The 139,150-nt window shown below is 44.8% G+C and overlaps 3 protein-coding genes and 2 pseudogenes across 4 annotated transcripts; 2 read left to right on the top strand and 3 right to left on the bottom strand.

The window, feature by feature from the left end:
* Positions 1-30,276: 30,276 nt before the first annotated feature.
* LOC139383272 (small VCP/p97-interacting protein-like) lies at positions 30,277-36,128 on the top strand. Its single transcript, XM_071127721.1, has 4 exons — positions 30,277-30,397; positions 30,727-30,777; positions 33,433-33,549; positions 35,526-36,128. Exons 1-4 carry the CDS (start codon positions 30,335-30,337, stop codon positions 35,532-35,534), a joined length of 240 nt encoding a protein of 79 aa, XP_070983822.1. The 5' UTR covers positions 30,277-30,334; the 3' UTR covers positions 35,535-36,128.
* An 834-nt stretch (positions 36,129-36,962) lies between these two features.
* On the bottom strand, positions 36,963-37,141 carry LOC139383824 (U2 spliceosomal RNA; annotated as a pseudogene).
* Positions 37,142-37,208: 67 nt separating this feature from the next.
* Positions 37,209-40,844, bottom strand: LOC139376545 (uncharacterized). 2 transcript variants are annotated; one of them, XM_071119272.1, is made up of 3 exons: positions 40,709-40,844; positions 39,170-39,345; positions 37,209-38,137 (listed from the first exon to the last, which is right to left on the bottom strand). In XM_071119272.1, the coding sequence occupies exons 2-3, from the start codon at positions 39,239-39,241 to the stop codon at positions 37,589-37,591; spliced, it is 621 nt and encodes a 206-aa protein (XP_070975373.1). In that variant the 5' UTR covers positions 39,242-39,345; positions 40,709-40,844; the 3' UTR covers positions 37,209-37,588. The 2 variants fall into 2 exon arrangements, with proteins under 2 accessions (XP_070975373.1, XP_070975364.1); XM_071119263.1 differs by lacking the exon at positions 40,709-40,844 and having other exon boundaries at positions 39,170-39,639.
* A 15,681-nt stretch (positions 40,845-56,525) lies between these two features.
* Positions 56,526-113,299, bottom strand: LOC139383282 (growth arrest-specific protein 2-like). Its single transcript, XM_071127731.1, has 8 exons — positions 112,998-113,299; positions 90,009-90,172; positions 77,382-77,521; positions 69,981-70,122; positions 66,964-67,027; positions 64,704-64,917; positions 64,385-64,492; positions 56,526-58,256 (listed from the first exon to the last, which is right to left on the bottom strand). The coding sequence occupies exons 2-8, from the start codon at positions 90,151-90,153 to the stop codon at positions 58,047-58,049; spliced, it is 1,023 nt and encodes a 340-aa protein (XP_070983832.1). The 5' UTR covers positions 90,154-90,172; positions 112,998-113,299; the 3' UTR covers positions 56,526-58,046.
* Positions 113,300-114,880: 1,581 nt separating this feature from the next.
* LOC139383288 (uncharacterized) lies at positions 114,881-118,784 on the top strand (annotated as a pseudogene).
* The last annotated feature ends 20,366 nt before the right edge of the window (positions 118,785-139,150 follow it).

Consider the following 139,150-nt stretch of genomic DNA (forward strand, 5'->3'; position numbering starts at 1 on the left):
AGAGACTTATAAACCAATAGATCAATAGAGACTTATAGATCAATAGAAAGAGACTTATAAACCAACAGATCAATAGAGAGACTTATAGATCAATAGAGACTTATAGATCAATAGAGACTTATAGATCAATAGAGAGACTTATAGATCGATAGAGAGACTTATAGATCGATAGAGAGACTTATAGATCGATAGAGATACTTATAGATCGATAGAGATACTTATAGATCGATAGAGAGACTTATAGATCAATAGAGAGACTTATAGATCAATAGAGAGACTTATAAACCAACAGATCAATAGAGAGACTTATAAACCAACAGATCAATAGAGAGACTTATAAACCAACAGATCAATAGAGAGACTTATAAACCAACAGATCAATAGAGAGACTTATAAACCAACAGATCAATAGAGAGACTTATAAACCAATAGAGACTTATAAAACCAAGAGAGAGAGAGCTGTGAGCTGTGTCTGTATAGCACAAGCTTAATCTAGACTGATTTTGGCAGACTCCACTCTTAAATATGGTCAAATGTTACATGTTAAATGCCTATAGGACACTGACAGGCCTGTCACCTGACCAGAGCTCTATGGGGGAAGAGGGTGTCACCTGACCAGAGCTCTATGGGGGAAGAGGGTGTAACCTGACCAGAGCTCTATGGGGGAAGAGGGTGTCACCTGACCAGAGCTCTATGGGGGAAGAGGGTGTCACTTGACTAGAGCTCTATGGGGGAAGAGGGTGTCACCTGACCAGAGCTCTATTGGGGAAGAGGGTGTCACCTGACCAGAGCTCTATGGTGGAAGAGGGTGTCACTTGACCAGAGCTCTATGGGGGAAGAGGGTGTCACCTGACCAGAGCTCTATGGGTGAAGAGGGTGCCATTTGAAGCCTGTGGATGACAACATGCTGTGTGTGGATTTACTATGAGCACCACTCAAGATATTGGCTCTGAATTTTCACAGAGAGGATCTATATTTTAGTTATTTACCAGACACTCCTATCCAGAGAGATTCACACGAACAATTAGGGATAAGTGCCTTGCTCAAAGGGCACATCGACAGATTTTTCCCCCCCCACCTAGTCTGCTCGGGGATTCGAACCAGTGCCCTTTCGGTTATTGCCCAAAACGCTCGTAACCGATAGGCTACCTGTCTAGACCCAGGTAGTGTGCTCCAGTCCCAGGTAGTGCTCTACATAGGGAATAGACTGCCAATGATGATAGGCTATGAAAACAAGTGTGAAACTACCAATCAATGTGTCTGATATATGGACGCACGCAGAATTTAAAAAAAGGGTATTATTTGGGCTTATTTAGCCTGGCTCATCAATATCATGTTGCATCAATAGAAATGTGATTGTTTGTCAAAAGTCAATTCATTTCAATGGTAAAATGACAACAAATGGACAAATATCCTGATATGATTTCAGACTGTAGAGAACCGCCTGCACCGTCTCGGTGTCACCCGTTCCAAGGAATCCCTGTTATCATAGCGCGCGCGCGGAGGGAATGAAGCAGAGGTGCACGCTCGTGACAGCTCGTCATTCAAGAAAAAACAGAATTCCCAAACTAGTAAACAAGGTACAAAAAGTCCACTTCGACCATCACATTAAAAAGTAACACGACTGAATCAAAACGAAACCAACACACTCATAACTACTAACCGTTTTGCTGCTTGAAGGACTGTGTGGATCCCGAGTGATGCACCATAGTACCGTTTGGTTGTTGATAATTATTTCCACCGTAAATTAAATTATACACTCCGTATTCCCGAAAAGCAAGGTTTCCGAATACAATGGGAAACTATGGTGAGATTGCGTAGGTGTTCTGACCGCAGCTATCCATGTCCAGTAACCTACAGTCATCACAGCAAGGCTGAATAAAGCCACGCGGAAACCACATCAACACCTGTACCGATCTCCTCTCCTCCCTCCACATGTGGCTCCACCATCCATGGCTGTTGTCATGGTAACGGACGGGAGGGGAGGTCCCGTGATGGCCCCATGGTCCCTCCTCCCCACCCCCTTTTTCCGCACACAGCGAACCTGGTTCTGAATTTAGGCAACTGCTTCTTCTGTGTAAAACGACCAAATATAAAAAATTAAAAATAATAATAATATCCATTCTCCTTGATAAAATATCATCATGACAAATGGTCATGACAAAGGGTCTACCACCCTCACCACACCAACCAGAACATCGACTAATTGTCTGTCCTGACTGACAGCATTACCTGGGGGTGTCCTGGCTGGCAGCATTACCTGGGGGTGTCCTGGCTGGCAGCATTACCTGGGGGTGTCCTGGCTGGCAGCATTACCTGGGGGGTGTCCTGGCTGGCAGCATTACCTGGGGGGTGTCCTGGCTGGCAGCATTACCTGGGGGTGTTCTGGCTGGCAGCATTACCTGGGGGTGTCCTGGCTGGCAGCATTACCTGGGGGTGTCCTGGCTGGCAGCATTACCTGAGGGTGTCCTGATTGGCAGCATTACCTGGGGGTGTCCTGGCTGGCAGCATTACCTGGGTGTGTCCTGGCTGGCAGCATTACCTGGGTTGTCTTCCGTAGGGTTACTGCTCATGGGACTAGTGAGAGGATGACCAGAGATAGCGAGAGCCTATATGGCTTTGAGGCAGTTACCTGCTGTTATGAAGCCAATGAAAGTCTTTAGACAGGAAGAGAGATAGATGCTCCCCATCTCATCCCATTGGGCTCTGCTACACCTGGAGTTTCCACAGGCACGCTAAACCAGGTCAGGCAGGTCAGACAGGTTAAACCAGGTTAGACAGGTCAGGCAGGCTAAACCAGGTTAGACAGGTTAGGCAGGCTAAACCAGGTTAGACAAGCTAAACCAGGTTAGGCAGGTCAGACAGGTTAAACCAGGTTAGACAGGTCAGGCAGACTAAACCAGGTTAGACAGGTCAGGCAGGCTAAACCAGGTTAGACAGGCTAAACCAAGTTAGACTGGTCAGGCAGGTCAGACAGGTTAAACCAGGTTAGACAGGTCCGGCAGGCTAAACCAGGTTAGACAGGCTAAACCAGGTTAGACAAGCTAAACCAGGTTAGACAAGCTAAACCAGGTTAGACTGGTCAGGCAGGTTAAACAGAGGCATTAGAGGCTGGTTATGAGGCTGTGAGAAGAAACTGCCATGCAATCAATACTGTCTCGGCTGGACTAAGGCTGCCTTCTCCTGGTGGTGCTGCCATACTCTTCCTGCCGAGGGGATCCTAGTGAGAGGAGAGAACACATAGGAATAGAATATATTCATTCTCATGGACTAGATTCTACGATTCTATTCCTTCTCATGGACTAGATTCTACGATTCTATTCCTTCTCATGGACTAGATTCTACGATTCTATTCATTCTCATGGACTAGATTCTACGATTCTATTCCTTCTCATGGACTAGATTCTACGATTCTATTCATTCTCATGGACTAGATTCTACGATTCTATTCATTCTAATGGACTAGATTCTACGATTCTATTCCTTCTCATGGACTAGATTCTACGATTCTATTCATTCTCATGGACTACATTCTACGATTCTATTCCTTCTCATGGACTAGATTCTACGATTCTATTCATTCTCATGGACTAGATTCTACGATTCTATTCATTCTAATGGACTAGATTCTACGATTCTATTCATTCTCATGGACTAGATTATATTATTATATTCTATACTAGATTCTACGATTCTATTCATTCTAATGGACTAGATTATATTATTCTATTCTATACTAGATTCTACAATTCTATTCATTCTCATGGACTAGATTATATTATTCTATTCTATACTAGATTCTACGATTCTATTCATTCTCATGGACTAGATTATATGATTCTATTCATTCTCATGGACTAGATTATATGATTCTATTCATTCTCATGGACTAGATTATATTATTCTATTCATTCTCATGGACTGGATTCTATGAATCTATATTCTAGATACCTAGACCGATGTTAATTCTACGTGTACAGGAGAGACTCCTGGTTTGTATAAAAATAAAAAAAACACCGGATAGAGGAAGAGCTTTGGCGTCACACTGTGATATCTTATGAATCCTAGAGTTCACATCCTGAGTCATGTACAAGAACAGCTGCTCTAAAATGTTTCTCTAGTGTTTCATAACAAGGGATGGATCAAAATGGACAGAATGGGAACCTGGACGAGGTTCCCAGTCACGGGTAAGGTTTAGTATTTATGTTATTAACCTAGTCCAGAGGAGGGTCATGTCATTTATAATTGATGAAATTTGTAATTGATGAAATGTCAATATTTCTCAGTTTTAGAATTAGTGTCTTATTTGGCTATATGCAGAGTGTACAAAACATTAAATAACACCTCTCTAATATTGAGTTGCACCTCCTTTTGCCCTCAGAACAGCCTCAATTCGTCGGCCGTTGGACTCTACAAGGTGTTGAAAGCGTTCCACAGGGATGCTGGTCCATGTTGACTCCAATGATTCACACATTTGTGTCAAGTTGGCTGGATGTCCTTTGGGTGGTGGACCATTCTTTATACACACGGGAAACTGTTAAGTGTGAAAAACCCAGCAGCGTTGCAGTTCTTGACACAAACCAGTGCACCTGGCATCTACTACCAAACCCCTGTTCAAAGGCACTTCAATCTTTTGTCTTGCCCACTCACCCTCCGAATGGCAGATACACAATCCATGTCTCAATTATCTCAAGGCTTGAAAATTATTCTTTAACCCGTCTCCTCCCCTTCATCTACACTGATTGAAGTGGATTTAACAGGTGACATCAATAAGGGATCATAGCTTTCACCTGGATTCATCTGGTCTGTCTAGGACTAGGTCATGGAAATAGCAGGTGTTCCTAATGTTTCGTTCCTGTGTCTCTGCTGGGCGTGCAATATCAATAGGCTATTTAGTGTGGTCTCGATCAAATGATCCATAGGCTATAGGCTATGGGTGGGCAACTCCAGTCCTCCAGGGCCTGATTGGTGTCACACTTTCTCTCCCAGCAAACACAGCTGATGAATCAAATTACATTCTAAACTGAAGATCAGGTGATTATTGGAGTCAGGTGTGTGAGCTGGGTGCAATACTGTGCCACCAATCAGGCCCTCAAGGGCTGGAATTGCCCACACCTGACATATAGGATATAGGCTATGAAGTGCATGCTGGGAGAAGCACAGAGCATAGTTAGTTATATTTATAAGATAGCTGCTGGGATGGTGTAAATTAAACTAGTCTGCATTACACACTGCAATGGATATTCCCACCCTGAGCATCGCTCTTGCTGATCAAACCGTTTTTTGTGTGTGCTGCCTAACTAATTCTGTGCTGTGAAAAGGCTATAGTGGCAGTTCAGGAGGAGAGCCAAAGAATTATTCAGAAAATACATTTGATTAGGTCTAGTCCCCCCAAAAATATGCAATATCTTGCAGGCATAGCATATAGCCTGTGTTCTGTTTAGTTTGAGAAGGAGAGTGCGAAGATGAGAAGAGGGACCGGATGTCAACCCACAGTTTCATCAGCTGTCCGTGTGGCTGGTCTCAGACAATCCCACAGGTGAAGAAGCCGGATGTGGAGGTCCTGGCTGGCGTGGTCCCACATGGTCTGAGGTGAAGAAGCCGGATGTGGAGGTCCTGGGCTAGCGTGGTCACACGTGGTCTGAGGTTGTGAGGCCAGTTGGACGTACTGCTAAATTCAATAAAACAGCTTATGGTAGAGAAATTAAAATTCTGGTGGACATTCCTGCAGTCAGCATGTCAATTCAACAGCTCTGGTGGACATTCCTGCAGTCAGCATGTCAATTGCCCACTGCCTTGAAACTTGATACCTCTGTGGCATTGTGTTGTTGTGAGAAAAAATTGCACATTTTAGAGTGGCCTTAGATTGTCCCCAGAACAAGGTGTGTAATGATCATGCTGTTTAATCAGCTTCCTGAGATGCTCACTGACAGGGATGTAAACAAATATGTGCACAAAATAAAAATAAAAATATATTTTTTAAAGCTTTTTGTGCGTATGGAACAGTTCTGGGATCTTTCATTTCATTTCATGAAACATGTTAATGTTGCGTTTATATTTTTGTATATTTAGACTTTACTAACAACAAGAGGGATTTGCGTTGGAGCCTATTTCTTCCTATTTAAGAAATAAATATTTTTTTGACGGACAAAATTATGCTATTGGCTGCTACGGTATACAGTGCATTCAGGAAGTATTCACACCTCTTGACTTTTTCCACATTTTGTTGTGTTAGTGCCTCGATTTAAAATGGATTAAATGCCTTCAAACAATAACCCATAATGTCTAAGTGGAATTATGTTTTTTACAAATCAGTAAGTATTCAACTCCTTTGTTATGGCAATCCTAAATAAGTTCAGGAGTATCAATGTGCTTAACAAGTCACATAATAAGTCACATGAACTCACTCTGTGTGCAATAATAAGTGTTTAACAGGATTGTTAATGACTACTTCATCTCTGTACTCCACACAAACAATTATCTGTAAGGTCCCACAGTCGAGCAGTGCATTTCAAACACAGATTCAACCACAAAGAACACAGAGATTTTCCAATGCCTCGCAAAGAAGGGCACCTATCGATTAAAATTTAAAAAAAGCAGACATTGAATATCTCTTTGACCATGGTGAAGTTATTAATTACACTTTGGATGGTGTATCAATACACCCAGTCACTACAAAGATACAGGCATCCTTCCTAACTCAGCTGCCAGAGAGGAAGGAAACCTCTCAGGAATTTCACCAGGAAGGCAATGGTGACTTTAAAACAGTTAGAGTTTAATGGCTGTGATGGGAGGAAACTGAGGATGGATAAACAACATTGTAGTTACTCCACAATACTAACCTAACTGACAGAGTGAAAAGGAGGAAACCTTTACAGGATAAAAACATTCGCGCATCCTGTTTGCAGCAAGGCACTAAAGTAATACTGCAGAAAATGTAGCAAAGCAATTGGCTTTTGATCCTGAATACAAAGTGTTATGTTTGGGGAAAATCCAAAACACATTACTGAGAACCACTCTCCATGTTTTCAAGCATTATGGTGGTTACATCATGTTATGGGTATGCTTGTAACTGGGGAGCTTTTCAGGATAAATAAGAAACAGAATAGAACTAAGTACAGAGAAAAAGCTGGTTCAGTCTGTTATCCACTAGACACTGGGAGATGAATTCACCTTTCAGCAGGACAATAACCTACAACTCAAGGCCAAATCGACACTAGATTTGGTTACCAAGAAGACAGTATGTTTCTGAGTGGCCAAGTTACAGTTTAGACTTAAATCTGCTTGAAAATCTATGGCAAGACTGGAAAATGGTTGTCTAGACATGATTCCCAATATCTTGACAGAGCTTGGCTAATTTTGAAAAGAATAAAGAACACAGAGGTGCAGAGCTCGTAGAGACTTACCCAGAAACACTCACGGCTGTAATCGCAGCCAAAGAGCAATTATCAACAACCTATTTGAAAGAGCATGACATTTTTTTAAAGATTAAATGTGCAAATATTGTACAATCCAGGTGAGCAAAGCCCTTAAGAGACTTAAAACATGTTAGCATCTCCTTTGACAGTGATTACAGATGTGAGTCTTTCTGGTTAACTCTCAGGGGTGTGAATACTTACGTAAATTAGATATGGTTTTTTTCATTTCCAATACATTTGCAAATATTTCTAAAAACATGTTTTCAGTTCGACACTGTTAAGTTAAAAATCAGGACTGGAATTGAGGGGTGTGTTATATCAGGACTTGAGGGGTATGTTATAGACCTACAGTACCTGAATTAAAGACAAAAAGCACAGGCCTACCCATTGTTAGGTTAAGATTTTGAAGAAAATAAAACGGATCTGATTATATAAAATTATCTATAAATGCGACTCCAATGCATATCATTGTTTCTATCATGACACAAGGCGAGACCCAGATGCAGACACAGGAGGCAGATGGTTGGAGTCTTACAATATGTATTCATCCAATAGGAGTCTTACAATATGTATTCATCCAATAGGAGTCTTACAATATGTATTCATCCAATAGGAGTCTTACAATATGTATTCATCCAATGGGAGTCTTACAATATGTATCCATCCAATAGGAGTCTTACAATATGTATCCATCCAATAGGAGTCTTACAATATGTATCCATCCAATAGGAGAAGGCAAGATAATGGTCGTGGACAGGCAAAAGGGTCAAAACCAGTTCAGAGTCCAAAAGGTTGTAACGGCTTTCCTCCTGGGAAGGAGAGGAGGACCAAAATGCAGCGTGGTTATAGTTCATGTTTTTTTTTAATAAGAAAACTCAACATGAACATAATACAAAACAATGAACGTAGCAAAACCGAAACAGCCCTATCTGGTGCAACAAACACAAAGACAGGAAACAGCCCTATCTGGTGCAACAAACACAAAGACAGGAAACAGTCCTATCTGGTGCAACAAACACAAAGACAGGAGACAGTCCTATCTGGTGCAACAAACACAAAGACAGGAGACAGTCCTATCTGGTGCTACAAACACAAAGACAGGAAACAACCACCCACAAAACCCAACACAAAACAGGCTACCTAAATATGGTTCCCAATCAGAGACAATGACTAACACCTGCCTCTGATTGAGAACCATATCAGGCCCAAACACAGACACAGACAAACTAGACATCCAACATAGAATGCCCACTCAGATAACACCCTGACCTAACAAAACATAGAAACATGCAAAGGAAACTATGGTCAGGGTGTGACAAAGGTACCGAAGGGTATGCAGAATCAAGGTCAGGGCATGCAGGACGATCAGGCAGGATGCTCAGGCAAGCGGGAAAGTAGTCCAGAGTCAGGCAGGGGTCAAAACCGGGAAGACTAGCAAAAAGAGAATATCAAAAGGAGAACGGGAAAAACACGCTGGTTGACTTGACTATACAAGATGAACTGGCACAGAGAGACAGGAAACACAGGGATAAATACACGGGTACAGAGAGACAGGAAACACAGGGATAAATACACGGGTACAGAGAGACAGGAAACACAGGGATAAATACACGGGTACAGAGAGACAGGAAACACAGGGATAAATACACGGGTACAGAGAGACAGGAAACACAGGGATAAATACACGGGTACAGAGAGACAGGAAACACAGGGATAAATACACGGGTACAGAGAGACAGGAAACACAGGGATAAATACACTGGTACAGAGAGACAGGAAACACAGGGATAAATACACGGGTACAGAGAGACAGGAAACACAGGGATAAATACACGGGTACAGAGAGACAGGAAACACAGGGATAAATACACTGGTACAGAGAGACAGGAAACACAGGGATAAATACACGGGTACAGAGAGACAGGAAACACAGGGATAAATACACGGGTACAGAGAGACAGGAAACACAGGGATAAATACACGGGTACAGAGAGACAGGAAACACAGGGATAAATACACGGGTACAGAGAGACAGGAAACACAGGGATAAATACACTGGGGAAAACAAGCAACACCTGGAGGGGGTGGAGACAATCCCTGTCTAGAGTGGAAAGGGACGTCTACCGCCTGGGGTGGAAAGGAAGGCCTACCGCCTGGGGTGGAAAGGGAGGCCTACCGCCTGGGGTGGAAAGGGAGGCCCACCGCCTGGGGTGGAAAGGGAGGCCCACCGCCTGGGGTGGAAAGGGAGGCCCACCGCCTGGGGTGGAAAGGGAGGCCTACCGCCTGGGGTGGAAAGGGAGGCCTACCGCCTGGGGTGGAAAGGGAGGCCTACCGCCTGGGGTGGAAAGGGACGTCTACCGCCTGGGGTGGAAAGGGAGGCCTAACTTTTGGAAGTAGAAAACATACTGAGATGCCTAATGACGTTGAAGATGTAATTATTTGCAAACAGGGACAGTAAAGTTGTAAACACCACATACTGCTTTAGCATTGGAGAAATATGACCATCTTCTCTTACCTTGTAATTTCAGTCATTAAAAAAAAAAAAATTATGTTAATATGGAAAATGACATGAAATGTTTATAAAACTCATTTTTTTTTACCCCTCTGACCTGCAAATACGATGATAAATGAATGCAATGCTTTTACTATAGAAAATATCTTTCCACCACTACTATTGTCCACGGTGGTCTGTGAACCCACAACCTTCAGGCCCGCAGTCGTGTGGAGCAATCTCAAACTCCTGAGTTGCCATCTAATGCTGACAGGATGAAGAACAGATTATAAAGCGACATATCAGAAGTCTCTCGTCTGTCCAAGAAGTGACGGCAAAACGGTAAGGATGTTATCCTCTTTATATGTTTAGATGATTATTTCGGGTATAGGGGGAGGTTCACTTGTTTATTTCTTGTGTTCGGGGAGAGTTTAGGTGAAAGATATTTTGCTGGAGGTCCATCCATTTTCATTTCAAAAGGGAGGTCAGATGTTCTTCATGTAAACCCTTATTTTAAATAACAATCCTCTCTATTAGTCTCGATAATGTAGTCAGAAACGCTGTCGTGTGAAATTAGAGAAGACGCCACAGAACTTCGTAGAGAAAGGGGATAGGGTTGGCGCCACCCCTTGGGTTTTGTCGTGGTGGAGATCTTTGTGGGCTATACTCGGCCTTGTCTTAGGATGGTAAGTTGGTGGTTGAAGATATCCCTCTAGTGGTGTGGGGGCTGTGCTTTGGCAAAGTGGGTGGGGTTATATCCTGCCTGTTTGGCCCTGTCCGGGTGTATCGTCGGACGGGCCACAGTGTCTCCCGATCCCTCCTGTTTCAGCCTCCAGTATTTCTGCTGCAGTAGTTTGTGTCGGGGGGCTAGGGTCAGTTTGTTATATCTGGAGTACTTCTCCGGTCTTATCCGGTGTCCTGTGTGGATTTAAGTATTTTCTTTCTTTCTCTCGGAGGACCTGAGCCCTAGGATCATGCCTCAGGACTACCTGGCATGATGACTCCTTGCTGTCCCCAGTCCACCTGGCCCTAGGATCATGCCTCAGGACTACCTGGCCTGATGACTCCTTGCTGTCCCCAGTCCACCTGGCCGTGCTGCTGCTCCAGTTTCAACTGTTCTGCCTGCGGCTATGGAACCCTGACCTGTTCACCGGACATCCTACCTGTCCCAGACCTGCTGTTTTCAACTCTCTAGAGACAGCAGGAGCGGTAGAGATACTCTTAATGACTGGGTTTCTGTACAGCCCTTTGAGATATCAGCTGATGTAAGAAGGGCTATATAGATACATTTGATTTGATAGATTTACTATTAAATTGGTGGCCATTTTTAAAATGCCTAAAGTAAGCATGCTTTCATCAATTTGGTCATCGAACAGCAGATATTTCTCATATACGACATTTAGTTGAAGGCTACAAGTAAGATACAGTATTTCCTGATGTACACATGTTTCTTAATTGAGTCCATTACAAGCCATACAAGGACAACCGTGGGCTATCTTTCCTCTAAATCTTTTCTCTCTAATTCATACGGTTTCATGCTCATTTCATCATCAACATCCTTCAACGTGGAAGACAATCATTACGGATAAACAGACAGAATAAGATTCCTGCTTTAGAGGACAACCCCCCCCACTTATAATACAACAGAATAGTCAGGGTTCTACCCAATCATATTCCTTCTAGGCGACAATGGAACTAACGGTCGTTCTGTCTGCCAGCCAAGGTCATTGGTCTGATTTTCAATGTCAAAGGGCCAGCAGCAGCCAATCACAAGTCCAGTCTGACTCCATTCACTGATTATTACAATCGGTCAATCGGCTTGTTATCTTAGGATATAGACCCTAAGATGTTGTCCTACTCATAATGAACAGAGAGGATATAGACCCTAAGATGTTGTCCTACTCATAATGAACAGAGAGGATATAGACCCTAAGATGTTGTCCTACTCATAATAAACAGAGAGGATAAAGACCCTAAGATGTTGTCCTACTCATAATGAACAGAGAGGATATAGACCCTAAGATGTTGTCCTACTCATAATGAACAGAGAGGATATGTATGATTCAATTGAATTGATAACACTTTTGTGATTGTCAACTAGCAGGTCTGTAGGCTACAGTAGGCACTGCATTAAATACTTGTCTGTGGTTTGGAGAGTGGTCTGTACTGTAGTCTCTACTCCCAGACAGAAATACCATCTGGTCTCCTCACAGCTCAGCAGGCCTCTTCCATCTGTCTTTTGCTTTCTGTCTCTCCCTCGTCCCACTGTCTCTCCCTCTTCCCCACTCTCTCTCCCTCTTCCCCACTGTCTCTCCCTCTTCCCCACTGTCTCTCCCTCTTCCCCACTGTCTCTCCCTCTCTGCTTCTGGGTCAATGAATAAATAATGAAGTAGCTGTTTAAATATGTATCTCCTCCATTTCTGTGTGTTAATGTTTAGATCTGATGTAGGTCAGGATTACATCTCTGCAGAGAGAGCTACTGTAGCCTGTTTATATGCAAAGGAACACTGCCACCTTGTGGTGACTGTGGTAAACTGAAGAATAACTCATTTATTTTAACCTTTATTTAACTAGGAAAGTCAGTTAAGAACAAATTCTTATTTTACAATGACGGCCTACCCTGGCCAAACCCGGACGACGTTGGGCCAATCGGGACTCCCGATCACGGCCGGTTGTGATACAGCCCAGGATCAAACTAGGGTCTGTAGTGACGCCTCTAGCACTGAGATAAAGTGCCTTAGAAAGGGATAAAGGGGATACCTAGTCAGTTGTACAACTGAAAGCCTTCAACTGAAATGTGTCTTCTACATTCAACCCAACTCCTCTGAATTAGAGAGGTGGGGGGGCTGCCTTAATCGAACCGCCCGGGGAACAGTGTTAACTGGCTTGCTCAGGGTCAGAAAGACAGATTTTTACCTTGTCAGCTCGGGGATGCGATCCAGCAACCTTTCAATTACTGGCCCAACACTCTGACCACTAGGCTACCTGCTGGCTACTGGCCCAACACTCTAACCACTAGGCTACCTGCTGGCTACTGGCCCAACACTCTAACCACTAGGCTACCTGCTGGCTACTGGCCCAACACTCTAACCACTAGGCTACCTGCTGGCTACTGGCCCAACACTCTAACCACTAGGCTACCTGCTGGCTACTGGCCCAACACTCTAACCACTAGGCTACCTGCTGGCTACTGGCCCAACACTCTAACCACTAGGCTACCTGCTGGCTACTGGCCCAACACTCTAACCACTAGGCTACCTGCTGGCTACTGGCCCAACACTCTAACCACTAGGCTACCTGCTGGCTACTGGCCCAACACTCTAACCACTAGGCTACCTGCTGGCTACTGGCCCAACTCTCTAACCACTAGGCTACCTACTGGTTACTGGCCCAACTCTCTAACCACTAGGCTACCTGCTGGCTACTGGCCCAACACTCTAACCACTAGGCTACCTGCTGGCTACTGGCCCAACACTCTAACCACTAGGCTACCTGCTGGCTACTGGCCCAACACTCTAACCACTAGGCTACCTGCTGGCTACTGGCCCAACACTCTAACCACTAGGCTACCTGCTGGCTACTGGCCCAACACTCTAACCACTAGGCTACCTGCTGGCCCAACACTCTAACCACTAGGCTACCTGCTGGCCCAACACTCTAACCACTAGGCTACCTGCTGGCCCAACACTCTAACCACTAGGCTACCTGCTGGCCCAACACTCTAACCACTAGGCTACCTGCTGGCCCAACACTCTAACCACTAGGCTACCTGCTGGCTACTGGCCCAACTCTCTAACCACTAGGCTACCTGCTGGCTACTGGCCCAACTCTCTAACCACTAGGCTACCTGCTGGCCCAACACTCTAACCACTAGGCTACCTGCTGGCTACTGGCCCAACACTCTAACCACTAGGCTACCTGCTGGCTACTGGCCCAACACTCTAACCACTAGGCTACCTGCTGGCTACTGGCCCAACACTCTAACCACTAGGCTACCTGCTGGCCCAACACTCTAACCACTAGGCTACCTGCTGGCTACTGGCCCAACACTCTAACCACTAGGCTACCTGCTGGCCCAACACTCTAACCACTAGGCTACCTTCTGGCCCAACACTCTAACCACTAGGCTACCTGCTGGCCCAACACTCTAACCACTAGGCTACCTGCTGGCCCAACACTCTAACCACTAGGCTACCTGCTGGCCCAACACTCTAACCACTAGGCTACCTGCTGGCCCAACACTCTAACCACTAGGCTACCTGCTGGCTACTGGCCCAACTCTCTAACCACTAGGCTACCTGCTGGCTACTGGCCCAACTCTCTAACCACTAGGCTACCTGCTGGCCCAACACTCTAACCACTAGGCTACCTGCTGGCTACTGGCCCAACACTCTAACCACTAGGCTACCTGCTGGCTACTGGCCCAACACTCTAACCACTAGGCTACCTGCTGGCTACTGGCCCAACACTCTAACCACTAGGCTACCTGCTGGCCCAACACTCTAACCACTAGGCTACCTGCTGGCTACTGGCCCAACACTCTAACCACTAGGCTACCTGCTGGCCCAACACTCTAACCACTAGGCTACCTGCTGGCCCAACACTCTAACCACTAGGCTACCTGCTGGCTACTGGCCCAACACTCTAACCACTAGGCTACCTGCTGGCTACTGGCCCAACACTCTAACCACTAGGCTACCTGCTGGCTACTGGCCCAACACTCTAACCACTAGGCTACCTGCTGGCCCAACACTCTAACCACTAGGCTACCTGCTGGCTACTGGCCCAACACTCTAACCACTAGGCTACCTGCTGGCCCAACACTCTAACCACTAGGCTACCTGCTGGCTACTGGCCCAACACTCTAACCACTAGGCTACCTGCTGGCTACTGGCCAAACACTCTAACCACTAGGCTACCTGCTGGCTACTGGCCCAACACTCTAACCACTAGGCTACCTGCTGGCTACTGGCCCAACTCTCTAACCACTAGGCTACCTGCTGGCTACTGGCCCAACTCTCTAACCACTAGGCTACCTGCTGGCCCAACTCTCTAACCACTAGGCTACCTGCTGGCTACTGGCCCAACTCTCTAACCACTAGGCTACCTGCTGGCCCAACTCTCTAACCACTAGGCTACCTGCTGGCTACTGGCCCAACTCTCTAACCACTAGGCTACCTGCTGGCTACTGGCCCAACTCTCTAACCACTAGGCTACCTGCTGGCCCAACTCTCTAACCACTAGGCTACCTGCTGGCCCAACTCTCTAACCACTAGGCTACCTGCTGGCCCAACTCTAACCAGTAGGAAACCTCTTTAGGCTACTTATAATTTACAATCTTTGGGTTACTGGCTTTCATAAGTGGTCATTTCCCCTGGTCACATGTGGGTTCCCTGTTACCCATGAGCACTGTGTTCACCCATGAGTTGACCTGTGAGTAATTTGTTAACCTGTGAGTACTGTGTTAACCTGTGTTTTAACTGTTGAGTACTGTGTTAATCTGTGTGTTAACCTGTGTGTTAACCGGTGAGTACTGTGTTAACCTGTGTGTTAACCGGTGAGTACTGTGTTAACCTGTGTGTTAACCGGCAAACTGTTAGTAGATCACAATAATGCTGCCCTGGTCATTTCTCTCCCTCTCGTGTTGCTGGCAGCTGGGCTAGACCTCATCCATTTTTAAACCACCTGTTTAAGATTCCTCAGCTGGACCTCATCCATTTTTAAACCACCTGTTTAAGATTCCTCAGCACGCTGATAACAGACTGCTGATCCTTGACACTAAATGGGGCCCCTGGTTTTATCAGGGCGCGTAGTAGACCCAGAGCGTATCAGAGTAGGAGTGGTGATCTAGGATCAGTTCGTCCTTTTAGCTCGTAATTATACAGACAAGGGGGGGGGGGATCTGATCCTAGATCAGCACTTCTACTGTGAAAAGCTTAGTGAATACGAGCCCTTGATTTTTTAAAATCAGGTTTCCAAAAGCAACTCTTTATGGAATACATAAATAAATACATTAAACTTTCCCGCTGATTTAAATATTTAGAACGCTTACAATTAAATCAATTAGCCACGAAAACTTCTAATAACTACTTCCTAAACTGCCTGGGTCAGCTAAGGCGTGTGTAAGGCGTGTGACTGCAGTATAAGTGGTACAATTTGGAGACGAGATTTACAGTATACTAATAGATTGAGAAGCCACATCGTTATAGCTGGGTGACAAACCAGGCCACCTAAGATATCTCCATACACCACACACCATCTCTGGCAACAAAGCATTCCGTCTCCCAGCTCCAGCCACAGACCTAAATAGAAGCATTGATTTAATCTTCGTCTGTGTGCTTGGCTCCTGTCCTAGTTTGTTAGGTCATTTCAGTCCCAAATGAAATAGTCAAATCACACACACACCTCCCTGCAGTACTGTGGGGGGGAAATGCCATCCATTAAGATATCAGGTCATGTGAAGTCTGATCTAACTGTATCTGGACGTATGGGATGGAACCTGGATGTTTGGGATGGAATCTGGATGTTTGGGATGGAACCTGGATGTTTGGGATGGAACCTGGATGTATCTGGACATTTGGGATGGAATCTGGTTGTTTGGGATGGAACCTGGATGTATCTGGATGTTTGGGATGGAATCTGGATGTCTGGCCCCAGGTTTGTTTGCGATGTCTGGCCCCAGGTTTGTTTGCGATGTCTGGCCCCAGGTTTGTTTGCGATGTCTGGCCCCAGGTTTGTTTGCGATGTCTGGCCCCAGGTTTGTTTGCGATGTCTGGCCCCAGGTTTGTTTGCGATGTCTGGCCCCAGGTTTGCGATGTCTAGCCCCAGGTTTGCGATGTCTAGCCCCAGGTTTGCGATGTCTAGCCCCAGGTTTGCGATGTCTAGCCCCAGGTTTGCGATGTCTAGCCCCAGGTTTGCGATGTCTAGCCCCAGGTTTGCGATGTCTGGCCCCAGGTTTGCGATGTCTAGCCCCAGGTTTGAGATGTTTACTTCATAAGAGGGCCGTTACGTAAATTCTGTGCCTTTTCACATTCGTAACTTGGTCAAAAACAACTTTTTGATTTCACCAAATTGTAACTATTTCATAAAGAAGACACATGCTCAACTAGTTTTCATCTCAAGGAGGTTAAATAAATGTAAAAAATACTATAGTGCGAAATAAAGTAACAGGGTTGATGATTTATGTCTTCTTAAAATCATCCAGAAATCTCTTTGTGACACGGGGAATGGAAGCTTGCTGTGTGCAACAGGGAGTAGCAATTGACTGCATGCTTAAGTTATAAAAAATTTAAAAAAACATTTCAAAACACCAGAAAAAAAAGTTTACTTTACAGTTTACTTTATGATTTGACTGTTAGATGTACAATGTTTCTTTAGAAAAATATATTTTTTTTAATTGTTTCACCATATTAAAAATGAGAGCTCAGTTCACGTAACAGGGTTGACATTAAAATGAGGGACAGATGTAAATTAAATAATAAATAAAATCACAAATCTCCATGAAATAAATAATCATCTTCAGACAGTGGGTTAAAATCTTCCTACAAGGGCCACAGGGTTTACAGAGGGACATGTGGTCAGTGGTGCCGGATCAGCGCCTCATCTCGTTAAATTCAAAGGAGCAGCACATAAGATTATTCCAGCCAATGAGAAAAATCAGAACGAACGCAATGTCTTTTTCTCTTCAATCTGAGATGGTACACTGACCCAATGAGAACTGACTGTTCTGACTAATGTCTGACTGTCTGTGTTCTGTCTGACTGTCAGCATTTTACCTGTCTGGCTCTCAGTGTTCCGTCTGGCTCTCAGTGTTCCGTCTGGCTCTCAGTGTTCCGTCTGGCTCTCAGTGTTCCGTCTGGCTCTCAGTGTTCCGTCTGGCTCTCAGTGTTCCGTCTGTGATTAAATTGGGTATTTCTGTAGGCTCAGTGTATCTCTACTGATCAGTCAAACATTATGACGCAGTCGGGTGTTTCGAGTTTCCTGAGAGGAGTTAGATTATATCAAGACTTAGCCGTCGAAGGGAAGTTAAGTAATTGATGTGTTTCTTGTTATGTGTTCAAGTCAAAGGAGCGTCTACCCATCGTGGCTTTTAGTCCTGATCCTATGACCAAAATATGGGCCCAGTGGTTAAACAGATGTGTAAAGGGTGACACGCTGCTTGCTTAGCGAGAAGCGGTGCTTCCTTCATATGTTGATGAGCGGGTAGACAGTACATTAGGCTGATTGATTGGAAAGAGGTACAGGTGCTTCCTTCATATGTTGTGAAATCTGTTGTGACTGTATTGATGAGCGGGTAGACAGTACATTAGGCTGATTGATTGGAACAGGTACAGGTGCTTCCTTCGTATGTTGTGAAATCTGTTGTGACTGTATTGATGAGCAGGTAGACAGTACATTAGGCTGATTGATTGGAAAGAGGTACAGGTACTACCTTCATGGGAATATTGATTAAGTTATTCAAACAAAAGCCTCTTTAAGAGCCTAATGTCTACCTGCTCATCAATACATTTCCACGTAACTTTAAAATGGGACCGTAATGTCTCTGCTCCGGTCTCTAATAGTATGTACGTGAAAAAGCAGAAGAAGGCTTTTGCTTGCTCTTTGAGGTCTAGACCAGGTTATTGTTACCTTGTGACAACTGCTAATTAGCTTTAATAAAAAACAGTGACACTAGCAAGAGCAATGTCCGAAACGTTTCTTTCAAGTTCTCATTGTGACCATGAACCTGCAACAAGATAGCTCAGATGTATGTGTGCCTTTTTTTAGAATTTTGGTGATTCCAAAAAAAATAAAGGTTTATACATTTTATTTATTGAATGATTTATGGTTTTTACCAGAGTAAAACAAACAACTTTCATAGCTTAAAATTGTTTCCAGCTTTTGTGTGGGGAAATTTTTAACAACAAGGCCCAATAAAATGAAATAACAAAATCAAACTCACTATCAACAGTATTTGTCCAGTTTATTCCTATAATGAACTGATGAGTTGTGTGTTTCACTATGTAGCACTGATCTATATTCTTTTAACTGGTTATTTTCTCTATTGGGCTTCATACTAGACACTTTTTCCACAGTTTGTTACGTTACAAACCAAGATATGTGGATATAGTTTCAGCACAGAGGCCTTTCTCAAGACCAGTCTCAATGAACGAAGCACTGTAGCAAACAGATGAAGACCTGAATGAACGAAGCACTGTAGCAAACAGATGAAGACCTGATGGGTAACAAGGGTCCATTGTGGTTACCAACGGATGATTGATGATGACAATTCCACTGTTTTCAATATGGGCCACCACTACCGACACAACTATCAACATGATGATATTATTGCTAAAAGTTATCTTTATGTTTTTTTGAGAAACTCACCCTTAGTATCTAAATTTACTGGGTGGGATGGGTGGTCCAAAATAGGGGAGGGTTGTCAAACTTATATTTTTGCTTTGTGGAACGTTGTGTTTTTGATATTATTAGGCACAGGGGAGGGTAGTGCATTTTTTCCCCTGGTTTACATTCGCTCTTCTGCTTATATTTTCCGCTATTAACAACGGCTTGATTTACTTTTGATATTACCCTAATAAAGTTTAGAGACGTTTGTGAAGGTTTGGTTTGGTGTGGCTATTATAAAGCTTTAGCTACTGCAGGCCTATGATATGAAGGCAGTGCTCCCCCCCCCGGAGCACCAACAGACTCCGACAGTTGAACTTCAGGTGAGGACGACTGTTTCAGGTCTACCAGAGTTACTCCTATAAATCAAACAGTATAATGCTCATCTTTATACAAAACATTTGAATCGAAAATGTACAAATGACACCTTCTGTACATCTTTATCTGTATAGAAGACGCAGTAGCCATCTGACATAAAGAAAGGCATGTCTGTGTTGTAGCCATTGGCATACAGCATATCTCTGAGGTTAGGCCTAAGGGTCTCTTTCTTAATATAGGATATGGACACACTTACTCATTCAAGGGTTTCTGTATTTTACTTTTAACATATGGAATCATGTAGCAACCAAAAAGTGTTAAACAAATTATATATATAAATATATATATTATATATATTTTATAAGATTCTTCAAAGTAGGCAGCTTTGCACACACTTGGCATTCTCTCAACCAGTTTCATGAGGTAGTCACCTGGAATGCATTTAAATTAACAGGTGTGCCTTGTTAAAAGTTAAAAAGGAAAGAAAGTACACAAATTAAAGCATTTGAGCCAATCAGTTGTGTTGTGACAAGCTAGCGGTGGTATACAGAAGATAGCCCTATTTGGTAAATGACCAAATCCATATTATGGAAAGAACCGCTCATATAAGCAAAGAGAAATTAGTCCATCATTACTTTAAAACATAAAGATCAGTCAATATGGAACATTTCAAGAAGTTTCCTTCAAGAAGTTTCCTTCAAGAAGTTTCCTTCAAGAAGTTTCCTTCAAGTGCAGTCGCAAAAAACATCAACCACTATGATGAAACTCATGAGGACCGCCACAGGAATGGAAGACCCAGAGTTACCTCTGGACATTAGAGTTAACTGCACCTCAGATTGCAGCCCAAATAAATGCTTCAGAGTTCAAGTAACAAACATCTCAACATCAACTCACCAACTTCAGAGGAGACTGTGTGAATCAGGCCTTCATGGTTGAATTGTTGCAAAGAAACCACTACTAAAGGACACCAATAAGAATAGACTTGCTTGGGCCAAGAAACACGAGCAATGGACATTAGACCGGTGGAAATCTATCCTTTGGTCTGATGACTACAAATATTTATATTTTTGGTCCCAACCGCGTGCCTTTGTGATACACAGAGCAGGTGAACGGATGATCTCCGCATGTGTGGTTACCACCGTGAAGCATGGAGGAGGTGTGATGGTGCTTTGCTGGTGACACTTGTGATTTATATAGAATTCAAGGTACACTTAACCAGCATGGCTACCACAGCATTCTGCAGCAATACACCATCCCATTTGGTTTGCGCTTAGTGAGACTATCAGTTGTTTTTCAACAGGACAATGACCCAACATACCTCCAGGCTGTGTAAGGGCTAACTGACCAAGAGGAAGAGTGGTGGAGTGCTGCATCAGATGACCTAGCCCCCACAATCACCCGACCTCAACCCAATTGAGATGGTTTGGGATGAGTTAGACCGCGGAGTGAAGGAAAAGCAGCCAACAAGTTCTCAGCATGTGGGAACTCTTCAAGAGTGTTGGAAAAGCATTCCAGGTGAATCTGGTTGAGAAAATCCCAAGAGTGTGCAAAGCTGTTATCAAGGCAAAGACTGGCTACTTTGATGATTTGTTTAACAATTTTTGGGTTAAAACATGTGTTTTTCCATATGTGTTATTTCATAGTTTTGACGTCTTCACTATTATTCTACAGTGTAGAAAAATTGTAAAAATAAAAGAAAAACCCTTGAATGAGTCGGCGTTCTAAAACTTTAGACCGGTGGCGTAAATTTACTGACTGAAAAACACTCAAAGTACAAGTACTTGGAAAAGCTACTCAATTACAGTATCGAGTGTATTTGTAGTTCGTTCATTTCCACCTTTGGTTAAAAGTATTACATATTAAATTGTATTCAATCATTTGAATCACCAATGTGAGTCACGGCACCAATGTAACAGTATAACTTTAGACCGTCCCCTCGCCCATACCCGGGCGCGAACCAGGGACCCTCTGCACACATCATCAACAGTCACCCACGAAGCATCGTTACCCATCGCTCCACAAAAGCCGCGGCCCTTGCAGAGCAAAGGGGGAACTACTACTTCAAGGTCTCCTTTACCTCCCTTATCTCACCTAATTTGCTCACATCGTATATAGACTTGTTTATACTGTATTATTGACTGTATGATTGTTTTACTCCATGTGTAACTCTGTGTTGTTGTATGTGTCGAACTGCTTTGCTTTATCTTGGCCAGGTCGCAATTGTAAATGAGAACTTGTTCTCAACTTGCCTACCTGGTTAAATAAAGGTGAAATAAAAAATTTAACATGTATACTTACGCTACAATATGACTCTTGAGCCTGATCAATGCTTGTGCATTGCTTGTCAATGCTTGTCTTCTTTCCAACTCGTTACTGGTGGAAACACTCTCAGGACACTCTGTTGTCTTTAGTATCTGAGGTCAGATAAAACGGATACACATTTGAGACACTACCTTCAGTTCAATATGTACAGTTGTAAACTTCCGACTTCATACATCTATACTCGGTTTCACAATTCCTGATATTTAATCCTAGTAAGAATTTCCTGTTTTAGGTCAGTTAGGATCTCCACTTTATTTTAAGTTTGTGAAATGTCAGAATAAAAAGGAGAGAATTATTTATTTCCACTTTCATTTCTTTCATCATACCCAGTGGGTCAGAAGTTTACATTCACTCAATTAGTGTTTGGTAGCATTGCCTTTAAATTGTTTAACTTGGGTCAAACGTTTTGGGTAGCCTTCCGACAATAAGTTGGGTGAATTTTGGCCCATTCCTCCTGACAGAGATGGTGTAACTGAGACAGATTTATAGGCCTCCTTGCTTACACATGCTTTTTCAGTTCTGCCCACATATTTTCTATGGGATTGAGGTCAGGGCTTTATGATGGCCACTCCAATACCTTGACTTTGTTTTCCTTAAGCCATTTTGCTACAACTTTGGAAGTATGCTTGGGGTCGTTGTCCATTTGGGAGACCCATTTGCAGCAAGTAGCCTAGTGGTTAGAGCATTGGACAAGAAACCAAAAGGTTGAAAGATCAAATCCCTGAGCTGACAAGGTAAAAATCTGCCATTCTGCCCCTGAACAAGGCAGTTAACCCACTGTTCCTAGGCCGTCATTGAAAATAAGAATTTGTTCTTAACTGACTTGCTTAGTTAAATAAAAGGTTAAATAAATTAAACTAAAATTTGCAACCAAGCTTTAACTGATGTCTTGGGATGTTGCTTCAATGTATCCACACAATGTTCCTCCTCAAGATGCCATCTATTTTGTGAAGTGCACCAGTCCCTCCTGCAGTAAAGCACCCCCACAACATGATGCTGCCACCCCCGTGCTTCATGGTTGTGATGGTGTTCTTCGGCTTGCAAGCATTCCCCTTCTTCCTCCAAACATAAATGGTCATTATGGCCAATAGTTCTATTTTTGTTTCATCAGACCAGAGGACATTTCTCCAAAAAGTATGATCTTTGTCCCCATGTGCAGTTGCAAACTGTAGTCTGGCTTTTTTATGGCGGTTTTGGAGCAGTGGCTTCTTCCTTTCTGAGCGGCCTTTCAGGTTATGTCGATATAGGACTCATTTTTACTGTGGATATAGATACTTTTGTACCCGTTTCCTCCAGCATCTTCACAAGGTCCTTTGCTGTTGTTCTGGGATTGATTTTCACTTTCGCACCAAAGTACGTTCATCTCTAGGAGACAGAACGCGTCTCCTTCCTGAGCGGTATAACGGCTACGTGGTCCCATGGTGTTTATACTGCATACTATTGTTTGTACAGATGAGCGTGGTACCTTCAGGCATTTGGAAATTGATCCCAAGGATGAACCAGACTTGTGGAGGTCTACAATTTCTTTTCCTGAGGTCTTGCCTGATTTCTTTTGATTTTCCCATGATGTCAAGCAAAGAGGCACTGGGTTTGAAGGTAGGCCTTGAAATACATCTACTGGTACACCTCCAATTGACTCAAATTAGCCTATCAGAAGCTTCTAAAGCCATGACATCATTTTCTGGAATTTTCCAAGCTGTTTGAAAGGCACAGTCAACTTAGTGTATGTGAACTTCTGACCCACTGGAATTGTGAATTCTAAGTGAAATAATCTGTCTGTAAACAGTTGTTGGAAAAATGACTTGTGTCATGCACAATGTATATGTCCCAACCGACTTGCCGAAACCATAGCTTGTTAACAAGACATTTGTGGAGTAGTTGAAAAACGAGTTTTAATGACTCAATGACTGAGAAAATATGTAATTATGATAGCTAGGTCTATTTAACCTGAATGGATCATTAGTCATGTTAGCTAGCTAGCTTTTTACTCACAGTTTTTGGTCAGCCACAATGCCTTTCCCATTTGTCCAGCAAAAAGCAATTCCATTCAGCGCTGGCTGCACGCGCTGCTAGACTTGCTAAACAGCTGCAACAATCCTCATTGACAAGCTTGCCTGATCACTTTGACCTTCTGGATTTGGCGGGAGAATTAACGCAGCATCAATAACCTTTAACAATCCAACCGTGCTCTTGCTAAAGAAAGCAACCCAACTAACTGACCCAACGCCTGCAACCACCAGTCATCCAAACAACCCAGCGTTTTGTGTACTGTAGTGCATATTAATATATTGAAGGGGAGAAATAAAGGGGGAAAGATGTAGTCTAAACAATTTCCCAATTACTGTTTGCATGGTCAAATAAAGTGCAAATTATATATTTGTTATTATTGGAAATAGATTGACATTCATGTACAGTACCAGTCAAACGTTTGGACACACCTATTCATTCAAGGGTTTTTCTTTATTTTTTACTATTTTTCTACATTGTAGAATAATAGTGAAGACATCAAAACTATGAAATAACACATATGGAATCATGTGGTAACCAGAAAAGTGTTAATCAAATCAAAGTAACCACCCTTTGCCTTGATGACAGTTTTGCACTCTTGGCATTCTCTCAACCAGCTCAACCAGCTTCACCTGAAATGCTTTTCCAACAGCCTTGAAGGAGTTCCCACATATGCTGAGCACTTGTTGGCTGCTTTTTCTTCACACTGCGGTCCAACTCATCCCAAACCATCTCAATTGGGTTGAGGTCAGGTGATTGTGGAGGCCAGGTCATCTGATGCAGCACTCCATCACTCTCCTTCTTGGTCAAATATCCATTACTGTCACGTCTGCTCCCCCTCTCTGGAGCTCGAGGTCACCAGGCTGCTCATCCTTACGCACACCAGCACTTCAGTGGACTCCATCACGTCATTGAAAGTGCCTACCCTATATCTGTCACTTCCTCAGTTTCATTCCCATGTCTGCATTGATGTTGTTTTTGTTTCTCTTGTCCAGATGCTTTGTTTCATGCTTTGTTTCATGTCTATTTATTACATCCGAACCCTGTACTTGCATCCCATCTCCCAGCGTCTGTAGTTACGGAACTGTTACACTTACACAGTCTAGAGGTGTGTTGGGTCATTGTCCGGTTGAAAAACAAATGATAGTCCCACTAAGCGTAAACCATATGGGATGGCGTATCGCCACACATGCAGAGATCATCCGTACACCTACTATGCGTCTCACAAAAAATACATTGTTGTTTGGGACCAAAAATCTCAAATTTGGATTCATCCGACCAAACGACAGATTTCCACTGCTCTAATGTCCATTGCTCGTGTTTCCCAATCAAGTCTTCTTATTGGTGTCCTTTAATAGTGGTTTCTTTGCAGCAATTTGCCCACGAAGACCTGATTCACGCAGTCTCCTCTGAACAGTTGATGTTGAGATGTGTCTGTTACTTGAACTCTGTGAAGCATTTATTTGGGCTGCAATTTCTGAAGCTGGTAACTCTAATGAACTGATCCTCTGCAGCAGAGGTAACTCTGGGTCTTTCTTTCCTGTGGCGGTCCTCATGAGAGCCAGTTTCATCATAGCGCTTGATGGTGTTTGCAACTGCACTTGAAGAAACTTTCAAAGTTCCTGAAATGTTCAGTATTGATTGACCTTCATGTCTTAAAGTAATGATGGACTGTCATTTCTCTTTGCTTATTTAAACTGTTCTTGCCATAATATGGACTTGGTCTTTTACCAAATAGGGCTGTCTTCTGTATACCACCCCTACCTTGTCACAACACAACTGATTGGCTCAAACACATTAAGAAGGAAATCAATTTCACAAATTCACTTTTAAGAAGGCACACCTGTTAATTGGAATGCATTCCAGGTGACTCCCTCGTGAAGCTGGTTAAGAGAATGCTGAGTGTGCAAAGCTGTCATCAAGGCAAAGGGTGGCGATTTAGAAGAATCTCAAATATATTTTGATGTTTAACAATTTTTTTGGTTACTACATGATTCCATTTGTGGTATTTCATGTCTTCACTATTATTCTACAATGTAGAAAATAGTTAAAAAAAAAAAAGAGAAACCCATGAATGAGTAGGTGTCCAAACTTTTGACAGGTATTGTATATTATTAGGCTAGCGCGTAACATTCCAAATTAATAGCACCGCGCTGCATTGTGCCTCCGAAATAATTTATGATAATCGAAATTATAGTGGTTGAAATCTAATTCATGAGAAATGGAAACGGTAGAGTCAACACGAGAGTCGCTTCGCTTTTTTAGGAAAACTTATGTCAGACAAAAAAGGCTATCCCCGTGCCATTGAAGCGGAAGATAACCCCTTTATAATTATTCCAAAAAGAAAGTCTTTTAAAAGTGAAGTTGGTGGTAGCCCTACCTGTCGGTGTTGAGGAGAGTTCGAGTCCGGGATCCACTGAATGAAACTGAATTTGAATATTCATGACGCAATTCCGGTAGCCTAACCTCGGAGAAATGATGCCATTAGGCTAACTGATACACATGAAATTAAATATGGTTCCCCGAAACGGAGGACATTGACGCAGTAGCCTTTGACATGTTCAGCATAGCGGTATTCATGGGTGGGGTTTGAAATTCGATTGGTTATGGGTCTGACAGCATTACATAATAAAACGCCTATTGATTATTGATTGGTGAAGTGGTGAAATCTGTGGAGAAAATACTAGCCTACTTAACTGAACAGGGCTAATCAAAGATGACAAAATGTGATCATAGGCTATATTTCAAATAATCTCATTTACAGGAATATGTACATATACTATACAAGTCTGTACAGATCTCTTGATTTACATGTACACGTCAATGGATTACACACACAAAGATGCATAGCTGTGAAGTCGATCCATCTGAAATGATCTTGTCCAGGATATACTTTTGTAAATAACATGTAGGCGACAGGAGTACAGAAGAGTGTATTTTTTTTCATTATACATGTCCTTTTTTATTGATTTTGAAGGAACAGGTCACATGCCCCTCCTATGCTCTCTTAAACCCCAAATCATGCAGCAAAGGGATGACGTTCCATGAGAGAAACTATGGAAACTAGCCATTATTTGTTTACATTTCCTATGATAAAAAATAATTAAAAAAACGGACAGTGGAGTCGTTTTTTTGGGCTATGATAATGAAATCAATAATATTCTATTTGCTGGACACCCATCCCAACTGCATGAAAACACTGGTGTTCCAATACTTATTTTTGCAGTTCGACACAGATTATCAGATCTCACAACACCTGCATAGACGCGCAGAATTTTGCCTTCAAAATAAAAGTCGGCGGTATGACGCTATGTGTGAACTAATATTTTTTTTGCAGCTTTGAATAGTGCATAATGTTAAAATGATGTAAAAAAATATAACTACAAGTGGGAAAATTCTAAACGAAAGACAAATACTACATTATATAAGATAGATAACATTATAAGGTTTAGCACATTGAGGAAAGGTTGGAGTTGAAGTAAATTAATGTCAAGAACATAGCCTACTGGTAATTTTTTTTATATACAAATACATACAGATTTAAATAATAAAAACATTTATTTTGATTGTATGATTCCTGTTTATTTACTGGTGCTATTGTTCAAGGGATGCAATTTTGAAATGTAATGTTTAAGAAAAGTCACTGTCTTTTTGTTGTATGGCACAAACAAATTGCACTTTACAAGAAAAACGGTTGATTGTGTGTCCATAAAACCCGGGTTTAGTCTACTCACTAGAGTCCCTAGAATACAAATCATTTTAAACAAAATGCTAGGTCATAGGAAATGTTGCTGGATTTTTACTGTGGTCAAACAGCTTAAAATGGGATGCCTGGAAACTATACGGTACAAACATAGCACTGTACAGGAAAAACGATTAATACGGAATAACACAAGAGTGTTGCCAGCCTTTCTCCACCCATTCCCATTGACCACGACACAAATCACTGTATATGTAAAACATAGTGGCAAAACTCCGTATTATTCAGAACCCCATGACATGACTCCGATATATACATTCTACAGACACCCCTGAGTATTTCCTACAATACTTTTACTGAGGCACCCAGAATATTTGTTGCTCTATAGGCAGATATGTATTCCATTTGCGATGATTCGCATTGGGGACATTAATTTGACCTTAGAACATATTTAAAAAACCAAATGCAACTTAAATATGAACAAATATGAATCATTGTTAATGTTTAGACAATAGTTGTTCATATATCATGAATAAATACACATTTTTCTAATATTACTTCGGGGACTTTTATTTTGAAAGTTTCTTAACTCCCGTACTGCGGAAGTACTTTTTTTGTGTGTGTGTTGCTGACGGCAAACTGGTGACTCGTGGTCACGGGGCGGCAGCTTCGATCGCACATGGCAGACTACAAAGGGGTTGTGTTTCAGATCGCAAAGCCGCAAAACGGTTCACAAATATATTCAGAACACACTATGCAGTGGTTTTGGTTGGACAGTTGGAAAAACCTGCTGATGAGAGAGGTTGGAGGTTGGCCCTTCCGTGGTGATTAAGGTCTGTTCCTCCATGGTTACTCCCCAAATCCTGTTGTTGATCTAACCTTGGTAGAGAAAAGGAAAGATTGGTCAGAAGTCAGTGATATAGTGAAACTGGTTGACAATTATATTGGTAGAAGTTTTTTTAATGCATTTTTACCACTTTTCACAGATGGATCCAAGGACCCAGATAGTGGGTGCACATTTACATTCCTGAATTTGATGTGCAGAAGACAGATGATCTGTCAGTATACTCAGTTGAACTGTTGGCAAAACATTTACATTTGAGTCATGTAATTTTTTTGTATATATTTAAAAAAAATAAAATCAGCTCAGGGGTTTGAACTTGCAACCTTCCGGCTACTAGTCCAACACTCTAATCACTAGGCTACCCTGCCGCCCCATTTAGCAAAGCAACTTACAGGAGTAATTGGGGTTAAAGGCACATAAGATTTTCCACCTAGTCGGCTCGAGGATTCAAACCAGCAACCATTCGGTTACTGGCCCAACACTCTTAACCACTAACTGCCACCCTAGTTGCCCTCCAGTGGGTGGAGGACGTACAACCTGTGTAGAATTATAGTATGATCATATTCTCTGTCTGTATCAAATAGTTTATCACCTGGTCAATCTAATAGGAGTGACCTACTATTGGAGGTATTCATGTTATCATGGAGAATGGAGAGACTGGGTGTAGTAGTGAGATACAGTTGGGTCCCAATACATTTGGGAATTAAATTGTAGACCAGTTAGCCAAAAGAGCTTTAAAACTAGATATAATTGATATTAATGTTCCACTGGGTAGAGGTGAGGCCAAATGTAAGATCAGAGCCATTTTGATAGATGTGTGGCAGAAGAGATGGGACTCGGAGCCCAAGGGCCGGCATTTATATGCTCTCCAAGAAAGGTTGGTGGACCAAGATTCTAAGGTCAGATTAGGAAGGAAGAGGTGATGTTTTCTCGACTGTGCCTAGGACATTGGGGGTGGCAGGTAGCCTAGTGTTGGGCCAGTAACCGAAAGGTTGCTAGATCAAACCCCTGAGCTGACAAGGTAAAAATCTGTTGTTCTGCCCTTGAACAAGGCAGTTAACCCACTGTTCCCCAGTAGGCTGTCATTATAAATAAGAATTTGTTCTTAACTGACTTGCCTAGTTAAATGAAAAAAATTGTACATTGAACTGGTCATTACATCTGGTTGGCAACATGTGAATGGTTTGTGTCTGGAGTGTATGGTCAATGAAACGATGGAGCATGTGTTGTTGTAAGTATGTTGAAGAGAGGGAAAGACTGAAGTGTTGGATTGAGGTTGGAGAGGTTTGGAAGGGGGATGAGGGAGGTTTTTTGTAGAAGTTAGTAGGGCTCTTTTTTTCTTATTTTTTCTCAGAAGTACTGAGTTAGGTAGGAGGATTTAGAAATGTGGAGCTAATGTTGTGATTGATCAGACACTCCAGCACAATAGGTGGTGGCAAACACCTTTTAACGTTTGTTTGCGGACCCCCGTTATATCATAGAAGAATAACAAGCCCGTCTGAGTTCTTATTTGTTCTTGAACACAGCTCATATTCTGTGTTTACATTGGCGAAGTCTTCCCCTCCCACCCTGTCTTTCAAGTGGACGTTTTTCCAAATGACCCCGTCGTTTCAACAAGTGGTTAGATGGAGAGAAAAAATATATCAAGTGCTTATAGTTAGTTAGCTCGTAGATTTATCAAAAGCAGAGTGGGTAGACACTTTTTGTCGATGTGCACAAGACTAACTAACTTAACTAGCCCATTTTGCCTGCTGGGTTCTTCTAGATGTAGCGAACTAACGTTAAGTAGCTCAATCTAGTCAACAATCATTCAACACTGAAAGTAAACATTTTGATTTCCTTGCTCAAATATGGGGATGTGTTTACCGTGCCATGGTGGATCTGGAAACGACTTGTCCCCCACACCAGATCGAGTAAGTAACTAGTTACAGTAGCTAGGTTCATTATTAGCTTGGGTGCTGGCGGTAACTAGCGAGTTACACTTTATATATTTATACACACTATTGTCCATGTTTCAGGTCAACATCGTAAACAAATTGTACATATAGTTGGATTCCAAAATGAAACAATTTAACATAACAGCATAACCAACAAACACCAAAACAATCAGATTTATACGTTCCCATTCAGATCTCTGCTCTTCAGGTCTCTCGTTCAATATATATTTTTTCTCATGAATTTCATTAACGTTGTTTTTAAAAATGTTCCTTATACTCAACATCATGTTCTGCTTCCTTCCCAGGAGACAAGGAGACGTCAGCTGACAGAGACAGCTGAGCAGAGACAGAAAGAGGTATGACTGTTTTGGACCAGTTTTTATGACAACCATATAAGGTAGGCTTACACTGGTACAGCGACGGGCTGGTTTCCCGGACACAGATTAAGCCTAGTCCAGGACTGAAAAGCATTTTCTATGGAGATTCACCATTAAACTTTTATTTTTTTTAGACCAGGACTAGGATTAATCTGTGTCCAGGAAACCAGTCCTATATAGCCTACACATGGTGGTCCTGTGTGGCTCAGTTGGATTAGGGTGTGGTGAGGTTGTGGGTTCAGTTCCCACAGGGATCCTGTACACCACTGTACCATGAGTCATTTAGCTTGGATGGGTGTCTTCTAAGTGGCATACTGTAGACAACCACTGAACAGTCAGTAGAGCTGGGCGATACGGACAAAAATCAATATTGGGATAAATTGGCTGAATTGATGCAATAACGATAAAGTTTATAACAAAAACATTTTAAACTACTACTAGTTGGATAGTTGTAGCCATTAATTGTTCCATTAACAATCAGTCATATTTCATTTCAAACACATTTCTCTAGTATAGGCTACTTATCGTAATGAACGATATCTGCAAAATGCCCGTGATAAGTGATCGGTATGGTTTATCATCTCAACTCTACTAGTTAATCTCAGCAGCCAGCCACTCTCCAAGTCTTGTTATTCGTATAGCGTAGAAGAGCTTACTGAGACAGAGTGGAGTCTGCTGGGAGAAGAGAGATCTTATTAGCTATCCTTTTTACAATATCGTGTTAACTGACCGAAAAACCCTACTGTGCTGGCTCCAATCCTTTCCCAGCACGGTTCCAGCAGCTACAGATGTAGGATCTTACTGTGATCACCCTGTTGCAGGAGAACTGTCCTGCAATGCAGGTCATTTAAAACTTGCAGTGTATTTTGAGATTTAAAAAGTATTGTGAAGTTTGTAATTTTCGCTGTGAAATTTCAGACTCGATTATTCCCTTACGAAAAATTTATCAACTCCTACAAAAAAAAAAATATATAATACACATAATAATTCACATTTCCTGTTGCTGCATGATTAAGTTTGGGCTGTAGCAAACTGTCTCAAATTAAGATCCTACATCTGTACGGTAGATGTGCCGTGTAACCAGGTCAGCACACTGCAGCTTGATTCGGCTCAGTAGTGTGAAAAGGTTAGCCTATAAAACGAGCCTTGAACCAAGAAATCCAATCTAGAAATCCAATTTATGGTGTTTGTACCCTTTTGTTGCAAGGCTACTAATGTCTCTTCAATCATAATGTTTAGTAGCTCCTCATAAGACTGGTGGGTATTTTTACTGTTATACAGAAATTCTTCAGTCAAAGCCAATTGTATCCAACCCATAAAGCATGTCGGCCTACTAAAGCATCGAGGTGAGTATGAAGACCATGTTCTCAATGTCTTGACCTGGCTGGTATTTCCTCCCACCTCCCACACCACCCACCTCTCACTTCTGACGCTGCACACTTTGTCATTCTGTCTTAACCTTTTAAAAACGTTCCTTACCCTAGTTCCCAATCTGTTTGTGCTGTCTTGCCAGCTCCAATGGTTATTGTCATTCCTTTGACCACAGGAGTTGGCAAGATGGCACAAAGAGATCTGGAACCAGGCTATAGCTTATGCTTTCCCTGACACAACAACACTTTATACTGGAGCTTAATGCCTCTAACAGATCTGGGACCAGGCTATAACTTATGCTTTCCCTGACACAACAACACTTTATACTGGAGCTTAATGCCTCTAACAGATCTGGGACCAGGCTATAACTTATGCTTTCCCTGACACAACAACACTATATACTGGAGCTCAATGCCTCTAACAGATCTGGGACCAGGCCAATGGCGAGCACTATCCTCTCTCAGGAAGTCTGACATCTGGCTGCTCTGTCCAATGGCGAGCACTATCCTCTCTCAGGAAGTCTTACATCTGGCTGCTCTATCCAATGGCGAGCACTATCCTCTCTCAGGAAGCTCAGTTTGATATGCAACGCTTCTGTATCTAGCATTTAACCGTACAAACAGAATTATGTTCAACATAATATTTCTAGTCAGATAATGACATGCACATGTAGGCCTGTATTCTAGTAAAACTCTTGCCTGTAAAAGCTCTCAGTTATGAGAGACCCATTTCTGAAAAGATCAATGAAGTGAAGTGAACGGAAGACAATGAATTAACTTGTTTCAACTGAACACATGATGAGAGACGTTAGTGTTGACTATACTGTTACAAGTCTATGGGCCATGGTCTGAAGTAGTGCACTATATAGGGAATAGGGTTCTATAGGGCTCTGGTCTGAAGTAGTGCACTATATAGGGAATAGGATTCTATAGGGCTCTGGTCTAAAGTAGTGCACTATATAGGGAATAGGGTTCTATAGGGCCCTGGTCTAAAGTAGTGCACTATATAGGGTTCTATAGGGCCCTGGTCTAAAATAGTGCACTATATAGGGAATATGGTTCTATAGGGCCCTGGTCTAAAGTAGTGCACTGTATATAGGGAATAGGGTTCTATAGGGCTCTGGTCTAAAGTAGTGCACTATATAGGGAATAGGGTTCTATAGGGCACTGGTCTAAAGTAGTGCACTATATAGGGAATAGAGTGCCAGTGGGGACACAGCCGTGTGTCTGTAGCTGCCATTCTGACCTCTCCATCTCCTCTTAGACAACCTCCAGGGGCGTCAAAAACCCCCAAGCAGTTGAGAGAAATAAAAAGAATAAGGAGATGGAGAAACAAGAGATGAGACCGTCTCCACCTGGAGGAGGAGGAGGAGGGCTGAAGGTTAGTCCTCGTATTTTCAACACAGTGAACACAGATTATGTCATGTCACAGTCTGCCTGCAACTTCAAGAGGTGAGTCTCTTAACGAATCGGCACACCTTTGAGAAAGGCAAGATGGCCTAACCTTGTATTCTTTGCTGGCTTATAGATATTATATAAAATAAAATGAATGAATCATATACAGTGGGGAGAACAAGTATTTGACACACTGCCGATTTTGCAGGTTTTCCTACTTACAAAGCATGTAGAGGTCTGTAATTTTTATCATAGGTACACTTAAACTGTGAGAGACGGAATCTAAAACAAAAATCCAGAAAATCACATTGTATGATTTTTAAGTAATTAATTAATGAATGACATAAGTATTTGATACATCAGAAAAGCAGAACTTAATATTTGGTACAGAAACCTTTGTTTGCCAATTAGAGATCATACGTTTCCTTGACCAGGTTTGCACACACTGCAGCAGGGATTTTGGCCCACTCCTCCATACAGACCTTATCCAGATCCTTCAGGTTTCGGGGCTGTCGCGGGGCAATACGGACTTTCAGCTCCCTCCAAAGATTTTCTATTGGGTTCAGGTCTGGAGACTGGCTAGGCCACTCCAGGACCTTGAGATGCTTCTTACGGAGCCACTCCTTAGTTGCCCTGGCTGTGTGTTTCGGGTCGTTGTCATGCTGGAAGACCCAGCCACGACCCATCTTCAATGCTCTTACTGAGGGAAGGAGGTTGTTGGCCAAGATTTCGCGATACATGGCCCCATCCATCCTCCCCTCAATACGGTGCAGTCGTCCTGTCCCCTTTGCAGAAAAGCATCCCCAAAGAATGATGTTTCCACCTCCATGCTTCACGGTTGGGATGGTGTTCTTGGGGTTGTACTCATCCTTCTTCCTCCAAACACGGCAAGTGGAGTTTAGACCATTAAGCTCTATTTTTGTCTCATCAGACCACATGACCTTCTCCCATCCCTCCTCTGGATCATCCAGATGGTCATTGGCAAACTTCAGACAGACCTGGACATGCGCTGGCTTGAGCAGGGGGACCTTGCGTGCGCTGCAGTATTTTAATCAATGACGGCGTAGTGTGTTGCAAATGGTTTTCTTTGCGACTGTGGTCCCAGCTTCAGGTCATTGACCAGGTCCTGCCTTGTAGTTCTGGGCTGATCCCTCACCTTCCTCATGATCATTGATGCCCCACGAGGTGAGATCTTGCATGGAGCCCCAGACCGAGGGTGATTGACCGTCATCTTGAACTTCTTCCATTTTCTAATAACTGCGCCAACAGTTGTTGCCATCTCACCAAGCTGCTTGCCTATTGTCCTGTAGCCCATCCCAGCCTTGTGCAGGTCTACAATTTTATGCCTGATGTCCTTACACAGATCTCTGGTCTTGGCCATTGTGGAGAGGTTGGAGTCTGTTTGATTGAGTGTGTGGACAGGTGTCTTTTATACAGGTAATGAGTGGAGAACAGGAGGCTTCTTAAAGAAAAACTAACAGGTCTGTGAGAGCCGGAATTCTTACTAGTTGGTAGGTGATCAAATACTTATGCAATAAAATGCAAATAAATTACTCAAATCATACAATGTGATTTTCTGGATTTTTGTTTTGGATTCTGTCTCTCACAGTGGAAGTGTACCAACGATACAAATTACAGACCTCTACATGCTTTGTAAGTAGGAAACACTGCCGATTTTGCAGGTTATCAAATACTTGTTCTCCCCACTTGTAGGTAATTTGTTTTGAGTTAGAACAGTTAAATGATGCAGCCCGAAACATAAAGGCTTTTTAATGTCTCCGACTACATGAATGGCTGGATCTGGTTTATGTAGGCCACATATCACCCACTTGTTGTTGGAATGTTTCCTGTTTCTCTCAACAGGTCATTTATTTGTCTGAGTACACTTTTCCCCTTTGAGGAGATGAGCTGTGTCTATTCCAATCCTTTAATACCAGGTTTTCTTCTGTTTTGTAATGGCAGGTAGGCTAAAGATGGACATGGAGAGATCCTGGAAGTCTCAATCTAGACTGAGGTTCAGCTAACAACATGAAGAGTGTTGGTACCAGTTGACTTGAAAAGGCTTTTTTTGGGTGTTGGCCCTTCTACTACATTTTTTAAATATTTTTAAATGCAAGCTTATTTTTTTAGAGGGGATTGTTTGCCAGGCTTCGACACTGGTAAATGAATAAAGATTCTACTGCCCAATGTTGGCAGTGTGAATGACAGGACATGCCTCCCTTAATGCCAAGATATACAAGAGAATATGCAAGCCAGCCAATGGAGCTTTGGAACAGACAGGCTGGCATAGCTATGAATAGAATATACACACTCAGAGGAAATATGCTCACACTACATCTATAAACTGTACCAGGCATCTTGCCTCTCTCTTTGTCCTCTCTCCTCACGCTCCTCCTTCTTTCTCTCAGCCATTTCAACTTGGCCAGCTTTAACACCATGGTGCTTACTTCTTCTGAGGAATATTCTCATTATTGTGACCTATTTACTGTATAGTACATTTTCCTTCTAAAATGATTTTATGCAACAAAGTCCTTTAAATGTTCAAAATAGGCCTAGATGATTCAAATGACGTTTTCATGCACCAGCACTATTCAGTTGACATTTCTATTGTAGATCAGTGTGAAAAGAACTACATTTCCCATGGCTACTGATGAACCACGTGATGTTTTAGAGTTCATGCACCAGCACTATTTGTTTGTATGTATCTACTCGGATTTTTAAAATACAAACTAACTTTCTGTTTTGTCTGCTTGGACTCAAGAGACAAGTATAGTCGCGTTAATCTTTTTTTGCAAGCAGTCGTGTTCTTTCGATGAATGTATTTGCAATTTAATAATAATAATATAATTTTGATGAATGCATTGATTATGTTTTAAAAAGACAACTACATTTTGAAAATCCATGTACTGTTTTGCAACAGCTCTCTCTGTTTTATGGACGCTGTTTTGAAACTCGACAACCTTGTTCCAAAAAAAAACGAATGGTTTAGACCGTTGTTCATTATTGTATTGTAATGTGTATATATGATGCACGTAAACACTTCACTGTACCGTTTACACCCTGTATCCTGTGCACGTGACAAATAAACGTTGATGTGATGATCAACTCACCATTCATATCAGTTGTCATAGTCAATATAATGACTAACCTGTACCCCCTCACATTGACTCGTTATTGTTATTGTGTTAATTTTTTAAATGTTCTTAAAACTGCATTGTTGGTTAAGGAATTGTAAGTAAAATATTACGGTAAAGTTGTATTCGGCACATGTGACAAATATAACTTTCTTAGAATAATTGGGTGACTGACTTGCACTGTCGAGGCATCATTGACATAGATTTACTTAAACGCATCATGATTCTGATAAAATAACTTAGTCTACTTTTCCTTTACAACGGCAGAGGGTGCACCTTTCCTGGAGGTACTGCAATACCAGGTCGATGCGTGGAGTGGACGGAGCAAGCCCCTATTCCATCTCCCTATTCCAAAAAACAATTTAATATATGGTCCCCAGATAGGGGACTATCAGATATTAAACTGATAAGAACAGACTTTTTCTTTTCTTTTGGAAAAGTTTTATTGATGCATTTCCTTTAAAAACAGCTCATACATTTTTTACATCATTGATACACATAAAAACGGCAACAAAGCATAAAACACAGCATTTGAAAGTTACATTTAAATTTGTTAAAAAGTACATGTTGTTAAAACCAATGAAAACAACCATGGATAAAAGTACTTTCCTTGTAAAAACATCAAATCTGTAAAAGCCATTTAAAATGTGTACTAATGATCTAACAAAGGTAAAACATTTTTAAGACATGAAAAACCATGTTAAAAAGTCACTTTGTTAAAAGGCTGTCTTCAGTCCCTTGTACAGGAGGGGGGGTGAGTCTTTATCAAGCTCACCTCATCCTGCTCTTCTGAATAGATCATCGTCCCGTCCTTCGGGGCCCAGAGGAGATCCCTCCCCTAGGCGCATCGCCCTAGGCGCCGCAGCGCTGTCAGGCCGTGGCCGCCGGGACCTAGGGTGTTGTGGGGGACCCTTCGCCTGGGGTCGAGGCCCCCTTCCTTCCGTACCACCCCAGGGCTTCCGTGGCTACCATGGCCACTGCCTGGGGGGTGGTCTCTACGTTTTTCGCTACCAGCAGGTTACGGGAGGACCACAGTGCTTCCTTCAGGCACGTGAGGGTGGGCCAGAGCTTGGTGAAGGCCTTCGATGGAATGGGCCTTCGGCCCACCCCATACAGCACGAGCTGAGGTGTTAGGTCCTCCCCTGCTGGCAGACACGAGGTGATCAGGGGGCCTGCTTCCTTCCACAGGTCCCTGGCGGCTCTGCACTCCCAGAGCATGTGCCTCACCGACTCTTCTTGGCCGCAGCCTGGTCGGGGGCACGCGGATGTCCTCGCCATGCCCCGTGAGTGCATAACGGCCCTGACCGGGAGGATCTCGTGGGCGACCATCCAGGACAGGTCCCGATGCCGATTCAGGAGAGCAGGATGGGCCACGTTGCGCCAAACCGTTGTGGGCTCACCTATAGCGAGCCCGCGCACTGGACACACTGGTTCCCGATCCTGCACAAGAGAGAGAAGAGAGCGGTGTTTTGTTAAAACCGTGACTGTTTCTTTTTCCAGTTTAAAATGTCTTAAAAACTTCTGGAGCTGGACGTAGTGCGGGGGTAGCAGGAAAGAGACTGGGGCTCGCAGGTCGACTGGGATCAGCCTCAGAGTCCTGAGGTAAGATCCCAGCCAGAACCGTGCGAGGGCCTGGGTCTTGTTGTTGACCGGGGAGGTGGCAAGAGTCAGATGTAACGCTGTGTAGCGGCTGCCCAGGAACAAGTAGAGGTCAGGCAAGCCTTTCCCCCCCTTGGACCTGGGCCTCTTGACCACCTCCCTCCTCAGCCTCTCCCACTTGCATCCCCACAGGAAGTAAAACAGCGTCCGCTCCAGGTCTAAAATGCTCCTTCGAGGGGGGATAAAAACAGAACTGATTAATAAAAGCACAGGTAAAATCACAGCTTTAATGATTAAAACCTTGCCCTCAAAAGTCAGCTGTCGTAGTCCCCAAAAACCCAGTCTCTGTCTTACCGTCCCCAGGATTCCGCTCCAGTTACCGCTCCCTCCTCCCCCCCGGTCAAACTTTACCCCCAGTACCCTTATGTCCGTCAGTTTAACTGTCAGAGGTAGTCTGGTCAAGTCTGGGTCTGCCCACGGTCCGAAGAATTGGGCCTCTGTCTTGTCTCTGTTCAGTCTCGCCCCAGAGGCTCGTCCGTACCAGTCAGTCCTGTCCAGAGTCCTGTCGACGGATAAAAGGTCGGTACATAAAATGTTGACGTCGTCCATGTAAAAGACGCACTTGGCGGTCATCCCCCCACTCCCCGGGATACCCACCCCACTGATCCCTTGGTCCCTTCTCAAGACCTGTGCCAGTGGTTCAATACAGGCCACGAACAGAAGGGGAGATAACGGACAGCCCTGACGGACGCCGCAGTGTACTCCCACTGCTTTTGACAGATGCCCATTTACAAGGATTTTGCTGGTGATGTCCCCGTACAGCAGTCCCACCCAAGCTAAGAACCTGTCCGGGAAACCCATTTTTTGCAGTACCTTAAAGAGGTACTGGTGCGAGACCCGATCAAAGGCTTTTTCAAAATCTAAATTTAGGACTACAAGCCGCATGTTTCTGTCTCTCGCATAACAGATGGCATCTCGGATCAGTATCAGGCTGTCCGTGATCTTCCTTCCGGGCACGGCACAGGTTTGGTCCGGGTGGATCACCTCCCCTAAAACAGAAGACATTCTGAGTGTTAAAACCTTGGTAAAAAGTTTACAATCAAAGTTTAAAAGGGTAATCGGTCTCCAGTTTTTCAGGTCCGTCCTGTCGTTTTTCTTATGTAAAAGAGTCACGATCCCCACTCTAAAACTGTCGGGTAGTCTGTCGAGGTGTTCGAAGTCAGTAAAAACAGTCAGAAGTTCGTCGGCTAAAACATCCCAAAAGGTCAGATAAAACTCCAAAGGGAGGCCGTCCTCCCCCGGTGATTTACCCCTCTTAAAACGTTTCAGTCCTTGGTCGATTTCTGTCCTCGTCAGGTCTTTTTTCAGGTCGTCTGTATTGGGTAAGGTCTTGTCGATGCATGTTAAAAGGTCCCCCATTGTTCCCTCGCACACATCTTTTACCCCAAACAGTTCCCCATAAAAGTCCTCGACCACTTCCTTTATTCCCTCTGTGTCTGTTTTTAAAACCCCGTCCTTGTTTCTCAATCCTGTCATAATCCTACCCTTACTAATTATTTTCTTAAAAAAGTACCTAGTGCACTTCTCCCCCTCTTCTAATTCCCTTTCCTTGCTTCTTAAAATAACCCCCTTGCTTCTCTGTTCTGCTAAAAGTGCCATTTCCTTCTTTACTTCTTTAATTTCTTGGTTAAAATCAAGGCCCTGTTGGCATAGGTTAAAATACCTTTCCAGTCGCTTTTGCAGTCCCACCATGCGTCTATCTTTTTCTCTGCTTTTTTCCTTTCCTATCTCTCTAAAGAAGGTCCTTGTCCTTTCCTTCACCATTTCCCACCACTGTGCTCGCGTGTCAAAGAAGTCCTGTAGCGTCTGCCACTGGCTGAACTGCTCTCTGTACTGACTAACTACTCTATCATCTTCTAGAAGGGAGCAGTTCAGTTTCCAGGGCCCTCTTCCCACAGTCACACCCGAAGATAGTGAAAGGGTGCACGTCAGCATTACGTGGTCTGAGAAGAAAGCAGGGGTTATTCTAGCATCAGTTGGGGGACAGTCCCGGGTAAACAGATAATCAATGCGAGAGGCTCTGGTGCCATCACCACTGGTCCAGGTGAAGCCCTCCTCTCTTGGATGCAGGGTTTTAAAACAGTCAGTCAGTTTAAAATCCCTGCACAGCACTTGCAATAAAACACTTGACCTGTCTACCTTAAAATCCCCTCCTGCCCCTCTCCTGTCTGCTCTGCTTAAAACACAATTAAAATCCCCACCCACCACTAGAGGATCCCTCCCTAGCATGTGGGACTGCAGGTCCTCTAAAAGTGCACACCGGTCATGTTTATCGTTAAAACCATACACGTTTAGCACGTTAAAATCCCTCCCCATAAAAGTACAGTTGGCTAAAAGAGCACGCCCACCTACCACCACTGTGCTCCCCTTCACCACCACCTGTGGGGTCTTGATTAAAATGGCAACACCGTCGTTCTTGTTAAAATTGGAACCACTCCAAATGGAGGGCCCGTGCCGCCACTTATCCTCCCATTTCCTGTAAGAGGATAAAAAGGGTAGACCACACTCCTGTAGTAAAAACACATCAGAGTTAAACCTTTCTAAAAAGGAGAAAAACCGACTGTGCTCTTGTTGCTGTCTTTACGCTCCTCACGTTTATAGTGGTGATTTTAAAAGCCATGAAAGGGGTGAGTAAAAACAGTGCTAGAAGAAAAGCCATTGAAAAGTTAAAAGGGGGTTAGTCTTCAGGGACTTTCTCTCTCTCCCTCCGGGGTAAGGGGGTTTGGAAGGGAGAGGAGGTTAAAACAGGACTTAAAAAGGAGACTTGATTGGGGGAGTTGGAGGGGAAGGTTCTGGGTTCTTCCTCCCCCTGGGAGCTCTCCCACTCCACCTTTCCCTTTTTCTCCTCACCCTGTTCGGGGTCAGAGAGCTCCTCAGCGTTTCTTTTACGTAGGGGGAGGTGTTCCTTACTCTCCCCCTCCTCTCCCGTACCTTCTGACACAGTCTCCATGGTGCTTTCCGACACCGACCCTATGATGTCTGACCCACTTGGGGAGCTTTCGCTAAACATCTCTCCGGAGCCGTCTTTCTCGGCCCTTTCTCCTTCAGGGGTCACATTAGTCTGGGGCAGGGGGGTTGGGGTGGGGAGGGTTTTGTCCTCTCCTCCCACTTCTTCCCCCACTGCACCTTCCGCGCCCTCCACTACAGCCACCACCACCGGCTCCACCACTGTCTCCTCTACCACCACTGCCGGCTCCACTACTGCCTCCTCCTCCACCACCGGCTCCTCCACTACCACCTCGGCAACTGCCGTTCCAGCCCTCTGGCGCTCGAAAGCCCGGTCCGCGGCCGCCCACTCCCTCCTTCCAGCCTTGGCCCTGTTGGCCCAGGAGGAGGGGCAGTCGCGGATGAGGTGGGACCGCTCGCCACAGAGGTTGCACGACCTTCCGTTCGTGCACTCCTCGTAGCGGTGGCCCACCTCCCGGCACTTCATGCAGACGACCTTCTGACAGGCGTCTGCAAGGTGGCCATGTTCACCACACTTACGGCACAGCTTGGGCTGGTCCTGGTAGTGAACATGGCCCCTGTTCTCTCCGAGGACTATGGTGGATGGGATGGCTTTCAACCCACCATAGCCCCCAGGGTCCTCCCTTTGCTGGACAGTGACCCTCCAGGCCCCTGTCCAGATCCCATCGAGGTCTTTTACCTGGATCAGGGGACCCTTCACGTTGCAGTACCTGCCCAGCCATACTGCAACGTCCTCCGGCTGTACGGTTTCATTGTACATACGGACAATAACGGTTTTAATGCTATTATCCGTCAGCTTGGTCACCTCAAACATCGCTGTGAGGGACCCCTGGGTGTTCAGGGCGTTCTGGAGTTTCCCCCAGAACTCCCTCAGGAAGCTGGCGTTGGCAAAACTGACATCGAAGCCCTTCCTATAGGGGAGGGCTAAGATGCAGTTTACCTGCGCGGGATGAAAGCCGAGCTCTTTCTGGAGGAATTTTCTGGAGAAATCCAATCGGGATAGCTCCATTATTTTTCCTCCCCTCTCCTTTAGAAGGAGGCGCACTGCATGGTGCCTCCTCATGCCAGCCTGTGCTGCTGACATGATGGAGGCCCACTCCCTTTACAGCCCAACACCAGTGAGAGGGGAGGGGGAAGGGAAGGGGAAAGGGAGGGGAAGGGGTGTAAAACAGCCAAGGAACTAGCAGGCTCAGCCAGACTGTGCTGAACAGGGCCTACCAGTACCACGGGACACACAACAAACTATCTAGCACAGCACCAAACTAATCTTATCAACAATGGGAAGGGACACAAGGAGGGATTTTTTATTTTTTTTGTGTGTAATTTTTTAAAAATAAATTTTCCCCGGAGGGGAAAGGCACGAAGGGGAAGGACAATAATGAACAAAACAAACAAAAACGGGGGGGGGGGGGGGGGGGGTGGGGCGAACTAACAAACAAACAAATTTAGGTAAGGGGAATTAAGGGGATAACAAAAGGAACACTGACCAACACAACACCTGCCAAACTTGAGGGCCGAGAGAGCTAGCAGGCCTCACCAGCAGGCCAGGCCAAGCTAACCAGCTAGCAAGCCTCACCAGTAGGCCAGGCCAAGCCAACCAGCTAGCAAGCCTCACCAGTAGGCCAGGCCAAGCCAACCAGCTAGCAAGCCTCACCAGTAGGCCAGGCCAAGCCAACCAGCTAGCAAGCCGGCAGGCCAAAGGTCCCCCAGTTGACAACACAAGACAAGAAACAGAGACAAAAGGCAATTTAGGGGGTGAACTAGCAAGTACAAGGTGGATGGGAGAATACGGTCAGACAAACACACAACAATGCAATGCCTGCCACGCCTAAAGGGCCAGGAGGCTAGCGTTCCAACAAGCCAGAAAGCCCCTCCGGCTAGCAGGCAACACAAAACTCAAAACAGTAGGAAATAATTGAAGGGGGGAGGGTAGGATACAAGGGGGGGAGGATAGGTACTAAACAGGACAAACAAGGGGAAACTGAAATTTAAATTAAATAAGAAAGAAAAGGACCAGAGGGCCTTCAAACTCACCCTACAGGTGCTGGTGCACCTGTAGTCCACCACCAGACCCACCACCTAACCCAGGACAAAAATAATAGTGAAACAATACAACAATAATGATTTTAAACAAAAGTAATTAGCACAATCTCCCGGGCGCCCTCCGGCCTGCGATCGCTTCTCTGATCAAGCGCAGCACTGTCAAGGACAATGCACGTGATCTTAGCCAAAAGGCCGAGAAGCGATACCGCAATGCTTTCGGGAGGAAGGTGCCGTTCTCAGACACGTCAAATCCGGTAACGGTTACACCAAAATGAGCTCTGTACACTTTACAACAAATATCAAAGATGATGCTATTTAAAAAAATGGTGGCATAGACTGGGATTTGATCAACGTCGGGAAACGACACTTTTCACTGTTACAATGTAACATATTGGAAGGTTCCAAAGTGACGTGGACATCCGCCCTCCAATCGGAAACGAGACAAATCCTTATTGAGTTAAAACCAGATTTACAGCTAAATTGGAATAAGAATCTATCAAATAGGGGTGGGAAAAACAATTTGTAGATAATAAAACTGACATAACATGTTATCTTTTATAAACTGTCTCTGGAAGCGTTGATGCCACAAGGAACTAAAATAATTGTCCACTTGGTGGCGCCCGACTTCCACCGACCGTCGCCTTGTTCAAGCTGTACTATGTGTTCAATCAAAATGCATTTTAATGTTGAACCACTCGACTTCAATTCCAACGTCATCAACGTCATCCAACGTCTCCTGCGCTGGAGAGATGAGAGTTGCAGGCTCATGTCTATCAGAGCAGAGAGAGAGAGATCATAGAAAGTGAATCTCATTCTAGTTTGGTGAGAGATACAGGGGGTGCGGGAGAATAAAGGAAGAGGAACCGTTTACACCCTGTATCCTGTGCACGTGACAAATAAACGTTGATGTGACGAGTTCATCATGTTTCCTCTTATAGAATCACAGCCACGCGAAGGGTTCTGGAGGAGCTGCAGCACACATGAGAAATTAAAATAAAATGTGCCAAAGTTATAGAGTTACTGCTGTCTGTTCAGAAATACATTTAATAATTCAGAATAGCCTTCTACACTATGACAACGCCTAAACTTCAGCCACAGAGGATAAATGGCTTATTTTCAATAATAGCCTATTAGAGTGTAGCCCAATACAAGGCATAGTCTACAGTCGGGGATGCGCGGTGAACATGTTAGTGAACAAACAGTATGCAGACAAAACTGGCCTTTCGCAATATTTAAAATGCCTACAATCGCGGAAAAACACAGGTCGGAAAGCAAATGGTTCTTGCTAAAAAGAGAATAATCTAATTTGTCAGCTGTTACCAAAATATTTGATCAACTTCCAACTTTTACAAAGTACAAAGTAAAACAGGAGAGTGGCGTTTGGCACGAGCGCATAGGCCATCACCAGCGAGTGAGATGCGCATCTTTGGGTGAATCAGTGAAACTGAAAGCAATTTCCTCCTCATATTGTAGCCTAATGTGTCTCCACACAACTAGACATTGGCTATTGATGGATTCAAGAAGAGGTCGTTTTCATTGATCTCGGATTCTCAGTTTGTCATTTCGCTCATTGACTTGTAGTAAAACCACTACAGACTCCATCAACACCTATTCTGACTGACCTCCAGACATTGACCCGAAAATCACCTGATTACTTCAGACTCATTCTGAACAAGTTGTAGTCTACGAGGATACTTGGTTTTCTTCCCTTGGCATGCACGCTTGGGTAAGCATAAACGCACATGTACAAAGGAACATTCAATGAGGATTTATCCTAGGATCACATAAAAACCTCTTAGGACTAGGGAGCAGTGTTCGGAAGTTCGGATGAATGACGTGCCCAAAGTAAACTTCCTGTTACTCAGACCCAGAAGCTAGGATATGCATATAATTTGTAGCATTGAATAGAAAAGTAGTCATGTTGCGCACTCTTCACTATTTATATTCTCTATTGAACACGCTATTCTCTGTCTTAAATTGTATTGTTTATTTAGATATTAGAATACCTGAACATTTATTAGGAACCTCGCTTCACTTGTTTGGACGAACTTTAGCGGTAACTTTTTGGAATCGTATGCATGTTGAACAGGTGGATTACTGAATCAAGCAGATATTTTTGGGATATAAAGAAGGACTATATCGAACAAAATGACCAATCATTGTGTAGCTGGGACCCTTGGGATTGCAAACAGAGGAAGATCTTCAAAGGTAAGTGGTTTATTTTATCGCTATATCTGATTTTGTGATGCTTGTGCTGATTTGGAAAGGTATTCGCCCAATTTTTCAGTTTTTGATTTGTTAAAAAAGTTTGAAATATCCAATAAATGTCGTTCCACTTCATGATTGTGTCCCACTTGTTGTTGATTCTTCACAAAAAAATACAGTTTTATATCTTTATGTTTGAAGCCTGAAATGTGGCAAAAGGTCGCAAAGTTCAAGGGGGCCGAATACTTTCGCAAGGCACTGTACATTACAGTCCAATTAGATGAATAAGATGGGAGAACTATATTTTGTTTTGTTATGCTTTCATTCATTTTGTTTCATTTTCTTTGACACTTAGGAACTGTTAGAGCCATAAACAACTTCCCCATACAACCATCAGTTAGTGCCACAACGCCACTTATTTGGGAGGAAATGTAATTATATATTTTGTGAGTGTGTGTGTTGTTAACTTCATCGGGCTTGGGGGCAGTATTCGGAAGTTTGGATGAATGAAGTGCCCAAAGTAAACTGCCTGTTACTCAGGCGCAGAAGCTAGGATATGCATATAATTGGTAGTATTGGATAGAGGTGAGTATAACAGAACTGATATGGCAGGCAAAAACCAGAGGACAATCCATCCAGAATTATTTTTTTCTCCATCTCACCATTGATAACAATGGCTGGGAATGGGAATATAAAAGGAAGACGTCCCAGATTTCAGTTCCTCGGGCTTCCACTAGATGTCAACAGTCTTTAAAAAGAGTTTAAGGCTTGTTTTGTTTTTAAATGAGCTAGAATTTGTAGTTTTTCTAAGTGGCTCCCATTTTGGCTGTAGTGTTTGTAGTGCATTCCGGGGAGTGCACGTACTTCGTTATTTATCTCCGGTAGTGGTCTCCGGTATTCTCCGTCTTAAATTTGATCTTAAATTTTATAATTTATTTATATAATAGGGTACCTGAGGATTGATTAGGAACGTTGTTTGACTTGTTTAGAAGAAGTTTATTGGTAATTTACGGGATTCACCAGGGAAACCGGTGGATTACTGAGTCAAGCGTGCCATTGAAACATACTTTTTTTGGGATATGAAGGAGGACTTTATCGAACAAAAGGACCATTTGTTATGTAGCTGGGACCCTTGTGATTGCAACCAGATGAAGATCTTCAAAAGTAAGTGATTTATTTTATCGTTATTTCTAACTTTCGTGAAGCGTCTGCTTGGTTGAAACATTTTTGTAATGCTTTTGTGTCCTCAGATAATCAATCACATGGTGTGCTTTTAAAGCCTTTTTGAAATCTGACAACGCAGTTGGATTAACAATACATTAAGCTTTTAACCTTTTGCGTGTAGGGGACAGTATTTTTTGTTTTTGGCTAAAAAACGTACTCATTTGAAACTGCCTATTTCTCAGCCCCAGAAACTAGAATATGCATATAATTGTCAGATTAGGATAGAAAACACTCTAAAGTTTCCAAAACTGTCAAAATATTGTCTGTGAGTATAACAGAACTGATATTGCAGGTGAAAACCTGAGGAAAATCCAATCATGAAGTGCCTCTTATTTTGAAACCTCTCTGTTCCTATGCATGAATGTTTAGTATTACGATTTCTGTAATTTGAATTTGGTGCTCTGCAATTTCACAGGATGTTGTCGAGGTGGGAAGGTAGCGTCCCAATGATCCGTAAGAAGTCAACATCTGCCTAAGTTACTGCCCAGATCTTCCAGTCTGGATGACCAGACGACAGGTCCGGAACGGCAATTCCCAACCTGGACATACCCTGGCCATTCCTGTGGTGCTTTGCAGCTTCCAGAAAACCTACCAAGGTAGACCACCAGAGGGGGGTGGCAACAGCGATCACCAACTGGACATCCGCTGCCCAGACTAGGAGCAGCCTGCTTCATTCGCAGAAACCTACCTGGGTCAACCACCAGAGGGACACCACAACCAGGACAACCCATGGTAATTTTTATGTTGGTTTGCAACAAGGATAATTGCAAGATTGAACCCAACAAAGGGGGACTGTCATGACGTTGCCCTGTTGGGTGAGGTTTATGACCCCCCCATAAATACCTTTACCCCTTCTCCCTCCACTCTACAGAATGGACTCTTGGAAAGCCCTGTGTTACCACAGAGAAAGTATGGTAACATCAAAAGGTTGGGGAATGGAACCATATTTCAGTAATCCAACCAGTTGATAGTGTCCGTTGGTACTTAAAGAATATGATCTCAGATCAGTTGTTGCCTGGGACATTATATCTGATGATAGGATGACATAAACTGTATCTTGGAAAGTCTACACAAGTCTACACATTCAGATTCACATAGAATTGTTGTGCAATTTAAATGTTTAAATATGAAACTATTTGTGAAAAGATTAAATGTAATTTTAGCCTCCTAAATAAGAAACACTTAGTCAGTGCCCACACCCAGTCAGTGCCCACACCCAAGTGAACAGACATTGGTTGAGAACTATGAAACACGCCCTTCTCTCCCCCCAGTACAAAAGCCTGTTGACAGAAGTCAACCTTAGTTTCCGATGATGTGAGGAAAGGGCTAAAAGGGCTAATTTCAACTACAACCTAATGAAATTTACATGAGCCAAGATAACGTGGAGGTGACGATCGCCACGTTAGAATTGTGAATTTCGACTGGACCAGCCAGAATACAGCGCAAGCTGATTATGGCAGAATGGTATGAACTTTGAACTATTATTCACTAAAGAAGAAGTGATTACATCCTAGTCGTTGCGGTTATCAGCTGCAGTTGAGAACGCGGCCTAGGACGAGGACAGTCAATCTCCTAAGAACTGAGGGTACTTCAACGTATCCGCTCTACAACACTACGACCAGAAAGATTCTTCGGTGATCAATGGTGATCTCTGCTGGGCAAACCAGTCTTCCATCCTCGACCCATCTATCGATGTACAGCTCAGAGTAAATATATATCTTGCATTTTCCTTTTCCGAATGGGCGGTTATTAGAATGCATAAGATTCTGTATTTAGCATTGCTTCTCAAGGTCCAATAGAGACCCAATTCTGTTGTCCCTCAGTCTTCCTGCTCTTTCATTCAAACCTAACCCCCTTCCTTTGTGTAACCAGCCATAATATCGGATTAGACCACCAGGGACTTTTCATGACATGATTAGTAATCAATGTATGATCTATTCTGTGTATATCTATGTAATTCTGTGTGATTATTTAGGTATTTAGTAAATAAATAATTAATTCAGAAGACAGCAGCTCTATAAACACTCTTCCGTGGTGCAACAGGTTATTATTAATAAGTTAATTGTTGCATGGTTGAATTCAATGATGTAATCAATTAAACGTTAGGAAATTGATTTGATAAAATAGCCTGTCATCTCATTTAATCATAGTCAGAGACGCGACACTAATTATCCAACCATGTGACACACCACAGGATATCTTGGCCATGATAGATGCACCTGTCACGACGTCCGCCGAAGTCCGCCCTTCTCCTTGTTCGGGCGGTGTTCGGCGGTCGACGTCACCGGCTTTCTAGTCACCACTGATCCATGTTTGATTTTTCGTTTAGTTTTGTCTGTATCACACACACCTGGTTTCAATTCCCATATCACGTTCCTTATTTAACCCTCTGGCAAACATTTCTGTTCTGTCCGTGATTGTTGGTGTCTTAAGTGGTTGTTGTATGTGCTAGTGTGCATGTATGTTCCTATTTTGAATTTTTGCTTGACTTTTTGAGTAAACTCCGTTGTGTTGCTCAAAACCTGTGTCCTGCGCCTGACTCCGCTACATCTCTGCACCCAATCGGTGACAGAATCACGGACCGTTCAAATGGAGTCAGCAGGTGCAGCCAGCCCTTCTCTCCCAGTAGAGGAGCGTGTCCAGCAGCACGCAACCATGTTACAAAGTCTAGGGACAGCCATGGACGCGTGCTGCAAACAATGGACAGATGGGAGAGAGGAGGCTTTCCTGTAAATACTACATCATCACCTCCGCCCGCACCTCAACCTACACCGATGTCCACCTCTCAGTCGTCAGGACCCAGTGGGATTCGGCTCTAGCTCCCAGGAGCATATGACGGAACAGCTGCAGGGTGCCAAGGGTTCCTACTCCAGCTGGAGCTCTACCTGGCAGCTGTTCAGCCGGCCACTTCGGGACGCGAGAGAGTGAGCGCCCTTATCTCCTGCCTGACTGGAAAGGCCCTGGAGTGGGCCAACGGTCTTCCCTTGTTCGGCCTCTCATGATCCTATTATTTCGTGGCAACAGAGGGCTCTCAAGGAATGATCCTGTCAGTGTTCAGTGAGGTGTGTAGGTGTTTCCTTAGGTGCCACTACGGTGGAAAGTTCTAACCAGGTTTCCACCATGCACATTCCCCCCCGAATATGCCGATTTGGCACTCACCATCTGTAAAAAGAAGGCGACTCAATTACCACCCCATCGACAGGGGGATTGTGCGATAGATCTCTTGGTAGAAGCTGCACTTCCCAGGAGTCACATGTATCCTCTGTCACAGGAGGAGACGGTGGCTATGGAGACATGTGCCACCGAATCTCTGGGACAGGGATACATTCAGCCTTCCATCTCACCTGTCTCCTCAAGTTTATTTTTTGTGAAGAAAAAGGATGGAGGTTTGCGCCCGTGTGTGTATTGATTATCGAGGTTTGAATAAGATCACGGTAAAATACAGTTACCTGATACCGCTGGTGCGTATCCGGGCGGGAGATGAGTGGAAGACAGCATTTAGCACCACTTCTGGGCATTATGAGTACCACGTCATGCCGTACGGGTTAATGAATGCTCCATCAGTCTTCCAATCCTTTGTAGATGAGATTTTCAGGGACCTGCACGGGCAGGGTGTAGTGGTGTATATAGATGACATTCTAATATACTCCGCTACACGCGCCGAGCATGTGTCCCTGGTACGCAGGGTGCTTGGTCACATGACCTGTACGTTAAGGCTGAGAAATGTCTGTTCTTCCAACAGTCCATCTCCTTCCTAGGGTAGCAGTTTTCAGAGTCAGGGGTAGAGATGGAGAATGACCACATTTCAGCCGTGCGTAATTGGCCGACTCCAACCACGGTGAAGGAGGTGTAGCAGTTTTTATGCTGAAAGGGGGACCGGTGCGACTGCAGTGGACAGCTGGGGCGGACAGGGCTTTTGGTCACTTGAAGGCTCTGTTTACCTCGGCTCCCGGTGCTGGCTCATCCGGATCCCTCCTTAGCGTTCATAGTTGAGGTGGACACGAGGCAGGGATAGGGGCTGTGCTGTCTCAGCGCTCGGGTACGCCACTAAAGCTCCGCACAACTATGATGTGGGGGACCGGGAGCTGTTGGCTGTTGTCAAGGCTCTGAAAGTGTTCTCATTTGGACTGACCACCGCAACCTGGAGTACATTCGAGCAGCGAGGAGACTGAACCCTCGCCAGGCAAGGTGGGACATGTTTTTCACCCGCCTTTCTTTCACTCTCTCCTACAGACCAGGTTCCCAGAACGTTAAGGCAGACGCACTGTCCCGGCTGTATGATACAGAGGAGCGGTCCACGAATCCCACTCCCATAATTCCAGCTTCTCGCCTGGTGGCACCGGTGGTATGGGATGTGGACGCGGACATCGAGCGGGCATCACGTGCAGAGCCCACTCCCCCTGAGTGTCCAGCTGGGCATCTGTACATTCCGTTTGATGTCCGCGATCATTTGATCTATTGGGCCCATAAGTCCCCCTCCTCTGGTCATCCTGGCATCGGTCGGACGGTGCGCTGCCTTGCTGGGAAGTACTGGTGGCCCACTTTAGCTAAGGACGTGAGGGTTTATGTTTCCTCATTTTCGGTATGCGCACAGTGCAAGGCACCTAGACAATTGCCCAGAGGGTAATTACAACCCCTTCCCGTTCCACAACGACCGTGGTCACACCTATCGGTTGGATTTTGTGACGGATCTTCCCCCGTCGCGGGGTAACACCACGATCCTGGTCGTTGTGGATCGGTTTTCTAAGTCCTGTCGTCTCCTTCCTTTTCCCTGCCTCCCTACGGCTCTACAAACTGCGGAGGCCCTGTTGACCCATGTATTCCGGCACTACGGGTTGCCTGAGGATATAGTTTCTGACCGGGGTCCCTAATTCACGTCTAGAGTCTGGAGGGCCTTTATGGAACACCTGGGGGTCTCGGTCAGCCTTACCTCAGGTTTCCACCCCGAGAGTAACAGGCAGGTGGAAAGAGTCAACCAGGATGTGGGTAGGTTTCTGCGGTCCTATTGCCAGGACTGGCCGGGGGAGTGGGCGGAGATGGCCCAAAACTCCCTCCGCCACTCCTCTACCAACCTATCACCGTTTCAGTGTGTGCTGGGTTATCAGCCGGTCCTGGCACCATGGCATCAGAGCCAGATTGAGGCTCCTGTGGTGGATGAATGGTTTTGGCACTCAAAGGAGACATGGAATGCTGCCCATGTGCGTCTACAACGGGCCGTCAGGATGGGTAATGTAGTATTGACTCTTGGTTGACAGTGTTGTGGATGGGTAATGTAGTCTTGACTCTTGGTTGACAGTGTTGGGGATGGGTAATGTAGTCTCGACTCTTGGTTGACAGTGTTGGGGGATGGGGAATGTAGTCTTGACTCTTGGTTGACAGTGTTGGGGGATGGGTAATGTAGTCTCGACTCTTGGTTGACAGTGTTGGGGGGATGGGGAATGTAGTCTTGACTCTTGGTTGACAGTGTTGGGGGGATGGGTAATGTAGTCTTGACTCTTGGTTGACAGTGTTGGGGGGGATGGGGAATGTAGTCTTGACTCTTGGTTGACAGTGTTGGGGGGGATGGGGAATGTAGTCTTGACTCTTGGTTGACAGTGTTGGGGGGATGGGGAATGTAGTCTTGACTCTTGGTTGACAGTGTTGGGGGGATGGGTAATGTATTGTATGCTCGAGTGCCAAATTAACACAAATGTGTTTCTATTTGTCTTTGTTACTTCATTTGGATATTTCTGAGTCTTATTTTGTATCTAGATTTTTATATCGTTTTTAATGTTATGATGATTTATTTGTGTTGTTCCTAATTTCTGAATAAAAATGACAGTTAGTGCAGAATGGTGCTTTTTTGTTGGGGGGGGATGGGTAATGTAGTCTTGACTCTTGGTTGACAGTGTTGGGGGGATGGGTAATGTAGTCTTGACCATTGGTTGACAGTGTTGGGGGGATGGGTAATGTAGTCTTGACTCTTGGTTGACAGTGTTGGGGGGATGGGTAATGTAGTCTTGACTCTTGGTTGACAGTGTTGGGGGGATGGGTAATGTAGTCTTGACTCTTGGTTGACAGTGTTGGGGGGATGGGTAATGTAGTCTCGACTCTTGGTTGACAGTGTTGGGGGATGGGTAGGGCGCTGAGGGAGCAATACCAGCTTGAACCACCACTGCCTATGCCACACCGATGGCTGCGCCCCCACAACACCCAGGGCTGCGCCCCAGCCCAGTCGCAAAGTCCAAAGATTAGGGCCTAATGCATTTATTTCAATTACCTGATTTCCTCAAGGAAACTGTAACTCAGTACAGTTGTTGGATGTAAGCGTTTTATACACTGCTCAAAAAAATAAAGGGAACACTAAAATAACACATCCTAGATCTGAATGAATGAAATATTCTTATTAAATACTTTTCTTTACACAGTTGAATGTGCTGACAACAAAATCACACAAATTATCAATGGAAATAACATTTATCAACCCATGGAGGTCTGGATTTGGAGTCACACTCAAAATTAAAGTGGAAAACCACACTACAGGCTGATCCAACTTTGATGTAATGTCCTTAAAACAAGTCAAAATGCTCCTGATGAGGTGGCAGATGGTCTCCTGAGGGACGTCCTCCCAGACCTGGACTAAAGCATCCGCCAACTCCTGGACAGTCTGTGGTGCAACGTGGCGTTGGTGGATGGAGCGAGACATGATGTCCCAGATGTGCCAAATTGGATTCAGGTCTGGGGAACGGGCAGGCCAGTCCATAGCATCAATGCCTTCCTCTTGCAGGAACTGCTGACACACTCCAGCCACATGAGGTCTAGCATTGTCTTGCATTAGGAGGAACCCAGGGCCAACCGCACCAGCATATGGTCTCACAAGGGGTCTGAGGATCTCATCTCGGTACCTAATGGCAGTCAGGCTACCTCTGGCGAGCACATGGAGGGCTGTGCGGCCCCCCAAAGAAATGCCACCCCACACCATGACTGACCCACCGCCAAACCGGTTGTAGTGTCTTAACACTTAGTACTTATTGATGTAATAAGAAAGACTCTGAATACAAGCAATTGAACTGGAGCTTCACATTGACTCAAACGAGTTAGTACCAGAATAACATAGAACAACACTGCGCATGACCAAGGGTGCTCCCGCCTTAAAGGGGACATCAGTAATTAACAGAACATAACACCGGTCATGCTGGAGGATGTTGCAGGTAGCAGAACGTTCTCCACGGCGTCTCCAGACTCTGTCACGTCTGTCACATGTGCTCAGTGTGAACCTGCTTTCATCTGTGAAGAGCACAGGGCGCCAGTGGCGAATTTGCCAATCTTGGTGTTCTCTGGCAAATGCCAAACGTCCTGCACGGTGTTGGGCTGTAAGCACAACCCCCACCTGTGGACGTCGGGCCCTCATACCACCCTCATGGAGTCTGTTTCTGACCGTTTGAGCAGACACATGCACATTTGTGGCCTGCTGGAGGTCATTTTGCAGGGCTCTGGCAGTGCTCCTCCTGCTCCTCCTTGCACAAAGGCGGAGGTAGCGGTCCTGCTGCTGGGTTGTTGCCCTCCTACGGCCTCCTCCACGTCTCCTGATGTACTGGCCTGTCTCCTGGTAGCGCCTCCATGCTCTGGACTCTACGCTGACAGACACAGCAAACCTTCTTGCCACAGCTCGCATTGATGTGCCATCCTGGATGAGCTGCACTACCTGAGCCACTTGTGTGGGTTATAGACTCCGTCTCATGCTACCACTAGAGTGAAAGCACCACCAGCATTCAAAAGTGACCAAAACATCAGCCAGGAAGCATAGGAACTGAGAAGTGGTCTGTGGTTATCACCTGCAGAACCACTCCTTTATTGGGGGTGTCTTGCTAATTGCCTATAATTTCCACCCGTTTTCTATTCCATTTGCACAACAGCATGTGACATTTATTGTCAATCAGTGTTGCTTCCTAAGTGGACAGTTTGATTTCACAGAAGTGTGATTGACTTGGAGTTACATTGTGTTGTTTAAGTGTTCCCTTTATTTTTTTGAGCAGTGTATGTTTGTTCGGTATAGTTTAATGTTCTGTTTTTGGCCCGGTTTCCCGATAAGCAATGGAACTGAGTGTTTTAATGATGCATCTTTCCTACAACGGCGTAACATGTAACATGCGTTTCCCAAAGCACCACGCAGAGAGAACGTTCACGACGTGTCTACTGATAGGATCGAAAGAAAAGGGAGCGCTGCTCTATGATAATCACTCTTCATTCAAATCTTACTTTAACATAATTATTTCCCAATACCGATGACGGATCAACTCTTAGAGATTACCACATACGGCTGCAAATAGAGGCGGTTTATTGTAATACTTGTGCATACCCAATAAAATGCACTGAATCACAGATTTGACACATTGCGCACGTTAGGCTACCTATCATTAAATATATTGAGACCAATTACAGACAGTAGCCTTCAAGTAACAAAATATAATTCAATTGATTGAACATTACATGTATTTCAATAGGATTAAAATGGGCCTATAGCTTGTTTGTATAAATTGCAAAGGCATTGTAAACTTTGTATTTGTAGTCAACTTTGTTCAGATGTCATTGGCGGTGACAGACGGAAAACCCCATGTGATTCTAGGTTCATATTTACCGGAGATCTGTGAATAAAAAAAACATGTAACGTCGCATTTAGCTGTTCTGAGGTAGTTTATTAGATTACGAGCGTTTTCCGGTGCAACGTTAATAACAATGGCTTTGTGAAACCGCCCGGGAAATTGTACGATGCTCCTACGAAGGTTCTAACGATTAATTTATCCTTAACATACTTTTGGGAAACCGGGCCCTATTCTGTTTGAATGATTCTAATCTAATGCACTCTTCTAATGTTCCGTCCTCTTTTAAAATAAATTCAATACATTGTATTATAAAATGGATGTGTTGTCTTGGTGATTGTTTATGTATTCTAGTAGTTTGTGTGAATAAAGTGATGTTATTGAATTCTAGTAGTTCCTGGTTGGTTCACAGTTCTAATCAGTAATGTAACCCAGCAGTGATCTGTCGGTGCTACAGGCTCTACCAAAAAAATAAATAAATAAATAAATGATTCCCTGTCATGTACATTTTAGAACACAACCCTATGCTTTTTAAAGAGCAACTATTTCTGTTTATCATTGAAGTCAAAGACAATTGTTTTTCCTTGATGTTAAAACAAGACTATGGCTTAGCACCTACCTATGTGTACCTTGACTTTTTTTTATTGAAACAGTATGTGATTGTATATTTGTCCTGTTCAAAAGTAGTGCACAGCACTATAGGCTAGAGTGTGTAAAATAGACCATTTGTTCTGTGACTGAATAACATTGATGAAGGATAACGACTCCAATTTCTATGCTGTCGTAAAACAGGTTACATTGTAAATGTGAATAAAAAAAGAGGATTAGACCTGACTGGAGGTTGCTCTGACGGGTTGGTTGAATAAAAAGGTCTGTTAGTCTGATTTCGCAAGGCTACTTGGAACAGGCCAGTGCCAGTCATCACGTTGTAGTTGTGGATGGCCATTTACAGTACCGTAACATACCAGTAGGTGTCAGTAAAGTAGCAATCGACACTAGTATTGTCCACCAGCCAGCTCTCTAGCAATTTGGTCAGGGGATGAGGTTGAATGGACACAAAGCTAAGTTATCGTAGACAGACCGCCCGACCATACAATACATGTTATCTGGATCAGTCCTATTGCCATTCACAAGAATTCAAGTAAATATTCTACATTTGATTGTCTCTTTAATCCTCAGAAATAATCTTCTCACAATAATGATGTTAATTAATAGCGTTCCTTAATTAACAAATTATCAAAAGCTTTTAACTTCAAAAAACAGGAGAGACAAACTAGCTCATGGAAAAAAAGAGAAATCACTCATGATAGCACATTGGAGAAATTAATAGACATTACAGAGATACATAATCATAACAAACACATCCTACGTATAAGCTATTCATATTAGTCAGGACTTTTAACATAATAAAGTAGCACTATTTCAAACATATTTTAAATGTTGACTTCCATTAGAATGAATGGTGGAACCCTTTGGTCTTTAAAGCAAAAAAGCTCAAGCCAGAGACAGGTCCCTGGGTGTGGTAACCGGTAAGCCCGTACTGTGACCGATGGTGGGATTACATTTAAAAAACATATTGTTTTAGCCATGATTATCTTCCCTTGTGTGGTGTAGCTGCATATTTAGAAAACAAGGAAAGGAGAAAGCCCATGATTGGTGGAACCGGAGGAGGAACATGATTGGTGGAACCGTAGGAGGAACATGATTGGTGGAACATGTCCAGATTTAGCTTGACCAGTATCCAATCATTATTCAGAATATATCCATTATTACAGAAGTCATACTATACTTTCACACTATTAAATGAATGAATGACAAAAGTCAAACAAAATACACACAAGGTAACATTAGAAAACATGCTTTTAGTACCAAATATACCAGCCTCAATCCCCGGCTAAAAATGATTGTCAAAATGATTGTCAAAATGATTGCATAGATAATTCTCAAAGGCTGTAAATCCAAATCAAACTGTCACGTTGACGCTAGTTCGCCGTGATTGCTAGGACAGGAGATATATACCTGCTGGCCACTGTCTGTTCTGTAGCTCAGGTGGGACGGCTGTGGCTTACATCAACTAGAAGACATGCTGTACATGCAACTGGTTGGAATCTGGTTGGAATGACACTGTGTCAGCTGGCTTTGCCCTCTGTGTCACTGTCATTTCAATCAGTTTTGCTAGTTGGGAAAGGCAAGAGGTCATTTCCTCAGGTCCTCATGAATGTCTTTACTTCTTGTTGCGGTAGTAGGCGGCCATCTTTACTTCTTGTTGCGGTAGTAGGCGGCCATCTTTACTTCTTGTTGCGGTAGCAGGCGGCCATCTTTACTTCTTGTTGCGGTAGCAGGCGGCCATTTTTACTTCTTGTTGCGGTAGTAGGCGGCCAACTTTACTTCTTGTTGCGGTAGTAGGCGGCCAACTTTACTTCTTGTTGCGGTAGTAGGCGGCCATCTTTACTTCTTGTTGTGGTAGTAGGCGGCCATCTTTACTTCTTGTTGCGGTAGTAGGCGGCCAACTTTACTTCTTGTTGCGGTAGTAGGCGGCCATCTTTACTTCTTGCTGCGGTAGTAGGCGGCCATCTTTACTTCTTGTTGTGGTAGTGTGCGGCCATCTTTACTTCTTGCTGCGGTAGTGTGCGGCCATCTTTACTTCTTGCTGCGGTAGTAGGTGGCCATCTTTACTTCTTGCTGCGGTAGTGTGCGGCCACCACCAAGTAGCTGTCTGGGGTGAGGTCCTTGGTGTTGGGGGACTTGGGGGACATGGGAAAGGTCTTCCCCTCCACTCTGGAGATCTGGAGCATCCGACATGGGTCGTGTTTCAGCAGGTAGCTCTCAAAAGTCTCCCAGCCTCCTCCCACACGCACCATCACATGCTTGTTGTGTAACATCTAGGACAAGAAGAAGAAGATATTATTTCACGGTGTAGTACAAGGGTATTCAAATCCCAGCCTGGAGGTTCAGAGTACTGCTGGTGTTCTGTTCTACCTGATCATTCATTGCACTGACCTGATATCCCAGGACTAAACACAGACCTTGATTAGAGGGGAAGAATGAAAATCACAATGGGAATGGTCTTTGAGGTCCAGATTTAGTGTAGTAGATGGACATCTCTAGTAACTCACAGCTAGTACAGTGGCTTTGTTTGATTCCTTTTCACTAATAAATGACTCCAAAATTAAAAATTAGACTCCAAAACTAAACTGCTGTAAACACTACTCCTGCTGCTACCGTCTGTAACGTGGTACTACTGTAAACACTACTCCTGCCTACTACCTGCTACCGTCTGTAAGGTGGTACTGCCGTAAACACTAGTCCTGCTGCTACCTGCTACCGTCTGTTACATGGTACTACTGTAAACACTACTCCTGCTGCTACAGTCCGTTAACATGGTACTGCTGTAGACACTACTCCTGCTGCTACCGTCCGTTCACATGGTACTACTGTAAACACAACTCCTGCTGCTACCGTCTGTAAGGTGGTACTACTGTAAACACTACTCCTGCTGCTACAGTCCGTTAACATGGTACTACTGTAAACACAACTCCTGCTGCTACCGTCTGTAAGGTGGTACTACTGTAAACACTTCTCCTGCTGCTACCTGCTACTGTCTGTAAGGTGGTACTACTGTAAACACTAGTCCTGCTGCTACCGTCTAACGTGGTACTACTGTAAACACTACTCCTGCTGCTACCTGCTCCTGTCTGTAAGGTGGTACTACTGTAAACACTAGTCCTGCTGCTACTGTCTAAGGTGGTACTACTGTAAACACTAGTCCTGCTGCTACTGTCTAAGGTGGTACTACTGTAAACACTAGTCCTGCTGCTACTGTCTAAGGTGGTACTACTGTAAACACTAGTCCTGCTGCTACTGTCTAAGTTGGTACTACTGTAAACACTAGTCCTGCTGCTACTGTCTAAGGTGGTACTACTGTAAACACTAGTCCTGCTGCTACTGTCTAAGGTGGTACTACTGTAAACACTAGTCCTGCTGCTACTGTCTAAGGTGGTACTACTGTAAACACTACTCCTGCTGCTACTGTCTAAGGTGGTACTACTGTAAACACTAGTCCTGCTGCTACTGTCTAAGGTGGTACTACTGTAAACACTAATCCTGCTGCTACCGTCTAACATGGTACTCCTGTACGTTTTCCTGTGTTGGTTACCATGGCAACATCTACACCAGACAAATAAATAGCGGGACAGAGAAATAAAAAAAGGCGCTATTTCCATATCCACAATGCATTGTGATTCCATTAAACTACCTAGCTATCCTGCCGCTATCAATCCTCATTTACAGTAGAAGGTCTTCAGAGCCCAAGCTTTCAATCCAAGCAGTAATGAGTGCCTGCAGAAAGCCCCGTTTGACAGTGACAGGAAGTACCAGTTAACCCATGAAGTGTACGTGCATGGAGCATGCTGCTGACTGTTGACATTAAATGGCCAAATACAAACAGAACGTACTGTATATTAAATATTGCTACTGAATTCCAAGTCGACACTCAATCAAGCCTGAATGGCTAGTAGCAAGTTAGATTGTGTGGCCCATAGAATTACATATATAATTTAATAAGATATCTGTGGTATGGCCTGTCCTCTTCTATACACTATAGACAACACTCTCTTTCTCTCTCTCTCCTCCAGCAGCATAACACACATTTATAGGCCTCTTTAACAGAATCAATCAACAGGCCATTGGCAGGGCACTCGTTCCATGAATGTGTGCCCCCTCAGGCATTGTGACCAGGGACATAATGGGCTTTTGGCACAGAGGGCTTTTCAATCATGTCTCTATGGTGCTGGGAGACAGGGGGACCCAGCTAGGCCTGTACCCAGGAGAGAGCAAGGAGTCTGGGGGTGAACAAGTGTCCCGGTGGCCTGTTAGCAAAGCATTTTATTGGAGAAGAGAGACAGTGGAAAAAGAGAGGGAGAGTTGTTTTTTTGGGGTATCTGTATTTTACTTTACTATTTATATTTTTGACAACTTCAACTTTAACTTCACTACATTCCTAAATATAATAATGTACGGTGGTGCCTCAGGAAAGTATTCAGACCCCTTGACTTTTCCCAAATGTTGTTACGTTACAGCCTTATTCTAAAATTGATTAAATACAAAAAATGCCCCGGGCAAACTACACACAATACCCCATAATGACATCACAATACCCAATAATGACATCACAATACCCAATAATGACATCACAATACCCCATAATGACAATGTGAAAACAAGTTGTTAGAAATTTTTGCAAATGTATTAAAAATAAAAACAGAAACACCTTATTTACATAAGTATTCATACCCTTCGCTATGAGACTTGAAATTGAGCTCAGGTGCATCCTGTTTCCATTGATCGTCCTTGAGATGTTTCTACAACTTGATTTTAGTCCACCTGTGGTCAATTGGACATGATTTGGAAAGGCACACACCTGTCTATATAAGGTCCCACAGCTAACAGTGTAGGTCACAGCAAAAACCACGAGGCCATGAGGTCGAAGGCAGGATTGTGTCGAAGGCACAGATCTGGGGAAGGGTACCAAAACATTTCTGCAGCATTGAAGGTCCCCAAGAACACAGTGGCCTCTCTCATTCTTAAATGGAAGAAGTTTGGAACCACCAAGACTCTTCCTAGAGCTGGCCGCCCAGCCAAACTGAACGATCGGGGGGGAAGGCCTTGGTCAAGGAGATGACCAAGAACCTGATGGTCACTGACAGAGCTCTAGTTCCTCTGTGGAAATTGGAGAACCTTCCAGAAGGACAACAGACTCTGCAGCACTCCACCAATCAGGCACTTATGGTAGAGTGGCCAGACGGAAGCCACTCCTCAGTAAAAGGCACGACAGCCCGCTTGGAGTTTGCCAAAAGGCACCTAAACACTCTCAGACCATGAGAAACAAGGTTCTCTGGAGAGACCTGAAAATAACTGTGCAGCAACACTCCCCATGCAACCTGACAGAGCTTGAGAGGATCTGCAGAGAAGAATGAGAGAAACTCCACAAAAACAGTTGTGCCAAGCTTGTAGCGTCATACCCAAGAAGACTCGAAGGCTTAATTCACACATTTATCAAGAGAACATCCCTGATCATCCATTCTGCCTCGATCTGGCAGACTCACTAAAGAAAAATGATTTGTTTGTAAATGATGTCTGAGTGTTGGAGTGTGCCCCTGGATATACATTATTTTATGTATTTATATAATAATGGTGCTGTCTGCTTTGCTTAATATAAGTCATTTGAAATGATTGATGCTTTTACTTTTGATACTTAAAGGTGCACTATGCAGAAATCACACCGCCATTTCCTGGTTGCTAAAATTCTAATAGTTTGCCTAATTTCAGTTTGTGACAAAACAAGCAAGTATATTGTACAGAATCTAAACCGCTTTGAAATATATTTTGCATAAACAAAAATATTAAATATTGTATTTTCAACTGTTTGAAGTACAAAACCGAAAGTAAAATACACAGAAACTAAATTTAAGGACGAGACGCATAGAAATAGCACACATAGAACATATCTACCACTTCTTAGACTTTCTTTGTGAATGACAGTTCTATAACTCACATTTCTATGTGAATTTGGTGGGTCGCCCAAAAAAAGTGACATATTGTAGCTTTAAATATATTTTAGCAATTACATTTACCTGTGATACTTAATATAAGTAATATTCTAACTTTCATTTATATTTAAAACTGAATACTTTAGACATTTACTCAAGTAGTATTTTACTGGGTGACACCTTGACGTGAGTCATTCTCTTTACTTTTACTCAAGTATGACAATTGGGTACTTTTACCACCACCATTGCTAGCTGAGAACCAGAGTGAGATGGAGGTTCACACCTTCTGTGACTTACCAGGCAGCCCATATTGAGAGCACACAGCAACAGACGTTTCATTTCATCCAACACTCTAGAGTCCAAGAAGCTCATTCTTGGAATTGAACAGTCATGGACAAAGAAGAATCAAGACTCGTCTTCGTTGTGACTTGTCCTTGGTTGCTCAGCAACCCTTATGGATGGTTGAAAGAAATGTCTATCGTACAAAAGATGTCTGGGTTCCCCCTCTGAATAGTAGAAAACATTTTCTTTAGGATATCTACTTGACAGCAGAGGGCACTATGGGAACAAACGGTTTATTTTAGACCCTGAACACTGGCCCATGTCCGTTAAAACCAGGCTAACATACAACCTTTCTCTTATTCTGCATTTGTGATCCTCAAAGAGCTATCCATCCAGAAACTGTGATACTGTGTGCTACCAGCAGGGGTCATTCTAGAGCGTATTGTCAGCCCTTGTTGACCTACAGTCCAGATCCTCCTTGAACAGCATTTTTAGACATGTGAATCCTGGTTGTGAATCCAAGATTCCAAGAGCACCAATGATTCTTCACCAATCTGTATTTGTAAATAGACTTCATTCTTGCAAGGCAATTTTTTTGTAGCAAGGTCTGTTTGAGTTAGGGGCGGTAGGTAGCTTAGTGGTTAGAGTGTTGGGCCAGTAACTGAAAGGTTGCTGGATTGAATCCCTGAGCTGACAAGGTAAAATATCTCTCATTCTGCCCCCTGAACAAGGCAGTTTAACCCCACTGTTCCTAGGCTGTTATTGTAAATCAGAATGTATTCTTAACTGACTTGTCTAGTTAAATAAAAATAAATAGAAAGTTACAGTATTTATTTACATAAGAACATTTATATTTTATGTAAACGAGGAAACAATTAAGAATAAATACAAATCATGGCGATAGCTCATTGGCAAGAATAACGGCATATACATTATCGTAGAGTATCTTTGTGTTTTAGAAAAAGGGCTATTCTAACCCTAACCTAACCCTAACCGTAACCCTTCTAACCCTAACCCTTCTAACCCTAACCCTAACCCTTCTAACCCTAACCTAACCCTAACCCTTCTAACCCTAACACTTCTAACCCCAACCCCAACCCTAACCCTAACACTTCTAACCCTAACCCTTCTAACCCTAATGTATTATTTATCAAGCCTGTTGATCCTGAGGGCTCTCTTTTTTCCCCCCGAACCCCATCAACCCTGGCTGGCCCATAGAGGTTAGAAAAAGGAGTCTAGATGGATATAGACTTTTTTTTTTTTAAAGCATGGATAATACAAAGAGGAGTTCTCTTTCCATCTCTACGGTGCCACAGGAGACAGACACAGACATAGTTGGAATACCATCACCAGTAAATTAAGCCTCAAAGCAGCAGAGGAGTTGCTACCAGCAGGGACAATGGACGTCTGTCATCCACACAGTCAGGCAGTCCAAATAACAACACACTGCTGTGTGTGTGGTGTGTGTGTGTGTGTGTGTGTGTGTGTGTGTGTGTGTGTGTGTGTGTGTGTGTGTGTGGTGTGTGTGACTCAGTTCACATTGAGATGAGAAACGTTATTGTTGTTGAACTGAAAACCTCATATAACTCCAACCTGGATTAAAAAATGTAAAAAGAATCCTGCCAAAAGTGAAAGGTCAATTAACAACAAATTCCTGGAAAACGTGGGTCAGCCACAATCCAGACTCATAAAATTCAGACTCATCAAATCTCAGAACAAGGAGGAAAGAGTGGGTTTGTTATGAGGACAGAATTGGCTGTCATTCAACAGCCATCTATAGTCATCAATGGTGTATGGTCCCTGAGGACACTGAGGAGCAATGGACCTAAGTAAGTAAGAAAGTATTTCTGTACAATCCGTATTCATATCTGTCATGTCAATATAATATTCACAGCAATATGAAACGCCACAACCCCAGTATAAATCACTTACAGTACAAGCCAGCCATGTGCAAAATTATTGACACCAGATTTCAACACTTCAGATTTGACCCCACCGAACAAAAAAAACATTTGGTCAAAGATATTTTGGCAGGCACAGTCCAAGCCCAATTTAAAGTCCAGCTGCTGTTAACTATGTGGCTGAGTCGTATGCAACTAGAAATTCATGTTACAAAAAAAAAAAACATGGCGTTTGTGCCAGAGAAAGTGAGTAAAAAGATGAGGAGGGTTGGCACACACCCGGATGAAGAGCATCTTCTCCCCGACGCGATAGCGGCCCTGAGCCTGTCTCTCCACACAGAATTTATTGGGACACTTGCAGGGAGGCTCCTCAAAGATATGCTTCACCTGAGACGCACACATGCACAAACAAACATCATTGGATTAGTAGGGAGGTCAATCCAACAACCCTCCCCAAATTCCTGGTAATATTCATAAATTTCTGGTAATCCTAAAAAATTCCTGGTAATCCTCAAAAATTCCTGGTAATCCTCATAAATTGAAAACGTAATTCAACGTAATTTCATGACATTGTGTCGACCTTGTGTACCCTACTCACAGCCTCATCCAGCAGCTTCCCTGTGCTCTTCTTGCTAGACGACAAGCACTTGGTTGGAGAGGGGAATGGAGAGGTTGGAGAGGGGGATGGGGGGTTTGGAGAAGGGGATGGAAAGAGGGATGGGGAGGGAGAGACAGGTGAGGGTAGAGATACTTTCTCCTCCTGTTCTATCTCCTTCTCCAGCTTGATAAGCCCCGGAGGCTCCACGTTGTACCTAAAGATAATAGGACAACAGTTTACATTAAGGTATACATTACAGTGGCCTGGGGTCAAATACATTATAGTGGCCTGGGGTCAAATACATTATAGTGGCCTGGGGTCAAATACATTATAGTGGCCTGGGGTCAAATACATTATAGTGGCCTGGGGTCAAATACATTATAGTGGCCTTGGCTCAAATACATTATAGTGGCCTTGGCTCAAATACATTATAGTGGCCTGGGCTCAAATACATTATAGTGGCCTGGGCTCAAATACATTATAGTGGTCTGGAGTCAAATACATTATAGTGGTCTGGAGTCAAATACAGTACAGTGGTCTAGGGTGAAATACATTATAATGCCCTGGGGTCAAATACATTATAGATGACGCTGGGCCAATTGTGTGCCGACATGTGGGACTCCCAATCACGGCTAGTTGTGATACAGCCTGGAATCAAACCAGGGTCTGTAATGACGTCTCTAGCACTGAGATGCAGTGCCTTAGACCGCTCCACCACTCGGGAGCTAGGCTGGTCTGAGGATCAAATACATTATAGTGATCTAGGGTGGTCTGAGGATCAAATACATTATAGTGATCTAGGGTGGTCTGAGGATCAAATACATTACAGTGATCTAGGGTGGTCTGAGGATCAAATACATTACAGTGATCTAGGGTGGTTTGGGGTCAAATACATTATAGTGATCTAGGGTGGTTTGGGGTCAAATACATTATAGTGATCTAGGGTGGTTTGGGGTCAAATACATTATAGTGATCTAGGGTGGTTTGGGGTCAAATACATTATAGTGATCTAGGGTGGTCTGAGGATCAAATACATTATAGTGATCTAGGGTGGTCTGAGGGTCAAATACATTATAGTGATCTAGGGTGGTCTGAGGATCAAATACATTATAGTGATCTAGGGTGGTTTGGGGTCAAATACATTATAGTGGTCTAGGGTGGTTTGGGGTCAAATACATTATAGTGATCTAGGGTGGTTTGGGGTCAAATACATTATAGTGATCTAGGGTGGTCTGAGGATCAAATACATTATAGTGATCTAGGGTGGTTTGGGGTCAAATACATTACAGTGATCTAGGGTGGTTTGGGGTCAAATACATTACAGTGATCTAGGGTGGTTTGGGGTCAAATACATTACAGTGATCTAGGGTGGTCTGAGGATCAAATACATTATAGTGATCTAGGGTGGTCTGAGGATCAAATACATTATAGTGATCTAGGGTGGTTTGGGGTCAAATACATTAGTGATCTAGGGTGGTCTGAGGATCAAATACATTATAGTGATCTAGGGTGGTTTGGGGTCAAATACATTATAGTGATCTAGGGTGGTCTGAGGATCAAATACATTATAGTGGCCTGGCTTCAAATACATTATAATGGCCTGGGGTCAAATATATTGAAGTGGCCTAGAGTGGTCTGGGGTCAAATCATGTATACCTCTGCATCATGGGGTTGAATTTCAGCACACTAATCATATGTACCACTGCAGCATGGGGTTGAATCTGGCCCACTGCTATTTCAGCGCAGTCTCTCCTCTTTCTCTTTGCTCCATACCATAAACTAATAAAAAACATGAGCTGGCGCACACCCAGGGATTTTTTATTTATTTAAAAGGTGCTGACTAACGGCGAATAAACTATAAGCTATGAAAAAAAGAGTCACACACTCTCTCTCTCTATATATATATATATATATATATATATATATATATATATATATATATATATATATATATATATATATATATATATAAACTACCAGTAATGTATTGGGTAAATCATCCAACGTTTCAGTATTCCTGTGCCTTCTTCTGTACAATAAACTACAAATATGTTAGGAGAGGGACTACCCCACTCCTTTTGAATGTTTTCTTTGCAAAATCATTTCTAAAGAGAATATAATCAAAGGATAATTAAACTTCTACTTGTAACATATAATGCACATACAAATTCAATTAAAATTGAAAGCTTTTTAAGTGAATAATTTAAATCAAGGCGAAGAGGGGAAAATCCCTTACGGGAAAGAGGGGAAGATCCCTTACCGAGACGCTATCCTTCCCAGCTGTAGGAGACAGAGGCATACTTCCCGTGGCTGTTTGTGAAGAACTAAGGGGAGAAATACATGGAAAAGAGTGCATGATCTTCACTGTGTTCCTTACAACCCATCTCAATTACAGGGTGGTAATATTATCTCTGTCCCATTGAAACTTGCGTTAAAGTGATGTGGGAAAGTGGTTTTAAAAAAAACACTCTTACGCACATGCCAGTGGGTATAGAGAAAATGAGAAGTGTTCTTTGTGATAAGTGGTGATTGAGTTATTGATATTGGTGTGTTAGCGTGAGGTGAACATAAGTGTGAGCTCAAAACAGCTACAGAAATTTTTTGTTTTTGAAGATCAACAAGCAGCAATTTCACAAAAGACTAAACTACATGAAATAAAATGTTCCACAAACACAGTGCCAGGCAGTAAGATGATTGATGGGCATGTGACGTGACACAGCACACCATGCATCATGACAGCAATAGTTCTCCAAACCTGTTGTCGTATGCTACACCGTGATGATGCACTTTTCAATCCATCACAGAAGAAGGAAAAGAAGGGGAAAGAGAGGGAACAGGATAGTTAGCTAGCTACCCGGTTGTCACGCACGGTGCTTGTGTGACCACACTAACTAGCCTTGGATGGACAATCAAGTTCCATTCTATTCATATTACATTCTAATAAATTCTAGTCTAATTAGTAAGTTATCCATCATTTCACCTAAATAAAATGTCTAAGGGGGCCAGCTGGTTGGGGTTGAAAGTAGAGAAGAATAAACCAATCGTTAGCCAGAAAACTGACAAGGAGAGAAAAACAGAAGAATCGTCTGTACCTCCTACCGCTGACACGGCCTTATCACTCTGGTTTAATAGGTATTAACTGCCTGCATTTTGCTGCTGCACCCTAGGTCGAGTAGCTGCTGTCTTGACAGGAACTAATGGGGATCCATAATAAACCCCAGGAAGAGTAGCTGCTGCCTTGACAGGTACTAATGGGGATCCATAATAAACCCTAGGAAGAGTAGCTGCTGCCTTGACAGGAACTAATGGGGATCCATAATAAACCCCAGGAAGAGTAGCTGCTGCCTTGACAGGTACTAATGGGGATCCATAATAAAACCTAGGAAGAGTAGCTGCTGCCTTGACAGGAACTAATGGGGATCCATAATAAACCCCAGGAAGAGTAGCTGCTGCATTGACAGGTACTAATGGGGATCCATAATAAACCCCAGGAAGAGTAGCTGCTGCCTTGACAGGAACTAATGGGGATCCATAACAAACCCCAGGAAGAGTAGCTGCTGCCTTGACAGGAACTAATGGGGATCCATAATAAACCCCAGGAAGAGTAGCTGCTGCCTTGACAGGAACTAATGGGGATCCATAATAAACCCCAGGAAGAGTAGCTGCTGCCTTGACAGGTACTAATGGGGATCCATAATAAACCCCAGGAAGAGTAGCTGCTGCCTTGACAGGAACTAATGGGGATCCATAATAAACCCCAGGAAGAGTAGCTGCTGCCTTGACAGGAACTAATGGGGATCCATAATAAACCCCAGGAAGAGTAGCTGCTGCCTTGACAGGTACTAATGGGGATCCATAATAAACCCCAGGAAGAGTAGCTGCTGCCTTGACAGGAACTAATGGGGATCCATAATAAACCCCAGGAAGAGTAGCTGCTGCCTTGACAGGAACTAATGGGGATCCATAATAAACCTCAGGAAGAGTAGCTGCTGCCTTGGCAGGAACTAATGGGGATCCATAATAAACCCCAGGAAGAGTAGCTGCTGCCTTGACAGGAACTAATGGGGATCAATAATAAACCCCAGGAAGAGTATCTGCTGGATCCATAATAAACCCCAGGAAGAGCAGCTGCTGCCTTGACAGGTACTAATGGGGATCCATAAAAAAACCCAGGAAGAGTAGCTGCTGCCTTGGCAGGAACTAATGGGGATCCATAATAAACCCCAGGAAGAGTAGCTGCTGCCTTGACAGGAACTAATGGGGATCCATAATAAACCCCAGGAAGAGTAGCTGCTGCCTTGGCAGGAACTAATGGGGATCCATAATAAACCCCAGGAAAAGTAGCTGCTGCCTTGACAGGAACTAATGGGGATCCATAATAAACCCCAGGAAGGGTAGCTGCTGCCTTGACAGGAACTAATGGGGATCCATAATAAACCCCAGGAAGAGTAGCTGCTGCCTTGGCAGGAACTAATGGGGATCCATAATAAACCCCAGGAAGAGTAGCTGCTGCCTTGGCAGGAACTAATGGGGATCCATAATAAACCCCAGGAAGAGTAGCTGCTGCCTTGACAGGAACTAATGGGGATCCATAATAAACCCCAGGAAGAGTAGCTGCTGCCTTGGCAGGAACTAATGGGTATCCATAATAAATACAAATATATAACATTGCCCTACTTTCTCTCTCTCCAGCTAGCTAACGCCCCACTGTCTGTCTTCTCTCACTTTCACTCTGTGTTTCCTGGGACGTTCTGTACAGCGAACGACTGTTTAAAATCCACATAACTGTTCATATCATTCATCTGGTAAGCCAAGACAGTCACGGCGTTCTCAGAACATAGCCTGCTGTCCAAGTGGGTATTGTGTGAAGTCAGGGTATTGTGGGTGGAGTCTGTGGACAACAGAAGAGGAGCTTGTGTACGAGGAGAGGAGAGGAGAGGAGATGCCTTTGTGTCTCTCTCTCTCTGCATCCCACCAGTCAGTCCACCACCCATAGACGGCAGTCTGGGTCTATCCTCCTCCCTGGTAGTGCTTCTGACAGCCTGAGGTAGATCCGGACAAGGCCATATTTATTAAAGGAAACTGAAACTTGATTATCTGTGACCAGAGTGGTGTACTGTTCTCACCAGGGTTTTGGGGTTAATTCCATTTCAATTGAGTGAATTCATGAAACTTCCAAAAGCAGTGTTCTAGAACCTAATGATTTGTTCTGTTGTGTTCAAACTTGAAAGAATCAAAACGGAGCATTATTGCAAACTGACATACATCCGTACTCACCCAGTCCCTCAGACTCAAACAGGCAGGTCTCTCCCACCCCCACCTGACGACACCAGGTCAGGAAGTTAGCTGTGTTGTCCCTGGCGAAGAAGGAGCCGGAGGGAGCGCTGGCACGACACGGGATCCTCCGGCATGGGATGGCCTGGTGGAGGGAGACATTAAAAGAAAATAGATTCCTTTGTGTGAGAAATGGAAGTGCCCCTAGGTGGAAGGAGAGGTCAGAGGTTACAATGGCAGTGAAGACACATTAGGAAGAGAGAAACATTGTACATTATAGTCATTATCCAAACTTACCATAGTGAGTTTATACATTGTCATACTTTGCCCTGTACTGGTCCCCCATGGGAATCAAACCCACAACTCTGGCATTTGCAAGCACCATCCTCTACCAACTGAGCCACACAGGACCCCAACCATCAACCACAATATCAGTTGGTGCTATTTGTGAATAGCAACTTATTAATACAAAGCAACGTCACAGAGAATTGTCTCGGCGGATATCCTAGAGGGTGGAGAGGCGGACCAGCAGCCCTCCATCCAGGGATGCAGTACCCTGACTGACCCTGTACCTCTCAACGTGTGTGTCTGAGGGCGTAAGGAAACAAGGCTGTTTCTGTTTTCATCAAATGGACAATAAAATATCTATTGTATTCTCAACAGAACAGCAAGGCTGTGATAGTGATATTCTGTAATGATTTATCCCCAAAGACAAGGGGGGGGGGGGGGAGAGATTTTCAGACTGTGACCACAAACTGTTGCTACATGGCCAACTTCAGGCCCAACAGAAGTTGGTCGGACTTCATTGTTCCTTTCAGAGAAAAGACAGTCCTTGTTAATTCACTCAGTCTCTGACCGAATCTGAGCTTCCCATCCCCCAACCCCCAGTCAGTTGGGTTCCCATCAGAACACACTATAACCATCTACCCTCATAGACTTATGTCCCTAGTACATATGCCACCTGTCTTTTTCAGATTTGTTCTCCATATGTTGAGGGGCTCTGGTTTCAGCTCTGGTTCGAGGAACTTTTCCTTTCGCAGATCAATATTGGGCTAGACTACTACTGCACCAGGCCTGGTCTGGTATGGGAGAGAGGAATGAAGGAGGGGAGGAGGAGGAGGGGAGGGAGTGCTAGACTACTACTGCACCAGGCCTGGTCTGGTATGGGAGAGAGGAATGAGGGGGATGGAGGGGAGGAAGTCTAGACTACTACTGCACCAGGCCTGGTCTGGGAGAGAGGGATGGAGGGGAGGAGGTCTAGACTACTACTGCACCAGGCCTGGTCTGGGAGAGAGGGATGGAGGGGAGGAGGTCTAGACTACTACTGCACCAGGCCTGGTCTGGGAGAGAGGGATGGAGGGGAGGAGGTCTAGACTACTACTGCACCAGGCCTGGTCTGGGAGAGAGGGATGGAGGGGAGGAGGTCTAGACTACTACTGCACCAGGCCTGGTCTGGGAGAGAGGGATGGAGGGGAGGAGGTCTAGACTACTACTGCACCAGGCCTGGTCTGGGAGAGAGGGATGGAGGGGAGGAGGTCTAGACTACTACTGCACCAGGCCTGGTCTGGGAGAGAGGGATGGATGGGAGGAGGTCTAGACTACTACTGCACCAGGCCTGGTCTGGGAGAGATGGGTGGAGGGGAGGAGGTCTAGACTACTACTGCACCAGGCCTGGTCTGGGAGAGAGAAATGGGGGGAGCAGGGGTGGAGGAGGAGGAGGGGAGGAGGAGAGGAGGAGGGGAGGAGGGCTAGACTACTACTGCACCAGGCCTGGTCTGGGAGAGAGGGATGGAGGGGAGGAGGTCTAGACTACTACTGCACCAGGCCTGGTCTGGGAGAGAGGGATGGAGGGGAGGAGGTCTAGACTACTACTGCACCAGGCCTGGTCTGGTCTGGGAGAGAGGGATGGAGGGGAGGAGGTCTAGACTACTACTGCACCAGGCCTGGTCTGGGAGAGAGGGATGGAGGGGAGGAGGTCTAGACTACTACTGCACTAGGCCTGGTCTGGGAGAGAGGGATGGAGGGGAGGAGGTCTAGACTACTACTGCACCAGGCCTGGTCTGGTATGGGAGAGAGGGATGGGGGGAGCAGGGGCGGAGGAGGAGGAGGGGAGGAGGGGAGGAGGAGAGGAGGAGGGGAGGAGGGGAGGAGGGCTAGACTACTCCACCAACAGGTCTGGTCTGGTATGGTCTGACTTGAGGATCAAATGACACTTGAGGCTCCACACAGGCAGCAGCCCCCCACCAAACCTGGGTTCAAATACGATTTGAAAATCTATTCAAAATGATGGATCTCTGCTTGATTGAGTTTTCCTGGCTCGATGGAAGCAATTAAATAGTTCCAAAACCGCAATAGGGACTCCAGGCAGGCTTAAGCAAATGCGTAAAGTATTTTAACAATTTCGAATAATATTTGAACCCAGGTTTAAGGTCTGCCCCCCCCCCCACACGATGAGGTAGATTTATGCTCCTCGCTATGGTTTAATACAGGATGTGTGCGTCTCCGAGCCGAGAGAAAGAAAATCGTCCCTAATGGCACCCGATTCCCTATATAGTGCACTACCTTTGACTGGCTCTATATAGGGAATACAGTGCCATTTGGGATGCAGACAAAGAAAGGTACAATGAGGTCATGGTGGAAAAAATGCAGTGTTTTCTTTCATTCCAGGCTCTTCTAGTTGGCTCCTCTCTGGGAGGGACTCTCTGCCTTTCTCCTTTCATTCCAGGCTCTTCTAGTTGGCTCCTCTCTGGGAGGGACTCTCTGCCTTTCTCCTTTCATTCCAGGCTCTTCTAGTTGTCTCCTCTCTGGGAGGGACTCTCTGCCTTTCTCCTTTCATTCCAGGCTCTTCTAGTTGTCTCCTCTCTGGGAGGGACTCTCTGCCTTTCTCCTTTCATTCCAGGCTCTTCTAGTTGGCTCCTCTCTGGGAGGGACTCTCTGCCTTTCTCCTTTCATTCCAGGCTCTTCTAGTTGGCTCCTCTCTGGGAGGGACTCTCTGCCTTTCTCCTTTCATTCCAGGCTCTTCTAGTTGTCTCCTCTCTGGGAGGGACTCTCTGCCTTTCTCCTTTCATTCCAGGCTCTTCTAGTTGGCTCCTCTCTGGGAGGGACTCTCTGCCTTTCTCCTTTCATTCCAGGCTCTTCTAGTTGGCTCCTCTCTGGGAGGGACTCTCTGCCTTTCTCCTTTCATTCCAGTCTCTTCTAGTTGTCTCCTCTCTGGGAGGGACTCTCTGCCTTTCTCCTTTCATTCCAGGCGCTTCTAGTTGGCTCCTCTCTGGGAGGGACTCTCTGTCTTTCTCCTTTCATTCCAGGCTCTTCTAGTTGTCTCCTCTCTGGGAGGGACTCTCTGCCTTTCTCCTTTCATTCCAGGCTCTTCTCGTTGGCTCCTCTCTGGGAGGGACTCTCTGCCTTTCTCCTTTCATTCCAGGCTCTTCTAGTTGGCTCCTCTCTGGGAGGGACTCTCTGCCTTTCTCCTTTCATTCCAGGCTCTTCTCGTTGGCTCCTCTCTGGGAGGGACTCTCTGCCTTTCTCCTTTCATTCCAGGCTCTTCTAGTTGGCTCCTCTCTGGGAGGGACTCTCTGCCTTTCTCCTTTCATTCCAGGCTCTTCTCGTTGGCTCCTCTCTGGGAGGGACTCTCTGCCTTTCTCCTTTCATTCCAGGCTCTTCTAGTTGGCTCCTCTCTGGGAGGGACTCTCTGCCTTTCTCCTTTCATTCCAGGCTCTTCTAGTTTGGAGCAGGTTGGAGCAGGTTGGAGCGGTTTGGAGCGGGTTTGGAGCAGTTTGGAGCAGGTTGGAGCGGTTTGGAGCGGGTTGGAGCGGTTTGGAGCAGGTTGGAGCGGTTTGGAGCAGGTTGGAGCGGTTTGGAGCAGGTTGGAGCAGTTTGGAGCAGGTTGGAGCAGGTTGGAGCGGGTTGGAGCGGGTTGGAGCGGTTTGGAGCGGGTTTGGAGCAGGTTGGAGCAGGTTGGAGCGGGTTGGAGCGGTTTGGAGCAGGTTGGAGCGGTTTGGAGCGGGTTTGGAGCGGGTTTGGAGCAGGTTGGAGCAGGTTGGAGTGGTTTGGAGCGGGTTGGAGCGGGTTTGGAGCAGTTTGGAGCGGTTTGGAGCAGGTTGGAGCGGTTTGGAGCGGGTTGGAGCAGGTTGGAGCGGTTTGGAGCGGTCTTCTCTGTCTTCTCTGTATTTTAGGATTACTGGGCCTTTTAAAACTAAACTGTTCTGAATCTGAGTAGAGATAACTGGGCCTTTTAAAACCAAACTGTTCTGAGTCTGAGCAGAGATGACTTTTAAAAGTAATAATTTAAAAATAATTGCAGGAGACATTGTGTAACGTCAGATTGTTTAAATGAAATAAAATAAAAAGCCCGGTGAAATAATGAATTGACAAGTCCTGGAGAGAAATTGGCCCCAGGTATCCTGTGTAACTCAGGTATAAGTAATAAGCCTGAACTGACTGACGGGCTGGGCTGACTGGCTATCTGGCTGACTGGCTGGCTGGCTATCTGCCTGACTGGCTGGCTATCTGGCTGACTGGCTAGCTGACTGGCTGACTGACTAGCTGGCTAACTGACTGGCTGACTGACTGGCTGGCTGACTGGCTAGCTGTCTGACTGGCCGGCTGACTGGCTAGCTGGCTGACTGCCTTTTAAGTCCAGTCTCTATCCAAACATGATCTATTGACCTCAGAGATACAAATATTTTTCCCCCTATTTTCTTTTAGGGGGAGTGAACATAATTTCTAGGTCAGACAAGCCCAAATAAACCCAAACCATTTTCTCCAGAGTTCCTGTCTCTGCCTCTCTCTCTCCCTCCCCCTCTCCCTCAGTATCTCCCTCCCTCCCTCCCTTTCTCTCTCTTTCCCAGATCAATAGACTGCTCTATATTCACAAGGGGCCTCCCTATGGCAATTGACCTCAAGTATTTCCACACATCTGTGCTGCTAGCTGATCTACTCACACCAGCATCAGGAGACCCACCACAAGAAGCCCTGTAACAGACTACCACCAGCATCAGGAGACCCACCACCACCAGCCCTGTAACAGACTCTACCAGCCTCAGGAGACCCACCACCAGCCCTGTAACAAACTACCACCAGCATCAGGAGACCCACCACCAGCCCTGTAACAGACTACCACCAGCATCAGGAGACCCACCACCAGCAGCTCTGTAATAGACTCTCACCAGCATCAGGAGACCCACCACCAGCAGCTCTGTAATAGACTACAACCAGCATCAGGAGACCCACCACCAGCAGCTCTGTAATAGACTACCACCAGCATCAGGAGACCCACCACAAGAGTGCAAAAGTGTTTGCACTTTTGCAAGCTGTATTCTATTTCTAGATTCTATTGGTTCCAACCAGTATTCTATTTCTAGATTATATTGGTTCCAACCTGTATTCTATTTCTAGATTCTATTGGTTCCATCCTCTATTCTATTTCTAGATTCTATTGGTTCCAACCTGTATTCTATTTCTAGATTATATTGGTTCCATCCTCTATTCTATTTCTAGATTCTATTGGTTCCATCCTCTATTCTATTTCTAGATTCTATTGGTTCCATCCTCTATTCTATTTCTAGATTCTATTGGCTCCATCCTTTATTCTATTTCTAGATTCTATTGACTCCATTACAACAGGCAAGCTCATTCAAGCCCACCTAAATGACTCCAAATTATTTCAAATACTATTTGAACACTATTGAAAATGTACAATGTAAACTTCATGCTTGGTGTATTTCACATCAACGATTCTAACAAAATTAACCCGTTTCTGTCATTAGTTTCGTATGAAACAGCATGGTCGGAGTTTTACAAGCTATACACTACCTTCCTATACAGTTTAACAAGCTATACACTACACCTTCCCATACAGTTATTCTCACTCTAACCTCCAGCATGTGGCCTCTACTCAAATATGGGGCCCCATAATGGGGACAGCTTGTACCAATAGCTATTATATACAGCCATGGTATGACATACCAAAGACCTTGCAGAAACAGACTTACTTAAATACCTTTAGAAGAGACATTTTGCCGAAGACTCACTAATCACAAAACTGGCCTATCGGGTCATGAAATATACTGCAGGACTACTAGTCTCTTATGTGAAGGTTAGCGAATTGGCTTTCAGCTGGCATAAGAACTGATTGCAGTTCAGCTGGCATAAGAACTGATTGCAGTTCAGCTGGCATAAGAACTGATTGCAGTTCAGCTGACATAAGAACTGATTGCAGTTCAGCTGGCATAAGAACTGATTGCAGTTCAGCTGGCATAAGAACTGATTGCAGTTCAGCTGGCATAAGAACTGATTGCAGTTCAGCTGGAATAAGAACTGATTGCAGTTCAACTGGAATAACAACTGATTGCAGTTCAACTGGAATAACAACTGATTGCAGTTCAGCTGGAATAACAACTGATTGCAGTTCAACTGGAATAACAACTGATTGCAGTTCAGCTGGAATAACAACTGATTGCAGTTCAGCTGGAATAACAACTGATTGCAGTTCAGCTGGAAAAACAACTGATTGCAGTTCAGCTGGATGAAGTGGTTTGGATACCGATACTGTTTAACATGTTTAACAAAAAAATAATTTTAAAAAATGGTTAAATAATCTCTCTAACCACAGACTAATATTATGTCTAGGTTTCAGATTGGCTAAACATGGAACACCGTCCTGGGGTATTCTAGAAGCTTCACATCCAAAGCAATATCCTGATTTTTTTAATCTGAAGATCTCTGAGTTTTTTTCCACAATGACATTACATGAGCCTGGTTGTAATCTTAATATTCCGATTCAAAGTATTTTATTTAAAGGATTATATTCCAAGGTGGCGCTTAGTTCATGAGTTATTGCAGTAGTATAGTAGCATTCAATTCAAGGACAACAAAAACAACAAATTCCCAAATGTACCAAAAGTTATTTACTGGCAATCTGTACATTTTTTAAAAATAAATAAAGATTAGCACAGCATGGGACAACCTAGCCTCAACTAAATGAGTCTTGTTTTCACCACTACGATTCTTAACCTGGTCCCAGATCTGTTAGTGCTGTCTGGCCACTTTCATGGTCATTGGCATATCAAACCAACAAACCAACCAACCACAGGAGTTGGCTATAAGGCACAAACAGATCAGGACTCGTAAGCAAAAAGCATCTCAGAGTATTAAGTGCTGATCTAGGATCAGGTTTCCCCCTGTCCATATAATGCTATTCATTATGATTTAAAAAGGCAAAACTGATAATCCTATGTCAGCACTTTTAGTTTGAGACCCCAGACTAGATCCCTGCCTTGGTTTTTTTTCTGCTCCGGTGTAGGTTCCCCCAAAGCTTTGCCGTTTTCCCGGGACCAGCCACCATTGGTTCTGATTTATGATTCGGGTCAGCGTGATAGTGTGAAAAGGGCATAGGTTTCTCAGTACCTTTCCATTGCCAAGAGGCAGTTCTCCATGGTTCTGAGTCTGGTTCTGCTTGAACTTCTCCTGTAGCGTCTCAGCCAGCTGGCACAGCAGGAAGCCATTGTCCAAACGCTCCATGAAGCTCTCTGCTGTGATCTCCAGACCTGGGGTGGAGAGGGATGTGGAGGGAAGGAGACCCATTAAATATATGATTTTTCATTACGAGCCCATTATATACAGTGGGGCAAAAAAGTATTTAGTCAGCCACCACTTGTGCAAGTTCTCCCACTTAAAAATATGAGAGAGGCCTGTAATTTTCACCATAGGTACACTTCAACTATGACAGACAAAATGAGTAAAACAATTCCAGAAAATCACATTTTAATGAATTGATTTGCAAATAATATATTTACAACTTTTGAACGGTAGTATATATACTACTGTTCAAAAGATTGGGTTCACTTATGTCCACATCTTTTGTCCATTAAAATAACATGACATTGATCAGAAATACAATGTAGACATTGTTAATGTTGTAAATGACTATTGTAGCTGGAAACGGGTGATTTAAAAAAATAATAATATCTACATAGGCGTACAGAGGCCCATTATCAGCAACCATCACTCCTGTGTTCCAATGGCATGTTGTGTTAGCTAATCCAAGCTTATCATTTTAAAAGTCTAATTTATCATTAGAAAACCCTTTTGCAATTATGTTAGCACAGCTGAAAACTGTTGTTCTGCTTAAACAAGCAATAAAACTGGCCTTCTTTAGACTAGTTGAGTATCTGGAGCATCAGCATTTGTGGGTTCGTTTACAGGCTCAAAAAGGCCAGAAACAAAGAACTTTCCTCTGAAACTCGTCAGCCTATTTTTGTTCTGAGAAATTAAGGCTGTTCCATGTGAGAAATTGCCAACAAACTGAAGATCTGTGTACTACTCCCTTCACAGAACAGCGCAAACTGGCTCTAACCATAGAAAAGAGGAGTGAGAGGCCCCGGTGCACAACTGAGCAAGAGGACAAGTACATTAGAGTGTCTAGTTAAATAGTACCCTCCAAACACCAGTCTCAAAGTCAACAGTGGAGAGGCGACTCCGGGATGCTGGCCTTCTAGGCAGAGTTGTAAAGAAAAAGCCATATCTCAGACTGGCCAATAAAAATAAAAAGATTAAGATGGGCAAAAGAACACAGACACTGGACAGAGGAACTCTGCCTCTCGGAGTCGCCTCTTCACTGTTGACGTCGAGACTGGATCTTTAACCCGGAGATAATTAAGAGCCCAAGTATGTCGTGTTGGTAAAGCCTATCAGATAATGGTGAAGAAATGTAAGATGACAGTAGCCCACAGTTCCTAAAGCATGTGTGACTGAAAACACTGTACGTCATAAGACAGAGCAACAAAGACACAGTCTGACTGATAGTAAAGGCCATATGAGCAGCCCATAGACCTAGCATGCTGCATAACATGACTGTCAGACTAATACAGGCCAGGGGCCATCTGATTCTGCACAGCATTGATACACTCTCCAGAGATCACACACTCACACACACACACACACACACACACACACACACACACACACACACACACACACACACACACACACACACACACACACACACACACACACACACACACACACACACACACACACACACACACAGAGAGAGAGATCAACATGTGGTATTTCTAGTTGACTGGCATCCAGACGACCATTCCTTCTTAGTTAGATCATTCTGACTGCAATAGGAGGTGGCGGGGGGGCGTCTAACTGTGGAAAAGAAACCAGGGGGATTTCTGTCTTCATCTATTTTTCTTTTGGTAGAGGGAGGAGAGGGCTGGAGAAGGAGGAGGGGGGTTAGGGTTTGGTAGATGGGAGGAGGGGGCTGGAGGAGAAGGAGGGGAGGTGGGTTCAGGGGTTTTAATGAGTTCCAAATGTTGTAATTGATCCCAGAGGATGGAGGGAGAGACAGGGAGATGGAGAGAGAGAGAGAGAGAACTTGGGAAATACCCTATATTCCTGCCTTATTCTTATTCAACACTTTCTATTAACTATCCTTTATAAACCATACATCATTAGAAAATAAATACTGTTAACAAATTATTTATAAATGTTGTTAAAGATTAGTACATTATTAGCAACTATATTAGTTAGTTAAACATTCATGTAAATACATTTACTAATAATGTAGAAATGATTTGTTAATATTTAGTTAATTATTTACTAATGAAATATACCTGGCTTATAAAGCCTAGCTTATTATAAAGTGTTATCGTCCCATCCCTCATCAGAGAACTGCTGCTCTGAGATTTACATTTTTAATTTAACCTTTATTTAACTAGGCAAGTCCGGTAAGGAGAACAGTGGGTTAACTGCCTTGTTCATGGACAGATTTTTACCTTGTCAGTTCTGGGATTCGATCCAGCAACCTTTCGGTTACTGGCCCAATGCTCTAACCACTAGGCTACCTGCCGCGCCAAAGTACAAATATTATATGTCTTGTTTATTGTGGCCTTTTCAAACATATCTACAGTATTAAGAACAACAACAAAAAACACTTTTAAGTGAGAAGTAGGCATGGGTCTGAAGCCGAAAAAGAAAGGAAATTCACGAGCACCACAACGCCTACCACCCCCATGCTCTACCAAGGTTTCCCAGCACCACAACGCGTACCTCCCCCATGCTCTACCAAGGTTTCCCAGCACCACAACGCGTACCTCCCCCATGCTCTACCAAGGTTTCCCAGCACCACAACGCGTACCTCCCCCATGCTCTACCAAGGTTTTACAGCACCACAACGCGTACCTCCCCCATGCTCTACCAAGGTTTTACAGCACCACAACGCGTACCTCCCCCATGCTCTACCAAGGTTTTACAGCACCACAACGCGTACCTCCCCCATGCTCTACCAAGGTTTTACAGCACCACAACACGTACCTCCCCCATGCTCTACCAAGGTTTCCCAGCACCACAACACGTACCTCCCCCATGCTCTACCAAGGTTTTACAGCACCACAACGCGTACCTCCCCCATGCTCTACCAAGGTTTCCCAGCACCACAACGTGTACCTCCCCCATGCTCTACCAAGGTTTGACAGCACCACAACGCGTACCTCCCCCATGCTCTACCAAGGTTTCCCAGCACCACAACGCGTACCACCCCCATGCTCTACCAAGGTTTTACAGCACCACAACGCGTACCTCCCCCATGCTCTACCAAGGTTTTACAGCACCACAACGCCTACCTCCCCCATGCTCTACCAAGGTTTCCCAGCACCACAACACGTACCTCCCCCATGCTCTACCAAGGTTTTACAGCACCACAACGCCTACCTCCCCCATGCTCTACCAAGGTTTCCCAGCACCACAACACGTACCTCCCCCATGCTCTACCAAGGTTTCCCAGCACCACAACACGTACCTCCCCCATGCTCTACCAAGGTTTCCCAGCACCACAACACGTACCTCCCCCATACTCTACCAAGGTTTCCCAGCACCACAACACCTCCCCCATGCTCTACCAAGGTTTTACAGCACCACAACACGTACCTCCCCCATGCTCTACCAAGGTTTCCCAGCACCACAACGCGTACCTCCCCCATGCTCTACCAAGGTTTCCCAGCACCACAACGCGTACCACCCCCATGCTCTACCAAGGTTTTACAGCACCACAACACGTACCTCCCCCATGCTCTACCAAGGTTTTACAGCACCACAACACGTACCTCCCCCATGCTCTACCAAGGTTACCCAGCACCACAACACGTACCTCCCCCATGCTCTACCAAGGTTTTACAGCACCACAACACGTACCTCCCCCATGCTCTACCAAGGTTTCCCAGCACCACAACACGTACCTCCCCCATACTCTACCAAGGTTTCCCAGCACCACAACACGTACCTCCCCCATGCTCTACCAAGGTCTTACAGCACCACAACACGTACCTCCCCCATGCTCTACCAAGGTTTCCCAGCACCACAACGCGTACCTCCCCCATGCTCTACCAAGGTTTCCCAGCACCACAACGCGTACCACCCCCATGCTCTACCAAGGTTTCCCAGCACCACAACGCGTACCTCCCCCATGCTCTACCAAGGTTTCCCAGCACCACAACGCGTACCTCCCCCATGCTCTACCAAGGTTTCCCAGCAACACAACGCGTACCTCCCCCATGCTCTACCAAGGTTTTACAGCACCACAACGCGTACCTCCCCCATGCTCTACCAAGGTTTCCCAGCACCACAACGTGTACCTCCCCCATGCTCTACCAAGGTTTTACAGCACCACAACGCGTACCTCCCCCATGCTCTACCAAGGTTTCCCAGCACCACAACGCGTACCACCCCCATGCTCTACCAAGGTTTTACAGCACCACAACGCGTACCTCCCCCATGCTCTACCAAGGTTTTCCAGCGCCACAACGCCTACCTCCCCCATGCTCTACCAAGGTTCCCCAGCACCACAACACGTACCTCCCCCATGCTCTACCAAGGTTTTACAGCACCACAACGCCTACCTCCCCCATGCTCTACCAAGGTTTCCCAGCACCACAACACGTACCTCCCCCATGCTCTACCAAGGTTTCCCAGCACCACAACCCGTACCCCCCCCATGCTCTACCACGGTTTCCCAGCACCACAACACGTACCTCCCCCATACTCTACCAAGGTTTCCCAGCACCACAACACGTACCTCCCCCATGCTCTACCAAGGTTTTACAGCACCACAACACGTACCTCCCCCATGCTCTACCAAGGTTTCCCAGCACCACAACGCGTACCTCCCCCATGCTCTACCAAGGTTTCCCAGCACCACAACGCGTACCACCCCCATGCTCTACCAAGGTTTTACAGCACCACAACACGTACCTCCCCCATGCTCTACCAAGGTTTTACAGCACCACAACACGTACCTCCCCCATGCTCTACCAAGGTTTCCCAGCACCACAACACGTACCTCCCCCATGCTCTACCAAGGTTTTACAGCACCACAACACGTACCTCCCCCATGCTCTACCAAGGTTTCCCAGCACCACAACACGTACCTCCCCATACTCTACCAAGGTTTCCCAGCACCAAAACACGTACCTCCCCCATGCTCTACCAAGGTTTCCCAGCACCACAACACGTACCTCCCCCATGCTCTACCAAGGTTTCCCAGCACCACAACGCGTACCTCCCCCATGCTCTACCAAGGTTTCCCAGCACCACAACGCGTACCTCCCCCATGCTATACCAAGGTTTCCCAGCACCACAACGCGTACCTCCCCCATGCTCTACCAAGGTTTCCCAGCACCACAACGCGTACCTCCCCCATGCTATACCAAGGTATCCCAGCACCACAACGCGTACCTCCCCCATGCTCTACCAAGGTTTCCCAGCACCACAACGCGTACCTCCCCCATGCTCTACCAAGGTTTCCCAGCACCACAACGCGTACCTCCCCCATACTCTACCAAGGTTTCCCAGCACCACAACGCGTACCTCCCCCATGCTCCACCAAGGTTTCCCAGCACCACAACACGTACCTCCCCCATACTCTACCAAGGTTTCCCAGCACCACAGCTTCAGCTTACTTTGCCCTAAGTTGCTCTAATAGAATATCAATCGAAGTGTAAGATTGCTTTAGTATTCAACCCTTCTGAAAAACAGCCACATTCTCTTACAGGAAGTGCTCCACAAAAAAAAAACGATGATTTGTACTGCATCAGACTTGAATTTCAATGCAGATGAAAGCTTTAATCAAATCCAGACATATTAATTAAATTAAAAGCTTTATATGCTTTAGAACGATACTTCTGGTTTGGAATCTGCCAATTGTTTATTCAATGGTCACTTTATGGACACTATAGTCTCGTTTTTTAATCTGATGTCTAGAAATTGAGCCAGGTAGGCCGCAGAAAAAATACTCTGAAAACTAAATTGCTAACGACCCTGTTAAAAATCCGGTGGGTTTTTCTCGGTAAAGGCCGCACGGCTCATGACCGTTAGGCAGGGAGTGTGTTGTGTATCTCCAATCAGGTTGATTTGTGAATTTTCATTGAAATTGATTTACATATGATGCTTTAACCAATGTCATACTATTGTGGGGGGGAGCAATCTTCTTCATGCAATTGTCAAATCTAGACCAGAGATGAACATTCTGGAAGATCATCAAGAAAGATATCATCATCAGCTGCTGATTATTTGCAAACTGGTAGGGAGCACGAGGCCAGATTAACCGTGTGATGTATCTACTTCCTGTAGTCCCCCCCCCCCCCCCCCCGTCCCCCCCTCCCCCCCAGACCACATCAGAGGCCATACCTAATATCTCAGCTCAGCTGGCTACCCAATGCTAACAGTTAGGGACTGAAAATGCACACGCACACAATTCCCAATGCTAACAGATAGGGACTGACACAGATAGGAAGAGTGTGTCAATATAGGGTCAGATAGGATCAAACGGAATATGCTGATTTGAAGCACTTCCTGGAATAGGAAGTGTTGAACAATCAAGAGGCTACTGATACAGTAGTCTACAGCTAAACTTCTTTCTATCGTACATTGTACAGTTGGCTACTAAAGATGCTAATAATAGCCATTATTCAATTAGGAGAAGGTTACAATGTGTGTGTGTGGCGTACTGGCCGACATGCCGGATGGGATGGTCCATTTTAAGCCCAGTGGGCCTGTCTAATTATTATTATCTGGCTAATAATGAGGGCCTCAAGGGGGGAAAAAAATTGGGCTGATGTGTTAGAAATGCCAGGGCCGATTTCTGGTCCCAGTCCGCCCCTTGGACACAATCTCCATTCCAGACTCATTAACGATTGATTGGTAATGACCTTCAGATCAACAGGATAATGCAAGTCCATTGAGAATCCATTCAAATTAAAAGAAATAGTGAATAATGGCTGACGCTGATTAGGCTACAAAAGTAACTAACACAATAACTAACTACCTAACTGCAAACAACAGACCTGTGTTTAAGGTTTAACACAACGTGGTGTAACACAGTTAGATGATTGTTTGTTGAACAGGATATGATTTGGACAGCTTTGCAAATCAGACACAGCAACATCAAATTGCTTCCTGAACTATGATCAGTCACAGGTACAAACAACCCCATGACTGAAACAGCCTGCAGAGACTGGTTTGGCTGTTGTATTTTTACAAACATGTTTACCTTTACTCAATACAACACACATGTTTATTAGATATCATGCCTCAGTAACCCAGCCTGGATCCCAAAGAGACCATGCCTCAGTAACCCAGCCTGGATCCCAATGTGACCATGCCTCAGTAACCCAGCCTGGACCCCAAAGAGACCATGCCTCAGTAACCCAGCCTGGATCCCAATGTGACCATGCCTCAGTAACCCAGCCTGGATCCAAATATGACCATGCCTCAGTAACCCAGCCTGGATCCCAAAGAGACCATGCCTCAGTAACCCAGCCTGGATCCCAAAGAGACCATGCCTCAGTAACCCAGCCTGGATCCCAAAGAGACCATGCCTCAGTAACCCAGCCTGGATCCCAAATAGACAATGCCTCAGTAACCCAGCCTGGACCCCAAAGAGACCATGCCTCAGTAACCCAGCCTGGATCCCAAAGAGACCATGCCTCAGTAACCCAGCCTGGATCCCAAATAGACCATGCCTCAGTAACCCAGCCTGGATCCCAAATAGACCATGCCTCAGTAACCCAGCCTGGATCCCAATGTGACCATGCCTCAGTAACCCAGCCTGGATCCCAAAGAGACCATGCCTCAGTACAGCACAGTGGCAAGGGAAAACTCCCTGGTATAATTAAACCTTTAGAGGAACCAGACTCAGAACAATTCTTCTTATACATATGCTACACTGAGAGATGTAAAGAGATCAGCTAGAAAGATGTGTCGGCATTGAGTAATTGTCTCTGGCCTCCTCCCAGTTAGGGGGAGTGATGAGCTCTACAGCAGAGTCTCACAACTCAATTTCTGGTTGAAAACTGTTTTCTGCCCCTCCCAAAAGATATAATTTGTAGATAATTGGCCCTCTTTCTCGGACTCACCCACAAACAGGACCAAGCCTGGCCTGTTGAGGAGTGACGGACTCCACCCTAGCTGGAGGGGTGCTCTCATTTTATCTACCAACATAGACAGGGCTCTAACTCCACAATGAAATAGGGTGCAGGCCAGGCAGCAGGCTGTTAGCCAGCCTGCCAGCATAATGGAGTCTGCCACTAGCACAGTCAGTGTAGTCAGCTCAGCTATCTCCATTGAGACCGTGTCTGTGCCTCGACCTAGGTTGGGCAAAACTAAACATGGCGGTGTTCGCCTTAGCAATCTCACTAGGATAAAGACCTCCTCCATTCCTGCCATTATTGAAAGTGATTGAAGATATCCCTCTAGTGGTGTGGGGGCTGTGCTTTGGCAAAGTGGGTGGGCCCTGTTCGGGGGTCTCATCGGATGGGGCCACAGTGTTTCCTGACCCCTCCTGTCTCAGCCTCCAGTATTTATGCTGCAGTAGTTTATGTGTTGGAGGGCTAAGGTCAGTCTGTTATATCTGGAGTATTTCTCCTGTCTTATCCGGTATCTTGTGTGAATTTAAGTATGCTCTCTCTAATTCTCTCTTTCTCTCTTTCTTTCTTTCTTTCTCTCTCTCGGAGGACCTGAGCCGTAGGACCATGCCTCAGGACTACCTGACATGATGACTCTTTGTTGTCCCCAGTCCACCTGGCCGTGCTGTTGCTCCAGTTTAAACTGTTCTGCCTGCAGCTATGGAACCCTGACCTGTTCACTATGATTACTAATATTTGACCATGCTGGTCATTTACGAACATTTGAACATCTTGGCCATGTTCTGTTATAATCTCCACCCGGCACAGCCAGAAGAGGACTGGCCACCCCACATAGCCTGGTTCCTCTCCAGGTTTATAATCTCCACCCGGCACAGCCAGAAGAGGACTGGCCACCCCTCATAGCCTGGATCCTCTCTAGGTTTCTTCCTAGGTTTTGGCCTTTCTAGGGAGTTTTTCCTAGCCACCGTGCTTCTACACCTGCATTGCTTGCTGTTTGGGGTCTTAGGCTGGGTTTCTGTACAGCACTTTGAGATATCAGCTGATATAACAAGGGCTATATCAAAAAAAATGATTGCCTTATGCCTTATGACTAACGTGACATGGTGCGATGAAAGAAACATACAGGAACTCAAATCCTTCTGTTCACCTGATTTAGAATTCCTCACAATCAAATGTAGACCGCATTATCTACCAAGAGAATTCTCTTCGATTATAATCACAGCCGTATATATCCCCCCCCAAGCAGACACATCGATGGCTCTGAACAAACTTTATTTAACTCTCTGCAAACTGGAAACAATTTATCCGGAGGCTGCATTCATTGTAGCTGGGGATTTTAACAAGGCTAATCTGAAAACAAGACTCCCCAAATTTTATCAGCATATCGATTGCGCAACCAGGGGAGGAAAGACCTTGGACCATTGTTACTCTAACTTCCGCGACGCATATAAGGCCCTGCCCCGCCCCCCTTTCGGAAAAGCTGACCACGACTCCATTTTGTTGATCCCTGCCTACAGACAGAAACTAAAACAAGAGGCTCCCACGCTGAGGTCTGTCCAACGCTGGTCCGACCAAGCTGACTCCACACTCCAAGACTGCTTCCATCACGTGGACTGGGAGATGTTTCGTATTGCGTCAGATAACAACATTGACGAATACGCTGATTCGGTGTGCGAGTTCATTAGAACGTGCGTTGAAGATGTCGTTCCTATAGCAACGATTAAAACATTCCCTAACCAGAAACCGTGGATTGATGGCAGCATTCGTGTGAAACTGAAAGCGCGAACCACTGCTTTTAATCAGGGCAAGGTGTCTGGTAACATGACCGAATACAAACAGTGCAGCTATTCCCTCCGCAAGGCTATCAAACAAGCTAAGCGCCAGTACAGAGACAAAGTAGAATCTCAATTCAACGGCTCAGACACAAGAGGCATGTGGCAGGGTCTACAGTCAATCACGGACTACAGGAAGAAACCCAGCCCAGTCACGGACCAGGATGTCTTGCTCCCAGGCAGACTAAATAACTTTTTTGCCCGCTTTGAGAACAATACAGTGCCACTGACACGGCCTGCAACGAAAACATGCGGTCTCTCCTTCACTGCAGCCGAGGTGAGTAAGACATTTAAACGTGTTAACCCTCGCAAGGCTGCAGGCCCAGATGGCATCCCCAGCCGCGCCCTCAGAGCATGCGCAGACCAGCTGGCCGGTGTGTTTACGGACATATTCAATCAATCCCTATACCAGTCTGCTGTTCCCACATGCTTCAAGAGGGCCACCATTGTTCCTGTTCCCAAGAAAGCTAAGGTAACTGAGCTAAATGACTACCGCCCCGTAGCACTCACATCCGTCATCATGAAGTGCTTTGAGAGACTAGTCAAGGACCATATCACCTCCACCCTACCTGACACCCTAGACCCACTCCAATTTGCTTACCGCCCAAATAGGTCCACAGACGATGCAATCTCAACCACACTGCACACTGCCCTAACCCATCTGGACAAGAGGAATACCTATGTGAGAATGCTGTTCATCGACTACAGCTCGGCATTCAACACCATAGTACCCTCCAAGCTCGTCATCAAGCTCGAGACCCTGGGTCTCGACCCCGCCCTGTGCAACTGGGTACTGGACTTCCTGACGGGCCGCCCCCAGGTGGTGAGGGTAGGCAACAACATCTCCTCCCCGCTGATCCTCAACACTGGGGCCCCACAAGGTTGCGTTCTGAGCCCTCTCCTGTACTCCCTGTTCACCCACGACTGCGTGGCCACGCACGCCTCCAACTCAATCATCAAGTTTGCGGACGACACAACAGTGGTAGGCTTGATTACCAACAACGATGAGACGGCCTACAGGGAGGAGGTGAGGGCCCTCGGAGTGTGGTGTCAGGAAAACAACCTCACACTCAACGTCAACAAAACTAAGGAGATGATTGTGGACTTCAGGAAACAGCAGAGGGAACACCCCCCTATCCACATCGATGGAACAGTAGTGGAGAGGGTAGCAAGTTTTAAGTTCCTCGGCATACACATCACAGACAAACTGAATTGGTCCACTCACACAGACAGCATCGTGAAGAAGGCGCAGCAGCGCCTCTTCAACCTCAGGAGGCTGAAGAAATTCGGCTTGTCACCAAAAGCACTCACAAACTTCTACAGATGCACAATCGAGAGCATCCTGGCGGGCTGTATCACCGCCTGGTATGGCAACTGCACCGCCCTCAACCGTAAGGCTCTCCAGAGGGTAGTGAGGTCTGCACAACGCATCACCGGGGGCAAACTACCTGCCCTCCAGGACACCTACACCACCCGATGTCACAGGAAGGCCATAAAGATCATCAAGGACATCAACCACCCGAGCCACTGCCTGTTCACCCCGCTATCATCCAGAAGGCGAGGTCAGTACAGGTGCATCAAAGCTGGGACCGAGAGACTGAAAAACAGCTTCTATCTCAAGGCCATCAGACTGTTAAACAGCCACCACTAACACTGAGTGGCTGCTGCCAACACACTGACACTGACTCAACTCCAGCCACTTTAATAATGGGAATTGATGGGAAATGATGTAAATATATCACTAGCCACTTTAAACAATGCTACCTTATATAAATGTTACTTACCCTACATTATTCATCTCATATGCATACGTATATACTGTACTCTATATCATCGACGGTATCCTTATGTAATACATGTATCACTAGCCACTTTATACTATACTATGCCACTTTGTTTACATACTCATCTCATTTGTACATACTGTACCCGATACCATCTACTGTACCTTGCCTATGCTGCTCTGTACCATCACTCATTCATATATCCTTATGTACATATTCTTTATCCCCTTACACTGTGTACAAGACAGTAGTTTTGGAATTGTTAGTTAGATTACTTGTTATTACTGCATTGTCGGAACTAGAAGCACAAGCATTTCGCTACACTCGCATTAACATCTGCTAACCATGTGTATGTGACAAATAAAATTTGATTTGATTTGATTTGATTTGATTTCTTGATGACAGCTAACCACCTCAAGGCCATTTCCAGAGCAGTCAATAATATAATGAAAATACATGTCATTTAGCAGACGCTTTTATCCAAAGTGACTTACAACAGCGAGTGCATACATGTTGGTATCGATGTCCCCAGTGGGAATCGAAGCCCCAATCCTTACCCAGCATGTTGGTATCGATGTCCCCAGTGGGAATCGAAGCCCCAATCCTTACCCAGCATGTTGGTATCGATGTCCCCAGTGGGAATCGAAGCAAGAATCCTTACCCAGCATGTTGGTATCGATGTGCCCAGTGGGAATCGAAGCCCCAATCCTTACCCAGCATGTTGGTATCGATGTCCCCAGTGGGAATCGAAGCCCCAATCCTTACCCAAGCATGTTGGTATCGATGTCCCCAGTGGGAATCGAAGCCCCAATCCTTACCCAGCATGTTGGTATCGATGTCCCCAGTGGGAATCGAAGCCCCAATCCTTACCCAAGCATGTTGTTGAGCCACATGTCCTCCATCATGAGCAGTAGACCCATACATACTGTAGGATCCACATATATGTTAATCTATATATGAATGTATATATTATATACATCACATAGAACTTACCCAGCATGCTGGTTAGCCATAGGGCTAGGTCTTCCTTCATTGGCAAAAGGCTGGCTTCATGGCGGCTGGCCAGCCATTGGCTATACTGCTGCATATCCGTCAGGCCTGGGCCAATCGGCTGCTTGGGACTCAGAGAGCTGCACATGGTGGGTCTCTCCCGTCACCTTGAGAGAGGAGAGGGTCGGACAGTCACAACAAAACACTGGCCTTGAGAGAGGAGAGGGTCGGACAGTCACAACAAACACTGGCCTTGAGAGGAGAGGGTCAGACAGTCACAACAAACACTGGCCCTGAGAGGAGAGGGTCGGACAGTCACAACAAACACTGGCCCTGAGAGAGGAGAGGGTCAGACAGTCAGAACAAACACTGGCCTTGAGAGGAGGAGAGGGTCAGACAGTCAGAACAAACACTGGCCCTGAGAGAAGAGAGGGTCGGAAAGTCACAACAAACACTGGCCTGAGAGAGGAGAGGGTCAGACAGTCAGAACAAACACTGGCTTTGAGAGAGGAGAGGGTCAGACAGTCACAACAAACACTGGCCCTGAGAGGAGAGGGTCGGACAGTCACAACAAACACTGGCCCTGGGAGGAGAGGGTCAGACAGTCACAACAAACACTGGCCCTGAGAGAGAAGAGGGTCGGACAGTCACAACAAACACTGGCCCTGAGAGAGGAGAGGGTCGGACAGTCACAACAAACACTGGCCCTGAGAGAAGAGGGTTGGACAGTCACAACAAACACTGGCCCTGAGAGAGGAGAGGGTCGGACAGTCACAACAAACACTGGCCTTGAGAGAAGAGAGGGTCGGACAGTCACAACAAACACTGGCCTTGAGAGAGGAGAGGGTCAGACATCACCTGCTCTCCATTTAAGTCTGTCTTCACTTGAACCACACCCTCTTTCCTTCTATCCGTCCTTCCACTCCACTCCTATCCCTCTCATTCTCCTCTACTGGTCATTTCATCACTCCATCCAACCTCTATCCCTCCCTCTCTCATCATCTTCCAGTTACTGGTTCTTCACCCACACTGTCCGACTAAACCCACACTGTCCGACTAAACCCACACTGTCCTACTAAACCCACACTGTCCTACTAAGCGTAGATTTCTCTACCTACACTGTCCTACTAAACCCAGCTCTCTTTACCCACACCGTCCCATTGACCCTCAGAACTCAAACCATCCTACTAAACCCAGCTCTCATCCCACTCAGACAGCCCCAATTCACTGACCTCTTAAAACTACCATATAAACTTTTTTTAAAGGTCCTTAATTTTATGTGCTGAGAGGTTCACTGACAGAGTAGGACTTTTGATGTGAGTTTTCAGAGTGTGAACTGTGATATCAGATGAGATGTGAGTTTTCAGAGAGTTTGAACCGTGAAATCAGATGAGATGTGAGTTTTCAGAGAGTTTGAACCGTGATATCAGATGAGATGTGAGTTTTCAGAGAGTGTGAACCGTGATATCAGATGAGATGTGAGTTTTCAGAGAGTTTGAACCGTGATGTCAGATGAGATGTGCGTTTTCAGAGAGTTTGAACCGTGAAATCAGATGAGATGTGAGTTTTCAGAGAGTGTAAACTGTGATATCAGATGAGATGTGCGTTTTCAGAGAGTTTGAACCGTGATGTCAGATGAGATGTGAGTTTTCAGAGAGTGTAAACTGTGATATCCGTGTAAGGAAAGGCCTCTGTTATACTGTACCCGTGGATTGCCAGGACACTTCACCTTGGCACGTACTGTAGACATTTTCTTCATTAGTATGTTTCAGGTTTTATTAGTCATTTGTACGGGATACACTTGGTATACACCCTTCCAACGAAATGCTTACTTGCAGGTTCCTTCTGAACAAAGCAACAAGAATAAAACAAAATGAAAAATATGAATAGGGACATAAAGTAAATTGCTCAGTAGAATATATATATTTTTTATAGCATAGGTAGTATACAGGAAGGCACAACTGATGTGTATGTAATCACTGTGGGAATTGAACCTCAACCTTGGCGTTGCTACGGTATCGCCACACTCTTACCAACTGAGCCAGCTTTAATTCGGTAATATAAGCAGGTCTCAGCTAGTTTAACCTGAATGTCTCTTATCTGAGGTTTGTGGTTTACCCATTCTGTCCTCCTAAAGAAGATTAAACCTGACTGTCTCTTATCTGAGGTTTGTGGTTTACCCATTCTGTCCTCCTAAAGAAGATTTAGCCTGACTGTCCCTTATCTGAGGTTTGTTGTTTACCCATTCTGTCCTCCTAAAGAAGATTAAACCTGACTGTCTCTTATCTGAGGTTTGTGGTTTACCCATTCTGTCCTCCTAAAGAAGATTTAGCCTGACTGTCACTTATCTGAGGTTTGTCGTTTACCCATTCTGTCCTCCTAAAGAAGATTTAGCCTGACTGTCCCTTATATGAGGTTTGTCGTTTACCCATTCTGTCCTCCTATAGAAGATGTTTTTATTTCACCTTTATTTAACCAACCTGTCCTACTAAAGCAGAGGAGTAGGAGAGTATTCCAACGGAAGAACACAATCAGGATCAGGGAATCTTTGTCCTCCAGGCCAAGACCTGTCTGTACCTAATGCTCTGGGCCTGGTGTGGTGTACATTGCTGTAGATACAGAGGTTTTCAAAATGTTCTTGCCCAGGGACTGCCGGCCCAGGCAAACCGGTGTCTCCCAGGACCCCATCATTTGTTAGCAAAAAATTTAAAGAACACATCCTGTCTTATCATCAGGTGAATGATAATGCCAAGTAGAAGTAATCAACATTTTAAAATGTGAAGATTTGGTAGACAGCAACATTATTTTGACCTTCCCACAATTCATTGGAATTGAGAATTAACATAGTCTATTAGCTAGAATGGTACCTTGGTCGCGTAGGGAATTTTTTTTCAGTTTAAAGCCAATTTCCATCAATTCTACACATTTTGCCATGGCTAATGCTGTGTTCCTCTGCTCAAACATTATAACTTAATCAACGGGCATGCCTGGTTTGGGGAGTGTTCGATTCTCCCAGACTGTCTAGTTTATTTGATTGTTAGTTCTCAAAGATGGTTTTATAAAAAAATATATATAGTTTGTATTAGATTGTATTCTGTTGCAGCTAGGAATTTCAATTTTTAAAAATTATATTTCTCAGATAAAATCCCACCCCAAAAATGTCCTGATATTTCTCTGGCGTGGTTTACACTTCACAGTGAATCTAATGTTCTGGCCGTGTTGGTCTAGGATCAGTTTCAGATCATAATGAATTAGATTATATTAACAGGAGAGACCTGATCCTAGATGCTATGTGAATATGGGCCCTTGTCTTGCCCCTGGTGTGGTTTACAGTGGTTCTAATGACACAGAACATTCTCAGTAACCCTGACAGGCCAGTTCCTATTCCCATCATTATATCTCACCTAGAACACTAGTCTGTTTCATATAGCAGCCAACACAGGACAGTAGGACTTCTATCTACTGTAGCAGACCAACAGAGAAGAAAGGAGAGGCTAGATGACGATATCTGTGTTATCTAGCTACAGTGAAACCTGAAACAGCAGCTCTCCAGTTGTCAGTTTATTTCCACTCTTTGTCATTGTTAACCCTACACCACCCAAGCCCAACACTAACCCAACCCAGAGCCCCGCAACACTAGCCCAACACAGAGCCCCCCCAACACAACCCAAGCCCAACGCCATCCCAACCCAGAGCCCCCACCACAACCCAAGCCCAACACTAACCCAACCCAGAGCCCCGCAACACTAGCCCAACCCAGAGCCCCCCACCACAACCCAAGCCCAACACTAGCCCAACCCAGAGCCCCCCCAACACAACCCAAGCCCAACACTAGCCCAACCCAGAGCACCCCAACACAACCCAAGCCCAACACTAGCCCAACCCAGAGCACCCCAACACAACCCAAGCCCGACCCAGAGCCCCCCAACACAACCCAAGCCCAAAACTAGCCCAACCCAGAGCACCCCAACACAACCCAAGCCCAACCCAGAGCCCCTCCACCACAACCCAAGCCCAACACTAGCCCAACCCAGAGCACCCCCCCCACCACAACCCAAGCCCAACACTAGCCCAACCCAGAGCACCCCAACACAACCCAAGCCCAACACTAGCCCAACCCAGAGCACCCCAACACAACCCAAGCCCGACCCAGAGCCCCCCAACACAACCCAAGCCCAACACTAGCCCAACCCAGAGCCCCCCCAACACAACCAAGCCCAACCCAGAGCACCCCACCACAACCCAAGCCCAACACTAGCCCAACCCAGAGCCCCCCAACACAACCCAAGCCCAACCCAGAGCCCCCCAACACAACCCAAGCCCAACACTAGCCCAACCCAGAGCCCCCCAACACAACCCAAGCCCAACCCAGAGCCCCCCAACACAACCCAAGCCCAACACTAGCCCAACCCAGAGCCCCCCCCCCCAACACAACCCAAGCCCAACCCAGAGCCCCCCAACACAACCCAAGCCCAACACTAGCCCAACCCAGAGCCCCCCAACACAACCCAAGCCCAACCCAGAGCCCCCCAACACAACCCAAGCCCAACACTAGCCCAACCCAGAGCCCCCCAACACAACCCAAGCCCAACCCAGAGCCCCCCAACACAACCCAAGCCCAACACTAGCCCAACCCAGAGCCCCCCAACACAACCCAAGCCCAACCCAGAGCCCCCCAACACAACACAAGCCCAACACTAGCCCGACCCAGAGCCCCCCCCCCAACACAACCCAAGCCCAACCCAGAGCCCCCCAACACAACCCAAGCCCAACCCAGAGCCCCCCAACACAACCCAAGCCCAACCCAGAGCCCCCCAACACAACCCAAGCCCAAAATGATGTGACTAAACTCACCAAAAAGAAGAAGAAAGTGTATTATGAAGCTAAGATCAATGATACAAAGAATGATGGGAAAAAAATTGAAATTAAATTATTTTGCAGAAAGATGGCTTACTCATCACAAAATCATGTGATGTTGACAACTATTTCAATGATCATTTCATTGGCAAAGTGGGCAAACTTAGGCAGGAAATGCCCACGACAAACAGTTAACCCACTGTTCCTGGGCCGTCATTGAAAATAAGAATTTGTTCTTAACGGACTTGCTTAGTAAAATGAATAAAATATTCATGCATAAAAAAAATTATAATGAAAGGTGCAAGTTAAAATTTTGAAAAGTTGTGGGAGAGGTGGAAAAATTATTGTTATCGATCAATAATGACAAACCTCCTGGCATTGACAACTTAGAAAGCTACTGAGGATGGTAGCTGACTATAGCCACTCCTATCTGTCATATTTTTACCCTTAACAAAGAGTTGCAGTCTGTTTTGGAATGGGTGGCCAGTAATAAACTGGTCGTTGAACATCTCTGAAACTAAGAGCATTGTATTTGGTATAAAAACATTGCCTAAATTCTTGACCTCAGCTGAATCTGGTAATGAATGGTGTGGCTGTTGGACAAGTTGAGGAGATTAAATTACTTGGTGTTACCTTAGATTGTAAACTGTCATGGTGAAAACATATAGATTCAATGGTTATAAAGATGGGGAGAGGTCTGTCTGTAATATAGAGATGGGGAGAGGTCTGTCCCTATTAAAGAGATGGGGAGAGGTCTGTCCCTATTAAAGAGATGGGGAGAGGTCTGTCCATAATAAATACATTTTCTGCTTTTTTGACACCACACTGCAAAAAGCAAGTTCTGCAGGCTCTAGTTTTGTCTAATCTTGATTATTGTCCAGTCGTGTGGTCCAGTGCTGCAAGGAAAGACCTAGTTAAGCTGCAGCTGGCCAGAACAGAGCGGAGCGTCTTGCTCTTAATTGTAATCAGAGGGTTGATATAAATATGATTCATGCCAGTCTCTCTTGGCTAAGAGTTGAGGAGAGACTGACTACATCACTTCTTCTTTTTATAAGAAACATTAATATGTTGGAAATCCCAAATTGTTTGCATAGTCAACTTACACACAGCTCTGACACACACACTTACCCCACGAGACACGTCACCAGGGGTCTTTTCACAGTCCCCAAAACCTTAACAAATTCAAGAAAACGTACAGTGTTATATAGAGCCCTTATTGCATGGAACTTCCTTCCATCTCATATTGCTCAAATAAACAGCAAACCTGGTTTCAAAAAACAGATAAAGCAACACTTCGCGGCACAACGCCTCTCCCCTGTTTGACCTAGATAGTTTGTGTGCATCCATATGTAAGCAACACGTGCCTTTTTAAAAATGTATGTAGTTCTGTCCTTGAGCTGTTTTTGTCTATTGATGTTCTGTATTATGTCATTCTGTATTATGTTTCATGTTTTGTGTTGGACCTCATGAAGAGTAGCTGCTGCTTTTGCAACAGCTAATGGGGATCCTAATAAAATACCAATACACTCCCCCCCCCCCCCCCCCACTACCACTACCACCCCTACCCCAACATCAACGCCACATCACTCCTTCCCACCAACCCACATCACAGAGAAGCAATACTTTTTGGCAGTAAATTGGCAGGGTACTTGGCCGTTATATTGTCTGCATGCTGGATGGAGTAGCCGCAGTGGGTAAATGAAATACTACCCGACTCTGTCTCAACAGTATTCATTGCCAGCCATTCATAGCTTAAACACAGAGGACTGTAAAAAAAAAATGTAGGAATTGTTAATGTTTTTACTCCTAATGTTATCTCAATAAGTCTGATAAGTTACCAGGGAAAGTTGTTTCCGTTGGGGCTGATAGATAGATTTATCGACAGACCAACTGCCCGACCGAACGACCAACTGGGAGCCAGATGTACAGGCTATAACGCCTGACAAATTGTCATCAACAGCCAACTCCGTACAGAGTTTATTTTCTCAGAGAGGAGATTGGGGTATAGCAGGGGTCTTATGCATTCAGTGTGTGACTCACCGTGTCTCTGACAGGATGTGAAGATTATAAAAACAATACGCAAAGAATCTATTCTGAGGCAGACCTGGACTGCTAGATAGACAGGTTTTTGCAAATTTGGGACTTTTACATTGGTTTTACAATGTGGACAATCATCCCGGTCAGGCTCAATTGACCATTCGCTAAGCACAGGATAGTGACATCACAAGGATGCTGTCGACTGTTCCCATTACCACATAGGTTAAAGACATGCTCCACACATGACTTAAAACACAGACAGACTTCTTGACTTTTCTCAATGATACAGCCCGTTAGAGTGGCTCATGATACAGCCCATTAGAGTGGCTCATGATACAGCCCATTAGAGTGGCTCATGATACAGCCCGTTAGAATGGCTCATGATACAGCCCATTAGAGGGGCTCATGATACAGCCCGTTAGCATGGCTCATGATACAGCCCGTTAGCATGGCTCATGATACAGCCCGTTAGAGTGGCTCATGATACAGCCCGTTAGAATGGCTCATGATACAGCCCAGTAGAATGGCTCATGATACAGCCCAGTAGAATGGCTCATGATACAGCCCAGTAGAATGGCTCAAGATACAGCCCGTTAGAATGGCTCATGATACAGCCCATTAGAGTGGCTCATGATACAGCCCGTTAGAATAGCTCATGATACAGCCCATTAGAGTGGCTCATGATACAGCCCGTTAGAGTGGCTCATGATACAGCCCGTTAGAGTGGCTCATGATACAGCCCAGTAGAGTGGCTCATGATACAGCCCAGTAGAGTGGCTCATGATACAGCCCAGTAGAGTGGCTCATGATACAGCCCGTTAGAGTGGCTCATGATGCAGCCCGTTAGAGTGGCTCATGATACAGCCCGTTAGAGTGGCTCATGATACAGCCCGTTAGAGTGGCTCATGATACAGCCCGTTAGAGTGGCTCATGATACAGCCCGTTAGAGTGGCTCATGATACAGCCCAGTAGAGTGGCTCATGATACAGCCCGTTAGAATGGCTCATGATACAGCCCGTTAGAATGGCTCATGATACAGCCCGTTAGAATGGCTCATGATACAGCCCGTTAGAATGGCTCATGATACAGCCCGTTAGAATGGCTCATGATACAGCCCGTTAGAATGGCTCATGATACAGCCCAGTAGAGTGGCTCATGATACAGCCCGTTAGAGTGGCTCATGATACAGCACGTTAGAATGGCTCATGATACAGATTAGTCTTCTGCTTTCTCTCCCCCCCGCCCCGAATACCCCCAGACACAAGGGCTGCCAGGCTCGGGGCTTGAACCTGGCTGCTGGTCTGATCTAGTCTACCTGCTGTCCTTCTGTCCTGTCCTAGTAGTTTCCTGCTTAGGCTGTTTGCTCATCGTGACCTAGAGACAGCACATCGCCCTGGCATGGCAAGCAACCAGACAGCAGTACTATAGTTGGTTCAACCAGACAGCAGTACTATAGTTGGTTCAACCAGACAGCAGTACTATAGTTGGTTCAACCAGACAGCAGTACTATAGTTGGTTCAACCAGACAGCAGTACTATGGTTCAACCAGACAGCAGTACTATAGTTCAACCAGACAGCAGTACTATAGTTCAACCAGACAGCAGTACTATGGTTCAACCAGACAGCAGTACTATAGTTCAACCAGACAGCAGTACTATAGTTCAACCAGACAGCAGTACTATGGTTCAACCAGACAGCAGTACTATAGTTCAACCAGACAGCAGTACTATAGTTCAACCAGACAGTAGGATGGTCTAATACAAAGTACCAGAAGGCCTTGAACAAGAAAGGATGTGAAGCCGGGGGGGGGGGGGGGGGGGGGGGGGGGCTGCCTTAATCGACATCCACGTCTTCGGCACCCCGGGGAACAGTGGGTTAAGTGCCTTGTTCAGGGCCCGGGGAACAGTGGGTTAACTGCCTTGTTCAGGGCCCGGGGAACAGTGGGTTAACTGCCTTGTTCAGGGCCCGGGGAACAGTGGGTTAACTGCCTTGTTCAGGGCCCGGGGAACAGTGGGTTAACTGCCTTGTTCAGGGCCCGGGGAACAGTGGGTTAACTGCCTTGTTCAGGGCCTGGGGAACAGTGGGTTAACTGCCTTGTTCAGGGCCTGGGGAACAGTGGGTTAACTGCCTTGTTCAGGGCCTGGGGAACAGTGGGTTAACTGCCTTGTTCAGGGCCCGGGGAACAGTGGGTTAACTGCCTTCTTCAGGGCCCGGGGAACAGTGGGTTAACTGCCTTCTTCAGGGCCCGGGGAACAGTGGGTTAACTGCCTTGCTCAGGGGGCAGAACAACAGATTTGTTTACCTCGTCAACTCAGGCATTCGATCCAGCGACCTTCCGGTTACTGGCCCAACGCTCTAAAGACGTGACACATTCAGTATGAAGAGTGCCTCACAACGACAAGACTAAAGGCTTGGCTGTGGAAAGAGACCACTCTCATGTAGGCTAGTGTTTTAGCATGAGGGTTCACAGCGCAAAATACATGGTCCAAGTCATATTCAATTACAATCTTTTCATTATTTGACGAATCTACAGTATGTGAACTAAATCTTTCAACACACATCTTGTAAAAAGGTATTTGGTATTTTATTAGGATCCCCATTAGCTTTTGCGAAAGTAGCAGATACTCTTCCTGGCTGTCACGTGTGCTTCCCTCTCTGGCCTCTAGGTCACCAGACTGCTCGTTTAAGGCGCACACCTGTCGCCATCGTTACGCGCATTAGCGCAAGATGACACTCACCTGGACTCCATCACATCCTTGATTACCTGCCCTATATATATATATATATATATATATATATATATATATATATATATATATATCACTCCCCTTTGGTTTCTTCCTCAGTCGCCATTGTTTCTGTTTCATGTCCGTGCGGTGTTTGTGTTACGTGTTTGTTTCATTTATTTATTAAAAATGTATTCACTCCCTGAACTTGCTTCCCGACTCTCAGCGTGCATCGTTACACTGGGGTCCGTACAAAACATGAAACATGACATAATACAGAACATTAACAGACAAGAACCTCTGAAGGACAGAACTACATACATTATCTAATGGCACATACAGCCTACATGTCAAAACATAGAAACAGAGTATCCAGGTTCAACAGGGGAGAGGCGTTGTGCCGTGAGGTGTTGCTTAATCTGTTTGTTTTAAAAAAAAAAAACAGGTTTGCTGTTTATTTGAACAATATGAGATGGAAGGGAGTTCCATGCAATAAGGGCTCTCTCTATATAATACTGTACGTTTTCTTGAATTTGTTCTGGATTTGGGGACTGTGAAAAGACCCCAGGTGGCACGTCTCGTGGGGTAAGTGTGTGTGTGTCAGAGCTGTGTGTGTAAGTTGACTGTGAAAACAATTTGGGATTTCCAACACATTAATGTTTCTTATAAAAAGAAGAAGTGATGCAGTCAGTCTCTCCTCAACTCTCAGCCAAGAGAGACTGGCATGTATAGTATTTATATCAGCCCTCTGATTACAATGAAGAGCAAGGCGTACCGCTCTGTTCTGGCCCAGCTGGAGCCCAACTAGGTCTTTCTTTGCAGCACTTAACCACATGTCTGGACAATAATCAAGATTAGACAAAACTAGAGCCTGCAGGACTTGCTTTTTGGAGTGTGGTGTCAAAAAAGCAGAGCATCTCTTTAATAGGGACAGACCTCTCCCCATCTTTACAACCATGGAATCTATGTTTTCACCATGACAGTTTACAATCTAAGGCAACGCCAAGTAATTTAATCTCCTCAACTTGTTCAACAGCCACACCATTCATTACCAGATTCAGCTGAGGTCAAGAATTTAGGCAATGATTTGTACCAAATACAAACGCTCTTAGTTTCAGAGATGTTCAAGGACCAGTTTATTACTGACCACCCATTCCAAAACTGACTACAACTCCTTGTTAAGGGTTTGTGACTTCATTAGCTGTGGTTGCTTATACATGGACACACAGGCTTTGTTTAATGCCAGTGGCAGGGGGCCTAGAGAGCTGCCCTGTGGTACACCACACCCTTGTTTGACATTAGAGAAGCTTCCATGAAAGAAACCCCCTCTGAGTTCTATTAGATAGATAGCTCTGAATCCACGATATGGCAGATGTTGAAAAGCCATAAAATATATTTTCCCAACAACAGCTTATGGTCAAGTAATATCAAAGGCCGCACTGAAATCTAACAGTACAGCTCCCACAATCTTCTTATTATCAATTTCTTTCAACCAATCATCAGTCATTTCTGTCAGTGCAGTACATGTTGAGTGCCCTTCTCTATAAGCATGCTGAAAGTCTGTTGTCAATTTGTTTACAGAGAAATAGCATCTAGCTTGATACGCAGCTAACAGTGGCAGCTAGGCTAGCTGCTACGCAAAGCAGCTCATCAGACCCTTGGTCGGTAGGATCTCTGGACAGATAACAGCAGTCCCGGCAACAGTGTCACAGAATCCAAACTCAAAAGGTAGCTAGATAGTAACACATTTTTTTCTCCAAAAGAACACTTTTTCAGAGACTTTCACAACTTTCCAGAACAACAAACCCGAGTTCTTCCTCATTCCGCTTTCAACGCGAATTGTCAAGACATGTGGTGGAAGTCTGACGTAAAGGGAGATATATAGGGCCTATAGAGTAGCCTGAAGAACATGGAGGTTAGCGTTGTAAGGGTCCCTTGTTGTGGAGGACCATGGCTTTTGACCTCGACCTCTGACCTCTAGCCATGACCCACATACTGACACGCACAAACACACTTCCTGTCACACCATGGCGCTGAACACCTGGAACAGGGACACACACACACACACTTCCTGTCACACCATGGTGCTGAACACCTGGAACAGGGACACACACACACACACTTCGTGTCACACCATGGCGCTGAACACATGGAACAGGGACACACACACACACTTCCTGTCACACCATGGCGCTGAACACCTGGAACAGGGACACACACACACACACTTCCTGTCACACCATGGCGCTGAACACCTGGAACAGGGACACACACACACACACTTCCTGTCACACCATGGCGCTGAACACATGGAACAGGGACACACACACACACTTCCTGTCACACCATGGCGCTGAACACCTGGAACAGGGACACACACACTTCCTGTCCCACTATAGTGGTGAACACTGGATACACTGGGCCTTGATGGCAAAGCCTATCTCCCTAAAAACAACAGCTGCACACACATCGCAGCAGTGACACACATGTGCAACATTCCCATGTCTACTGTGGGACAGCCCTGACAAACAGAGCAGAGCGAAGACCAACTAACCACTGTTATCATTGTTACTGTCCTCCCATAGAGCGCTGTCCTGTTGCTTTTTCCTTTCCCAGATCATGGTTCTTGTTACTGTCCTCCCATAGAGCTCTGTCCTCCCATAGAGCTCTGTCCTCCCATAGAGCTCTGTCCTCCCATAGAGCTCTGTCCTCTCTCCCGGCTGCCCGTTCCCAGGTCATGGTCCTTGTAACAGTCCTCCCATAGAGCTCTGTCCTCCCATAGAGCTATGTCCTCTCTCCAGGCTGCCCGTTCCCAGGTCATGGTCCTTGTTACTGTCCTCCCATAGAGCTCTCGTCTCTCCCGGCTGCCATTTCCCAGGCCTCTCACTGTACTGTGGCCTTGATCTCTATCTGCTGTAGGAGAAAGTTACACAACCATGCCCCTTGCCCTGGCTACAACCATGCCCCTTGCCCTGGCTACAACCATGCCCCTTGCCCTGGCTACAACCACGCCCCTTGCCCTGGCTACAACCACGCCCCTTGCCCTGGCTACAACCACGCCCCTTGCCCTGGCTACAACCACGCCCCTTGCCCTGGCTACAACCACGCCCCTTGCCCTGGCTACAACCACGCCCCTTGCCCTGGCTACAACCACGCCCCTTGCCCTGGCTACAACCACGCCCCTTGCCCTGGCTACAACCACGCCCCTTGCTCTGGCTACAACCACGCCCCTTGCTCTGGCTACAACCACGCCCCTTGCTCTGGCTACAACCACGCCCCTTGCTCTGGCTACAACCACGCCCCTTGCTCTGGCTACAACCACGCCCCTTGCTCTGGCTATAACCACGCCCCTTGCTCTGGCTACAACCACGCCCCTTGCTCTGGCTACAACCACGCCCCTTGCTCTGGCTACAACCACGCCCCTTGCTCTGGCTACAACCACGCCCCTTGCTCTGGCTACAACCACGCCCCTTGCTCTGGCTACAACCACGCTCCTTGCTCTGGCTACAACCATGCTCCTTGCTCTGGCTCCAACCATGCCCAACCAATCCACCTTGTTCACATTGGCAGTTTGAAGTGCCTCAAATCTGATTCCTGGCCATGCTACTTGTGTCTGAATTGTCCAAATTAGAATTTATTTGCCCTCAAAAGGTTTCTAGACTGTTATTTGGCATATCTTGTTGTTCGCTAGTTACTCTGTTGACAGTCTGACAAGAACATGTGGTAGCTAACTAGCTTGTTCATTGTTTAGCTAAGTGAATATGCTAGAAAGCTACACCGCTACCTAGCTAGCTGACTGCCGTGGCTACCTAGCTAGCTGACTGCCGTGGCTACCTAGCTAGCTGACTGCCGTGGCTACGTAGCTAGCTGACTGCCGTGGCTACGTAGCTAGCTGACTGCCGTGGCTACGTAGCTAGCTGGCTGCTGTGGCTACCTAGCTAGCTGACTGCCGTGGCTACCTAGCTAGCTGACTGCCGTGGCTACCTAGCTAGCTGACTGCCGTGGCTACCTAGCTAGCTGACTGCCGTGGCTACCTAGCTAGCTGACTGCCGTGGCTACCTAGCTAGCTGACTGCCATGGCTACCTAGCTAGTTGACTGCCGTGGCTACCTAGCTAGTTGACTACCGTGGCTACCTAGCTAGTTGACTACCGTGGCTACCTAGCTAGTTGACTGCCGTGGCTACCTAGCTAGTTGACTGCCGTGGCTACCTAGCTAGCTGACTGCCGTGGCTACCTAGCTAGCTGACTGCCGTGGCTACGTAGCTAGCTGACTGCCGTGGCTACCTAGCTAGTTGACTGCCGTGGCTACCTAGCTAGTTGACTGCCGTGGCTACCTAGCTAGCTGACTGCCGTGGCTACCTAGCTAGCTGACTGCCGTGGCTACCTAGCTAGCTGACTGCCGTGGCTACCTAGCTAGCTGACTGCCGTGGCTACCTAGCTAGCTGACTGCCGTGGCTACCTAGCTAGTTGACTGCCGTGGCTACCTAGTTAGTTGACTGCCGTGGCTACCTAGTTAGTTGACTACCGTGGCTACCTAGCTAGCTGACTGCCGTGGCCATCTAGCTAGTTGACTGCTGTGGCTACCTAGCTAGCTGACTGCTGTGGCTACCTAGCTAGCTGACTGCTGTGGCTACCTAGCTAGCTAGCCAAAAAGGACTTGTTTTGAAAGTGTTCTTACACTATGATTTTGAACATTCAAAGTAACTGGGAAACATCCATGGCGAGGCATAGAGTACCACAGTATGAGTCATAATACCCATAAAACCTAGCAGTCAAACAGGGAAATGGTTCCAATCGTTTAAATTAAGGGCTTTGATAAAAGTCACCTTGTCCGAGAGAGATTTACAAGGTAATCAAAACGTCTCGCCACGGTAAGCCTACAGGAAACACAGCCCTTATTTGAAGTCTTTCTAAAATCCACTATGGGAAAAATGAATAAAACCATTTCCCTGTTTGACAGCAAGGTTTTATGCGTATCATGACACCTCCAATGTGGGGCTCTACGGTTTTAGCTTGCTACATAACTTCTGAGTGACCACTACCAATCAGCCTTCACCACTGGGCACACACCAGTTATTACTACGACAACTAGTGTAGCCATGTCAGCAAATGACTGCTGTCTGAACACACATCTGATCTGCTCACTTGTAACTGGCTGTTTGAACAGTCAATATTCCAAAATGGATTTGAAAAACTAAACTGATTTGAGCATTTTTTATTTTACCTTTATTTAACTAGGCAAGTCAGTTAAAAACAAATTCTTATTTTCAAAGACAGTGGGTTAACTGCCTTGTTCAGGAGGCAGAACAACAGATTTTTTACCTTGTCAGCTGAGGGATTTGATCCTGTAACCTTTGGGTTACTAGGTCAACACTCTAACCACTAGGCTACCTGCCGGGAGAGAGAACAAGGCTCTGGTCTCACATGACAACTATGCATATTTTAGCTCAAGAGTTGGTCATGGCTCATTAGAATACATTCCACTGAAGAACAGGGCCTCCTGTACCATCCAATGAAATGCACATCTTTACATGCTTGTTGAGCATGTAAATTGAGCTAAGATCTTCAAAGTAAACATACAGGTAACTGTTAAAATAATGGAAACACAAATAAATTAGGGATACAAAGTATATTGAAAGGTGTGGTTCCTGAATAAATTAAGCAATTAACATCAGAGTGTCATCATAGAGATAGATAGAGGACTCGTCATGGATTTAACCCTTTTTAGCATGGACATTGCCATTGAGTGGTCAACTGGGTGGGAATTCCTATGAGCTTGGAGAAAAATCAGCCCATGAAGAATTAGAAGAAGAACAAATATCACTTTAGAATGGAGATAGTCCCAATGGCGTTGCCCATGCTGTCACATACACTATAATGGCACATATACAAAGATGAGTTCTCTATCTGTCTCTATGGGTCATGTATAAAATTTTAAAAAAAGAAATGGTCAGTCCATTATTTTGGCTACCATGGCTAAGCCCCCATAGGATGACAAGGCTCCCATCCACAGGGCATGAGCGGTCGATGAATGGTTTGATGAGCATGAAAACGATGTTAACCATATGTCATTGGCCGTTTCAGTCACCGGATCTGATGGTGCATTGCAGCTGTTCTGGCTCGTGGTTTCTGGCCCGTGGTTGCTGGCTCGTGGTTTCTGGCTCGTGGTTTCTGGCTCGTGGTTTCTGGCTCGTGGTTGCTGGCCCGTGGTTGCTGGCTCGTGGTTGCTGGCTCGTGGTTTCTGGCTCGTGGTTGCTGGCTCGTGGTTTCTGGCTCGTGGTCGCTGGCCCGTGGTCGCTGGCTCGTGGTCTCTGGCTCGTGGTCGCTGGCTCGTGGTCTCTGGCTCGTGGTTTCTGGCTCGTGGTTTCTGGCCAGTGGTTGCTGGCACGTGGTTTCTGGCTCGTGGTTTCTGGCTCGTGGTTTCTGGCTCGTGGTTGCTGGCTCGTGGTTGCTGGCTCGTGGTTTCTGGCTCGTGGTTTCTGGCTCGTGGTTGCTGGCTCGTGGTTTCTGGCCCGTGGTTTCTGGCCCGTGGTTTCTGGCTCGTGGTTTCTGGCTCGTGGTTGCTGGCTCGTGGTTTCTGGCTCGTGGTTGCTGGCTCGTGGTTTCTGGCTCGTGGTTTACCACATATGGTATGTGTGAAAATATAGTTAAGTTATTCAAATTAAAGAACGTTCTCCCAATAGTTCCCGCAGAGACCTTTAGGTGACCCTGGATAAGCGTAGACATAACAACATAGCATAACGCAGTTGGCTCCAGATGGGACGAGGACAGACAGGGTCTCATAAGGAATCACGGAATGCTGCTGAGTCACTCAATGAAAACACAAGCAATTATCTCTCTCCCTCGCTGCCCTTCACTGTGCTGTGGCCTGACCTCTCTCTCAACCAGAGATGTGTATTTATTATGGATCCCCATTAGTTCCTGTCAAGGCAGCAGCTATTCTTCCTGGGGTTTATTATGGATCCCCATTAGTTCCTGTCAAGGCAGCAGCTATTCTTCCTGGGGTTTATTATGGATCCCCATTAGTTCCTGTCAAGGCAGCAGCTACTCTTCCTGGGGTTTATTATGGATCCCCATTAGTTCCTGTCAAGGCAGCAGCTACTCTTCCTGGGGTTTATTATGGATCCCCATTAGTTCCTGTCAAGGCAGCAGCTACTCTTCCTGGGGTTTATTATGGATCCCCATTAGTTCCTGTCAAGGCAGCAGCTATTCTTCCTGGGGTTTATTATGGATCCCCATTAGTTCCTGCCAAGGCATCAGCTACTCTTCCTGGGGTTTATTATGGATCCCCATTAGTTCCTGCCAAGGCAGCAGCTACTCTTCCTGGGGTTTATTATGGATCTATTACTTTTCTGGGATGCTTGATTGTTTTTATTGCTTTACTGGAGATCTTATCATAAGTAGACATGCTCATGTTATTTATATTGGAGCTGCTAGTGCACGGTGAGCTGTACACAGTGGACGTCCTACTAGGGCACACTGCCTCAGTGCTAACACTATAACTCTGGTTCATAGCTGTAGGCTCGACAGAGGCTTTCAGGGCAGGTAAAATAAAATTAAGTTACTTACATTGTGTCTGCCAACGCCCCCTGGTATAATGTACATTTGCTGAAGCATTATGACAACTCAGTGACACAGTGGTAGGGATTAGCTGAGCTGGGCTTGGGTCATTGATAAATCATTGTTTCAAAGCATACTTGAAATGCGTGGACAGAGTTCCAGGAGCCAAGATCATTTGGATGGACTCCGTTATTCCAGTAGAGTATCTTCTGTTTCCAGAAGGTGTCAAAGTTATCTATAAAAGTGATTCCAACAGAGCTACAGTAATATTTTAGCCAGGTGTGTAATGTCAATAGCCTGCTAAATCTTTCACAGCCGCGGCTAGACGATGGTACCGGACCTGAAAAAAATTGGCCGCTTTTTGGAATCTTTCAGTGCTAGAATCAGTTTTTTAAAATCTAATTTCAGAAGTTCCGAACTAGCCCTCCTGCTGTCATTTGACCCCACATTGACTACAACTGCGTCAGCTCCCGGCATCTGTCGTATAATGGTCGGAAGTAGCCTTGTAAGGTAAGATAGGGTCACAACCATGCCCTGGTCTGGCCCACTGGCAATCACATTCCACCAAATAACAGGTTTGCCAGTAGCATCACCAAATACAACATTTACACGAAAAGAAAATAAGCCTCTCTCTCTCGTCTGTCTGTCTGTCTCTCTCTCTCTTTAATCTCTAATCTCTCTAACCTCTCTCCGTCTCTCTAGCCTCTCTCCGTCTCTCTAGCCTCTCTCCGTCTCTCTAGCCTCTCTCCGTCTCTCTAGCCTCTCTCCGTCTCTCTAGCCTCTCTCCGTCTCTCTAGCCTCTCTCCGTCTCTCTAACCTCTCTCCGTCTCTCTAGCCTCTCTCCGTCTCTCTAACCTCTCTCCGTCTCTCTAGCCTCTCTCCGTCTCTCTAGCCTCTCTCCGTCTCTCTAGCCTCTCTCCGTCTCTCTAGCCTCTCTCCGTCTCTCTAGCCTCTCTCCGTCTCTCTAGCCTCTCTCCGTCTCTCTAGCCTCTCTCCGTCTCTCTAGCCTCTCTCCGTCTCTCTAGCCTCTCTCCGTCTCTCTAGCCTCTCTCCGTCTCTCTAGCCTCTCTCCGTCTCTCTAGCCTCTCTCCGTCTCTCTAGCCTCTCTCCGTCTCTCTAACCTCTCTCCGTCTCTCTAGCCTCTCTCCGAATGTCTCTAGCCTCTCTCCGTCTCTCTAGCCTCTCTCCGTCTCTCTAGCCTCTCTCCGTCTCTCTAGCCTCTCTCCGTCTCTCTAGCCTCTCTCCGTCTCTCTAACCTCTCTCCGTCTCTCTAGCCTCTCTCCGTCTCTCTAGCCTCTCTCCGTCTCTCTAAACTCTCTCTAATCTTTCTCTCTCTAACCTCTCTGTAATATCTCTCTAATAGCTCACTTTATCCTCTCTCTAATCTGTCTCTCTAATTTCTCTCTCTAACCTCTCTCCAATCTCTCTAACCTCTATATCCAATCTCTTTTACCTCTCTATCCTATCTCTTTTACCTCTATCCAATCTCTCTAACCTCTATCCAATCTCTCTTACCTCTCTAACCTCTATCCAATCTCTCTAACCAATCTCTCTAACCTCTTCATCCAATCTCTCCAAGCTATCTAACCTCTCCACCTATCCAATCTCAAATCTCTATCCAGTCTCAAATCTCTCTATCCAATCTCAAATCTCTCAGCCCTTTCTCTCTCTCTCTAACCTCTCTCACCTCTCAATTTCTATTCTCTCTAACCAATATCTCTAATCTCTCTAACCTCTTTATCCAATATCTCTAACCTCTTTATCCAATCTCAAATCTCTCTGACCTCTCTCTCTCTAACCTCTCAGCCCTTTTTCTCTAATCTCTCTCTTTCTCCAATCACTCTAACCACTGTCTGTAATCTCTCTCTAATCTCTCTCTCTCTACCTTCTGTTTTATGTAACAATACCAAATGTAACATATCATACTAATTGGAGTGTCCTCGGATTTACGTTTACTACGTTACGTCTAGTCTATGAGACCAGGCTGGGTATTCTGCTCTAGACAAACACTGACTCACACCCTACTGGATTTCATTATTATTAAGCATTACTATATCAACATGTCATCATAATGTTATAATTGAATGTAGTACTGTACAGTGTTCTGACATTGCCTGTATAGAAAATTCATAAACATGAAAACAGTGAAATATGTTTCTGCACATTCCAAGAATGTTGTTCACTTCATGATACCATTGAGTGTGTGTGTGTGTGTGTGTGTGTGTGTGTGTGAATGAAATGTATACAGTCCTCTGCCAAGAAGTTGCATACGGCGTCAGCCGTAGAAATTGCATCATGGCACAAGTTAGGCATCTCATAATACAGCAGTGTTGATCCAGTAATGTGATCATATAGGATTATTGGGAAACCAAATGGGGCGGCAGGGTAGCCTAGTGGTTAGAGCGTTGGACTAGTAACCGGAAGGTTGCAAGTTCAAATCTCTGAACTGTCAAGGTGGTTGACATCTGTTGTTCTGCCCCTGTTCTGCCCCTGAACAGGTAGTTAACCCAGGCTAACCCATTGAAAATAAGAATTTGTTCTTAACTGACTTGCCTAGTAAAATAAAGAAATACTGTTTCTGGGTGTTCCTGTCCTGGGCTGGAAAAAGATGAGTGTGGCTTAGGCCTAAACACATTATATTCATTCAGTCTATGGGTAATACCATTACATTAATTCAGTCTATGGGTAATACCATTATATTAATTCAGTCTATGGGTAATACCATTATATTCATTCAGTCTATGGGTAATACCAGTATATTCATTCAGTCTATGGGTAAAACCATTATATTCATTCAGTCTATGGATAATACCATTATATTCATTCAGTCTATGGATAATACCATTATATTCATTCAGTCTATGGATAATACCATTATATTCATTCAGTCTATGGGTAATACACAGTCTAAATGACTGAATAAACATATTATATTATTCCTTTAAAAATTATAATTGTATAAACTATGACAAAACATTTGGTTTTGTTTTCAATCGATAAAAGGAATACCTATTTTAGGCATATATAAATACAGAAATGACAAGCAGATTTAGCTTCTTTTAACACAGTGCCTTTCTTATTGAAGTCTGCCAGCTTAGTTCACGCTAGCAAAAAGGAGCGTCCGAAAATGGTTTGTGAGCGTCTGAAAATGGTTTGTGTGCTTCTGGAAAGGGTTTGTGTGCTCCTGGAAAGGGTTTGTGTGCTCCTGGAAAGGGTTTGTGTGCTCCTGGAAAGGGTTTGTGTGCTCCTGGAAAGGGTTTGTGTGCTCCTGGAAAGGGTTTGTGTGCTCCTGGAAAGGGTTTGTGTGCTCCTGGAAAGGGTTTGTGTGCTCCTGGAAAGGGTTTGTGTGCTCCTGGAAAGGGTTTGTGTGCTTCTGGAAAGGGTTTGTGTGCTCCTGGAAAGGGTTTGTGTGCTCCTGGAAAGGGTTTGTGTGCTCCTGGAAAGGGTTTGTGTGCTCCTGGAAATGGTTTGTGTGCTTCTGGAAATGGTTTGTGTGCTCCTGGAAAGGGTTTGTGTGCTCCTGGAAAGGGTTTGTGTGCTCCTGGAAAGGGTTTGTGTGCTCCTGGAAAGGGTTTGTGTGCTTCTGGAAAGGGTTTGTGTGCTCCTGGAAAGGGTTTGTGTGCTCCTGGAAAGGGTTTGTGTGCTTCTGGAAAGGGTTTGTGTGCTCCTGGAAAGGGTTTGTGTGCTCCTGGAAAGGGTTTGTGTGCTTCTGGAAATGGTTTGTGTGCTCCTGGAAAGGGTTTGTGTGCTTCTGGAAATGGTTTGTGTGCTCCTGGAAAGGGTTTGTGTGCGTCTGAAAATGGTTTGTGTGCTCCTGGAAAGGGTTTGTGTGCTCCTGGAAAGGGTTTGTGTGCTTCTGGAAATGGTTTGTGTGCTCCTGGAAAGGGTTTGTGTGCTTCTGGAAATGGTTTGTGTGCTTCTGGAAATGGTTTGTGAGCTTCTGGAAAGGGTTTGTGTGCTCCTGGAAAGGGTTTGTGTGCTCCTGGAAAGGGTTTGTGTGCTCCTGGAAAGGGTTTGTGTGCTTCTGGAAATGGTTTGTGTGCTCCTGGAAAGGGTTTGTGTGCGTCTGAAAATGGTTTGTGTGCTCCTGGAAAGGGTTTGTGTGCTCCTGGAAAGGGTTTGTGTGCTTCTGGAAATGGTTTGTGTGCTCCTGGAAAGGGTTTGTGTGCTTCTGGAAATGGTTTGTGTGCTTCTGGAAATGGTTTGTGAGCTTCTGGAAATGGTTTGTGTGCTCCTGGAAATGGTTTGTGTGCTCCTGGAAAGGGTTTGTGTGCTCCTGGAAAGGGTTTGTGTGCTTCTGGAAAGGGTTTGTGTGCTCCTGGAAAGGGTTTGTGTGCTCCTGGAAAGGGTTTGTGTGCTCCTGGAAAGGGTTTGTGTGCTTCTGGAAAGGGTTTGTGTGCTCCTGGAAAGGGTTTGTGTGCTCCTGGAAAGGGTTTGTGTGCTCCTGGAAAGGGTTTGTGTGCTTCTGGAAAGGGTTTGTGTGCTCCTGGAAAGGGTTTGTGTGCTTCTGGAAAGGGTTTGTGTGCTCCTGGAAATGGTTGGTGTGCTCCTGGAAAGGGTTTGTGTGCTTCTGGAAAGGGTTTGTGTGCTCCTGGAAATGGTTTGTGTGCTCCTGGAAAGGGTTTGTGTGCTCCTGGAAAGGGTTTGTGTGCTCCTGGAAAGGGTTTGTGTGCTCCTGGAAAGGGTTTGTGTGCTCCTGGAAATGGTTTGTGTGCTTCTGGAAATGGTTTGTGTGCTCCTGGAAAGGGTTTGTGTGCTCCTGGAAAGGGTTTGTGTGCTCCTGGAAAGGGTTTGTGTGCTTCTGGAAAGGGTTTGTGTGCTCCTGGAAAGGGTTTGTGTGCTCCTGGAAAGGGTTTGTGTGCTTCTGGAAAGGGTTTGTGTGCTCCTGGAAAGGGTTTGTGTGCTTCTGGAAATGGTTTGTGTGCTCCTGGAAAGGGTTTGTGTGCTCCTGGAAAGGGTTTGTGTGCTCCTGGAAAGGGTTTGTGTGCTTCTGGAAAGGGTTTGTGTGCTTCTGGAAATGGTTTGTGTGCTTCTGGAAATGCATTTAAAGTGTTTTTGTCTCTTTTATGTCAGTGCATGTGTTAATGTCATTATGCATTTTCATTTTTACAACTGTAATATATTTTCAAAGTGGTCTCCTCGTTTACAATTTCTATTCCTGCCACTCATAAAAGGAACCAACCACAACAACTACACATCTAGTTCAGCCATTTTAAAATGGCATTGAAACACACACAAACGCACGCACGCTCACACACACACGCACGCACGCTCACACACACAGAAAATATGAAATGTCTGACATTTGATGAAAACTTACAGTTAGATAAGAAAACAACATAGCTCTTCTGCTTGATAAAATAACACGTTTGAAGTTATTCATATGAGCTCCATTAAAACAAGTTGGGCAGCAGCTGAGTTATGGGTTCTTCTGCAAAACAAGTAGACTGACTAACTGACTCCACACACAGGCAGTTTGTTGGCAGAGAAAAGTTAATGGGTCTTTTGTTTAAAAAATACAAAGACAAGGATTCTAGTCAACTACTCTGAAGGGATATTTTGAGTAATCTGCCTAAATATTTGCATATTGAGTTGTTTGATTTGTTTACGCATTTTGACACGGTAAGTATCATTTATTCTAACTATTATTATTCTAAATATTTAACAAGTTTACAGCAAATATGATAATTTATTTGGGGATGAATCGTAAATGCATGTATAAAAAAATAACACACACAAAAAAAAACGGTATACTAGAGCATCAATCAGAGGCATGCAATTGAATCAACAGTCCTATTAGTCTTCCACTCACCCTCTTCAAAGCAACTCTTCTATCCGGACCGTTACCGTCCTCTCGTGCCGTCTCTTTGCTCCTCAGTGCGTTCTATATTCATGCTTTTCTAGCCTACCCTACGGTCTGTCGCTGAAAACAGTGGGTAAGATCGGGCAATGCTAAATATATCTGTCTCTCAAAGACCTGCACCAAAGTCGTTGCTGCACCGCCGATAGAAGGGAAGTTTAAGATCAGTCATGCTGGACTGGGTGGGAATGTTACGCTGCGTTCTTCCTCTCTCTCCCTGCACTCCTGACTCCAATCTGACATTGGAGAAACTCGTTCGTGCGCAAGATTGCAATTAGATCGATGTTAAAGTGGAAGTGAATTAATTGGCCCAGTCATTGGTGTAGTTTTAATTATTGCAATTGCTCGAGTCAATACACTGAAAGTTACACAATACAGTAACTCGATTTTAAATTGGACTATATTTAGATTTGAATAGATTTGTTCAGTCTACAAATCTACACATATATTCAGTAATAACAATTTAAGTGAAAACTCACATGGGAAAATAATTTTATTCTCGAAGGACATTACATGTGTTCTTTTCTATTATATCGGGCAGGTTGTATGATTTACACAACTTTTATTTTGAACGTATTAGCTTTTATTTTGAACGTATTAGCTTTTATTTTGAAGTGACCGAAAGTGCCGAAAGTGCACTCCAGAATAGCACCTTGTGGGTGTCCACTAATTACCACAACCACAAAGTCTGACACTAAATCGTAACAATTCATTAAAACAAAAATGTGTTTTTTTTTGTTATGCATAAGGTTAGCAGTGGGGTTAAGGTTAGATTTAAATGCAAAATTTAAGAAGATATTTTTGAAATGGGCGGGGTTTAAGACTTTGTGGCTGTGTTAACTAGTTATAACCCAATTTGTGGGGGAAAGCAGAGAAAACGATGACAAATTGTTACACAAGTTGTTAAAACACAAAACTTTTCAAGACAAACTTTTAAATCAATTCAAACAACATTTTAACATTTCCAAAGACAAAAATGTGAATACGACACCGGAACCTCACGTGCAGATATTCTAAGAGCAGATAGCGCCACATGGAGGCTGTTCTGAAGAACTTGGAGAGGACCAGGGAGCTACTCGCCTTGATGCAGACCGAGTAATGGGACAATCCCAGGACAGAGGCATCCAATGGACGCAAACATCGTGGAGATCTTGGAAAAACAACTACAGGCAACCAACGAAAGCTTATGAACAATTGTTCAAGGATACAACGGATATCACGTTCTCTGACCTGTAGCAGTGTCAACTCTTGCTGCTCGTGGGATTTCATAAGAACGCCTCGGTCCCAAACTGTTTGAACTTCTAGTTTCAGAACGGTTGGAGCGAAATCGAAGGATGCCACAAGTCATTGTACTGAGCTCATTGAAATCAAATCAAGTCTTGAGTGCCATTCATTTGAAACGCAGTACATCAGTTCCTAGTCCTTACGCTTCGAACACACCGACTGTGTCATTGCGTTTCGATATACCAGAAGTACATTCATTTCCAATGTAACGCTGAATTTGCCTTCAGCAATGCGTTGCAGTGCGTTCTGTGTGGTGCATACGTTCGATTTATCGAACGTTTTCATCAAATTGTATGTGTAGACTTGACAGAAAGTAGCAAAATATGAATGTAGATTTTTTTTTTTGCACACATTCAGTAAAAATGTGGGATTACATAAAAAGTTTGATTTTCTTCACATTTTTTATTAATTTATTTGCCAAGTATATTATTTATTCGATGACATCCACAAATGAATTGTGAGAGCCTATAGTATAATTTCCCTCCAAAATGCAGTTTTTGAGCGAAATGCAATAATAAATAGTCAAGAGAGCAAAGTAGGCTCTTTCAACAATGAGACCAACGTTGAGGAAGGTGGTCTTGATCGCGCTGTTGGGCCGGGACCAGCCCCGCCGAAAGCGCAGGTCTGTGTAGGTCCAGAGATGGTTAAAGTCCCGAAAGCAGGCAGGGGAGTTCCACCGTCTCATTCAAGAGCTTCGACTGCTTGGAGAGGAATTCCGAAGTTACTTTCGTCTGGACCGAAGCCAGTTCGATCACCTGCTCCAGATGGTTGGAGCCAGGATCACCCGGATGGATACCAACTACCGGCAGTCCATCAGCCCAATTGAACGCCTGGCGATTTGTCTCCGGTAACCTACATTCTAGTACATTTTTAAAGCCTTTGATACAATAATTGATTGATATTTGATACATTGTTTTTATGTGCAACCTAGCTAGCTAAAGGGCTCTAGTTAATAGTCCCTAATTGACATCAGATGTACTTTTACAGAATGTTCATTGGGATTATAACTTTTCCCAAAGTTGGTTTATAATTCTTTTTTAATTATGCAATGTTACTAAATGAAAAGAAAGGTGCCTTCTGCCCTGATGAAGGTAGGCTAGTCTTCTCCAGGACCCATTGTTGGTCAAGACAGTTACAGTCATTCATTACATTCTTATTGGACTCACATACACTCTTAGAGAAAAAAGTTCCAAAAGTGTCCTTCTGCTTTCCCCATAGAATAACCATTTTTGGTTCCAGGTATAATACTTAATTTTTACATGGAACCCAATAGGGTTCTACTTTGAACCAAAAGAGGTACTACCTGGAACCTAAAAGGGATCTCCTATGGGGACAGCCAGAGAACCCTTTTAAGTAGATAGTACCATTCTATCTAAGAGTAGAGTTGGCCTGGACTACAGTTTATTGATATAGTCATAGACTGAATTGTACTGTTTCAAGGCATTGTTAATGATGGTTGATGAGTATTACAATATAATTAGTAAAGCAAAATAAGCAGTCATGAGGTAGCTACAGTGCCTTGCGAAAGTATTCGGCCCCCTTGAACTTTGCGACCTTTTGCCACATGTCAGGCTTCAAACATAAAGATATAAAACTGTATTTTTTTTGTGAAGAATCAACAACAAGTGGGACACAATCATGAAGTGGAACGACATTTATTGGATATTTCAAACTTTTTTAACAAATCAAAAACTGAAAAATTGGGCGTGCAAAATTATTCAGCCCCCTTAAGTTAATACTTTGTAGCGCCACCTTTTGCTGCGATTACAGCTGTAAGTCGCTTGGGGTATGTCTCTATCAGTTTTGCACATCGAGAGACTGACATTTTTTCCCATTCCACCTTGCAAAACAGCTCGAGCTCAGTGAGGTTGGATGGAGAGCATTTGTGAACAGCAGTTTTCAGTTCTTTCCACAGATTCTCGATTGGATTCAGGTCTGGACTTTGACTTGGCCATTCTAACACCTGGATATGTTTATTTTTGAACCATTCCATTGTAGATTTTGCTTTATGTTTTGGATCATTGTCTTGTTGGAAGACAAATCTCCGTCCCAGTCTCAGGTCTTTTGCAGACTCCATCAGGTTTTCTTCCAGAATGGTCCTGTATTTGGCTCCATCCATCTTCCCATCAATTTTAACCATCTTCCCTGTCCCTGCTGAAGAAAAGCAGGCCCAAACCATGATGCTGCCACCACCATGTTTGACAGTGGGGATGGTGTGTTCAGCTGTGTTGCTTTTACGCCAAACATAACGTTTTGCATTGTTGCCAAAAAGTTCAATTTTGGTTTCATCTGACCAGAGCACCTTCTTCCACATGTTTGGTGTGTCTCCCAGGTGGCTTGTGGCAAACTTTAAACAACACTTTTTATGGATATCTTTAAGAAATGGCTTTCTTCTTGCCACTCTTCCATAAAGGCTAGAATTGTGTAATATACGACTGATTGTTGTCCTGTGGACAGAGTCTCCCACCTCAGCTGTAGATCTCTGCAGTTCATCCAGAGTGATCATGGGCCTCTTGGCTGCATCTCTGATCAGTCTTCTCCTTGTATGAGCTGAAAGTTTAGAGGGACGGCCAGGTCTTGGTAGATTTGCAGTGGTCTGATACTCCTTCCATTTCAATATTATCGCTTGCACAGTGCTCCTTGGGATGTTTAAAGCTTTTTGTATCCAAATCCGGCTTTAAACTTCTTCACAACAGTATCTCGGACCTGCCTGGTGTGTTCCTTGTTCTTCATGATGCTCTCTGCGCTTTTAACGGACCTCTGAGACTATCACAGTGCAGGTGCATTTATACGGAGACTTGATTACACACAGGTGGATTGTATTTATCATCATTAGTCATTTAGGTCAACATTGGATCATTCAGAGATCCTCACTGAACTTCTGGAGAGAGTTTGCTGCACTGAAAGTAAAGGGGCTGAATAATTTTGCACGCCCAATTTTTCAGTTTTTGATTTGTTAAAAAAGTTTGAAATATCCAATAAATGTCGTTCCACTTCATGATTGTGTCCCACTTGTTGTTGATTCTTCACAAAAAAATACAGTTTTATATCTTTATGTTTGAAGCCTGAAATGTGGCAAAAGGTCGCAAAGTTCAAGGGGGCCGAATACTTTCGCAAGGCACTGTATATGAGTAGATATAATATGTGGGTGGAATTCAAGTTACACACAATATTGATCATTATTTTGAATTATATTTTAGATTTTTGGCGACAGGGGACTCCTACAGGACCATAGGATTCAGCTTCCGAGTTGGACGGTCCACGGTGGCAGGCATTGTCCCTTCTGTGGCACAAGTCATTTGGGACTGTCTGGTTGGTGAATACATGCCTGTCCCCAAGGAGGAAGCCATCGCTGCCGAGATCCTGGAGAGGTGGAATTTCCCCAACTGTCTTGGCTCCATTGACGGGAAACATGTAGTAATCCTGGCTCCACCTTGCTCAGGTTCGCAATTCTACAACTACAAGGGTACATATTCAGTTGTACTCTTGGCTGTAGTAGATGCCATCTACTGTTTCCGTGTTGTCGATGTTGGTGCTTACGACAAGGGAGGTGATGGTGTGACCCTCCGGGACTCTGCCTTCGGCCAGGCACTTCAGGATGGCACCCTGGAGATTCCACCACCTGCATCACTCCCTGGAGCTGAAGACCTGGGACCTGTTCCCCACGTCTTCGACGGCGACGAGGCCTTCCCTTTAAGACCCAACCTCACGAGGCCTTCCCTTTAAGACCCAACCTCACGAGGCCTTCCCTTTAAGACCCAACCTCACGAGGCCTTCCCTTTAAGACCCAACCTCACGAGGCCTTCCCTTTAAGACCCAACCTCACGAGGCCTTCCCTTTAAGACCCAACCTCACGAGGCCTTCCCTTTAAGACCCAACCTCACGAGGCCTTCCCTTTAAGACCCAACCTCACGAGGCCTTCCCTTTAAGACCCAACCTCATGAGGCCCTACGCTGGATGCCAGCTGCCATTGCCAAAGCCTGTAAGGATCTTCAACAAACGACTGTCCAGGGCAAGGTTAGTTGTTGAATGCGCTTTTGGGATTTTGGAAGCCCGATGGAGAATGTATTGGAGAGTGCTTGGTCTCAGCCCCTCAAACGTTGATGCCTGGGTGAAGGCCACATGTGTTCTCCACAACTACCTGCGGAGGTCATTCCAGTGTTCTCCACAACTACCTGCGGAGGTCATTCCAGTGTTCTCCACAACTTCCTGCGGAGGTCATTCCAGTGTTCTCCACAACTTCCTGCGGAGGTCATTCCAGTGTTCTCCACAACTACCTGCGGAGGTCATTCCAGGAGCCGCTCCGGATGGAGATGGGCACGCCAAATGGTCACCAACCTGATGTCACCGGGTGCCAACAACGCCCCCAGACAGGCACTCCAGGTGAGGGAGAAGGTGACCACCTACTTCTCATCGCCAGCAGGTGAAGTCCCATGGCAGTATGCTGTGGAGTGAAACGGCTCTTTTAAGATTATTTTTAATTTTTTTTCTCCCCCAGATTACTTTATGTATCATTGTCTCTCTTCATTTGGAAGTTATATTTAAGTGACATTTGGGAGTAAAGACCACACCTTAACCCCTTCCCTCTCCCATTAACGTCAGTATTATACACACCTGGCATGGTGCACCAGGTGAGCGGGAGCACTAATTAAGGTTATACGACAGTTAATATGATAACACAGGGTAACCTAGGGTCCATACAAATAGTACAGTTTACCATCATGTTCACTGGCCTGACAAAATACAGGTGGAGAGAGAACTAATTAGGAAGAGAATGTGTTTTTACTTTCATCTCGTCTGCAAAAGGTGTAGGAAAGAAATAAGCAGATTCAGTCTAAATGAGATATTAATGAACAACTGAAACTACTGACTATGAAAACATAATTTCATAAATATTCAAATACAGGAAAGAACATGACAGGTATGTGTGTTGTAAAAATAAAAAAAATAAAAAAATTAAACCATTGAAAGAGATGTGTGTGTAAAAATAAAAAAAATTAATGTGTAGCATGTAATCTGTAAGAGAACAACAAGAGCATGTCATTTTGGCACAACTGCAGACAGATACAGGGACAACTCATAAAGACTAGACGTAGTAGGGGAACTTCAGACATGGCCATAAAGAGAGAGAGTGCAGGGCACTGGAGAGCTGAGGGACAGAGAGGAGTGGAGAAGAGGTGTGTGTCTCTGTCTCTGGTAAAAAAAAAAAATGTAGCCATAACACAGCTAAACAAATAAATGGCCCCTGGACGTCCTGGGGAACATAACTTCAAACAGTTTCAACATCCTGGTTTTCAAGTGGTTTTAAATGAAAGAAATACATTCACCTTTAGTCTCGTAAGAGACCAACAAGAGCGTCTGTGAATTCTCCGGTGTATGACCAGGACCAATATGTGGCGTGGTAAGTGTCCATGGTTGTTTATTTAAACACATAAGCTGAACACTCCATACAAAAACAATAAACGTAAAGTGAATAACCTAAACCGAAAACCACAGACACGGAAACAACCACCCACCAACAAACAGTGAAACCCAGGCTACCTAAAGTATGATTCTCAATCAGAGACAACTAACGACACCTGCCTCTGATTGAGAACCATACTAGGCCGAACACAGAAAACCAACCTAGAAACACAAAATATAGAATGCTCACCCAACTCACATCCTGACCAACTAAAACAAACAATTAACACAATACATTTTTTATTTTACCTTTATTTTACTAGGCAAGTCAGTTAAGAACAAATTATTATTTTCAATGACAGCCTAGGAACAGTGGGTTAACTGCCTGTTCAGGGGCAGAACGACAGATGTGTACCTTGTCAGCTCGTGGGATTTGAACTTGCAACCTGCCGCCCCAAATAACTAGGGTCAGAACGTGACAAGTACATTGGTCTTGTTGTGTGCTGCGCAAGGAGTGGCTACTTAACATTCTTTCCTAAGATGTGCTTACCATTATTGATCTGTATTTAATTATAGATTTGATTAGCACAAGGTAATTTGTATTTTTCTCCGTTGGTTCAGTCTGTTACAGAGATGTGACACGATAGATTATCGACCTCTGACCAGTCCCAGTAATGCTGCTGAGATCGGGGATATCTCGTACCTGCAGCACCCTCAGACATGGATTTATTTCCTACGGTAGAATAAGACCATCCAATCTGATCCGTTGTTGTAGAACATTGCCTTTTAAAGACGCAAACCTAATCCTGGACTACAAAAGGTATTTGCATGGAGATGATCCACTGTGCAGGACTAAACTTAATCTGTGACTACTGGCCCCTGAATGTTCACAAACGTAATAGTGTATCTTAATCCAGACCATAGATCTTAAAATACTTTCTGGTACTCACCTGATATAGCAAAGCCACTGAAGACGACTGCCAGGGCCAGGAAAGGGATGGCCACAACCTTGGTGTGAGAGAAACAAACCACAAGAAGCAAAGATGCCCTCCATTTCAAACCCCATACACACAGGCAACAACACATGATCATTCTCTTATGTTTGACCGTTTAGCAGATTATTTTACACAAGAGTTTCAATCAGTGCATTGAAACTACACTAGTTATAGTAAAAAAATAAAAAATAATTGTCATATCACAATCATTGCAATTAAAACTGTGAGTAAGAGTAAAGTGTGTTGGTTTGGCCCATACAGCGTAGTTATTATCCTTGGAGACCTGGATCAGTGATGTTCTTGGTGTTATGTATCGGTTAGGAATCTATTATGAAGTCCTTATGTAGCTTATCCTATCTCCACAGTTCATGATCTTCCTGACATTGGTAGGAGACAGGTTGTTCTGTATAGATTATGAAAATGTTACGAAGTCCCTATGTAGCCCGTATGAAGTCACTATGTAGTCATTATGAGGTCCTTATAAAGTCCCTATGTAGCCCTTACGAAGTCCTTGTGAAGTCCCTATGTAGCCCTTATGAAGTCATTATGTAGTCATTATGAAGTCCCTATGTAGCCCTTATGAAGTCCCTATGTAGCCATTATGAAGTCCCTATGTAGCCATTATGAAGTCCCTATGTAGCCATTATGAAGTCCCTATGTAGCACTCACCTCCACAGTTCATGATCTTCCTGACGGTGGTAGTAGAGAGGATGTTCCTGGTGCGCAGCCAGTCAGCCAGTCAGTCAGCCAGTCAGTCAGTCAGCCAGTCAGCCAGTCAGCCAGTCAGCCAGTCAGCCAGTCAGTCAGTCAGTCAGTCAGTCAGTCAGCCAGCCAGTCAGCCAGTCAGCCAGTCAGCCAGTCAGTCAGTCAGTCTTAATTCAGTCTCATCTGAAAGTTGTAAATTCTTGGTTATCTGCACGAACCCTGGCTAACAAGTTGAGTCAGCAATACAAAATTGGGTTTAATGATTTATTTACTAAATACCTAACTAATGTCACAGAATTACACATACACATAATTAAATCATAACTTGATTACAAATTACGTCATAAAGGAAAACGTCCCTAGAGGGCGGAACAGATATGACAGCTGGTGACACAAAAGAAAAGGGGCTGGGTTTGAGTGAAGGAGCGGGAAGATGCATTCAAAATTACTGCCCATTTGGAAAAGGAAAATGCAATAAATATTTACTCTGAGCTGCGCTTCGGAAGGTTGGTTGGTGGTAGGAAGTTTGGTGGTAGATGGAAGGCCGTGTTGTCCAACCGAGTCCTTTGAAGAGTCCTTTGTAGTAACGTCGTTGTGTGGTAGAAGGGATACTCTGTCTGTTCCTTCCTAACCTGCGTTTGCAGCTGCTGTTGCTAACTCAACGGCTAGGAGGTATCACTTCTGTAGTGAATAAGAGTTCAAAGTTCATACCATTCGCAACCAAAGCTCACGCTGATGTTGGCTTCGTTCTGTAGTTATTATCTGAACCATTCTGACATCGGACCGTCGTCCTCACATCCTCGGAACAGGAGGTTATATTGTCGTCAAGGCTTTATATAGAAAGGGAGAGGAGGGCGTGTTTGAACAGTTTTATAGCCCATGTCCCTTCACAGGGGCGGGCCACTGATTGAGCAGAGACCTTATGAAAACCCAAATCTCACATTTTAGAAGTTAAAATCACATTTCATCCCATCACGAATAATTTCATATTCAAACAGTTAAATTGAACAACAATTCTATGTGAATCCGATAACTCTGATGTGTAGACTTTCCACTGTAGAGTTTATGTCATCTTATCATTGATGAGAATGTCTCAGATGACCACCGAACTGACATCATATTCATTAAGTACCACCGCATATGTTCAATTGGTCGGATTACCAGAATATAGTTCATTTCCCCCCACCTTCTGATGTTCCCAGAATCTCTATGTTAACCAAGGGTTTTGCAAAGGTAACATCAGTAGGTTAGAGAGAGGAAAAAGGGGGGAAGAGGTATTTATGACTGTCATAAACCTACTCCCAGGCTATGAGGACGACACGCAGCTGTACATTTCGATAAAACATGGTGAACCCCACCTAATTGCCTACCCAGGAAGTCTGTGTTTCAGACATATGGAAGTGGATGGCAGACAAAACAGAGTTCTGTTAGTTCTACGTCCAGATAGTTCTAGGTCCCAAGAAACAAAGCGATCTGCTGTTGGATTCTGACAATTAATCTCAATGGTTGTACAGTCGTCTCAAATAAAACTGTGAAGAACCTCGGCGTTACTCTGGACCTCGATGTAGAATATTTTAAGGGCAGCTTTTTCCATCTTCGTAACATTGCATAACTCTACAACTTTTTGCCCAAAAATTATGCAGAAAAACGAATTCATGCTTTAGTCACTTCTAGATTAGACTAATCAGGCTAGGACTGATTTCAAGGTTTTACTGCTAACTTACAAAGTGTTTCTTGCCCCTACCCATCTCTCTGATTTGGTCCTGCCGTACATGCCTACAAGTACGCTACTTTCACAAGATGCAGGCCTCCTTATTGTCCCTAGAATTTCTAAGCAAACAGCTGGAGGCAGGGTTTTCTTCTATAGAGTTCTCCCCTCCCTGAGGACCTGAGCCCTTGGACCATGCCTCAGGACTACCTAAAAGTGACATTCATACCAATTCCATGCTCAGTACAAAATAAAGTAAGGAAGACAAGCACCCACAGACAGGGTTGTTGCTGTGATTTTTAAGATGTAAAGAACTTCCTCAGGCATTGTGTCTGAGATCTGATCATCTGTGTGGTCCAGCTGCTATAAAGACAACCCCCCCCCCCCGCCAAGTATTTTCCAATCAAGGGAGGCGATGGGGAGATGGATTTTTTAAATAATTGAGATGGTCATATACCATGGTCTGATCCTTCAGCATTCACAGTGGAGTGACAGCAGCCAAACCCTGGCCACCATGCCCCTCTCTCTCATGCCCTATGGTCCTCTGGTTCCTCTTTCTCTCAAACAACCCTGTTACTGACGTCACATGATTCACCGCTGATTGCTGTCGTTGACTCTTCCAAAGCTGCAGCCAAGCGAACCCAAAGGTATCCTGGAACTCCTTTCTAAACTGCCGTCCCACGAAGCAAGTAAACAGCGGGTTGACACAGGTATTCAGGCTACATAGACAGATCTCCAGGCAGAATGCCAGGTCTACGGGCTGCCAGAACGCCGGCCTGCCCAGGTACATGGCATGCATCACGATGGCCGCGTTCCTGCTTAGGTGGTAGGGCAGGTAGAACAGGGCAAAGAGGGTCAGCACGGCGGTCAACACGCGGGTCAGACGGAGACGTCGCCCCTTGTTTTTGTGGAGGTGTACCTGTGGCCGGCGGCTGCGGAGGCGCAGCTCCCTGATGCTGTGGAGACAAAAAAAAAGCACGTTGGAGAGGTGTTGTTTGACAGAATAGTATATATAATATATTAAAAGAAAGAAATATAGCCAAATCAAACACTCTATATTATAGGCTGTGTTTCCAATAATTTAATAAATCAGGATCAATCAATCAGTAAATCAACCAATCAACCAATAATTGAATGGGTAACCACCTGCGGAGGCAACAGTAACAGATGGAGTTTAGAGGGAAGAGGAAGCCGATGGTGGTACAGCAGATTGAGTAGGGTAGGCTCTCCTCAGTGTCGTCCAGTAACATATACAGGGTACACACAGTACGATTATTGTCTCCGGGGCAATGTTGTAGCAAAGTCATGTGAGCTACAGGGACACTTATCACCATGGAAATCGCCCAGATAACGGCACAGAGGAAACAGGTCTGCCGGCGGCCGAGTAACACCACAGAGCGCAGCGGGTGGACGATGGCGAGATAGCGGTCCACGCTAACGCAGGAAACGAAGAAGATGCTGAGGTAGAAGTAGTTGTGGTAGAGCAACCGAAGGGTCTTGCAGAGCGACACACCTACAATTAGACAAACAGTCCTTTTGATCCTTTTGAGATTTGATTTTGACTTTTTTTTTTTTTTAAATGTGGAACTCAGTCGGGTCTCAATTTAGGCTAAGATTCCATCAGATCAAGTTGTTAACCAGCGATAACAGACACCCGCATAGCAGATGTTTTGGCAGTGTTAGATGTGGTGGAACTGCTTGGAGCTGTCAAATAGGTGATCATTGTCAAGAACCCGCCCCCACCTGTGATAGAAGTTCAGAGAAGAAGAAGAAGAAAGTGTATATGCAACAAAAAAAAAATCCAGGTTAATTCACCTGTCAATCTACAGTTGAAGTGGGAGGTTTTACATACACTTCGGTTGGAGTCATTAAAACTCATTTTTCAACCACTCCACAAATGTCTTGTTAACAAACTATAGTTTTGACAAGTCGGTTAGGACATCTACTTTGTGCATGACACAAGTAATTTTTTACAACAATTGTTTACAGATTATTTCACTTATAATTCACTGTATCACAATTCCAGTGGGTCAGACGTTTACATACACTAAGTTGACTGTGCCTTTTAAACAGCTTGGAAAATTCCAGAAAATGATGTCATGGCTTTAGAAGCTTCTGATAGGCTAATCAACATCATTTGAGTCAATTGGAGGTGTATCTGTGGATGTATTTCAAGGCCTACCTTCAAACTCAGTGCCTCTTTACTTGACATCATGGGAAAATTATAAGAAATCAGCCAAGACCTCAGATAAAACAATTGTAGACCTCCACAAGTCTGGTTCATCCTTGGGGACAATTTCCAAACACCTGAAGGCATCACGTTCATCTGTACAAACAAGAGTACGCAAGAATAAACACCATGGGACCACGCAGCCGTCATAGCGCTCAGGAAGGAAACACTTTCTTCTCCTAGAGATGAATGTACTTTGGTGTGAAATGTGCAAATCAGTCCCAGAACAACAGCAAAGGACCTCGTGAAAATGCTGGAGGAAACAGGTACAAAAGTATCTATATCCACAGTAAAACGAGTCCTATATCGACATAACCTGAAAGGCCGCTCAGCAAGGAAGAAGCCACTGCTCCGAAACCGCCATAAAAAGCCAGACTACGGTTTGCAACTGCACATGGGGACAAAGATCATACTTTTTGGAGAAATGTCCTCTGGTCTGATGAAACAAAAATAGAACTGTTTGGCCATAATTACCATCGTTAGTTATGTTTGGAAGAAAAGGGGAGACTTGCAAGCCGAAGAACACCATCCCAACCGTGAAGCACGGGGGTGGCAGCATCATGTTGTGGGGGTGCTTTTCTGCAGGAGAGACTAGTGCACTTCACAAAATAGATGGCTACATGAGGAAGGAAAATGATGTGGATATATTGAAGCAACATCTCAAGACATCAGTCAGAAGTTAAAGCTTGGTCGCAAATGGGTCTTCCAAATGGACAATGACCCCAAGCATACTTCCAAAGTTGTGGTAAAATGGCTTAAGGACAACAAAGTAAATGTATTGGAGTGGCCATCACAAAGCCCTGATCTCAATCGCATAGAAATTTGTGGGCAGAACTGAAAAAGCGTGTGCGAGCAAGGAGGCCTACAAACCTGACTCAGTTACACCAGCTCTGTCAGGAGGAATGGGCCAAAATTCACCCAACTTATTGTGGGAAGCTTGTGGAAGGCTACCCGAAACGTTTGACCCAAGTTAAACAATTTAAAGGCAATGCTACCAAATACTAATTGAGTGTATGTAATCTTCTGACCCACTGAGAATGTGATGAAAGAAATAAAAGCTGAAATAAATCATTCTCTCTAGTAGTATTCTGACATTTCACATTCTTAAAATAAAGTGGTGATCCTAACTGACCTAAAACAGGGAATTTTTACTAGGATTAAATGTCAGGAATTGTGAAAAACTGAGTTTAAATGTATTTGGCTAAGCTGTATGTAAACTTTTGACTTCAACTGAAGCTAGTTAGACTATCTTATACATCATGGTTGGACGCTTCTCCTTCTCTTCTCACTGATGCCACGGTTGCCCTTAGTTTGAAGGCGTAATCTGTAGACAGGTGTTTTCTCCATCTCCTTAGCTACTCTAATTCCACTGATTTCAAAACTCGGCCCTCTAGAAAGTGGAGAACAACACTTATGCAGTATAATAAGATTATTTTTTTTTTTAAAGCTGCGTTAGACCGGATTACCTACACAATCTAACCAGCTAAAATAGACAGAAGCGTGCTATATGGCAGACCAATCCGAACTCATCTCTTGGCATGTCCAGCCCACTTATTATCTCAGCCAATCATGGCTAGCAGGAAGGTGGCTGTATTGTTTTAGTGGCTTAACCAACTGGGCTCGTAATTTGAACAATTTTATTCGTATTTACAGATGGCATACATGTCTGTTATTAAGGCACATGAAAGTTCACATGTCCCAGAAGGCATTTCTACCCAAAAAACGCATTTTGATCAAAAAATAATAATAATATTACTTTCAAATGGCTCTTGTGTGAAGTAGTGACTCGCAACATGCACATAGTTTCCTGAAACGGGTCACATATGACCACTCTATGGAAAGATGAGACTCACGAACACGATGGTGTTCTCTGTTTTGCTTTACAACCCTCACAAGTGTCATGGGACACATCCCATACAAATTAATGGAAGTACGAAGGTCATTTTGTGCCAACAAAAAAAGAGGTGTTACATTTGAGTTTTTCTGGAAACATATTTATCTTGAGTTTTCTTATCTCTCCTAGATATTGGATAGACACTTCAAAACCTTACTCCTTATGATCATTTTTTTTGTGTGTGTATTTTTTTTGTTGCCATTTATGAATGTGTTATTCAATGCGTATCTATTGGCTATAGTAGTGAAGGCCATATTCAATAATTTATCAAATCACTTTAAAATAGTTTTTTTTTAATACCTAAAGGTGGCCTAAACTTCTAAATCAAATAGATAAATGATCCACGGTATGAACATCTTAAAACAATTCCACATGTTATCTTAGTAGAACCATCTTAAAACAATTCCACATGTTATCTTAGTAGAACCATCTTAAAACAATTGCACATGTTATCTTAGTAGAACCATCTTAAAACAATTCCCCCCCCCCCCCCCAAATAAAGAAACAAAATAATGAGGATTTCTATAATACTAAATAAGGTTTAACCTCACATTCTAGTGTTCCAACGTGAAAACAAGGGGGTGTGACTCCGTGCAGCCAATGGCAATGTCCGCTTCAGGTGTATAATTTCAGGAGCCACTAGTGGATTTGACAACTCTAGCGCAGTTCCACCTCCTATACTGAATACCGTATCCCAAAACAAAGACTATGTGGATGTCGGCTACAGCGGATCTGATTGAATAGATTCCTTACAGTGGAGAGTTAGAATTAAATAATACACGAAGGTGCAATTTCAAAACTTGGTTGTACATCAGCAGTTTTCCTCTTGTCACATGTCACTCTCTCTGATAGTCACTCAGTTATACAAACGTGCCTCGCGTCATAATGCAACCGCTATACAGGACATGAAAACAACAGACAATATTGGCAATTGGATTTACTTAACTTACCCAGACCCCAGTGGAGACCTGAAGAGGACCACAATGGTTGTTAAACTTGATCGTTAATCCTCAAAGATTTTAAATGCAGTGCAAGTGTATCTACACGCTAGACTAGTTCCAGATCTGTTTTGTGATGTTTTTGTGTCAACTCTACTGCTGCCATTGATAAGCCAAAAAAGGACAGAGTGTTGGCAACTCGGTATGCTAGCACAAACAGACTGGCGGTTGAATTGTGTCTTTTTTAAATAGTCAAATGAATGATATGAAATCCAAACCGTTTAGGTGGTAGTGAATGAGGAAGGGTAGAGCCAGCAGCCAAAGGGTGTCAGCCATGGCCAGGTTGAAGAGCAGGACACTACTCCTGAAGAAGAAGAAGAATACCTTATGAATTTAGACCAGAAATATGCCTTCTACTGTGCCTAACCCATCCGACACACACACACACACACACACACACACACACACACACACACACACACACACACACACATACACATACACATACACATACACACACACACACACACACACACACACACACACACACACACACACACACACACACACATACACACACCACAGTACAGCATATACAGTACAGCACGCAGTGAGCAGTTTAAGGGTTAAGAAGTGCCTTGCTCAAGGGCACAACAGCAGGAGATGCTCTATTGCTAGGATTTGTCACTAACAACACTCTAGTAGTCAAATCCCTCAGATCCCAACCTCAAGGCTAAATGGACCAGCGTTTCAGTCTCCCCTCTAGGCTACTTGGACCAGTGTTTCAGCCTCCCCTCTAGGCTACTTGGACCAGTGTTTCAGTCTCCCCTCTAGGCTACTTGGACCAGTGTTTCAGACTCCCCTCTAACCTCTAGGCTACTTGGACCAGTATTTCAGCCCACCCCTCTAACCTCTAGGCTACTTGGACCAGTGTTTCAGTCTTCCCTCTAGGCTACTTGGACCAGTGTTTCAGTCTCCCCTCTAGGCTACTTGGACCAGTGTTTCAGCCTCCCCTCTAACCTCTAGGCTACATGGACCAGTGTTTCAGCCTCCCCTCTAACCTCTAGGCTACTTGGACCAGTGTTTCAGCCCACCCCTCTAACCTCTAGGCTACTTGGACCAGTGTTTCAGCCTCCCCTCTAACCTCTAGGCTACTTGGACCAGTATTTCAACCCACCCCTCTAACCTCTAGGCTACCTGGACCAGTATTTCAGCCCACCCCTCTAACCTCTAGGCTACTTGGACCAGCGTTTCAGCCCACCCCTCTAACCTCAAGGCTAAATGGACCAGCGTTTCAGCCCACCACTCTAACCTCAAGGCTAAATGGACCAGTGTTTCAGCCTCCCCTCTAGACTACTTGGACCAGTGTTTCAGTCTCCCCTCTAGGCTACTTGGATCAGTGTTTCAGCCCAACCCTCTAACCACTAAGCTACCTGGACCAGCGTTTCAGGCGTTGGAAGAAGATCCAGAGAGAGAGCAGGTTGAGGGGGAGACCCAGTATCAACACCCCCAGGAAGAAGGCCGGCATCAGGTAGAGCTGGACCACCCTGATGCCCTCCTGCCCCGGAGAGGACAGGTCACAGAAGGCCCGTTCTGGGGGCTGGAAGAAGACAGTGTTATTGACTTACAATTGGGGAGAACAAGTTTTTGATACACTGCGGATTTTGCAGGTTTTCCCACTTACAAAGCATGTAGAGGTCTGTAATTTTTATCATAGGTACACGTCAACTGTGAGAGAAGGAATCAAAAAAAAATCCAGAAAATCACATTGTATGATTTTTAAGTAATTTGCACTTTATTGCATGACATAAGTATTTGATACATCAGAAAAGCAGAACTTAATATTTGGTACAGAAACCTTTGTTTGCAATTACAGAGGTCATATGTTTCCTGTAGTTCTTGACTAGGTTTGCACACACTGCAGCAGGGATTTTGGCCCACTCCTCCATACAGACCTTCTCCAGATCCTTCAGGTTTTGGGGCTGTCGCTGGGCAATACGGACTTTCAGCTCCCTCCAAAGATTTTCTATTGGGTTCAGGTCTGGAGACTGGCTAGGCCACTCCAGGACCTTGAGATGCTTCTTACGGAGCCACTCCTTAGTTGCCCTGGCTGTGTGTTTCAGGTCGTTGTCATGCTGGAAGACCCAGACACGATCCATCTTCAATGCTCTTACTGAGGGAAGAGGTTGTTGGCCAAGATCTTGCGATACATGGCCCCATTCATCCTCCCCAGTCGTCCTGTCCCCTTTACAGAAAAGCATTCCCAAAGAATGATGTTTCCACCTTCATGCTTCACGGTTGGGATGGTTTTCTTGGGGTTGTACTCATCCTTCTTCTTCCTCCAAACACGGCGAGTGGAGTTTAGACCAAAAAGCTCTATTTTTGTCTCATCAGACCACATGACCTTCTCCCATTCCTCCTCTGGATCATACAGATGGTCATTGGCAAACTTCTGACGGGCCTGGACATGCGCTGGCTTGAGCAGGGGGACCTTGCGTGCCCTGCAGGATTTTAATTGATGACGGCGTAGCATGTTACTAATGGTTTTCTTTGAGAATGTGGTCCCAGCTCTCTTCAGGTCATTGACCAGGTCCTGCCGTGTAGTTCTGGGCTGATCCCTCACCTTCCTAATGATCATTGATGCCCCACGAGATGAGATCTTGCATGGAGCCCCAGACCGAGGGTGATTGACCGTCATCTTGAACTTCTTCCATTTTCTAATAATTGCGCCAACAGTTGGTGCCTTCTCACTAAGCTGCTTGCCTATTGTCCTGTAACCCATCCCAGCCTTGTGCAGGTCTACAATTTAACCCTGATGTCCTTACACAGCTCCCTGGTTTTGGCCATTGTGGAGAGGTTGGAGTCTGTTTGATTGAGTGTGTGGACAGGTGTCTTTTATACAGGTAATGAGTTCAAACAGGTGCAGTTAATACAGGTAATGAGTGGAGAACAGGAGGGCTTCTTAAAGAAAAACTAGCAGGTCTGTGAGAGCCGGAATTCTTACTGGTTGGTAGGTGATCAAATACTTATGTCATGCAATAAAATGCAAATGAATTACTTAAAAACCCTACAATGTGATTTTTGGATTTTTGTTTTAGATTCCGTCTCTCACAGTTGAAGTGTACCTATGATAAAAAAAATTACAGACCTCTACATGTTTTGTAAGTAGGGAAACCTGCAAAATCCGCAGTGTATCAAATACTTGTTCTCCCCACTGTATATTAGGTCTGGATTCAGTCCAAGGTGCTTCATAGTGCAGCACAACATTTACTTTACACTGAGGCAGGCTACTTACTTTACACTTAGGCAGGCTACTTACTTTACACTTAGGCAGGCTACTTACTTTACTTACTTTACACTTAGGCAGGCTGCTTACTTTACTTACTTTACACTTAGGCAGGCTACTTACTTTACACTTAGGCGGGCTACTTACTTTACACTTAGGCAGGCTACTTACTTTACACTTAGGCAGGCTGCTTACTTTACTTACTTTACACTTAGGCAGGCTACTTACTTTACTTACTTTACACTTAGGCAGGCTACTTACTTTATGCTTAGGCAGGCTACTTACTTTACGCTTAGGCAGGCTACTTACTTTACGCTTAGACAGGCTACTTACTTTACACTTAGACAGGCTAATTACTTTACACTTAGGCAGGCTACTTACTTTACTTACTTTACACTTAGGCAGGCTACTTACTTTACTTACTTTACACTTAGACAGGCTACTTACTTTACGCTTAGGCAGGCTACTTACTTTACGCTTAGGCAGGCTACAGGCTACTTTACGCTTAGGCATGAGCTGACATGCGCAACATTTACCATGAATGCGATCTCCGCAAACATCGAAGAAAAGGCCTTTTAAAATGCGTATTGTTGCTCTATAGTACCTCACTCTCCAACACGCCTTGGATTGAATCCTCACTAAATACAAGTCAATGACTTCTCATGTAAGCCGTTTTATTTTAATTGTATTTTTTATGTAGTTGTATGGCTGAAAACACATATTTTAAAGTTGTTGTAGAGCGCTGTTGATGCGGTGAAGGACCGGTACGGCACTAGGAGCAAGGTGAGAACCTCTTCATCTAATGAAACAGGACACACGGATCACGATGCTGCTTCACAGCACATCATAGCCACGGTTAATCAAGCGTTCCCCGTTCAGTCAAAACACTTCCACAGAACTCCTGATTGAAGTCATTTAACCAGACTAATGTATGTCATCCTACAGTATGTTCACAGTATGGCTAAACACTTCCTTGCATTATTCCAACAGTTGAATTCAAATCTGGCTAAACACTTCCTTGCATTAATCCAACAGTTGAATTCAAATCTGGCTAAACACTTCCTTGCATTATTCCAACAGTTGAATTCAAATCTGGCTAAACACTTCCTTGCATTATTCCAACAGTTGAATTCAAATCTGGCTAAACACTTCCTTGCATTATTCCAACAGTTGAATTCAAATCTGGCTAAACACTTCCTTGCATTATTCCAACAGTTGAATTCAAATCTGGCTAAACACTTCCTTGCATTATTCCAACGGTTGAATTCAAATCTTTAATACTTTTCGTGCTAATAATTACGACCCTCACTGTAGACACTATAGGGAAGAATAGAAATACACTCAAAGGTAATGAAAAGCCTCAGTGCCACTTCTAGTCCTTCTAGACCTCTAGTCTGGATACTTTAAAGGTGGTGACAACTTACTTGATGTTGATTGTTGCCCATGTCAAGGTGTGTTAGCGGCCTCGGTTCTGACCCGAGGCTGGTTCTGTCCCATAATGCTGTTGGATAGTAATGCTTGACTACCCACCACACACACATTATGTTGGTATTAGGCAGTATGTACAGTAGTTTGTGTGTGTGTGTGTGTGTGTGAGAGATCATGAACAAATATTGAATAAGTGTATCTGTACTGTACTCAGGCCATCTGTCGTGTGAACAATAAGCTCAGAATCCATCTTGTAACCACAACACTTCCAACATGGTGTTTGAAACAATCAAAGGTTTCAGCAAGTTACGTTTTAAGACAATTTATATGTATAATCTCCACCCGGCACAGCCAGAAGAGGACTGGCCACCCCTCATAGCCTGGTTCCTCTCCACCCGGCACAGCCAGAAGAGGACTGGCCACCCCTCATAGCCTGGTTCATCTCCACCCGGCACAGCCAGAAGAGGACTGGCCACCCCTCATAGCCTGGTTCCTCTCCACCCGGCACAGCCAGAAGAGGACTGGCCACCCCTCATAGCCTGGTTCCTCTCCACCCGGCACAGCCAGAAGAGGACTGGCCACCCCACATAGCCTGGTTGCTCTCCACCCGGCACAGCCAGAAGAGGACTGGCCACCCCACATAGCCTGGTTCCTCTCCACCCGGCACAGCCAGAAGAGGACTGGCCACCCCACATAGCCTGGTTCCTCTCCACCCGGCACAGCCAAAAGAGGACTGGCCACCCCTCATAGCCTGGTTCCTCTCCACCCGGCACAGCCAGAAGAGGACTGGCCACCCCTCATAGCCTGGTTCCTCTCCACCCGGCACAGCCAGAAGAGGACTGGCCACCCCACATAGCCTGGTTCCTCTCCACCCGGCACAGCCAGAAGAGGACTGGCCACCCCTCATAGCCTGGTTCCTCTCCACCCGGCACAGCCAGAAGAGGACTGGCCACCCCCTTTATAGCCTGGTTCCTCTCCACCCGGCACAGCCAGAAGAGGACTGGCCACCCCTCATAGCCTGGTTCCTCTCCACCCGGCACAGCCAGAAGAGGACTGGCCACCCCTCATAGCCTGGTTCCTCTCCACCCGGCACAGCCAGAAGAGGACTGGCCACCCCTCATAGCCTGGTTCATCTCCACCCGGCACAGCCAGAAGAGGACTGGCCACCCCTCATAGCCTGGTTCCTCTCCAGGTTTATAATCTCCACCCGGCACAGCCAGAAGAGGACTGGCCACCCCTCATAGCCTGGTTCCTCTCCACCCGGCACAGCCAGAAGAGGACTGGCCACCCCTCATAGCCTGGTTCCTCTCCAGGTTTATAATCTCCACCCGGCACAGCCAGAAGAGGACTGGCCACCCCTCATAGCCTGGTTCCTCTCCAGGTTTATAATCTCCACCCGGCACAGCCAGAAGAGGACTGGCCACCCCACATAGCCTGGTTCCTCTCCAGGTTTATAATCTCCACCCGGCACAGCCAGAAGAGGACTGGCCACCCCACATAGCCTGGTTCCTCTCCAGGTTTATAATCTCTACCCGGCACAGCCAGAAGAGGACTGGCCACCCCACATAGCCTGGTTCCTCTCCAGGTTTATAATCTCCACCCGGCACAGCCAGAAGAGGACTGGCCACCCCACATAGCCTGGTTCCTCTCCAGGTTTATAATCTCCACCCGGCACAGCCAGAAGAGGACTGGCCACCCCACATAGCCTGGTTCCTCTCCAGGTTTATAATCTCCACCCGGCACAGCCAGAAGAGGACTGGCCACCCCACATAGCCTGGTTCCTCTCCAGGTTTATAATCTCCACCCGGCACAGCCAGAAGAGGACTGGCCACCCCACATAGCCTGGTTCCTCTCCAGGTTTATAATCTCCACCCGGCACAGCCAGAAGAGGACTGGCCACCCCACATAGCCTGGTTCCTCTCTAGGTTTCTTCCTAGGTTTTGGCCTTTCTAGGGAGTTTTTCCTAGCCACCGTGCTTCTACACCTGCATTGCTTGCTGTTTGGGGTTTTAGGCTGGGTTTCTGTACAGCACTTTGAGATATCAGCTGATGTAAGAAGGGCTAGATAAATACATTAGATTTGATTTATATGTACAATATCTTGAATACATACAAGTTATGAAACATTTTTTTTTTTAATAATTTGAATTTGGTATTTTATTCTCTTAACAAGGCCATACAGTCCAACACAGTGACAAATATTTAGCGTTACATGGGAAGTGTATCAAAATACATAAATAAAAAAAGACCTACAAAAAAAAGAATTAAAAAAAAAATTATACAAAAAAAGAATTAAAAAAAAAATTATACAAAAAAAGTAAAAGGGAGATTATGAGAGGAAAAAACAAAATTATGAAAATTTAATTTTTGAAACAGAGGGAACATAGAGAGTGGTGATACTTGAAGTGCCATGTATTAGTTTCATAGAGCCCACAGCATAGAAAGGCACATTTGAACAGTCAAATGTTGGCTACTGGTGTTTACACGTCATCTGATATTGTAAACACATTTGCGTTTATTTTCTATTCTACCAAACATACAATAGAAGATTGTTCAGCCTGAGACGGAGGCATAGCCAGCTATCTTAAAGAGAAAAGTCGAATGAAATGACTCCCATATTTATAAAAACAGGTAGATTTGAAAACATCCTGACTTCAATGATAAAAACTCAAACATTTCACCATTAATTGACATGTCTTCTCTTCAAACAGTCCAAACATAAATAATAAACATGAAATTAAAAGTGGGAGCCATTTTATGTCCATTTTTTTATATATTTTTTTATATATCTCTTAAAACATCTACAGTACAACCATTGTTTCATATATTGATAAGATAAATAATAATAAATAAAATAATATCACATGGTCCCCGGTTAGCCCGAGTCCCCGGGTCTGTTTGTGGTGTCTTGAAAACTCCATTGTTGTCATTTTCACCGGAGTTGTCAAGACAACACAAACACATCTATGACTCAGGCTAGCTCCCTGCCACCAGCCACTGATGGTAATAATACATTAAGACTGACATGTTTATGTCTGGGTGGAGCTGGTTCATTATCCAACTCCATTTAGTGTTATTGTCACGCAGCAGAAACACATCTGGGATAGAGTCATTTATAAGTGCTTTGTGCAACAACAACAAAAACAATTAAATAATGTTTATCTTTCCTTCTTATCACGGACATAGAACTAAACAAATCCAATCAGACATGATGAAAGGCTAAATGATGGAAGGAGGGAGGAAGGGAGGGAGGGAGGGATGGAGACAGGGAGAGATGGAAAGATGGAGACAGGGAGGGATGGAAAGATGGAGACAGGGAGAGATGGAGACAGGGAGAGATGGAGACATGGAGACAGGGAGAGATGGAGACATGGAGACAGGGAGAGATGGAGACATGGAGACAGGGAGAGATGGAGACATGGAGAGATGGAGACAGGGAGAGATGGAGACAGGGAGAGATGGAGACAGGGAGAGATGGAGACATGGAGACAGGGAGAGATGGAGACAGGGAGAGATGGAGACATGGAGACAGGGAGAGATGGAGACAGGGAGAGATGGAGACATGGAGACAGGGAGAGATGGAGACATGGAGAGATGGAGACAGGGAGAGATGGAGACAGGGAGAGATGGAGACAGGGAGAGATGGAGAGATGGAGACAGGGAGAGATGGAGACATGGAGACAGGGAGAGATGGAGACATGGAGACAGGGAGAGATGGAGACATGGAGACAGGGAGAGATGGAGACAGGGAGAGATGGAGACATGGAGACAGGGAGAGATGGAGACATGGAGAGATGGAGACAGGGAGAGATGGAGACAGGGAGAGATGGAGACAGGGAGAGATGGAGAGATGGAGACAGGGAGAGATGGAGACAGGGAGGGACGGAGACAGGGAGGGACGGAGACAGGGAGGGATGGAGACAGGGAGGGATGGAGACAGGGAGGGATGGAGACAGGGAGAGATGGAGACAGGGAGAGATGGAGACAGGGAGAGATGGAGGAAGATGACAAGCCCCAGTAGCTGAGAACAACCTAAGCGTTCACTAGCTCTTAACAAGTAGGTAAACAAAGGCACATTAAAAAGGGACTGATTTCCCTTTCTTTTCTCTCTCTCTCCCCCCTCTCTTATTCTCTCTCTCTCCCCCCTCTCTTATTCTCTCTCTTCTCTCGACCCTCTCTTCTCCAGGAACACACACAGTTGAGGATTTGGGGAGGAAAGAATAATGTTTATCTTTCCTTCAGTCGACAAACAGGCACCAGCTGCCACCCTCTCCTCTCCCTCTGCCTCTGCCTCTGCCTCCTCCTCCTCTCCTCTGCCTCCTCCTCTCCTCTCCTCTCCTCTCCTCTCCTCTGCCTCCTCTCCTCTCCTCTCCTCTCCTCTGCCTCCTCCTCTCCTCTCCTCTCCTCTCCTCTCCTCTCCTCTTCTCTCCTCTTCCTCTCCCTCTCCCTCTCCTGACATCTGAAATGAGTGGCTACAGTACAACAGGCCTTGACAGGACAAAGCATCACAGTAGACAGGCAGCCTCCTGTGATCTAAAGCAACCCACAACAGTATCCTAGAAAACATTGTTATATACTGTAAAAACAAAAATCCACATCTGGCACTGAAATCTACTATGCTACAACAAACATATTACATTTTCAAACATCTGATACTCGGCTTAGTTTAGACAGTAGCTAAGTTGGCTAGTTGGCTATTTGGATAAGATCTCTGTGGACAACACCGAGGTGTAAAAAGCGAGGGTAATTTAACAAAAGCAATAATCTATGACTTCAGTCGACAAAACAATGCACCCCATTGCTGGAACCAATTGCAAAATACACTTCAATTGGACACACAGCTTGGGTCATTTAAAAATATTGATTGGGGAAGTGTTAGCTGAGGAATGTGGCTGTTTTTTCAGGATGGTTTGTTGTACTTGTATTTTAGTTAGTTTTGATTTGTCTATGTATTGCATGTGCAGGGCTTCCCTGTGAAAGAAACCCTGGTCTCAATGGTGACTCCCTGTTTAAATAGGAAAAAATAAAAATAAAAAGTGACATGGATTAAAAAAAATTTGGCATTCAAAACCTCTGACAAGATTGTTTTCATGCAACATCCTCTGCTTGTTTTGTAGCAACTAATACCAAAGGGGAAACCTGACCTCGATCCTTGACATAGGCTTTATTGCATATTTGTTGAATTATGAAATTTTTTTAAAGAAAGATTTAACATATAAGAACACAAAAAATAAATAAAAAAAAAACGACTAAAAAAGACAACCTTTACACAAAAAGAGATTGCAGTCAGAGCGCAGTATAACTGCAATCTTTTTCCATAAAGGGAAATTTAACAAACTATAGCCTCTTTACTCAGTTAACAATTAATTTGTAAAATATTAAGGCATTTTTTGTCTTTGGTTGCTTGTAATAGTGGCACTTATCAACATAACATAACTTATCAACATAAACAGGGTAGTGTGTAGCGGGCTAAGCGCTAGTCATTAACACAGTGTGTAGTGGGCTAAGCGCTAGTCATTAACACAGTGTGTAGCGGGCTAAGCGCTAGTCATTAACACAGTGTGTAGCGGGCTAAGCGCTAGTCATTAACACAGTGTGTAGCGGGCTAAGCGCTAGTCATTAACACAGTGTGTGGCGGGCTAAGCGCTAGTCATTAACACAGTGTGTAGCGGGCTAAGCGCTAGTCATTAACACAGTGTGTAGCGGGCTAAGCGCTAGTCATTAACACAGTGTGTAGTTTGCTAAGCGCTAGTCATTAACACAGTGTTTAGTGGGCTAAGCGCTAGTCATTAACACAGTGTGTAGCGGGCTAAGCGCTAGTCATTAACACAGTGTGTAGCGGGCTAAGCGCTAGTCATTAACACAGTGTGTAGCGGGCTAAGCGCTAGTCATTAACACAGTGTGTAGCGGGCTAAGCGCTAGTCATTAACAGTGTTTAGTGATTTTGTGAATGACCAGCAGAGTATAACCACTTTTTTTCAGAGTAAAATCACAAAAATAGACCGTGAACAGAGAGAGAGAAAGAGAAAGAGAGAGACATTTAAAATATAAAATGAACGTACGGTAAGAGTATAATAACTAGCAGCAGCCATGTTTCCCTGCTTCCCCCATGCTGTTAGAATAGATGTAGTGGTGGGCGGGTGGTTGATTGAAGAGAAGATCTGATATCAATAGACCATACATGGACGGACCTGAAGACATACTTGAATGTAGTATCTTCATGTATTTGATGATG

This window comes from Oncorhynchus clarkii, chromosome 2 (assembly GCF_045791955.1).
Source record: "Oncorhynchus clarkii lewisi isolate Uvic-CL-2024 chromosome 2, UVic_Ocla_1.0, whole genome shotgun sequence".
Classification (NCBI taxonomy): domain Eukaryota; kingdom Metazoa; phylum Chordata; class Actinopteri; order Salmoniformes; family Salmonidae; genus Oncorhynchus; species Oncorhynchus clarkii.

What these genes read in the sequence shown, in the direction of transcription:
- LOC139383272 (XM_071127721.1), top strand. Translation starts at nt 30,335, where the DNA reads ATGGGGATGTGTTTACCGTGCCATGGTGGATCTGGAAACGACTTGTCC. An exon ending in TGTCCCCCACACCAGATCGA is followed by an intron (nt 30,398 to 30,726) that starts GTAAGTAACTAG and finishes CTTCCTTCCCAG; the next exon opens with GAGACAAGGAGACGTCAGCT. An exon ending in CTGAGCAGAGACAGAAAGAG is followed by an intron (nt 30,778 to 33,432) that starts GTATGACTGTTT and finishes ATCTCCTCTTAG; the next exon opens with ACAACCTCCAGGGGCGTCAA.
- LOC139376545 (XM_071119263.1), bottom strand. Translation starts at nt 39,361, where the DNA reads ATGTCTTCTGTTTTAGGGGAGGTGATCCACCCGGACCAAACCTGTGCC. An exon ending in CGCACCAGTACCTCTTTAAG is followed by an intron (nt 38,138 to 39,169) that starts GTACTGCAAAAA and finishes TCTCTTGTGCAG; the next exon opens with GATCGGGAACCAGTGTGTCC.
- LOC139383282 (XM_071127731.1), bottom strand. Translation starts at nt 90,153, where the DNA reads ATGTGCAGCTCTCTGAGTCCCAAGCAGCCGATTGGCCCAGGCCTGACG. An exon ending in GTTTGAGTCTGAGGGACTGG is followed by an intron (nt 67,028 to 69,980) that starts GTGAGTACGGAT and finishes TTCTCCCCTTAG; the next exon opens with TTCTTCACAAACAGCCACGG. An exon ending in GGAAGCTGCTGGATGAGGCT is followed by an intron (nt 64,493 to 64,703) that starts GTGAGTAGGGTA and finishes TGTGCGTCTCAG; the next exon opens with GTGAAGCATATCTTTGAGGA.